At 44.8% G+C, this 124,901-nt stretch overlaps 3 protein-coding genes and 1 pseudogene across 16 annotated transcripts in view; 3 read left to right on the plus strand and 1 right to left on the minus strand.

Annotated features, from left to right (window-relative positions):
- Window positions 1-44,548, plus strand: part of Rbp6 (RNA-binding protein 6) — a 509,349-nt gene extending 464,801 nt beyond the window's left edge. For 2 of the 11 annotated variants that reach the window (XM_077652959.1, XM_077652961.1), the window contains 6 exons: window positions 8,493-8,540; window positions 18,231-18,410; window positions 32,750-32,803; window positions 34,766-34,875; window positions 37,736-37,823; window positions 41,210-44,548. In XM_077652959.1, coding sequence (XP_077509085.1) covers window positions 8,493-8,540; window positions 18,231-18,410; window positions 32,750-32,803; window positions 34,766-34,875; window positions 37,736-37,777 — 434 coding nt within the window. In that variant the 3' untranslated portion in view covers window positions 37,778-37,823; window positions 41,210-44,548. The remainder of the gene's footprint in view (window positions 1-8,492; window positions 8,541-18,230; window positions 18,411-32,749; window positions 32,804-34,765; window positions 34,876-37,735; window positions 37,824-41,209) is intronic. The other 9 variants (XM_077652967.1, XM_077652964.1, XM_077652960.1 and 6 more) reach the window with 5 other exon arrangements.
- Window positions 37,817-43,801, plus strand: LOC144119520 (uncharacterized; annotated as a pseudogene).
- Window positions 44,549-55,991: 11,443 nt separating the features above from the next.
- On the minus strand, window positions 55,992-101,585 carry LIMK1 (LIM domain kinase 1). Of its 2 annotated transcripts, none has more exons than XM_077652971.1 (12): window positions 101,338-101,585; window positions 98,565-98,700; window positions 98,121-98,230; window positions 97,133-97,391; window positions 96,331-96,471; window positions 89,827-89,927; window positions 81,989-82,139; window positions 81,439-81,717; window positions 77,805-77,870; window positions 74,525-74,779; window positions 69,901-70,055; window positions 55,992-61,322 (listed from the first exon to the last, which is right to left on the minus strand). In XM_077652971.1, the coding sequence occupies exons 2-12, from the start codon at window positions 98,646-98,648 to the stop codon at window positions 61,088-61,090; spliced, it is 1,836 nt and encodes a 611-aa protein (XP_077509097.1). In that variant the 5' UTR covers window positions 98,649-98,700; window positions 101,338-101,585; the 3' UTR covers window positions 55,992-61,087. The 2 variants fall into 2 exon arrangements, with proteins under 2 accessions (XP_077509097.1, XP_077509098.1); XM_077652972.1 differs by lacking the exon at window positions 101,338-101,585 and adding an exon at window positions 100,171-100,620.
- An 86-nt stretch (window positions 101,586-101,671) lies between these two features.
- Window positions 101,672-121,308, plus strand: PhKgamma (phosphorylase kinase gamma). Of its 3 annotated transcripts, none has more exons than XM_077652973.1 (15): window positions 101,675-101,811; window positions 102,253-102,375; window positions 102,800-102,972; window positions 105,938-105,992; window positions 107,318-107,383; window positions 109,849-109,921; window positions 110,826-110,916; window positions 111,397-111,487; window positions 111,637-111,666; window positions 114,911-115,034; window positions 115,826-115,906; window positions 116,787-116,816; window positions 117,216-117,260; window positions 117,577-117,693; window positions 119,941-121,308. In XM_077652973.1, the coding sequence occupies exons 2-15, from the start codon at window positions 102,272-102,274 to the stop codon at window positions 120,076-120,078; spliced, it is 1,218 nt and encodes a 405-aa protein (XP_077509099.1). In that variant the 5' UTR covers window positions 101,675-101,811; window positions 102,253-102,271; the 3' UTR covers window positions 120,079-121,308. The 3 variants fall into 3 exon arrangements, with proteins under 3 accessions (XP_077509101.1, XP_077509099.1, XP_077509100.1); XM_077652974.1 differs by having other exon boundaries at window positions 101,679-101,811; window positions 102,257-102,375; XM_077652975.1 differs by lacking the exon at window positions 116,787-116,816 and having other exon boundaries at window positions 101,672-101,811.
- Window positions 121,309-124,901: the final 3,593 nt, after the last annotated feature.

A 124,901-nucleotide genomic window follows, 5' to 3' on the forward strand; every position in this document is an offset into this window, starting at 1 on the left:
ATCTGCAAGAACTTGCACTTTGCAGTTAGCGAAAGAATTAGAATTGATTGTATGCTTATTTGCGCACCATTGCTAGTTCTTGCGGTAATCGTCACTGGTGTGTACCTCTGACTTCGTGTGATAGCTTTCCTTGAAGCCTTAATTGCAAGCTGTCGCCAGCAAACGAAAGCAGCTCGCCGAATTGAACAAAAATTTATGCTTCATGTTTTAAGCTCTTTGGTTACTTATGCCAGTACGTGCTTAGCTATAATTCTTTGAATCTCTCCAAGCTTTCGTCTGCTGGCGCTGGGGGTACGAAAAACATCTTAATTTCAAGCTACTATTTTTTATTTTTTTTTTGTTTCGTAGAACAGAACACAGTAGAGCTAAAGCGCCACCTACAAATCGCAAAACTTGGCCTGAGCAAGAATCCTACATAAAATCCTACCTGTACGAATCGGCCCTGAAAAATTCTTACGCTCTTATTAATTCAACCAATTCTAAATGAATATGCAGAACAAATATCTGCCAAGCTGTTTTTTCCCCTTTGCTAACACTAAAGTGAATTTTATAGCTGCAAAGTGCAAGAAGAAATATTGTGGTTTATTCACACTTTTATTTTTTACTGCGCCTGCCCTTTGTTGTTTTCTTCATTATGTTTTATTTATTTCTTTTTTTTAGTTTTAGGCTCTCTGTCTCGGGTCGGGGCTCCCGGCTTTCTCGGCTCGCTATAGCTGTCACCCCACCGACGCCAGTCCCGCACAGTGTGGCTTGCCTAACCCACTGACCTTTGTGTGCGTGGTTGTAGCGTGTAGGTTGGGACTAAGGTGTCGCCTAGAAGATCCTACCACTTACTCCCCGCACAACCAGAGTCCTTCGGCCACGATGCCGCAGTGCTGATGGTATGAATTTTGCGCTGTCATTGCCGTATACCCATGATTGCGCCTGAGAGCACCACTGGTGACCTCTAGCGACAGAAATAAACTATGGCTTTCTGTGACCGTTTATGGCTCTTTGCCACCTCTTAACGCATCTGCGAATTAGTATTCTTTCTTGTTTCTCCGCTTCTGTCGCCTAGCCTTCTACATGGAATATTTAATTGAGTGGCATGGTTCTCGCCAAAGGACTCTGGTGTGCCATTATCCTTTCTTTCTTGCTGTGTCTAATATTTGTCTTCCCTCTGCCTGTTGTTGCAGCACATGCCACGCTGCACTGCTCTTTTCTCAGTGTTGTTTCGAAGAGCAGGTCACTTATTTTCATTTTTTTTTCTGCCGTAACATACGCGATCTCACTCTCTCTCTGCCTCTGCTAACGTGACTTGCGAGCCTCGACCTGTGACTTCACTCCCTTATTTTTCGTAGTTTTCAGCTCTGTCTGCGTAGTCTTGTTTTGCGGCGACGGTCTTGTAAGCCGTTTGCTTTCTCCAGAGCTCTCCATGTCGCCTGAAAACATCTTCAGTTGTGCTGAGCTTAACTTGCCTCCCTTTTCAAATCTGGCGAAGTAAATTTACTGACTGATAAATGGTATTATAAAGCCATGAAGAAAAGCCAATAAATTTGCTGGGCATAGCATATATGACGAATGTTCAATCCTTATTTCTGTTGAAAGGCAACAGTTGGGTGCAGCCAGTTTTTAGTTGTTTTTGTGTGTTTTCTTTCCATTGCTATAATCAGTAAAAGCAAGGCTGCAAAGTGGATCAGCCCGCATATACTATTCCCATTTTTTCCTCTTTTTTCTTCCTTTTCTTTTACTCCATGCTTGAGTAACTGTCGATTTTGTTCCCTCCCTCGGAACATGGTCTTTTGCTTTATTTCTGCGGCTTTTCTAAAACCATTGCGTTATGCGGCAAAACCCGGTATGTTGGCCTGCAAGCTAAGGCACATAAAAATGTCCCCTTCATGGGAGGTTTTGCTGTTTTGGAAAGTTCGCTGTATCGAGGAGAGCTCTGTAGGACGCTCACGGTGTTACGTAGTGTGTGTGGCGGGTCGTCGGCCCTGTGGCGCACTCTGCGCTGCCATCTGTTTAGTCGGTAGTGAAGGAGGAGCTTTGCAGTCGCATGTGGCTATGAATACGAGGACAATGACTGCAGTAGGTCTGTACGAACTACCAGAGCCGCCTGTCCGCCCCGACGGTGACCCCTCGTTACAGGGTTGTACGGCTCCCGTCGCACACCGAGTAGCGGGTGCCTCGTGCGATGTCTAGGCTCTCTCCTTGTGCTTGCAATTGTGCCTTGTAGTCCTTGTAGCGGTAGACAGTAGAGTCGTAGCCTACACATATTAGGGGGCGGACAGAACCCTGGCAACACAAGTTCTCCTCCTCCAACTGACCGAATGACATGACTGCTCTGGTCTGGTCTTCTTGTGTACTTTGTTTGTTGTCTGTGCCCCACGGTATGTCTGTTTTTATTCTTCTTTTCTTTGTACTAGCACACATGGGCGCCCAATTGTGCGCAATGATGGAACGGCAGTGCATGAGGTGTCGTTGGCGAGTGTCCCAAAGCGTGCTTTAGAATAGTTGCACTGGAGACCTTGCCCATAACGACTGCGCATCAAATTTGTTCTCACGCGCCCCGCTCGTGGTGACATCTCTTAAACTTACCTCTTTTTAACTTACCATGGTGAATTCTGTATCTCTCACGCTGGTGTATGCTGCAAGCCGGTGTTAGCTTGTTACCAGTAGTGCTCCTTAAACCACAAAAAATGAGTCCAGCCGTGTTCAGTGGCCGTGTTCACGTACAGGTGAGGTGCTTTCAAAACTGGCGCTTCTTTTTTGGTGCGCTTTGTTTTATACAGATGTCGCATTAAGTAGTTTAGATATCACACGTTTCCATTTCCAGCTTTCTATGGTTGTGAAGCGAATGCCTTAATTTTATGTCTAGGAATGGCGGTGCAAAAAAAATTTCATACCCAATATACAGTCTAGCCTTAAGCTGCATATTCCCATACATATATAGATAATGGCTACCCGTTCTTGCGATTAAAAAAAATGCAGGTATGGTGAAGAGCAATTTTATTTGACTTGCTGTAATTATTTTTCATAACCCATGCGGCTTAATCGCGGTATTCACAGCAATAACTCAATTACTCCCTGTCTTTTATTCGCCTTACGTGCTACGATTCTCCATTCTGAAATAGCGAAACTCTATACAATGCATGACCAGAAAAGAACGTAAACCAGTGGTTGTATAAAACAAACCAATGAGAGCGTAAGGCTTTTTTTCTTCCGCCGGAATTTCTAGGGGATTCTACAGTGGCTTTGTTAAACACTGTAAAACGTTCTGATTGTGTCTATCGCTTTTCTTAGCAGAAGCATCAAACTGTAGGTGGAATAACTGTGACAAAGGTATGGCTCTTTGATTTGTGATCAACAGTGTTCCAAAATCCTAGTTAGCGTCTTTCAACTGCTATGTTCGTTCGCTCTTTTCTCCTTTCTGGCCTTCTGTTTTTCCGTGTCTGTTCAGTGTTTAGCTTGTTGAAACGCACCTTTCTTGTACGTGTTGTCCCACACTCGAAAGAAATACCAAAATCAGGTGTTCTTTTCAACTTTAACATGCAAAATATCAAGGCACTTGCCACTGCAGCAAGCGCCGGTATTGCTGGCACAATCTTCCCCACGTCCAATTAGGGTTGTTACTTGAAAAAAAAAATATTAATAGTGTGCTACTTGCGTTTCAAAGCGCAACTAAATAGAGGATACTCACTTCATCCTCTGAACCCTCACACTGACACATTTGCGGGGTGCTTGGATGAAACCAAAACAGTATGCGGTTTGATCATTCGTAACCCCTTATGCGTGTTTAACTCTGCTATGCCTAGCTTTGTGGTGATCATGCGTGTTGTGTGTGTACCGCTCTGACTTTCACTCTGTCTTGTTCTCCTGCTTCCCCTGTCTCTTGCCACGGCGTGTGCGTTTGTGAGCTTGCCTTGCTTTGAAAGCTGTTCCTCCGCGCCTTCGTATTTCACATTCTATTCTATTGTGCGAAGCGTTTTTTGTGTATGCCTATCTCAAGACGGCCACTAGAAGTTTTTTTGCGTCCGTAGTGGCTAGACACAAAGGGCCGTCGCCTTTAGGTGGTCAATGGCCCGGGCCGCTTCCACCCTAGTCTGCTGTAGTGACGGTGGAAAGATTCCTCTGTTCTCGTTTTCCACTTTTCATTTGTCTCTCTTTCCTTGTCTGCAGCTTGCACACGACTGTCATGTGTAATGGACGCACTCTTTTATTCGTCTCATTTCTTGCACTGCTTCGTGTACGTCCGGGTCGGATGCAAAAGAAAAAAAGTTGGCCAGATTGCCGACCACGCATCTGCTCTTTACGTAATTGTTAGCTTCGAGAATGAGAGTCGCGAAGGCAGGCAATGCACACACCGGAGGCGAGCTTCCCAGCAGTGACAGCGCGTCTCGTGCGGCCACTAACAATTCGTTCTCGACTCTCTCCGATGGGTTGCACCCAAAAAACCACACGCTTCATTTAAAAGTTTCAACTGTGGTCTCAGTGTTAAAATATTCTTCGTGCTTCTCGCAGCGTACCCTAGTGACGTACGCTCGACATAAGTGACTCAAAGAGTCTTGTGTTGTTCTCACTGCTTAGGGTTGCGTAGTCCTGTATTGTGGAGCATACGTAATGTGGCATTTATAGCCTGAGCGCTGATGCGTCAAGGGGAAATTGAAGCTTTTTTTTTTTTCATCAGTTACTGGAGGGCTGCAGAACACTGCCAATATTTTATTCCATGACTCCTGTACATGCGTATTCTAGACAGCGCTTTTCAGCACAGTGAGTTCTGGAAATAGAAACAAAATCAGCTCTTATGCAACCTGCATTCAAAGCAATGTTTCGTGTAGTTTAAATTATTCGATCGTCATTATTTGTTTTCATATTTAATGCCGATTCTAGCCTGGAAACGTCCTTAAGTGTTTCTTTGTATTCGGTAGTATTATTTAACATATTAGCTGTTGTTTTTTCTCAGTACGGTGTACGCTTGCTTTATTAGGCGAGGAAAAGACAGGATACGTAAAGCTGGTTTTGCAGAATACGACCCCGTGTAGTCGTTAGTACAGGAACGCCGCTGACGCGTTCTTCTTGTTTTCCTTCTTTATCTTTATCGAGTTGTCTAGAGACCCGTAGATCTGTGATTACAGGGTCCGTAGCTGTAGACGAGTTTTCTAGTGGTAGTGTTGTTGACCTATCGTTGTTTTCTGTGTACCTCTGCTTGCTTTAGTGCGGCGTCCTTAGGTGGCGCTGTGCGTAGCGGAAGGGCGCCATCGCATTGGCTAGCTACGATAGTAATGGTGCCCGCGCCCCGTTGCCATGGTAACTGAATCTGCTTGCTCTCGTCTGCTAATCTTGCGTGTTCTTCCCCATTCCTCTTACCTAAAACCACCCTAACCTTCGTTCTTAATCCGCTTAAGCGCCTGTCCCAACTTCTGCGAACTTAAAAAAAAGAGAAAATATATATAAATTGAAAAGAATGTAGAAGTTAATGATTCACCGTGAGTATACTGGCAGTTAACTTCGTCCGACGACATAAACACTTGAAAACAAACAACAATACCCTACACGGCAAGCGTTTTCCATCTCTTACACGTTTTTTTTTTTAATTTATACCATTCCTCTCTTTTCTCCGATTACACAACAATTTTCAGTTGTGCCTCTTTTTTTATTTCTATTTTTGTCCTTGGTGGTGTGCCAGCAATCTACCACTGTTCTTGGTTTTGGCACATTTTCGTGTATATTCTCGTCAGTTTTTATTCCCTCGATTCTGTTTCTCTCTTTTCTCTTGAGATCACCCTTGTGCTTTACTTTGTACCTGACGTTCAGTTTATTGTTTTTATTGGTGCTGCTTTCCTTTTCGCCTTTTCGGTGTTCTCAGACCTTCTTTTTTCTCTTTCTTTCTATCCCCTTTCTAGCTCCTTTATTTCAGTTATTTTTATTTCGTATTAACTTCCCTTTTGAAGGCTTCTTTGTCACCATCCCTGACTGTCTCGTCCTGTCACAAACTCTCAGAGAAAGAACAACCCTGCCTGCCGTGTCCTGGCCGTCTGCACCACTGCTTTTCTTCCCTTTTTGGTTTTCCCTGCTTTGCGCCTTGTATCTTTACGCGTTTTTTTTTCTATTTTACTTCAATCGTACGTGTTTTCATGGCACTTTCTTTTTATCTGCCACGCGTGCCCTGTTCCATCGGAGTCCTCTCTGTTGGAATCAGACCAAGAGGTAAATAAAAAAAAGCACCTCAGCGAGCTCAGGTAGCAGAAATACGGGGAAAACATTCGTTCGCTGTTACCTGAAAAACTACCTTGGAAGACGCCATCCTTACCTGCTTTTTTTTTTTGTCGGTTTTGAATAGAAGGGAAGAAATACGCACGAAAAACGGAAGAAAAACTTGGATTTATCCTTAATTTCTCTTTTATTGTTTTCAGACCTTTATGGCATTTTCCCCAATAAACCTTTATCTGGTCAGGCTTCAGTTTACATGTATTTGTTAAACTGCACGTTCTTTGCTCTTTCCTTATTGGTATGGCATGCTCGGTGCTTGTGTTGCACTGGCTGTCCTCCAAAACTCGTCAGCAGCTCGTTTCATGTTTCCTTTCTTGTTCCTTCTCGCAAACTTTAAACGACATCACTTCTTCATTTTTTCTTTTTATTCTTCTCCTCAGTGTCCTTGTTAGCACCTTGTTCTTTGACACTGCTGTCATGGAGCAACTTCTTCACCCAATTTTCTACCTTTCTCTTCTAGTTTTGTACTAGAAAAGCTTAAGCTCGAAAGTTCGGAATTCTTTTTCATATCTCATTTAATCTTGCTCTCGTTAACTCCGCCATTTCCTCCCTCGATTCGTTTTTTTTTTGCTTTTTACTCCGCAGTTCTCTTTTTAGATCTTGTAGTATTTGATTTCAAGCAATACGAGCCCGCTTGCGACCAACACATGGGTGCGCTTTAAAACCAGGACTTATTCTTCTCTTCTTCCTCACCCGCACTCCAGTAACTGTTCTTTATTTCCCATACGTGGTGAGAGAAAAAATAAATTGGCCAGAGGTCGCCCCCGTTTATCTACTTGTGATCTCGAAGTGTTCAGCTCGCCTGCACCTTTGCTCTTTCCTTATTGAAACGCTTTACGTCGGCTAAGGCTGACGAATTTCTGCTTTCCTTACGTTTTCGCTGTTTTACTTGTTTTTTTCTTCTAAGCTTAGTTTACCGGCATGCACCACTGAGTTGCAATTTTGCCGAAACTTTGCTTTCTTCCCTCGTTCTTCTTTATTTAATTCCACAAGGGGCCAAAAAAGGAGCAAGCACTGTGGTACGCATTACTGATTTTGAGCAGATGAATAGAAATATAACCCAGAAACAGAACTTACACCTGTTCTGCGTCAGCTATGCTAATCTTTCACAATAACATCACTCTCTATGGCAGTGTATCCAATGGGTCAATAGGATAGCCTACGTGTTTCGGCTTGGTGTTTTTCTTTATTTTGTTTTTGCGTGTCCTGTTTTATTTAGAACGTCAGAACTTGTTCTTGACTTTGCGTTAATCACTGTCCAACCGGAAAAGTAATGAAGTGGCGCAAGAACTTTCCAGGACGGAAAAAAATTAACCGTAGGTCAGTGTACCGGATACGACACGACACAGATGCCCATAATTAGCGCTTTTAGTAAGTACACTCATCAGGCGGCCTTCTAACCGCGCACCAGCTAGGTGAAACGGCTGGTGAATTTCTTTTATAACCGCATGGTTATTTTCTCTTTATTCCAAATTTCTGATGTCGAGCGATTAAAATCAGTCTCTTGCCATTTTCGTAAATCTTTCTTTTACGTCCCGCCTGTAACCTTTACTTTATAGCTTCAAGTTCTCCAGTAAGTTCTCCAGTAAGAATAGCTTTTGATTTTCGCTTGATGTTAAAAAAAAAAGCGCTGGAATGAGCAAGCCTGCTCTGCTCTTTGTGAGCGCCAAAAATCTAATGTTTTTGAGCTAAGTGCATTCGAAAAATGTTACAGGTATAAGTGACGTATCGTAAAAATCTTCACTATTCGCTCAAATTGTGAACTAGTCCACCAAGTTTCTAAGGTCGCTTGCCTTGCTTCGATTCAATCTATTTAAAGTTAGTTTAGTTGTTCCGTTTAGAAATAAAAGGCCACTCAATTACTTTTCCGGACGGAAAGTATGAGCGTTTGCTTTCGTCTCTGCCATCACTTTGGCGCATTGAACTTAACGAATCTGGCAGTCCATTTAAAGACACGAGTGGTTTTGTCCCTTTTTTGTTGCAGTAATTGTCTCCGTGCTCTTTTGCGCTTGTTTTGAACTTCTTCTTTATTTTTCTTTCTCTCCTTTTTTTTTTCACTTCAAACTCTTTCGACTAAAATCGAACTCCAACAATTCATTCACACATTATCCTGGCGCAACGACGCTTACAAACAAAACGATGACAACATACGCACTTCCTTTCTCAAACATTTGTGTCCATGACTGGAACACAACACGGCACTCCACTTGAACACCTTCCTGTAAACAAACAAAAACCCCTAGTCATGGTGATGGCAGCAGCAGCATGCCCGGACGCTGGAGAGGACCACAGTGAGTAGCCATTATTATCTTTTTTGTTGTTGCTGTTCTTGTCACTGTTCTTTTGCATTCTTGGCTGCGCTGTCAGCTTTTGGTTCTGGCTGCGGCTTTCGCTTTTTCCGCCCTGCGTCTTCCCGATGCACCCGCCCCATATCTGTCCTTCTCTCGTCTTTATGGCTTCGTTTCAGTATCTCCTTATCCGTTGCAGATATAACTGACACATATACGCAGGCTATTCGGCCAAGAGTTGTATCGGGATCAGAAATACATCATCCTTAGCGTTCGTACTCAGCGCCGACGAATCAAGGCACAAAATTGTCAGCATCTATTTGTTTGTTTGAAATTTCTTGCTTTGCAAAGAGGAAAAATAGATTTGTTAGTTATTGATGGAAACAAAAATATAAGTGATTTAAGCTCTCCGCATGTAATTAGAAGTTGCTGAATGGCATGAAATTCGATTTTTTTTCTTTTACAACTCTGCAGACAAGTTATGAAAGCATTTCGAACTAGTGAGTATAAGATTGTTACGGTGTTTGAAAGGCATAGAACCGGAATCTTAAATTTAATCCTACGTATATTATGGTTTGGTTTGATTTATCGGGGTTTAACGTCACAAAGTGACTCAGGCTAAGAGGGACGCCGTAGTGAAGGGCTCCGGAAATTTCGACCACCTGGAGTTCTTTTACGTGCACTGACATCGCACAGCACACGGGCCTCTAGAATTTCGCCTCCATCGAAATTCGACCGCCGCGTCCGGTACCCCTACGTATATTATAGTAAATATTATAGTTCTTCTTCATACCTCTTGCTGTACACCTACCGATCTTTTTGTGCAGGGTCAATTAATGTGTACTATGCAGTGTAAATTGTAATGTCAAATTTTGCTCTGTGTAGGTGCACAATTTTCTATACGAACACTTTGTGAAACTCGTTACACATGCAACTATTTCTCGTACGGTTTAAACACTTTCGTAGGTTTAGCTAAAAAAATTTCATATCTGCTGTCGTGAAGGAGCTGCACGTTCTAAATTTGAGGATTCCAATTTTTGTTATACTGAAATTTTTAACAGTGAGTTCGTGGAGAAATTTTGAATCCATAAATAAAAATAAGCTTCTGTCAGCCACTAAAGTTATTACAATTAATTTTGTATACAGCTGAGTATATCCATATTTGTTGAGTTGTTATAGTATACTGAAAGCCTGTCTGTGTTCGCTGCATGTTTTACAATAAAAACCAGAACTACTTATGAGCTGACATTTTCTCCTAAATCCTGCCACGCCGTATGTGTAGAGAGCTTCAAACGGCGAGTAATCCGGTTTTTACAGACATATTTTTAGCGCAAAGGACGGGACGAGATACAGACAAGACGAGCACGGGCGCTACTGACAACTGCTTTATTGAAGAAAGATCGAGGCATATAAATACATATCTGGACTGCGCCAGCGCTACCTAACAAGGAACTTGGAATCACAGCAGATGACGCGATAGGAAATTGATCTCAGCATTATACAAAACGACAGACGTGTCACTAACGCAGTTCTGACCCCCTTTCCTGATAAAGAAAGCTTCCAAAGTTTCACGGGCAGTTTTTTGACAACTTCTGCCAAGGATTGAAGCACTCCGGAACCGTGGCTCACACTTGGTACAAGCAATGCAGTGGGCAACTAAATTCGTGCGTTCCTTATTATAGATATCTTTAGCATGCTCCCGGAGCCACGGTTCCGGAGTGCTTCAATCCTTGGCAGAAGTTGTCAAAAAACTGCCCGTGAAACTTTGGAAGCTTTCTTTATCAGGAAAGGGGGTCAGAACTGCGTTAGTGACACGTCTGTCGTTTTGTATAATGCTGAGATCAATTTCCTATCGCGTCATCTGCTGTGATTCCAAGTTCCTTGTTAGGTAGCGCTGGCGCAGTCCAGATATGTATTTATATGCCTCGATCTTTCTTCAATAAAGCAGTTGTCAGTAGCGCCCGTGCTCGTCTTGTCTGTATCTCGTCCCGTCCTTTGCGCTAAAAATATGTCTGTAAAATCCGAACACCAACTAGCCCAACAACTCACCCTGCTGAAGTAATCCGGTGGCGATGCGATACCTACAAGTAGTTCCAACTTGAAGACCAATACTGACGTGGTTAATCATCAACTAATCCTCAGTGAACCCGTTTTTATTAGAGCTGCGCCAAGTGTGGTTCATTCCGAACAGCAACATGCCATTCGTGCACTTCCTTTCGGTGGTCTCCGCGACACGACGCATTTTGTTAAAGCCATAGGTGGAGCTGCTTTTTAGTAAGATTTCTTCTGGTTATTTACATGTCTAAACAAAGGAAATTTGCCTTTGACGTCGACTCTTGAGATAGGAGATACAGAAACGCGGCCTTTAGGTGTCTCTTCCCTTTTGTTCTTGCTTTTGCGCCCTTCTTTTTTTGTGACGCCTTTTCCTCTGTATCTGCGCACCTTGCTATAAATGGCTCCCGATTACACGTCCCTCCGATGCATTTTGGTCAAAAAGAGGTGCGAGAGCCGTAGACATAGTGTCTGGAGCTCTTACGGTTTGTGTCTAAACTGGACAGTTAAGGATTCGCCATGACTCGCGCAGTACTTATTTCATCACTTGTTCGCACGCTTAGTTCCAGGAGCGTAAAGCCGTGGAACCTTTTCCGAGCCTCAGGTTAGGTCCGTCGTGCATCTCTTGAGAATGGCGAAATTAAAAGTTTCAAGTAGCTTAAATAACGTCACGTTCCTTTTTAGAGGAGTAGCCGCCGTGGTGGCTCAGTGGTTATGACGCTCGGCTGCTGTCCCTAAAGACGCGGGTTCGATCCCGGCCGCGGCGGTCGAATTTCGATGGAGGTGAAATGCTGGAGGCCCATGTACTGTGCATTGTTAGTGCACGTTAAAGAACCCCAGGTGGTCGAAATTTTCGGAGCCCTCCACTACGGCGTCTCTCATAGCCTGAGTCGCTTTCGGACGTCAAACCCTCACAAATCACAAAAATTTTTAGAGGAATAACGAACATAACAAGAACTGGGCTGTCGGTTAAATTTCGAATATATGGCATTACATACCCTCATGCACTTATCCCGCGTATTTTTTTTTCCTGAAACAGATGTGACATAGTAGTCCATTAATGCGAAGACGCGACGCTAATGTAGGTGGTGTCTTGTGTGCTTGCATTCAGTGACTGTTGGTTTCAACATCGACAGCTAGATGTATTTCTCGCCTTACATCTGCTTGATGGCACGAGTAAAGTGTCGACGAGCACGTCGTATCAGTTTTATATTGCAGTGAGGACGAAAGAGAGAAAAAAAATGTGCACGCCTTGCACACGGTGTAGGCGTCGTTTCGCAAATGTACTGAGGGAGAACGACCGAGATGGATTTGTGAGAGCAATCTTGTTGGCCCATAGCTCTACTATCGCGCCGGCATTGCGATCTTAATGAAAAGTGCGAACCGCGCCCTGGGAGTGTTCAAACACTACCTGTGCAGGCTACACGCTTATTGTGAACAAGGAAAGCAATGCACCTCGTTTGACTGCAATGGCATACAGCAAACGCGGTTCAGATAATACAGCCGCTCGTTAAGATGCTTATCGCAGGGTTAGAAATCAGCATATCGATATCTGAATGTACTTTTGAACTTAACAAAAAATTGCAACCTAACGGTCTTTTATTTGTCGCACTTGCACGAACAGTGGCCTTGGTTTATGCCGCGCATCGAGCTGGCACTCCCCTACTTTCTCTGCTGGTTCCGATGTTTGCTCGTCCAAACAGTGGGAGCTCGCAGAGAATGTGTTCGATATATTTCTAAACCGAAGACTGGAGGATTTTTGTGGAAAACACTAGGAAAGCTTATGTGCCGCATTTAGTAAGAAAAAGCTTTAACTCGCTTCTCTGCTTGCTTTTTTTTTTTCATCTTACGAGACGGCGCAAGCTGACAGTTTTCGTCGCTTCCTGTTTACTTCACTTACTCCTTTTTCCGCCGTCCTTCCTTTTTTCGTCCCACTTCTCTGCTGTCTTGTAGGGTCCCGCCACGTTCTGCGCTACTTCGATCTTTATTAGCCTTTCTTCGGCTTACCTAGCTGTCTGCGCTCCTCGTCCGGTACATTTCAATAAAGCGTCTCGTTTCCGCCCTCCCTGTTTACCTCCTCTTCGCTGCGCTCGCGTTAGGCCAGTGACAACCAGTATCCGTCGCAACAAAAACTGCGGAGCGACAAATAAAGCACAACGAGAAAGCCGAGGTCGAGAAAGCGACGCTCCGTCCGAGCGACCGCCTTTTATTTTATTCCTTTCTTGCGATTGTCTGCTCCCTCTGGCCCTCGGAAAAGTCCGCGACGTTCCCCCGACTCTCCTTCGTTTCATGTATTTCGCCTTTCTTTCCTCTCTCTTTCTGTTGCTCTTCACGCGTCCCTGAATTTACAGCCCTGTCTGTCTCCGTAGCAGCGTCGCGTTAGTCATGTCGTTCTCTGGAAGCCGGCTGGGACGTCCAGCAGGGCCGTTTAATTGCACCGGCATAAAGCATGTGCAAAGACGCCATTTTTTCCACTCGTGTTCTTCCAGTTTGGGTTTTTCTTTTACCCTTTGTTGAGTGACGCTCCTGTCGTAGTTGGGTACAGCTGCCGTTGGGAGTCGCGGACGGAAAACGGACACCGCGGTCGTCGCAGGAACCGCCCCGGACTGCGTGCACGAGGCTAACCTTCCCTTCTTCGACATGCCAGGCTTGTCACGCGACCCCTTAAACACCCCGTGCGCGTAAAGTGTTTACGGCGCTGCGCGCTGTCGTTCAGGCGTCGCTCCCCGCTTCCGAGGCCTGTTTTATATTTCCTCTTCTCTCTTATAACTGCCTGCTGCCTCACCACCCGCTGTTCTTGTCAGCGCGGCTTTGAAAGCCCGCTTAGCAGTTGCGTGGCGGTTGGATTTGACAACACGGCTTAAGGGCCACTGCGCGCGGTCAGTGTCCACGTCCTGCACACATTTTGGCAGCTGCGTCGAGCACGAAGTCTTCCACGCTTGCGAAAGGCTCCATCCTTCTCTTGCTTGCCTTCTGTTTGCAATAGCAGAAACGCGGTAATTCTTTCCAGCCGTTAATGAGGGGTTAGATTCTTAGTTCTTAGTTTTATGTTAGGATACATTCCTCTTGCGAGGCCTAGTGTTCAAAAGCGAGGTGCTAGGTTGTTTCTTGAGCGAAGACGTTCTTTGAACATGCCGAACAAACTCAGGGTGTCACATGTTCGCATGAGCTTGGCAGGGTTTGCTGCTTCAGGTTGAGTACGCGGGCATACTTTAGTGGACACAAGGGCCTACAGGACCTCTAAAGGTCTCTCACAAAATTTTCCCTTTAAGAAGTTGTATCTGCTAGTGTACTCTGTAGACGCACTTGCGGATACAAGCTTGCTTGCTCTCTTTGAGACGCTTCATATCGCTAGATGACCGCTGATGTGTAGAGCTAGTAGTAGCACGTACGCGGCAATCAGCGAAAAAAGAGAGAGAAAGAGAAATGAATAGTGAAAAACAGTTATAATCCATGCATTTGCTTTTTGTTTATCTCTAGACACCACATAACGGCAGTTACCCTCTGATCGGAACTTATCGAATCTACTGTAGGGAATAGAGGGGGGGAAGAGAAAGCCTCTCGATGCGCAGGCTCCAAACAGGTCAACGGAAGCTGGCAAAGCAGCCTTTTTTCTTAAAACAGTCCGGCTCAGCTTTATATGACGGTTTGTTTCAGTCAACGCGTATATATAAAGCGCTTAGTTAGTGACGACCAGCCTTACGGCACTCCGGATTATGGGATCGATGCCTTTGTAATAAGCTTTCAACGAAGCGCTGTCTTGTCGTGGCCTTGAAACTAAGGCAGTATCGTTCGTTTTCATAATCCAGACTTAGCTCATGTCTTCTATTCGCAGAGTACGGCTGAATCGGCTCTGTCTGACATGCCTGGTTTTACCATCTACCCGCCGCTAGTAAATTGTGACTCATGAGCCTTCCTTGCTTGCAGACTCCGGTTCAGTTAAAATGTCAGCCCCACTCTCCTTCCTGCGTGCATAACACTTTCCGGGTATTTAGTTGATATAAATGCGGCCCTTCTCGTAGCTGTTTCTGGCGTCGGCAGCTTTGTCTCACACCATCTGTTCAGACTTCAGTTTGTAAAAGAACCGTTTCGACATCGCTCTTACATGCGGGCCATCGTGTTCAAGGCGTCTTAGCCGCCGCATTACGGGAGTCTTTCTTCCTATGTAATCAGGTGAACTTTAGAACTCGCAGACGTTCTATTGAACTGTACAGCGTTGTTGAAACACGCAGGCAGTGCATAATGAGTTCTGGAACTGGGACGCCTGAACAAAGTTGTTGAGCGCGCACACCCTGCTTGCTTGCTGCGACCCTCCTTTCCTCCTCCCCCATTTCAAACCCGGCCCCGGCCGCTTTGCTCTGGCCAGTCGCTGGGTTGGCAACCTGTCCGGCGATCACTTCTTTTGTTTCGGTTGTTTCTGCTTTTTGGCTTCGCTGTTTGGTCTCTGCCTGTTTTTGTTTGTTTCTTCGCGTCGATTGCGGGCGCGTGCCAAAGCCGCGGTCGCGAACAAAGTCAAAAGCCAAGCCAGCAGAGCACGGAGGAGCCACCGGCCACGCGCCCTTTGACCCGCTGTCGCCGGCTGCACAAAGGACCGCCGTCGTATTCGCAGTCGAAGCTGTAATTGGCTTAGTTTTAACCATTTGAGTACTATCGCTAATAAAGCGGAACTATGAAAAGCCGCACCCCGTGGACGAGGCCTGCAAACCGCCTAGTTGGCGGCTCGTATAAGGTGCGCACACCGACGACGCGATGCATCCTTTTTTAGAGCCAGGCAATGTTGGGGTCCTTAACTTAACCTAACCGTCAAATTTTGATAAGTAAAGGAACAGATTTCAGGAGGCAGTCCTTCGTGCAGTTTGGTCCGCACACGCACACACCCGCTCGCTCGCGCCGACGAAAGGCATGTCTCGTGAATGTCACGAAGAAAAGCTGGATAACGCATACATGCTACAAGAAGCGGCAGTGCTCAACATATTGATAAAGTAATGAAATATCAAGGTTATCTTTTTCTCTCCTCACTCATAAAAGCATTCCATTAGACACTGAGTGCGTCACGGTTTGGTAAACGTTTTATTCCGTGACCTTTTCAACGAAAAACAACTTCAAGCAACGACAATAAAACAACATCAAATCTTTATTTGTTCTTTCTGTTCCTGTTTACTTTCAGTTTTTGTAGGTAGGTTCTTTGGATAGGCTTCCCATGAGCAACGATTGCATTCGCAATGTTTTCCATACGGCTTAGGGCATAGCACACAAACATTTGGGGTGTTTCCACTCGCCACAACGAAGAAAATTTCTCTTTGCGGTGCACCTACAGCTCTGCTGCCTGGCAACGCGAACAGACGTGGGCACACACTCCCATCAAGGAATTAAGTGCAGACGTCGCAGCTGTTGTGCTTATCAGGCTCTGCCTTGTCTAGCTCGCTTTCCCAAGGCATCGATCCTCACGAAAAAGTTGCTCGTAAAATTTCTCGCTTTCAAGACAAGATTCTAATAAACAGTAAACAGTAGAATTTTGCTCACGCGGCCGTTTCACTTTCTTTTTTTACATATTTTAGTCCTCCCAACCAGTGCTTCCATCTCGGGAACAGACTTAGCAGGATGTAATGTCAAGGGAGCGCGTCCGCTACATGTGGGGCCTCTTGTACGACGGTGGAGCTCAGCGAAGCCACCGTACTCGGCGCTAGGCAGTGAAGCGAAGCTCTAGTAGCACTCGTGACACTTCAAAGCTTTCGAGGTTTGAAGATAAGTGTCCTTCCCGCAGACACTTGTCAGTGCCAGCGTGATGGGCACAGCATTAAGCGTCCGAATCTCTTTTTTTTGTTCTGTTTGTTTCTTCTGCCCGTTGCAACAGCATCTTGCGAGAGGCACACTTCGTGTAATAAAGGCAAATGTCAAAGGTAGGCACTTAGTGTGCCTCCTTGGCATGCACTCAGCTCTTCAGGAAGATCAGTTTGATGTCATCTTGCAACCTAGATAGTACAGAAAATTGAATTTGAATTGAAATGAACAGCTGTGTAATGGGACGGAGCTATGTCGCCCCTAGCATCACGTGAGGAGCGGATATTATCAGCTTGCATCGAAAATAATTTGCGTGTATTAAAATGTCCCAACGCTTTACTCAGCCGCTTCGGGTGCTGGCTATAAGATCGTTCTTTTTTCCTGCTGCTGGCCAACGGTAGGTGTCGTTCTTGTTAGTTCTCGTCAGGTTATAGTAGAAACACCTGGACTGCCTATGTCTCTGTTTTAAGGACTCAGGTTCTACGGTTTTTCTCCTACCGCAAATTTTTGTCTTCAGCGGTGAAGCCTCCCGATTTCGCGTGAGCAATACACACACTAAGCAACACGGGATAACTCGCAGATTAGGCGAATGAATGCCGCTCGGAGCAGAAATACCCTAGGAGCAGGAGGTGCTCCAAAGTCATTGACAGCACGTTTGTTTTCACACTTTTGTTGTGCCCATAGCATTGTGGCAAACGCACTGGCTGTATAATTATTACGGCGTTTTTTCGCAGTTATATTGCATGGCTATACATTGGTCTCTCTTTTCGTTATCTCTTTTTTTCTTTTTTGTTAGCATCTCACACAGGACAATGGTTTGATGGTTCGTTTTGACGAAACAGACCCTGCAGTGACTCACTTACACGTCCATGTTTCAAGAAACAAAGAACAAGTCAGAGCTAGGAACAGCGCTATTTAAACGTAAGCCAGTGTATTCCGTTGGCTCTACCGGTTACGGCTTTCCTTGCGGGCCGATAGTTTTACCTAGGCGTTGTGCATTCTTATGTGTGCCCAGGAGGCCACTAGGTACGTGTGCTGCAAAGATTAGCAAACTAGGATCTTCAAGAAAATGGTTCGGCGCTGACGAGGAGAACAAGAATCAGATGCAAGGTGCAACCAACTGTAGCAAACTTCATCCATCCTTCAGTCCCGCCCAAAAGATCGTCTCTGCGTCTTTGCAGGCCCGGCGAACATCGGCAACTGCGCTAGCCCATGTCGTAGGCGCCCTTCCGCAATCGAACCGCTGCCTGCTTCTCACGTCTCGGCTTGAATCGCTGGGATATGTCCAGACATGAGCGTTAAACTCTCGTCATGAGTGGGGATTTGCAGTGCTCTCATATAGGAAGCGTAGGGAGAAACAGCGGTCAATGAGGACTAAACAGCGGACCAAAAGCCAACGGAATGAGTTGGGAGGAAGAATGGTTACAAAAAACGAATCGTGAACTGGCTCATTAACATCGACGTGATCACAAAAGAAGGAAAATGTTTGGTAGTAATAAGACTCTCTGTGTTCAGTGTCAATAAAACCGTGCTGCGTATTAGGAGCTAGAACTGCCGACAGCTTATTATGGTCGAATTAACGCTGCTATTCGGACATAACAGGCGCTTGTGATGCTAGGTGCGGGTGCGTTTGCCAATCAGAATGGTGGGCAATTCGCGGACACATTAAGGACGTGTAGCTGCTTCTCGTAGCGCTGCGTACCCCAGGGTGTGTCGCACGCGGTGCCATTAATGCGTCGCGAGTGCTGAGCCGAGACGGCCGTCGAGTGGCAGGCGGCGGTTGTTCCCGCAGCCGCGCGCGGTTGGCTCGGGAGGACGTGTCCCTAAATTCTGGCCGCGCGCTCCCTGCTCTCGTGTCAGGCTCGGCCGCGAGCTTCGGGTTATTCGCATTTCCGACCGCCTCCGTCGACCACCAGGTGGCAGCGTTTTACGCGCCCGAGTTCTGCGCTGCCGCGGCGCCTAACCCTAGCCCTCCGTCCTCTGCTGGCTCGGCCGCCGCCCTTCACCAGGACTCGTCGGCGGCCATCCACGAAAACGCAGGTGAGTTGCTGCTGCTGATGCTGCTGCTGGCTAGTCCAGAGTTCTCGCCAGCTGTCTCGTGGCACGGTTACTAAAAGTGGCGCTTAAGGTGCATGATACACGACCGGAAAGCTCCAAATAGACAAGGACGAGAGAAGACCTTAAAATGAGCGCTTTTTGACAGCGCAATAACTTTATTTAGAACATGCACTCTGCCATAAACTCTGCAACAAATAAAGATTATCCGAGGCTAATGTCCCTTTTATAATATTACTGTTACTATGAATCGTAAAGTTCTAAATAGTCGAGGCGACGGTACGGGTAAGCAAGTGACAAGCAGTCCCTATTACTGGACAAGCAAGCAGAGGAAGGCGGTTCAACTCCAGTCTTTGTCGTTGATCTGCCGTTGTGATCGTCAGCTGTTCCGGCCAGCTGGTCCTGATTAAATTCCGCTCCATGTGTGAAATATAAGAGTGAAGCACGACATCCCGTGTTATTCTGGCCATTGCCTAGTTGATAGAGAGAAAGAGGATGATTTTTTATGGAGCGTTTAGCCCCCCAGTCCGGGGCTCTTTCTTCTGCCTAGTTGAGGAGAAGCGCGAACTGCTGAGATCACCGTTATTCCTGTTTCTGTAGCTTAGATAGCGTTGCCATTTTTCGTACCAATCTGCTCTGAGAACTTCCGGCATGACTTTGAAGAATATCTGACCACCAACTAGCGGGCCTTTTTTTTAATTCCGACTATTTCAGTATTCATCGCGAGCTTTTCAACCTGCGTCATTTCGTTCTTTATCGGTGAGTGGTACCAATTTAAATCCTTGATAAAAGCCGCCACACGAAAAGCCAAAAGCCACCAAATTATCTTTGCCGCTGAGAACGCAGTGTAGCAGCTTCGATGTATAGGCGCAAGTCACTTTTATAGCAATACCTTAGCATTATCTCTTCATATCTGGTAGTTCATTATGCATTCTATAACTTTACCGAACAATAAGCGCTCCTCAAATGCGTTTTACAAGCTCCCGTCCACTTAATATTGAAATAGCTTAGAAAAGTAATTTTATTTCCTCAGCACATTTTTCGCAGGTGATATCAGATAAGTTGGCGTTGATTGCAGGACTAGCTCAAGGCGTTCTCTGTTCGCCATAAACTTCAGCGCCAACGCATACACATAAAATAATTAATTGGGCTGTTTTGTCAGGTACGTCTGAATTGCTGCTGCAGATGTTTGCCACCTTGTATAAACCGACAATCAGTGCTGGCAAGCGTTATTAACGCATACAGTGGTATTAAAATTTTGGCCTTAATTATGCACAATCGGACAAAAAGATCTAACTGGGCAGTGTTGCGTTGGTGGTGCGCGATGTAGCGGAAGCGAGGGATGCCGTAACTCATTAATCTCCTCTTATTCTTTCTTTTTTTCTGGAACGGCGGAGGTTATGCAAGCTTTACGGCTTCGATGGCAGTCTTAAAAAGAAGAGCAGTGACACCACGACATGCTCACGTCATACATCACGTGCTAATGCAGGTCGCCAATCATGTGTCCGCACGATGTCGCACCCTCCAGAAGCAAGCATCGTTGGCTAGTGCGCGAGCCAGTCACAGCATAGGGCAGCCGGGCTGCCATCAAAGCGAAGCTGTGATGAACGGATGCCAGATTGTTCTCTCTCTATACGCCGACATTTTTTTTTTTTTTAGAGGATAGGCTTGTACACTTCTGCACGTGACACTACTGCGCGCACCTCTTCGTCTCTTTCCAGTAAGAAATATCCCGGCCTCGGTGTTAGCAAAGGTATTTGCTCGACTCATCCTGTGACTGTTGGAAATGATGCATTCTCAAATTGCTTGGTACTGACATCAGGCCTCAAGTGAACGATACAAAGGCCTTCAATAACGTTAATTCCTCTCCTGTAACTCCCACAAAAATAAAAAGATGGCCAAACGTTGGCTGACTCTCACTCAGAAATTGGCACGAGTGGTTGTATTCAGTACTACCTTATAGTTGCCTGTCTGATGTCAACGATTTGTTTAGATAATATTTCAAGAAACTGATTTTGTATAAAAGCTAGCACTCCCGAGATTGACATAATAGAGGGGGTTCTCCTGTGGTAGCATCTGTGGAAAAAAACAAGCAGAGCATTTACGGTAGCGAAAAGTTCTTGTGTGCATCGTGCCGTTGTTAGCACTTATAAATTAAAGCTCCCGCACTTCATGCGCAAACGAATACTCCGCGAATACTTAACGAATATTTGGCGAAACGCGTAACGCGCAGTAGTGACACGGCCCGGTCGAGCGGCGACACCATGCGATTTTCATTTATACTAGTGGATTACCCGCCGTAACTGTCCCTTAACATATCCGGGAACTGCATCAACGTCACTGAAGTTTAGCTGGCTCGGCGAACGCTCATCTGACGCAACAGAGACGAGCGTGAAGCGCTTCTTTTTCATGTCGCAGCGATCGAATGTGTCGTCTGTAACAAAAGCCCGAATTCGACGCAGTCCGCAAGACAAAAGAAAAGCGCCGTTGCAAAAGCGTCAGCGAGCAGCGCACGAGCGGAGCGCACAAAGGGGACGATAAAAATCAAAACGCACGTTCGTGTTTATACCGGGTGTCGGGGGATAGAGTTGGATAAACTGCGCTGTTGCGGTCCAACATCAGCGACGTGTAAATAACCGCGACACAAGCCTGCGCCAATCCGGCGCGCAGGCCCTCGCTAACGAGCTGCGAGCAGGTGAAAAACGGCCAAACACACAAAAGGAGAGACGCAGCACGGGGGCGAGGGTTTCCAGCGTTCGCGCGAGGTGCTTTGCTCTCGAGCCGTCCGCGCGTTAATGCGAGCGAGCGCGCAGCAGCAGAGCGGGCCGCGTGATGTCTGCATAAATGAAGGCGCGATTTAGAGCAATTTGCGCCCGGCCTACCTTCCTTCTTCCCTCCTCGCCTCTGCCGCGTAGACTCTGCTGAAAGCGTCAGCGCGTAAACCCTACAGCGGCACTGGTGGGGGCTTCGGCTTCATTTCTTGTGCCTTGTTTCATTTTCGCTGTCATTCTGTCGGCCACTCGCGTTAGCCGAGTCTGAACTCTGTGTTTCTCTTAGGCTCCCTTGTTTGTCTTTGCTTCTTCTATTTCTGTATAGCGAGCCTCGTAACCATTCTTTGGAAGTTATGAAGGAGCAGTTCTTTTGCAATGTTTAGGACCGGCGTCTAGCGTTATGCGTTAACATCTCGTTGGAAAATTCAAGGGGGCACTTTGTTGGCCTAAAGTGCGGTGAGGCGAAAGCCTTTAGCGCGCTGCTGCTGCTTGTGTCACTGATGCGTGGGTAAGAGGTTAATTAAGTACACAATTGTTTGTGGATCTTAAATGCTAGAGACACTGCAGTGCATTTAGGAGGCACCCATCTGATTCGACGCTTTTCTGCATACTCTCCAGTGTCGTGGACAAGGAGAACGGCATACATGCTGGCAGGAAGTAGCATAGTCGTTAGCACGCTCGACTGCGGAACGGAAGGATACTGGGTCGAATCCCATCGCGCAGGATTTTTTTTCTTATTGAGTTGAAGAGCGTAACGGACGGACGGTATGACGTCAATTCCGTTGTCGTGACTTCCGGTTGGCGATGTAATGGACAAACAAGACCTCGACCGGGAGTATGAGCCATTAAAGGCTTTCGCCTTAATAGGCGGTTGGCGAGGAGAATCGATGTGCATTAGCCGGCCTAGAATCCCTTTTTTCTTGTCGCACAGACCTAATGAAATAGACTCTGAAGTGAATGGAAAATACTCCTGTCCAAAATTTCTTGTCGGTAAAAAAAAAAAAGAAGCATGGTCACGTTTTTTTATAGACCGTTTGAACCACCAGTCGTGCAACTACCATGTGGCTGCATTATTACCTTGATTGAAAAAAACAAGAACGAAAGATGCGTACCGCACGTGTAAGGGTTCTTACCAGGCCGTTGAGCCTCCTTTGAGGTCTCGGCCGCGAACTGCCGAGCTCCCGGTATCGCACACCACGCGCGGCTGTTCTGACGGCGACGCAGCGGAAATGCGAAATAAGAACGCAACAGCGAATAGGGCGCTTTGCCCGGGGCCAAACGTTTATTGGTTTCTCTCAAAATCGCTGGCTACTTGATCTGCGACCTTGCCGTCTGGCTTGGTCGTGCGGCTGATGGGGCAAGATGGCGACAACAAAGAGGGAAGATGGGAGATATTTACCTTACGTCCTCTCGCTGTCATGGCTCGCTGAAGTCTCCCTCGGCCGCGGCCGGTACCCGCCGATCTCGGCGCACTTGCCCGTTGCAGCGCTTGCTATTATAACGCGCTGGCCAGGACTCCGGCAAGATTTGTCGCGTTTGCGGGTGTCTCGCTGTCAGGAGCCATGATGAGCGGTGAACTCGTCGCATGTGGCGCGGTCTCGGTCTTGCCGTTTGGCTAATGTGAGACGAAGGGCGATGTGCCCGCCTGTTCCCAGCGGGCACGCGCCGATGGTGGATGAACGCCAGCACTTGGCGTGTTGGTACCGTGGTATCTGGCGGAGTTTTCCGGCGTCCACGGTGTTGCGTACGTCGCGCCTGCGGTGGTGTAACGTCCCGTCCGTTCAGCTGATTCCGCTGGTGGAGTGCCTGGGGCAGGGCATTCCCTAGACCCCTGGCCGAGCGCCGTGTCCCACATCAGATCAGGCAGTGAACACTGCGGATCCGCCATGTTCGCAGGGAGCGAGTTGCTCGAGCATGTTGAGAACCACGTTGAGGCGCCAGTTGTGGGGGTTCTTACTAGGCCGTTGAGCCTGCTTTGAGGTCTAGGTCGTGAACTCCGAGCTCCCGGTATTGCACACCACGCGCGGCCGTTCTCACGGCGGCGCAGCGGAAATGCGAAATAAGAACGCAACGCCGAATAGGACGCTTTGCCCGGGGCCAAACGTTTATTGGGCTCTCCCAAAATCGCTGGCTGCTTGATCTGCGACCCTTGCCGTCTGGCTTGGTCGTGCGGCTGACGAGGCAAGATGGCGACAACAAAGAGGAAAGAAGGAAGGTAATTACTTGACGTCCTCTCGCTGTCACGGCTCGCTGAAGTCTCCCTCGGCCACGGCCGGTACCCGCCGCCGATCTCGGTGCACTTGCCCGTTGTCACTTTCGGCCAATCAGCGACCGCTCCGGCGACGCCTGGCGGTGCGCGCTTGCGACCGATTTGAGGAAGGAGGCGGCGCAGCGCTCTCGAGCTTACCTTCTTACTACTAGCCCGTGGGGAAGGAGGAAAGCGTCCACTTTCCTGCGTTTCCACAGCGGGCCTCGCCGGCCAGGGAAGGATACGGCACTCCGAAACTCCCACACTCCTCCTCCCTAAAGGCTGAACGTCCCCTGAGTTCAGCGGACGGTAGACTGCAATTATCTCATCTTTTCCTCTTGTTGTTCGCCGCTTTTAAATCCCCCAGCAGATCGAAGTCCATCGTCATGTCCCCGATCCCGACGCCCTCTGGGGGTGGTGCTCCTGGGGAGGGCGGCGCGGTAGGGTGCTCGTTCCTTGGCCCGGGTTGTGCGACCAGGGCTCGGGGCTCCGGGGCGATCTCCGCTTGAAGCACCCTGGCCGGGAACACAGGGTCCCGGGCCATCCGGGCCCCCGAAAGCTGGTGGCGGGGGCGAGGCGCTTGCGGCCAGCCATCGTGCTGCTCCGCGGTACCGCGGCCTCCGTGCTGCCGCGGTCGCGGCTCGGGTCCTGCGTATCAGCCAAGGTGCCCACGCAGACGTATACGTCGCGCAGTCGCCGAGAGGTCTAATGCTGCACCGAACAGACAAAGAGGTTCTCAGATGGCACCTTCGCTACCGCAGAGCATTTTTTTTTCCAAATTTAGAGCCGGTAGTTTATTGCATGCGCCATTCGGTGGCCAAACGAGTGAAGTAGACCACTTTCCCGAATTTCTAGTAATGCTATAGATCAACAGCGTACGAATTATTCCGCTGCAAAACGCATTTTAAGCCCGCTTATTAATCGACTTAATTTATTTAGCATGAAGAAGCCCGGAGTGCGACTTTCAAGCGTTTCTTGAGCATAGATCATGACTGACCAGCTATTTCGTTCGCTACTCTTATCGGCCTGTCACGCGATGCTCTAGCGTAAAATAAATTTTCGTCAGTATTGTTTTTCTACGCCAATACATGCCATTAAATTCAATCAGGCATGACACCGCGTATAAGAACAGTTAATGAATGTCACGATTGGCGTTATCTGAATGAAATCATAGTGATTATTAAAAAAAAGAAGAGACGGCTTCGGCGGCTACTGCAGTTTGATTGCGGGCACCTACAGTTGGGTCAAAAATGCACGTCAACACTTTTCTTGTTGCTTGTAGCTGCGATTTCTGACGCCTGCCAGTAGCTTAGTCGCAATTTAGTCCTTGTTCACATTCGTTTTTGTTGTTTTGTCTCACTTCTGATGTTCTGCCTGTCTTGACTTTCCAGTCGTCCGACGCTGTTGCTCTCCCTCGGTTTCGGCCGGCGTGCTGACCGCGTGTGAGCTTTCGCCCGCTATCCACTTCACGCACACGCCATTTGGTTAAAGGTTCAACAGGCAGGTTGGTTCGAGACCGTAGTCTAGGACTTGTGCCCCCCTTAGAGAATAGACGCGCAAGTGCGTGTGCCCTAGCTCCTTAGACCTAGCGGCTACCCACTCTCCAAGGAGTAGGCGTGATGGACTGGCTAGCCATAGCGTCCCTGCTCACGCACATACCATGCACTCACCGTAGCCTTTTTGCTGTGGCCGTAGCGAGCAGTGCACCGTTGCTAATTATGACTTGCTGACGTGTAACGCCTACTAAACAGTGATGCTTCGTTTTTGTTGTTGATCCCTTTATTTCCTTGTTATCTTGCCTTCGGATTAATTTCTTAAGAGGGGAAGACTTCCCGTCGTTCCTACGAAGGAAGTAAGGGGTAGCGATGAGGAAGCGCACATGGAGGGGAGATGAAAGATGAGTTACGAGAAAAACAGCGATCAAGAAGAAAAAAGACAATACGTGGCCGAATCGAAATCCATTATGAATTTCACCGAATCTGCGAAGTGTCGTTTAAAAAAAAAACAGCCTAGTAAGAATAGCATGTGCGAACTGCAGCACACAAATCATGTGTGCTCACCGCTAAGGCAGCTTTCTCACATGCAAACTTACAATGCGGCAGAGCCAGCTTCTTAAAACTAAGTGACGGGAGGACACTTAGGTTGCAACTTGCGACAATGTGCTCGCGCTGGTGTTGAAATCGCAAGACATTCACTCGATGGGCAAAGCAATGATCAGCACCCATTCTGCGATAACGGCCGTCCGAGATACGTGATAAACGAGCCTTCATGCGTTCGCAAATGTGCTTTCGGGAAGGCGCGGCGACGCTGACTCGACTTATGTTGGCCTTCGCTATTTCTTAATTCTATGATCAACAATATGACGGCGGCGCGCTCGTGATGTGTTCCCAGTTCTCTGGCAATTTCCTTTTCTCACAAGCCCGATCATTAAGGGATTATCAAATTAAATAATCGCGGGTATCGCAATATATTGTCCCATGACACCCTCCTCTTAACCGCGTCAGTACCACTGACCGTGAAGCCGTGTTTCGAAATGCCTCCTGCTATGTGGTACAGAACCACTATCAATGGTGTTGAACTAGTCGTATTGGCCCACTTTCTGTGTGCGCACAGCAATTTCACTGGCAACGCCTGGGCGAGCATTTTTCTTTTAACAAATTGCAGCGCTCTCGGCCCACGCGTTTTGCAACTGGCGTCAAACGCGGGCGTCGCAACAAAGTCGCTGAAATCCGTTCGCAAAGATTTATGTCCGCTCGCTAAGCTCGCAGCCCCTCTTACGATTATTGGGTTACGCCGATGACACAGTGCCGCGTTCGAGGAAATGAATCGGCGCTCCCTAATTGGCTGAGAGGCAACGCAGTCGCTAAGGAACGATGCTAACGCAGTTACCAGCCTAACAGGCGACAGTGTGGCGGTAGACAGGGCGAGTCTGGACGCTTGGAACGTTACCTAATGTTCTTCTGCCAAATAACGCGGTGTTCATAGCTTACTTTGCAGGGATATACGCAATTAGTGCTTATTGATTTTCCACGGTAACCCCCCCCCCCCTTTCCTTTTAATATCTGCTCTTTTTTATTATTGTGAGAAGACAAGCTTACACAGGTTGGCTGAAGTAAGATAGAAAGCTGGACGAGTCAGTAATTATTCGTGATGTACGAAAACGTAAAACGAGAGGACGAAGAAGGAAGGAAGGTGCATATAGAAGCACTGACTCTATACTGGAATTTTTATTAACAAAAAGAAGATTTATGCAAAAAGGCTACGTGAACCGGTGGACATGCAATCCTCCAAAATGCAGGCAGTTATAACTGCCAAAGAAGGAAGGAAGGAAGGCCTCAGACGTTGCTGGCACATACCCACTACGGGGGAGTGGCCAAGACACAGGCGGTTAATTACTGGATACAGGAAATTTTTGACGGGAAAAGCAGTGGAAATAGTATGTAGTCTGATAGATTGGAAGAGGGAAGGAAAGGGGTCCAGTTAACTTGGAGATCGAAGACGGGACAATTGCTTAATGTGCATAATAGTACACAGTGCCTGTAATGTTGCAATGTCTTACTGACAGAGATCAGGAAAAAGAAATTAGAATGGGAGTCGCTGCGTTTCTTGAAGAAAATTTTGCACAGCAGAGCGCACACTCCTGTCGCTTCGTCCAAGCAAAGAAGCGCCAATGGAAAGAACAACCGCGGAAGACACAGGCAAGCCCAGTTGATGAAATGGAATTTGCAAAAGACGCTTCCTCAAATGAGAAAAGCGGCGGCAGAACAGCAGGAAGTGATCTATTGTCTCAGGTTCGGCACAAAAAGGGCACAGTGGGGAAGCTGCCAGGCCAGATCTGTGAAGGAGTGGCCTTGACACACGCGCCGTACAACTTCAGTTCTTCGTCAGAAGAATTGCAGAGCATATTATGTGCATGAAACGGGCTTGCATGCCGTTTCTGTAAATACCAGGCAGCTTGCCCAGGTGATTAACTGTAGACACCTGTGCGTGAATATTCCTACCTCATGGTTTGGTCGCCTCATCATCATCATCAGCCTGACTACGCCCACTGCTGGGCAAACGCCTCTCCCATGTCTTTCTCCAATTAACCCTGTCCTGTGCCAGCTGCGGCCACCGTATTCCCGCAAACTTCCTAATCTGATCCGCCCACCTAACCTTCTGCCGCCCCCTGCGGCGCTTGCCTTCTCTTTGGAATCCACCACTCCGTTACCCTTAAGGGCCAGCGGTTATCTTGACTTCGCATTACATGCCCTGCCCAAGTCCTTTTCTTCCTCTTTATTTCGACTAGGATATTATTAACCCGCTTCCGTTCTCTTAACGTTACTGTAAACCGAGGGCACACACTGTGTCGCTTCTGGTCTGCGCGTTGAGTTGGAGCGCGGCACCTGAGCACAACACTGCATGCTAAGCGCGGAAGCTGCTTTCGATTGCAGGGAATTCGAGGTCGGCTCCTCTGTGCTTGGAGCTTCTGAGTCGGTGTTCCTGCGGCCAGGCGATGGCACTCATCCGCGGCCTCCGCAATACCACGCAGCATTGTCAGACTAGCCCCGGTGGGAAGAAACATGGTGGCGCCCGTCTCGCGGTGCGGAGAGCAACTCACGCATTTAGCGGAGATATATTCCCTTTGTGACGTACCAGTGCGGGACTGTGTAGAGCATTACGAATTCTCTGCCATAGCTCGCTAACCGCGGTGGACATGAACACCGAGACAAGGCGCGGCGCTGCAACGGCGCTCGGCAAACCAACCAGAATGGCAGGGAAGCGGGCGAGCATGAATTAATTGGCGTACATGGAAATCTTACAACGCCCCAGGAAGTTATTAGAACGCATGTCGTAATGTGCATTGTTTGGAACAAGACGAACGAGACTAAAGGCGAAGGTAGACAGAAAGGAATTCGAACAACAAACGCCTGATGAAATTTAAGCGTTTCTGTTTGTATGAGTTCATCCGGCTGTCTGCACTGCTAATGTTGCTATGGTCTCGCCTCAGCAAGTTAAAAGGGTACTAACGGCCATCACATGAGAGCTAAAAGTTTGTAACATCCTATACTAAAACTTGGTGACTTGTTTGAAAGAAAAAATTGAACAGCACCGTGCACACTGGGTTCGGACGGACACTTCCTATGTTCTAGTACGCCTGCACGCCACACTGCGCCTCATGACCACAGCGTAGCGCTGTTTCTAATGGCATTAATATTCTAATTCGTGAGCTTTCCTGCCGCTGTGTGGCGTTGTCGTTGCTAGCTGCTCTGGCTGCCTTTGGCAGGCAGGCCTCACCCGGGTCGGTCAGTACGCTGCACTGGGCGGCGGCGGCGGACAACGGGCCGTGAAGCCCGGGCCCCGTCCGAGACCGGAAACCGCGCGGCGCCGGCGCGGAGGCTCCGAGAGGAATCCTGTCCGGCACCGGGAATGAGGCGCGAATGGATTCCTCCGACCGCGCTTGCAACGGAAATCCATTTGGGCGCGAAATACGCGCTCGCGCCATCGCGCTTGTGCGCCCGCCGCTTTCCAGGGAAAAAGCACCCCCGGCTACAACACCATCACTGCTGCCGGGAGGAGATGGAGGAAGGTGGAGAGAGCGGGAGGCTGTAGAACCGAGTCCTCATGGACGGGAAGGCACGCTGTTGGAGGTCGGTCGACCGCGTTGCGTAGCAGGGGGCTCGCAAGCAGTGACTGAAAAGCGGGTCTTCTTAATTCTCCTTGCCGAAAGCCGGACTGAATTCCGAGGCTGCTTCTAGCTAAAGGGTCTTGGTAGCAAGTTTAGTAGCTCCGAATAGTAATCGAGTTTTCATGGAGTCACTTTTAAAGTTAGGTGCGTCTCTATACTTAACCACCTCGCATTTTGTCAAATGACTTTGGACATGCTTAACAACATTACTGTAAGTGCGATACACTGCCAATTCTGTTCGTTCTGTTACATCGTTTCCAAACGAAGTGAAAGACTGTATTGCTCCAAAGCACTTGCGCAGGTTAATGCTGGCTAGTGTGAGGTAGTGCGAGCTAGGGGGGGCACACTTTCGTATTCTTTTTCGCAGTAAACGGAGCGGTGTTCCGCGACCATGTTATCAAGTTGTTTATTCGCCTCCGGCGCTACGTGAAACGCGCTCACGTCAAAGACAGAATGCGCGCTTTCGAGTCCCAGAAGCCTCGATGTAGTGACTTTGGTTCACGAAGTTGGGTAATGAACCTTAAGACGTGTTCTCGTAGATCCTTATCTCTACCCGGGCACACATTACATTGTGTTTGTTGGTGGTTGTTGCCTTATTATCTGCTCGAGAAACCAAAGATAAAATTGTAGCAAGTACTAGACAGCTTTGGCATTATTTTTTTTTTCCTTTCAATTCAAAACTCCGTCGGCTCACACATATGTTTGCTTTTGCGCTTTCCGAATCAGTAGAATACGCTGCTTGATCGTGAGCATATCGCATCGAACGTGTATACATCGAGGGTATCGAGTGCTCACGGCCCATTGTCCCCTGCACTTCACAGAAACGTACGGCCGCTCCGTTGGCATAGTTAACACCGTCACTTGCTCCGCCAGAACGCTCGCATGGGGCGTTCGATACCCTAAAAGTGCGTTTGTTTCCAGCACCGGAGCTCCTGCCGATTGGCGAGGCTCCCCAGCTCCGCTGACACGAGGTGGATTTTTCACTGGTTGCCGTAGCTACATTTCCTTTGTCTCCTCTCCCTCGAAAAGCGCACTTCCCCTTTCGCACACACGGGTGCCGCCCACCCTCGTACGTTAACAAAGGCAGAGGTCACTCTCGCTGGAGCCAAAGCAGAGCCAGTGGGCTCTCGCTGGAGCCAGGCGCCCGAGGCATTGATCTTCAGCGTTGGTTCTATTTGGAGTGCCGCTGTACGGATAGCCTATCTCTTTCTCTCTCAGAACCTTGCTCGAATTCTCAGACATCACACCACTCTTACCGGAAGCTCCATAGAGTAAGCTCTTTTTGTGATTGTGTGCGCGCGTTGAATAGCGCAGAGGTCACTGGGTGAGAGAGAGGCTGGGTAATGGGGGTGAAGAGGTTCGAATGAGCTTCGATTTTTTTTTTCATGTACACGCGTTACACGTGTCCGCATAACGCGCTCGGGGGAAAGTCACCGCAGTGATGCGATATTCGCGCATTTAACTTGTGGGGGTTCTTACTAGGTCGTTAAGCCTCCTTTGAGGTCTCGGCCTCGAACTGCCGAGCTCCCGGTATCGCACACCACGCGCGGCTGTTCTCACGGCGACGCAGCGGAAATGCGAAATAAGAACGCAACACCGAATAGGACGGTTTGCCCGGGGCCAAACGTTTAATGGGTTCTCCCAAAATCTCTGGCTGCTGGATGCTAGATCTACGACTCTTGCCGTCTGGCTTGGTCGTACGGCTGACGCGGCAAGATGGCGACAACAAAGAGGGAAGAAAAGAAGTATTTACCTTACGTCATCTCGCTGTCGCGGCTCGTTGAAGTCTCCCTCGGCCACGGCCGGTACCCGCCACCGATCTCGGCGCACTTACCCGTTGTCACTTTCGGCCAATCAGTGACCACTCCGGCGGCGCCTGGTGGTGCGCGCTTGCGACCGATTTGAGGAAGGAGGCGGCGAAGCGCTCTCGAGCTGACTTTCTGGCTACTCGCCCGTGGGGAAGGAAGAAAGCGTCCACTTTCCTGCGTCTCCCCGGCGCGCCTCGCTGGCCAGAGAAGGGTACAGCATTGCGAAATTCCCACAAACTCCGCGTAGACCTTTTGCAGTGAACAAAGTTTATTACTCTGGCGCACTGCCTCTTCTTCTCCCGGAATTCCACAGATAAATTTCGGGTACTTCGATTCCGGTGATTGAAATTCTCGCAAATAAAGCTACACCAAATACATTTAATTATTTTCGCCATAGTTGTAGTTCCGGGATATTCTCGTAATAAAGCTGCATGCTGGCAGGGCGAGACTGCCACGTTAACGTGTGCGTTCGACGGTGCAAAAGAAGAGAGATGTGGAGCCTTGGGCAGCATGAAGTGTAAGACTTGTAAGTAATACAGGGTGTCAAGCGCTGCATAATACAATCTTGAACGTGGCAGTGTGGCGCGGGAAAGCTGAAAAAGCCTCGGCTATGGAAGAGCGTTCTAGGAAACCAGCCTGATGCTGACCCAGAGTACATCCCTCCGCTCCACACATCTGAGGAGCGATGCTGGGGTGGAGCTCGCGTTTGGCAGATGGAAAACTCTGGACATCTTTCTCCCTTGTTTCCTCCTAGCTTCTTGATCTCCAGTTTCGATTCGCGCCAATCCACAACTGTCCTGGCTCGATGAACGCATAAAGCATTAAATGAGTCAAATTTAACAACGGAAGTGAAGTTCTCATTACTCTTGGAAGCCTAATGATTTCGTAGGCAGTGGCGCTGTAAAAATTGTGGAGAAAAGTTCAGAGCCTTTAAGGGTAACTGAGAAACTCGATTCCGAGTACTTCGAATTTCGAGTCTCGAGTTTTCAGCCCTTTCGTTTTTGCTGCTGTGAACCTTCTATTATCTTTTTGTCTTCGTGATGCAATCATATACTTCTAACTTAATTTCCTTCGCATCGCAACGCAAGAAAGCAATTTGTATACCTCATTTTAACTTTTCTGACGTACAAAAAGCACTCATTCATCAGAATTTGAAGACCAGTACTGAGTGTCAACTCTTTATTTCTTTCTTGAGGTTCTGAAACTAGTGAGTGTTTGTCACATAGCGCAGTTTGCCTGTAGTCTGCAGCCTGTTGACGTACTCTTAAATGCTTAAGAAGTTAACAAACGGCACAGGTCCTTGCACGACAAGCACGAGTCTCGGGGAATGTTTTTTTTTCCTCTATTTGCGCAGTTGAGGTCCTCTCGTTACGTAGTTCAAGCAGACGTGCGGTCGCATCGAGTAATCGTCCTCTTGAACAGCCCTTACATTCTTCGTTGAAATCCCGCTGTGCAAAGTATAAAGAACTTCCACGACGCTTGCCTTGAAACGTTAAATACTTTTGGCGTTCTACCTGCAGTGTAAAACTGCCTAACGATTTGCAAACGATCATCCACCTGCAAACGCTACGAACTTGTTATGCATCTTTATTGCATTCTTTATGATCAAATAATTTGGATTACAGTATACTTTAGTGCAGTAGCTCGCGGCGTCATCAGTGACACTTCAAAAAAAATCCGCGACAGTGAGTCCGAGGCTTCTGCTACGCTAGGTGCGACTCTAAATTTAGATTTCGCCGCGTTGGCCACGGGTAGGCGCACCCAACGCGACGCATGTGCCGCGGCGCTTTTTCTCACCCCGCGGTTGTGTTCCTCTGTTGCTGTTTCAGTGGAACTCAACGGACAGCAGACGTCGCCGCCTCTACTAACACAAGCCCTCTCAGGTACCTGGTCCTGTTGCCTCCCATACGCCCGTAACCCTCTACGACGCCCGTAATCCACACTAACACTTGGCTGCGAACAGGGTGCAAGGGAATGAGATGACTGAAAAGAAACTTATAATGTGTTACGAATTTTATTCCCAAGCGGCGAGACTTAGCCCTCTTTTTTTTTTTTCATCTATTTGTGCAGCATTGCGCGCAATCTGCATGCGCCAAGTGTGATTCCGGGTGAAGCTGTAATGATGACCACTGAGAAGGTCTATAATTGTTTATGGAGCTCATCCTTTTTTTTTAAACGATGTTTATTGCCTAATGGCATAAAAGAGTGTGTCATGATGGATGGCGAGGATGCTTAAACAATTGCAAAAAGGTTCGCTGATCTAATGAAGTCAAGCTGTCCGGCCTGTTTAAAACTGACGTGGCATGCATAGGGCGAAAGAAGAAAGGAGTATAGTTCTATTTCCAATTCTGAGCCAAAACGGACATCTGAAATTCTGAGAGTAGAATTATGAGTGGAAATTCCAAGTTCCGCGTTAACGGGCACACAGTTTGCTATCAGAACATTTGCTGGCGTTATTTTTCGTCTACAGTTGCAACTAACTTTGGCGTTCACTGAAACGCCACACCGACGGGCTAGAAGCGTGACGTCATAGGTTGCAGTCACACCAAAAGCTTCAGATTCTCTCCATGGCTGCCTGGACGAGCACAGGCAGAGAGCGAGTAGATTAAATCTTATTCTTAACTAAGCAATCCAGCAGAACCTGAACAATACTGGCCTATCCTTAAACTGAGGTTGCAAATTAGTGCGTCTTACCACGTGTCATGCGACCCAGATGCGTGTTTTTCAAACCAGGTGACCTTGGTTTCGTAATGGACGAGCGCCCGGCTGTCTCTTTCTTTACCTGGTCACTCGTTTTTTACGCTGTTCCTCTCAGTAAGTGTCGCTAGCTAACGAAGAGTATGCTAGCGCACTCTATTCTTGTATGTGACGTTTTTGCCGGGTCGTGGTGAGACGCGCTTCAGCAGCAGACTTATCGTTACGCGCGCTCCTCACAGAGCGATATGTGAAGCCTGTCACACCTGTGATCTTCAGGTATGAGCTTTTCCTGGCAGCAGCAAGTGAAACACAATTGCTGATGTAGGTTGCGCCACCAATTTCGTGGATTAAGTACAAATCCTGCGGCAGAAAAACGCACAAAAGTTTCTTGCGCGCATTAATTTTGGTTCCATTTTTTGTCCTTCATAGGTATGTGTTTGTGAACTTGGACAGAATTAAGGTGGTGGCCGATAATCAAATCCTGCTACCGCACGCAGTGTAAAGAAGGCTATCTAGATCTACTTATTTTCGGTATCTCCCTTAATAAGAAAACAAATATCCAAGCTAGCCTCGTTACGCAAGAATGCGCTTACCGGAACTCATTCATTACAAATCAGTCTTAATCAAAACATATGTTTCAATTCGGCTTACTCTATGTGGCCAACGGAATCAATTTCACGTATCCGGAATTTATTTTCACGTAGAGAAAAAAAAAGGCGCATTCAATCCGCGCTTTCAACTTTCTCGCGTATATATCCATCGCTACACTAAATCTTTTTTTGTGAAGCTCGGCCATATCTAGCTCCTTTTGGTCATTAGCGTGTTTGTTCCCGAACGTGTGCATGGCATGCATCTGAACAAGGGTGTTCAGTTGGCCTAGTCGTCACATTACTGTGATAAACCGGAGCACAAGAACACAGGCAGTGCAGTTGGCAGTCAGCATAGCTACAGCCGAAATCACTTCTTACTCGAGTCACAAACATGGACAGCAACGCCCTGGGAAGAGTTAAAAAAAATAGAACAGCAACAACTGTATTTATTCGACACGCTGCGTTTTTGCATGTGCAATGTATGGTCATAAATCGCATTTAAGAGTGCGTCGTACAGCTTACCGGCGCGTGTGTGTTCCCTTCATCTCTCGTGCACAGCGAACAGCCCGGGCCCCATGGACATGTACAGCTCCAGCCAGGACAGCGTCAGCTACGTGCAGGCCACGTCGCCCCAGCCATCAGGATTTCCTCCGCTCACCGTGAGCATGGTGAGTGCACGCATAGCGGCAAACGGTGCTCAGAGTCAGTTTTGGTGGTAACGCGTTACAAGTAACGGCGTTACCAGTAACGCGTTCTTTTTTTTTCGGTAACTTAGTAACGTACTCGTTACCATCCGGGAACTGTAACGGGTAACGTAGTTGCGTTAACATTTTTCGGTAACGTGAGGTGTTACGTTACTAATTACTGTTTGTTCCAGTTGTCCCCGACTCCGCCCCCTTTTTAGAAAAAAAAAAGCGCAGAGCACCTAAATTGGCGTTGCAAATAAACACAGAAGTGCTCTCGACGACTTCTGTTGCGGCTCGCATGCATGCCAGAAAACACCTGCTCTTGACGACGCACCAAACTAAAAAAAAATACAATAGCCATAAAGCACGAAACACGTGCACGAACACGCACAAAATTTTTCTGATGCGTTACATTGTCTACTTACCTGCTAATATTGTTTATATGTATGTTTTGTATCCGTGTGCTGCTAATATTGTACAATTTTATTCTTTTGGTTATGTAACAAATGTAAATTCATTCTTGCTTGGGCCAAGCAGTGGCCTGCAGTATTCTGAAGTAATAAATAAATAAATACATAAATAAATAAATAAATAATTCACACACTTACCTTCACCTACGTCCCCTTCCCGAACCATTCAAACACACATCTCTCTAAAGAGTGGAAACATGCCGAGCATTTTGGAACATCACATTTTTCAGAATTACTGTAAATTTGCTAAGAGTTCTGCGATCTTTTCTTTGTGAAGTTCGAATTGATGATGAAGTGCCATTTTGTGTTTAATGTCACATTCAGAAAATGACTTCACCATGTGCCACAGAGTTAGAATACATCACATGTAACTCTACAGGTAACTTTAGGCCACAATAACATTGATAAGCTCCTGCACATTTGTGCAAGGTATTCTCGTTAAACCAGGATTTCTGGCAAAATCGTTGTTTGAGCTAGAAGTTTTATGTGAAGTATGAGCTTTATGAAATTGTTATCGTGAGTTTTTAAGGCGATGATGCACTAATTAAAATTTATGGCCATGAAGTAACGGCAAAGTAACGTGCGGTACTTTTTTCGGTAACGATAACGCGTTACTTTTTTTTTGTAGGTAACGTAGGGCGGTAACGCGTTCGTTTTTTCTTAGCGTAACGAGTAACGTATTTAGTTACTTTCGGTAACGCCTACAACACTGCTCAGAGTCGCGAATAGAGGCGGCGAGCGGCGTAGGGATGGGCGCAGCCAGGAGTGTCATTCCTACAAACACAGAGCTCAAGAAAAAGTGCCCGTAGAGTGCCACATGTTCGGAGGGGATGTGTGCCTGCGGTCGCTGCGATCACGTTTTAATGGTTTCTCAGCTGACATGTGGAGCACGAATAAAACGATGTGTTCTACTTTTATTTCCCCTTCATTTTTAAACCTCTCTTCTTCGTCTTCGTATTACTCGAAATTAGAGGCACACAAAACACGCTGTTTCTTCGGCATATTGTCACCTAATATAGCTTAAAGGGATATTGAGGGCAAATTGAACTTGGCTTAAATCGATTGACTACCGCGTTCTAATGACAAGGACATTACTTTCACTAAAAACAGAGCTTTTACAGGCTGGGAAACGTTAAAAAAAATATGTGCAAGTGGTGTCATCCCCGGCTGTTTTCGCAAGCAAACTGCCGAGCATCAACACGTTTTTTTCTCTCTCTCTCTCTGCGTTAGCAGTGTGGCCCTCGCTTCTAAAAAAATCTGTTGTGGGCGTTGTGATCGGAGGGTTGTGTGGGCAGAGGGCAGTGCTAAGGAATGAGGGAGGAAGCTGCGAGAGGAGGCAGAGGCGTGCTGCATTAGCACTTCTACAAGAGGAACTAGCGCTCGTGTCGGAGCCGCCGCCGTCGTAGCGAGCGAAAGAGAGCGAGGGAAAAGGAAAGGAGGGGGTGTGCAGCCGTAGCACTCCTAACGGGAGCGCGACCGAGATGGGACCCAGGTCCTCCGGCTCAGTAGCTGGGCGCTCTCACCACCGAGCCATCGCGGTGGGTTGGCGCAGTTAGAAGGCTGATATTGAATGCGAATTTGAAACAGCGAAAACTAAAATCACAATACTGACGCAGAAATGCCGCAACACGTTGTCTGATCGCCTGATAATTTTTTTCTTGTGGATCCTTGATGCTAGGCAACCCCGCCGTCCGCTTCCAAACTTTGATCACGGAGTGGTGGAGTCGCCTTCGGAGTTGACGCCGCAAGCTTGAATCGAGCGGCGGGAAAGTTTTTATATCAAACTTTCGCGGCAATAAATGTGCCTTTTGCTGCCGGACATTCATAATATAGCCAGAAGGAGCCACAGAACCGATTTTTACAAAGAACAAAATTAGGAAGGAGTGGTCCTGGGTGTCCCTTCAAGTCTAATTTACCAATTCGTCCCTGCCACGTCTCTTGCTACTTCATCAGCTTTCACTTCGCTGGGCATCAGCACCCAGTGCGCGGACGTTGAACTTAACCCCGTCAACCAGATACCGGCACAGCTGTCGTCATCTATTAAGGATTCGCCGCAAATGCGCGCGAGCGACGGTCAAAAAACGCGTTACACAACATAGATGGGTTCTGCATCAACCTGAACACCTTCCACTTTCTCTCTCACCTGCCGTTTGTTAAGTTCCGTAATTTTAACGAAGATTGCAGTTTCAACATACCTGAGCGGTCAGCTTCGTGAGCAGTTTACGCCCTTTGCGTAACAGCAGTGCGCGCTACTGAAGTGAAATTACTTGTATGCCTCGTCGCTAGTTTGTTTCGCAACCATGCGACGCCAACCTCCTGACTGCCTCTTATTGCTTTTACTTTATTTTTTCGCTCCCTTTTTGTCCTCGTAGGGCCCACTGATGGCAGCCGCGTTCACCAACGGCTACCACTGAAAGAACCCTCTGCTCTGCGCGCTCTACTGTTCCTAGGCAATGCATGGTGAGTGTCATACGCGCGCAACTGAAATTACATGCTAACTGCTGAAATTACTCGCTGCTTTTTCCTTTTTTGTCTTTTTTTCCCGCTCGTTTTACCTACTCTTCTGAGAATACATGAACCGTACGCAGCTGCCAAGTATGGTCTATGGCGGTTTAAGGTCCCAAAGCAACTCGGGTTATGAGGGACGCTGCAGTTAAGGGCTCCGGAGATTTCGACCACCTACATCGCACAGTACACGGGCCTCTGCAGTTTCTCCCCATCAAAATTCGACCGGCGTGGCTGGGATCAAACCCGTATCCTTCAGGTCAGCAGCCGAGCGCCATATAGCCACTGAGCCACCGCGGCGGTCCTGCTGTCAAGTATGTCCAAGAAGTTGCACAGGAGCACTCTGCCGTGCTCATATACGCACAGCTGTCTTCTTTCCCTTAAAGGTGCAGCGTAATTTTCACACAGCATTTACAACTTTTTCAGCACTGTCACCTATGACCACTGCACCGCTACGCGGAAGTGCTGGATGCAGGATGCCAGATATCTGTTACTTTGATTCATCAGCCGCACAGGCGCGTCAGAACTTGGCGGCTTTATTTCCGAGATGATTACAAAGGGAGCTGTCACAGTCACAGGCATAGAAGGAGAAAGCAGATGGTACAGTGAAGATCATCTTAACCGTGAACACCAGTGTCTGTGTCTTAGCGGAAAGAATACGCTCGCGTTTTAGCGATAACGATGACAGCCACTGTACATCCTTATTTGCAGCGCTTCCTTCTTAGGTTTTGAAGCTGGAGTGGTTGATTCCCCTCTCTGGACCACATACTGTTTTGCTTTGCTTGTTTTTGCGGCCGCCCATTTTTTTTCTTGTGACCGTCGTCAACGCCACTCAAGGAACCTTGCTTACGGCGAAACAGTGCGGCCAACAGCCATTCAATACAGAGGGGCGCTGTTATTACTTTGTGGACGCGCATATGGTTCTTCGCGTAAGCGGCAGAGTAAGAGGTGAGGAGAGGAAATTTCCTGTGAGCAATCAGACCTTAATTACAAAGAAGGTTTGGACGCGCCTAAGAGGTTGTAAACACAGCGTACTTGTGCCATAAAATATCTTAGGCGGCATGCGCTTTATTACGCTAAGGACTGAATGAGGAATTAGACTCAGAGCACCTCGCACACGGATGTGTCAGAGCTATTATCATAATCATTTGAAAGCAGCAATAGACTTGAGGAGGAGGCTGGGTCGAGCAAGGATTATTCAGTGGGAAAGCCACAATAATAATAATAATAATAATAATAATAATAATAATAATAATAATAATAATAATAATAATAATAATAATAATAATAATAATAATAATAATTGGTTTTTGAGGAAAAGAAATGGCGAAGTATCGTCTCATATATCGTTGGACACCTGAACCGCGCCGTAAGGGAAGGGACAAATGAGGGCGTGAAAGAAGGAAGGGAGAAAGAGGTGTCGTAGTGGAGGGCTCCGGAATAATTTCGACCACCTGGGGATCTTTAACGTGTACTGACATCGCACAGCACACGGGCGCCTTAGCGTTTTGCCTGCATAAAAACGCAGCCGCCGCTGTCGGGTTCGAACCCGGGAACTCCGGATCAGTAGCCGAGCGCCCTAACCACCGAGCCACCGCCGCGGGTGGAAAGCCACAATGGCCCCAATTTATTATTTTGTTTTGGCGGAGAAAGTTACAAGAAATTATTGAGAAAATAGTACCGCCACCTCCCTCCCTCACCACTCCGTCCAAGAGCTGTCCTTCGTAAATCTTCCCCGTTTCGAGAGCGATACAGCGGAAGGCTGCCACGGCAGTTATCTTCGAAAGTAGTGTACGTACATTGAATCTCTTTATGTCAAAAGGCATACTGTCGCAATATACAAATAAAAAGAATTCTAAACTGTTGATGCGTGCGCCAGCTGCATAGCCTGGTGGAACAAGATAAGAAAAACTATTTATGGCTAAGGGGGCGTTTTTCTTTTGCGCCTGTACTGGAGAGCTAGGTCACGTCCAAATTTTCACGTGGTTGTTTCCTTGACGCATAGGAGTATAGCTTCTCCTTATTAAGTGTAGTATTGCAGCAAAGCCAGCTTGTCGTGAAAAAAAGGACGAAGGCTGCATAAATGTCGCATTCAATGCTTGCGACGACCCAATTGATACCGCAGTAACTTTCAAGCTTCAGCACACTGGTGCTCTGGATTTTAGTCAAGCCTATAGCTCACACACTTACCAGTACAGTTTAGTAGTCGACATCGTCTTTGGTTTCCAATGCAGCCTGGCATCGCAGAAAAAAACATTACCTTGTACACGTATAGGATTAACATGGACGGCATGAAATGCGCGGAATGCGCTAATTGTTGAAATTTCTTGTCGGTGAAAAGAGTGCAGAAAATAACTGGACATTAATAACTAGAAAATACCTATGTGGACATGCAGAGGCTTAAGCTGTGCGTGTCCTAGTTTTATTGCTCTGAGCGCGAAAGTGCAGGTTACGATATTGAGAGTAGACATACGTAAGTACACGAAGCAAGACACACCGGGCATATAGTCGCATAAACCGAGAAACGTTGAGCACTGCGCCTGCAGCCGAAGGTGCTAATTTTTACTGGTAAAAGGCAGCTGACAAACTTATGTTTGCGTTGCCAATATTTTGCAATTGATGGCCTCTCGAATCTTATAGCTTTAAAATCGGCCTCCTAGTGTATGTGGAAGCGAGTCAGTCCTTTTTAATTGAAATTCATTTGCTGCGCTTTCAATAGACTAGATCATTGCACCACAGATGCTCTTGAGCACATCGTTCGGTCAAGTTTCCTAGGCTCGGAAAAACAAATCGACAGAAATGTCACACGCTGTCTTAGTCGGGCTGCGTGCTCTCTAGAGTGGGCCACATTGTTCTAGCGTTTATGAAGACAAGCCTCCTTTTATTTATTTTACTTTGTTTTATGTGTGGGAGGGGGTTAAGCATCGAGCATATTTCTAGGACATATAACCATTCGCTGCTGAGCCGTCCGCAACGAGCTTTATTTTTTTCCCTAGAATAGGACTTCGCTATAGTGGGATACAACTTAAAAAAACAGCAGTTGTTAACACTGGGCCACGGTCCGCGGCGTACTGTATTACTCCGCTAGCCAGTCCCAAAAGTGAACGAAATCAGCTTTTTAATATTTGACTTTATTAAACAAGCCAGGTATCAAAATTCTACAGCTTATAACTTTTTTCTCATGGTTAGCTTCTTGTTTAGGTGACAAGAGAAGTTTTAACAACGGCCTACATTTTTGTCGTGGAGGAATTCTGTGCGCCGGTCATGAATGTGGGCGGAGCTTCACTGCAGACTTAAGTTGTATCCGACTATAGCACTTGTGCCTCTCGCTTCTCTCGCAGACGAAGTCGTTGGTCCTAGCCGAGGAACCTTCGAGTGGACTGCAGCCAGAAGAGAGAGGGGGAAAAGAAGAGGCACGACGCTTTCAGCTCTTTGGCTTCCTGTTCCTGTTTGCAAAGCCCGCCATCCCCATCGCCCTCGTTCGCGTGTGCGCGACCCGGAGACGATGATCCGGCTGCCGACATGCACACACCACACCACACGCTTGCACTGTTTCCCCGGCCTCGCACCGGCGGTGGCCACCCTTCGAATGCGCCTGCTGCGACCTCTGCGGAGCCCCTGCTCGATTCGTTCGCTCCTTTCCCGGTGAAGGGAGAGAGAGGGACTCCTTTCGACTGTTGCCAGACTGCTGTTTGTATGACAACGACTTTTTCTCGCTCTCTCTCTCTCGTTCACGCACACGAGCGCATGCTCCTCCTCCGCTGCCCCCTTTTTAAACGGCTGTTTCTCGTTCCGTGTACAGGCCATGACGTGCGTCATCTGTTCTTCTCCGCCAATTCTTGTTTATTCGTCGGAGAAGTATATACGTGCTGTCACGGGTCCTCTCTTTCTTCACACACTGCTAGAGCATTGAGCACTCAAATGGGCTGTTGTTACTAATTAGTTACCTTCATGACAACTCCACAGGACCGCAAAAGCAAATGGCATAGAAGAATTGTTCTTTCTGGTAAACACATTCTCTTTTGCATTTGTAGGATGTATTATTTTGTCGAGAATGTAGTGTGAGATGCATTTTTAAACATGCATTGCAGGAGCAATTTCAGTACGGTTTGTTTCTGCACTTATGTGCTGCTTGCTGTACCTATCTTGTTTTAGAACTCCCTTCGAGTACTTTTGCTCGTTGATCTTACCCAACACTTGACTTCCTGCTGTAACTCCTGTAGCCTACTGTACACAGGCATGAAAATGATTTTTACTAGATTCTCATTGCAACGAAGATCATCGGGAAACAGAGCAATAAGATATTTTTCACAACTCACCATAATTGTTCAGCTGTTTTGAGCTTTACGAGTCACTGAACGCCATGTTTCTTCAGAGTGCAAGAAATAACAAAAAATAAAATGCAAAATATTGGCATGACAAAATTGAATTACTGGAGGGTTGGTAACATTCTGGCAATATAGTAAACAAAAGGGGAAATGCTATTCTTGATAGTGTTGAGCAATCTTGAATAGAGCAGTTCTCATTTGTAACGTCCTGACGGTGATACTGGCTTGTTAAGCCAAAGGGACTAATATCACTACCAACAGTAAACCAGGTAGCCTTTACTTGATGCTACCCGATAGCAGCCCTCATGCAGCCTGTTTGGGTGTTTAATGTTTCACAAGGTCACTATCAATTGGCCTGCAGTTCTCCCTAGTAAAAGGTGCCATCGTAAGCACCTAGCAAGAGGGTGGCAGGCGAACAAGTTATGTTGTGTGTTGGCAATGTTGTTGGCTATCCACGTGTTTCTCTAAATGTGCTCAGCAACTTTGGCTGCGCTACCAGTGATTGATACAGACATGTTCTGTCGCTCTTGATGTGTGTATATCTCTCCCTGCCTGTCCTAACTCACACGTGATCACACCTCACCCATCTCTCTTTCTCTCTCCATCAGTCTCTCTCTTGACACTTCCCCTGGATGTCTTGCCTCCCCGCTGCCCGTTTTTGTCTGCTGCAAAATCGCAATGCGGAGGAGAATGAAAACACAGTGCTGTGCGCTCAGTCTTTTCTGAAAGCCCCATCATGTTCTTGTGTGTGTGTGCGTGAGCATGTGTGTGCATATGTGGCACCATTGTTGCGGGTCTTTAACTGTGATGCTGCGCCAATCCCATGAAAGCGCTGTGCGTCATTGCATTGTTGTTGTTTACATTTTTTTTATATTCTTCTTCAAGTGTGCATGTACATGTGCACTTTTTATTGTGTATAAATGGCATAAAATATTGATTACGTAAGAGGCTAACACTCGGTTTCAGTCTCTTAGAAATGCGCAGGAAATATTAGAAATAAGGCCTGCATGAGCAAGAAATAGGAGATGGAAGTCAAGGCTATTTTGCAGCTAGCCACATCATCTTGTCACTGTCACTAAGCAGTGTGTGCAAGCACACATGCAATGATGCCCATTTCAGTTACTTTTCTTGTGTTACTTTCTTCCCACCGGAGGAAAACAGTGTTTTCTTTTTCCATTTTTGAAGTAGTTGCATGCAAATAATTGGAGAGCTCTACTTTTCTTCCAACACAGGTTCAAACCATCACAGCCCTAAAGCAGGCATTGCAGCTTATTTCACCTCAATAGATGCATGCCCTGTGGAATGCTTAAACATAATTGTTGCCCTTTCAAGTAGCTGCTATAAGAGTGTGTGGCAGTGTCCACATTGATTAAATAATGTGTTTCTTTTTGCTATCATCCCTTTTCACTTTTTACCGTCATCTCACAAATAAGTAAATTCAAACTGAGGCTTGAAAGAAACTTGGCAAGAAGTAATGAGCTATGCTATATTATTTCTGTAGAGGTTTATTCCCTACCACATGATAAAAAGCTGCAACCATGCAGTGTTTATGGTATATACAGCTGGCCATTCTTCTTTAGAGCAGCATGTAATAAGTTTAATTAAGCCAATTTATTGTCGTTACATTTCATTCTTGCACAGGACTTATATTCTTTGTCCTTTGTTCCTCAGTCGGTATCTTCCCTCTTCATAATGCATTATTTTTTTAAGCTGCTCATGGCATCTTCACTGTTGAAGAAAATAATCATAAGCAGACTTGCTTAACTGTGTGTACTCACTACACATGTAGGGCTGCAAAAAAAAAAAATGTGCTTATAGCAGTACTACTTCCTTTAACAGCTCAACTCTGATTGGTGTCTTTATAGAGAAGCATAGTCTTACATGTTTCACAGTAACTATACCATTTTACACGGGTACTTATCATTTGTCACATCTGCTTAAAAGCAGCGCATAACTTTGTTGCTCTCTCTTTCCATGAATTTTTTTACACTTTTGGACAACTTTTTTAGACATTATGAGTTGCACAAATAGCCAGTGTGTATATTTGTTAACTGACCAAGACTGTATACCTGCTTCAAGTCACCGTCTTTTTTAACTTGTGTCTTCCTTTCCCTGTCGCTCCAAGCACACAAGCATACCAAAACCCTTGAAGAAACCTTGACATGCTTGTAGAACCTTGTGCGTATAGCTTGTCACGAGTGATACGAAAGTTGTATTACTGAGAATTTCAAAACACTGCTTCTACCAGCAGCTCGTAAACAATGAAAAAAAAACACAAAACAAAAAAGCAATACAACACAGTTGTCTTTGCATGCTCTTTACTCCATTTCTTATTAAAACTTGACTTCAACATTTTCACAAGAAATCCCTTGTTGATGTTTATGGCTTCACTTCCAACCTCATGTTTTATTTTTCTCCAGTCTATTAATCTTGTGCCACACATGACACCCTTGCACGGGCTTTGGCAAAGATGTTATGATTATGACTCTCCTCCTCTTCATGGCCATTATCTTTTCTTTCAAATATCCTGACTGCATAATGCTTTGGAGACATGATAGCAAAGAACCACCTAATAATAGACGCACCATCCAAATATGCAGTGAGATAAAAAAAATATTACTAAAACATTGCTAGTGTGCATCTCTTATACGAGTTTTCTGCCCCCTCCAACAGTGCTAATCAAAGTATAACAATATATGTAACTTACTGTGACTTCTCTTTACACTGCAATTTTCAAAAGCAGAATTCTTGTATCACGCAGCTATTATCACTTTGTTTCCTCTCCTGAACTGTTTTGCAACCTTCAACCTTTTTCTTTAAGACACATGCATTAGTCAAGCTGTACAGATTGTGTGCTTTCACCTTACTTACTAGTTTCAGTACCATTCTTGTTGCTTGTTATATATCTAAGGTCAAAAATTTTGCCAATTATAGCTGCTGCAAAACATGGCAGGAAAATCTGTGATGTATCATATGATCATCGTTATGTAATTACTTGACAGTTCATTGCCATCAGATGATGGGACATTTTGATTACCTGCCTGGAAAATATCAGTTTGAATAATTATATTCTGAAATCATGCTATTTAATTTCTCCAAAAGCAACTTTTTTTTTTTGCATCCACTGCTGCCTAACACAAGGGACACCACGGTATTAAATTATCAGACGAAAAAGTGGATAAGGCGGTAGCTTGGCAATGAATGGTTGCTATGTATTGCTGTAGCCTTCATAACTTGATTTTTGAGTTGCCCCGACTTTGATTTCAGTTTGTCCGAGGAAGAAGATCACTACAGTGTTTGCTTGCCCTCTGTACTCTAACCTACTCATTTTATTAGCACGTTCCTGAGAGGCATTGTGGTAGGTTTAATCAGAAATTTTTCTCCAAAGCATGTAGAATGCATGACCCATAGGTATCTGCTTAGGCAACCGTGCATTCAAAAGACCAAAGTTGTTTAGTGATCAAAACGATTTACTTTTCTTAATTCTACGCTAGAGCAAGAATTTATTTTTATCAGACTTAAAGCGAATTAAAGAAAAGTTGAAAAATGCTGAACCATAACTAAACTTAAACTTACGCAACTGGAGAGGCTTAGTTATGTGTGTTATGTGCAGGATATTTTAGCAATGGTTGGTTTATGGCTGCCCTATAGCAGGCTACATAGATATATCAGTGGCCTAATGTCAGTTACATACGTCCCCTTCCTTTTCTCACCTCTGCATATGCAACCAGCAAGTTTCCTGAGAAAGTCAGTGGGTTTTGTTATTTCCTTGTGCAACTTGACTAAATGCTTCCTGCAACTCTTGTGCGCAGTAAATATGTATGCTAAGAAAAAATACATGTCTTCCAGTACGTAGAAAAATGTAGTTCTATGACTGAAAGGAAGTAATCAAGTTGGCATCAACTTTGTCAATATGTTTCTATTCATTTTGTATTGTTTTCTTCAAAAAGCAATATCTCACCTCAGGCTTTCGCCACAAGAGAGGGAGAGAGGCAGCTGATAAGCTGAGCCTTATGCTCTAGTCAAGATTGCTCTATAATGGCACTTTATTGAAAAGCTGTCATTTTGTTGTTGGGGTCATGTTAGATAACGTTTCTTTTCTGTCATGCCTTTAAGAGGACAGCATTTAATTCAAGTCATTTTTATATTTGAATATAAGACACTATCTTATGCTTCCACTGATATTTTGTGACACTGTGTAACTATAAAGGGACACTGAGGACAACTGCATCCAATTATTGTTCTCAGTAAAAATTGGTTCTCTGGCTCATAGTGGCTGCGTTAACATTTGTGTGGCAGCAAAAGATGCATTTATCACTGAGAAAATTGTATTAAGAAATCTTGTCATCAGTTGACTGGTTGCCACCGTTCCAAAATGAGTGTCAGTGTAGTGCAGCCTCCGAGATCCATGCCCAAAAATTGGTGTCAGTGCGCGCATTTTACTTTCGAAATGTGCTGGTGGTAGCAACACTTGTATTTCGTTTTATTTTTTATTTTTTCTAGCTTTTTAAAGCTCAGACTTTGGTGAAAGTGATCTCTTTGCAATTAGAATGTGCCACCCTTTTGATTCAGGCCAGCTTCTGTTCCCCCTCAGTGTCCCTTTAAATGTATGCCTCGCATAAGCGTTGCACTATGATCTTCCCGCAAGATTTTCTTATGACCACCTTTTGTTTCACTTTCCTCGAACTGCTTTCACTATTCATTTTCTCTCACGCTTTTATACTCGACGCTAGAACTGCCATTAGTGGTTATGAATTTATAGATCTAGAAGTCTGACTTAGTTGTTATATCTGTAGTATTTACTTTTTTATTTATCCAAACTTGCAAGTTATAGGAATTGCTTTACATTGCAGTAATGAGTAGACCTCTACGCATAAATTACTTGCCGCTTATTCTATTTCAACAACAATTCCTAAATTTCTCTTGTGGATTCATTTTTTTATTTTATTGATGAATGAAATGAAAGACTCAAAACAGTACCGCTTGTGGAAATGTCAGCAGGTATATATATTATTGAACATATGCTTCACGCTTTCTGTCAGCACAAAACAGTGCTATGATGTAAAAAGTGAACTGTCATTGACACTGATATTTCAAGTGTCACCAGACATGGACACAGCATATCTTCATTGTATATCAGGACAAAAAATAAACGTGCAGCAGTTTCTGTTGTTCAAGATAATGCACAATACCATGTTATCACAGGAGCTTAGGAAGCATGTAAAATGAATAGCAGCAGTGGACACATCAAAGCCATTCATTGACATCATTTGCTGGCCTGCGATAGATCAAAAGCTTCATTGCCAGGGTTTTTGGCTGTTTGAAGGAAATGACAGTTGTGATTCAAGATTAGTCCTTTGGAATAGATTGTGGCTTTTTTCAACAACAGCCACCAAGGTTTTCTTGCTGGTGTTATTCCCAAAAACGCTCATCTGGCAGAAAATTCTGCTCTTGTCGCTTAGATCACACCTCATTTTCAATACCAGAATTTTGACTAAAGCAGCTTTTGTTTCCTTCCTTTTCATCCTCCCTGTACACCAATTATAAACAGGATATTGGACGACTTGAGTACAACGTCCACACAAATTTGCAAAGGCAGTAAAACTACACTTTCGAAGTGCTTATAACACTAGCCGGACATGTTTTGCTTGACAAAAAGTGCCCTCGTAGGAAAACTGAGCAGCAAGTTGTGAAAGGCAGTGTGCTTACACATACAAATCTGGGCTCTTGCTTGCTCTGTTGACCTGCAACAAGTTGAAGGCAGAAGAAAGAGCTGCAGGTGTTCCAAGTGACCTCTCTCTTATAAGTATACATGCACTCTATGCAGGCGCCATTAGCTTAGCGATTTCCTTGTATTCTGTCTTTTCCCGACTCTCTTCATTGCATTTGGTGTAGTCTACCGATGGTAATGTAAATATTAGTCGGCATAACATCGCGTTTCCCTCGCTGTACGCATTTTGAGGAGGGATGCGATTAGGAGTCGACTGCAGCAACAGTAACCGCCGATTGCCCCTCCTTCAATCTGCACAGTACTTTCTCCCACACAAAGACATACAAAATAAATAGTGCATCCTAATTGTGCAAATACATTACTCTATTTATTCTTTACTTAAATTAGTCAATTAAGTAGCATTTCATCCTCACACTTGGAATATAGATGCCCCATTTGATCAACAGCTCAGTTATTTTTAATTGTTATTCAGGGTTCATACAATATCCTCAAGCATTCAAAGTTTTGAACGATATCGCACAGTCCAGGTGCGGTAAGGAATAAATAAGAACCGAGAGAGCAAAAAAAGAGCATACATACAACGATATTTTTGTATCACTAACTCCTGGGGCACTTTGTTCGGACGTTGGCACGCAAACCGGAAACCCCCTATTCACCGGTAGTGGACTCTAGCGTCTGGGGAAGACTGCCCCGCACGTAGACCTCAGTTGACAGTTTGTCACCAGAAGACGCGTCTGTAGGAGTTGGAGCTGTGCGTGATGAATTCTGTGCGCTGCGTGTCTCCTTTGGTCTTCCCTATTGAATGCAGCTGGAATGTTGGAAACTGCTCCACAATGAACTGGATTTTTAGAGAAGAGCACTTTGAAGTGTGCAGTTTTTGTGCCTGTCAAGTTCCTCTTGCTTATTCTGTATAAGGTTTCACTCTGTAATTGCATTTGCTGCTCTTTTCTTTCTACTTTGTATTCTCGTTTTCCTTCCTTGCATCAAGCTTTACTTACTCACAGAACAGCGGCTAGCATGCTGCGATGTGGTTTTACACTTCTGACGGTGCACCCTTGACACCCTGTTTTCGGTTATCACAGCCTTCAGAGCATACTTGTAAGCACGTCGGTGCATGAAGCTGTGCATCCTTCACTATCCCCACATCAGAGTAAACAAACAATGCATTATGAATTCTGTCACGTGAATATTCATTCTCTGTGTCGTCTTCTGAGTGGTTTAGTAAATATTTGGAAGTCATGCCACATACACCAAAATTAAAGAAGATAAAGACATCAGAGTTATCACTGCACCTTTGTTTTCTTTGCCGCTTTTAGATGAGAAACATGGAAGTCCAATGTTTCACTAAACTTCAGCTCAGCTCATGTTGGGAGACACAAATCATATGCATCTAAAGAACCTAGCGGGCCTGATCAACATGGCAGAGGCCAAATAATGCTTACTAGGTAAAAGCATCATGACTGGCATATTGATATCATAGGGTGGCCACAGCCTCATTGATAATGTAACAAGTGAGATGAATGTGACTGAATTCAACATATGAGCAATAGTAGTCAAAGCATTTGGTATGGTTTGCTTTCATTTGTATCTTTAAGGAACTGAAGAGTGGCGGCCCCTATGACGGAGCACCAGATATCAATGATTGGGGAAGATATTAGGTCATCTGAAAGCCACAAAAAAGGTCCAAGAGGCATTCATAATATTAAAACGTTGTATGAAACAAAGGCCTGGCAGTCACATAATAGTAGCATCTGTGCATGTAAGGCCTTGTCCTCACACCAAAGCTTACTTAAAAGGCTCTTTAAACCTGCTTCAGAGGACCGAAAATTCTCCACTGTCATGATTATTCACTGCTGACTCTTATGAGCAGAAATTCTTTAGGTTCTTGAATAAAATAAATGAAAACAATCCTATATAAATGGCCAGACTTCCATAATATACATGCCCAATGTGACTACTTTATTCTCATTCGTTACAAAATAAAATGGGCTTAAGTTTGCTGGATGCATTTTGAACCACCTGATAGGCACCTTACTTTATTCAACAGTTCTTTAGGCATTGTAATGCCTTATTTCATAATTTCATCTCGTTTAGCTCATTTATTAATTTCACTGGTTGATCACACTGCTGGCTTGAAAACTTTACAAGGGCAATATGATGCATATATATTTATAGGAGCGCGTCCTTCAAAGAGTAATAACTTTTCCTACTCTACACGAAAGAGAAACGAATAACTCACAAAGCTGCCACAACTTGTTTCTAGATTTAGATTTTTGATCACGCGGGACTTATCTCACCGCCACTGTTTAAATGGAGATTGTGCCGTACACGTGCATAAGCAAGTTAGCAAGTACATTCGATCATTCAGTCATTTGTTTTCACATAGCACATGTAAGAATGTGGCTCTCATGAAAATTCAGTTGGATGCCAATTTTTCAAACGGAGGTTCCTAGGCATCAGAATGGAACCTAAGGCATGTTGCCGGAGCCACCAGTGACTGTTTTTTGAAAACATAGCACAAAAAAAAATAACACAGACAACACAGATATAAACGGACAGGCGCTATAGCGTCTTCTGTGTCCACATCTGTGTCGTCAGTGGCTTTTTTGTGCTATGTTTTCAAAAAACTGTTACCAACTAGCCCAAACCAAGCTACTGTTCCACCAGTGACGCTCTTGGCTAGTTTGGGCTGGTTACTCTCCTAGTGTGTTGTCATTTTCTCCTAAAAAATTGTCACTTTTTGATTCTTACATTAAGATGGCAGGCCTTAAAAAAAAGAAGTTTAAGGCACTCTGACCAGTAGAAATGAGATGTTTATTTAGAATGAAAAAAAAGAACAGCCTAATTATTACCTCCCATAAAAAGAATTGACTGATTTCTATTTCATGTGTCTTTCTCTGGCTTAATTTTCAAGAAGTGCTTGATTGAAGCTGCTATCGCTTTACCGAACAGTGACTATCGAACTGAGCAATACCCGACAGAACAATAAGATGATGACAAAAATAGAAAAAAGTCTGACACACTCTTCTCTATTTATTCACCTGCAAGAACACAATCCGAAAAAAACAATGTTTCAGCATTATAGTGTATGCACATATATTATACATTATATACCAACAAGTAATAATGATGAAAAGAAAGCCTATTTACCAAAGCACATGCATCTTACAAGGAAGTGTATGTGATGTATAGGTCGCCATGTTCTCTTTTGTATAATGACACATTGTTATATGATTTTTACTGTTGTTTCACTACATGGGGAGTCAGCGCTGTTTCTCTATTCGTGCACGATGTCACTGTGCGATTCCTACGTATGTCTAATACATGAGACATGTGCACAACAAGTCGTCTCTTCATGCGACACAACACATTACATGCACACACATGAAAAGAAATAAACTCTCATAAAAATGGTAAAACAAAGAGAAACGAAACATAGAGAAAAATTGCGATATATTTGAGTGATGGCGGCATACAATTCTTTCAACGTATGTCTGTACATAATAATGTGTGTGTATGTAAAACGATCTATGTTTCATGTCTGGAGGAATTCCATAATATCTGCCTTATATTGTGCTATATATTTAAGAGATGAGAAACACATACAGACAAACCCTCGACAAACACATGAAGAAGACACAACAGCAGCAACAAACTTCCACTCCGCCACATGACGCAGAGTGTCTGCACAATGCGGCAAAGCTCTGCGGAGTGGGGCCCCTGAAAGCAATATGATGTTACATTACCGCATGTACATATATTTATATATAATATTATTATTATTACCAACAACTCTATATATATATAAATACATATATTTAGAACCGTGACTGTCATGTGCCATGTGTGTGCGTTTTAATAATAATTATTATTGCGATCATTGTTGTGTGACTCATGTCAGAGGGGAAGTGAGAGCGATAGGCATTTTATTTCTCTCCTATCTTTGCTTTCTTTCTCACCTTTGGGAAAGAAGAGGCAGACAAGACATGCACACCCACGCATGCACACACACATACCCTCACATGCACACAAGACAGTCGTGTACTGCAGAGGCTGCCGCTGCTCTTGGGCTATAACCTTCCCCCTCTCTGTGACAGAATCAAGACTTACACTTCAAGATGTGTCTATTTTGTTTCCTTTGTTTTTCACAGAGCGCAGCTGAAATGGCAGCTTTCAAACTATGGCAATATACATAATATATACATACCTATACATACTATAAATATATATATATACATATATATTAAAGAAACGACATTCATATAGGCCTGCACTTGAATATGCACTGTAATCGTGTAAAAGTCTCTCTCTCTCGCTCTCTATCTCTAGTTGTACTCGCAAGCTCTCTATAGCGTGTGCGACGGAGGAAAAACAACAAACCGGTACTTCCACATTTAATTTCTTTGTTTCCTTACTGCATTCGCCATACACAAATGCATGTGCGACAAAGTGGCGCTACCAATGCACAGGCCGCACCACTGCTGAGTATGAAGTGACCGTAGCTTTTCAATCCTTTCCCAAATCTCCGCTTCTTCCTGCCATTTGACCTTGAGTGCAAAATTATTGTGCCTCTCTCAAACCTTCCCCTCTAACACACGAAATGAACAATTGTTGCTTTGAAGAAAACTGCACAGAAGAGTATAAAGAGACTGACAGTGTCTTTTCCGTGCAGCACTGCTTCCTTTTTCTTGTTTTTAGCAGTACTCTCTCTCAAGGGCTGTTTATTTGTGCAATAGGCTGTTCTCACTGACACATCAGTGAAACGGGGTGTCATTGGTATGCTATAAACGAGCTGAGAAAGGATAACAATGGTTTGTCACTGCAAGATTGGAAACTGTCAGGTGACAGCAGAATGTTTTCTTCCTGTTTTCTTGTCGGTCAGGTGCTTCCATCTTGTGCAATAAGTGATGTTGCATAACGAGAAACTCAGGTACTGTTTTTCTCGCATGTGGCTCGAGTGTATCGCTTTGCAATTGTACACCTTTGCCGGAGAACCGTAGATTTTAGAATTGTACACCAGGGAATGTATACCCTCCTTGCACTGAAGTCAAATTTCCATTGAAATGTTCACATTCAAAAGTTGAAGCATCCAACACTATATTATTTCCTTCTTGACTAGACACTTTCTAGTCCTTCTGAAACTTCTTCCAGCACCTACCTGTCTTTATGTATTAGCTCAAACCTTGCCCTGTTCACAAGGCTCCACAAGCTTAACTGTTACACAAGATTAACAATTATTTTCTATTATCCTACCCAACTCACCCAAAATGCTGGATAATTTGTTTTTATTCCTCAAGAGCTGCGTATGCACGCTTACCTCACATCTGCATTTTTTCGCCACAGTATGTGGCAGTGTTGGCGTAGTTTTCCTGTTGCAAATGTCTCGCCTTCTCGCTTCTCATCCAGTCTCTTCGAAGGAGGTCTTTTGATGACTTTTTTCCTACATGAAACAACGAATTTCATTTTCATATTCTCTCTGAAAAACGAAGTTTTACCACCATGGGTCACTAGTGCTACCACTGGGTTGACAGCCCCTCTCATGCACCTAAGTCTCAAAGCACCACGGCAAGCCTGAAAAGCTGTCTCCTTTACCAGGAAACTGCATCTTGACCCATGATGCCCTATGGACAAACCGTGGACACATTTTCATGTACATATATTCCAGTTTGCAAAGGAACCCCGCTAAGCATCTGCTTCTAGCCAAGCATGAGCGAAGTCAATATGCTGAAAGAAATGTGCTTATTTGGCCCAGTCTTTTCATTTTGGACTTGTCAAAGTTACAGCAGCGACAGGATCCAACAACATGAGCTTCATTGCGGGTTCGAGATAGCCTGCTATGTGTGTGTCAGTGTTAAGCAGTAGCTGCCACATCACACTTATTGATAGCTTCCACTTGTCAAGAGCAACATGTGACAACTGAAACACATCTCACTCCATTCATAAAACTGATAGAAACGCAGGCATCCAACACAGCCTGCTCATAAATCCCAATTATATTCAATATGGAGGCTACTGACATGTCAGTACTTATCTGTGGTAGCAGTGCTATGCTTAAGCTAATTAAATCTCGTTCATTTCATGCTTTTCTTCCACACCTTAAACTTTGCATACTTAAAACATGAGAAAGTATGTTCACTAAAGTTTACATGCGACAAGGGTTTTCCGTTCTGTTTTTATCCATGCATTGCTCTCAACAAGCAACAAGCGACACATTTTGAGATAGGCATGATGCATACCAAAGAAAGCTGGAAATTGTACGATTTTAAACAGCTGTAATTAAAGGGTCACTGATAAAAATTCCATTGAATTACTGTTCTCAGAAAAAAAATGATTCTTTCCCTCTTCCCAGGTATGATGACATTTTTGCGGCAACAAAATACTTATTTACTGCAGGGAAAATTGGATTTAAAAATCTTCCAATCACTTCATTCAAAATTGTTATGTCCTTATTGAAAAGGACGGATTTCTGCTGTCTTGAAGTGAATGGCTGTGTCGCACAGCCTCTGGGATACGCTACCAAAAATCTGTATTGATGCAAGCATTTTACTTGCGAAATCAATTAATGATGGCAACATCTGTATTTCATTCACTGGTCTTTTCTAGCAGATAAAAGCTTTGTTTTTGATGAGAGTGGTCTGATTAGAATGCGGTAATATATCGATGCAGGCCGACTTCCAATTTGTCCCTCAGTGCCCCTTCCGATATATTGATACTAGACACTCTCTATACAACCAACTGCTTCCATGTTAGCTCACAGAATGTATGTCAGAAGAAGAATGCTTAAGATAAAGAATCCTGACATATGAGCTCATGTTCTACATCAGCACATTTATTTTTTCCTGAAAAATAAAAAAAGGAAAGAAAAGTTAAGTTCTCATTGCATTGCTTGATTTGGTAAGAACATTACTCTTCTGTTCGACATACACGTGCTGCCTACCCTATCAACATATATATGTTAATTGTTGTGTATAAAAAATAACGGCAAAAATGTGAAACATAACATCAGCTGTTGCATGGTCTTTTCTTTAGTGTGCATGGTACATCGCACAAGTGAAAAATAAAAGAATTAGAAACTCCAGGGCACCGAGAAAACTGAACCTGGAACTTCTAACTAGACTGCACATGAAGTGAATTCACAAAAGTTGCATTGACTCCAAGTGTCTTTGTACCACAAGTGGTGGACAAAAAACAAAAACCTTATTGTTCTTGCTATTACCCTAGATGTAGTCGTTCTTGGAAATAAAGCAGTGCAAAAAGTAATAACACACAAAAGCAACCAAAGCTGGTGCGGAAGGAGAGAGGGGGGCGAGAGTTTCGAGACTAATAAGATATATAAATATATACATATATTTTACGAAAGTGTGAATGGTCGACACCACGCTTTTTGGAGAGCAAGAGAAAAAAAATCACCAAAAACTTGTTTGTTATACTGCTGATGTTCTTGATGTGCGTGTGTCTCGATGAAAATTGTGCTGTGTGTATGTATGTGTGTGTGCATCTGCGCGACAGGCGAGACATAAAAAAAAAGTCAGCCGCTCTCTATATATGTTATGACAAAAAGTGCAAATGCGCGCCTGTTTCTTTTTTTATCTGATCCCACCCTTGCATTTTCGGGTTTGTCATGCGCTCCTCTTTGCATCAACCTTGATCAAATGAGTTTGCTTTGTCGACAATAAAAACTTATTTCTTGGTTCTGACTACGGCACCCTGTCCTTTATTTGCTGGGAATCTGATCGATGTCCAAAGATATCCACACAATGGCGTCCACATGCCCGTCCAGTGGGTATCCAACAGATTTCAATAGGTTGCTGCACAATATGCATGCTCATTCTACGCATACTGAAAATAATACAACCCTAGGGAGAAATTATCCAAAAAATAATTAAAAAAGAAAGCAAAAGCCATTGCTGCAAGGATTACACGTGAAATTTCGCAACGCAGGCTGTGGTCTCACCACGCTAAAGGTAAGAGAAACAGAAGCAAATGCAGGACAGCTGCCGCTCACATGTTCTTACCCCAGAGGTTCAGAAGGAAGTCTGGGAGTTCCAACAGGAAGACACTGTATTCTCATCAAAACTGCATTTATTCCACATATGTAAAATCAAGATGAACAAAAGTGTGGCGCTTTTCAGCTGGAAATATTGCATTCATGAAACAGTAAGGCTGGGATGGCATAATTTCAGGAAATCGTTATACTATAAACCATCTCTGCTGCACTTACACTTCTGAGGTGAAACCTTAAACTCGTGAGTCACCATGACAGAATATGGCTGGCAGCAAAGTCCTCACCGCCATGACCACAACTGCTTAAAGTTAACAAAGTAGTCTGGGATGAAGTATCAAGTGCTGCATACAATGGGTGAACAGTCCAAAGCGCTTTTGCTTGCCTGCACCAAAGATGGTCACCTTCAAGTATAACTGCAATTTTTAGGAATTTATTTTGCAACTGTTACTTTCAATAAAAACAAAGCATTCCTTTAGACAGAACTTTTAGATGAATGCCTATCTTGATACCATTCTGAATAAGTATGACTACGATATGCCAGCTGCATTTGATACATGCTCAAACGTCACTGTTGATAGTAAACCTTGAACAAAAGGAAAAAATTTACACAAAGCAACAGTCAGCTTCAACATAAACTGTAAGAAAAGAAGTTCCTTCCTTCAAGCTTACAAAAGCCAACAGTTAATGTGGAATTGTTAACATGGCCTGAAATATTACTGGCACATAAAACACACATTTGTCATTCAATGGCCAGAAATACACAGCCAAAAGGCAAAATAAAAACAGAACTACAACCATCCCAAAGAGGTGTAAAAAGAACATTTTCTTGCACGAATAGGCATAAGTACGAAATTAAACAAAAGAACTCTAATGTAAATAAGTTAAAGTTTATATGTATATACATAGAGGCAGAGAGCAAATACAACGTAAAAGGAAGGAAAAGTGCACCGGAATAAATAACCTCTTCTCTACAGGGTGCAATTTTTTGATTGGCTGCATGCACTAAAATCTGCTGGAATGGATTACATAATCTAAAATGGACAAGCCAGAGTTACACCATGAAAGGTCAAACTCCATATGCAACAATCGGAGACTCTTTGGAGATGCTCTGAAACACGCAAAGGTGCAATATTCAGCCCAACCAGAATGCGCCATATTAGGTGCCCAGCTAGCCAGCTCTTTCTCTTGGACAGAGGTATATGCATATAGGCAGCCTGAGTCACTGTTTGGCCTGAGAGTTCAGCTAGTAAATATAATTGAGTAAATGCAAAAAATGTATATGTTCTCTGCACATGTTGATATAAACAGCACTTAACTGCCCCATGGACAATATTTCAAAGTTTAGCACTCCTGGTACAGAGCGAGCAAATTACTTTCAAACTGCTCCCTTACTGCTGAACAAATGCAAGCTACTTGCATGAGGTGGTGCATCCAGCAAACCTATAATAGCGAAGTTCAATTTCAGGCCATAGAAATTACACAGTGGCAGCAGCACTTGGTTAACACAAATTCTGCTTCAATACGCACAGCCTTTCCACAACCAGCAGAACTGCTATGACAAAAGGTGTGTCCAGTCCTTCGAACACGAAGTAATGCATACAGGAAGCCAGCTTAGTACTGAAGCTTGTAGCAATAAAGTGAGCAGGAAAAGAAAGTGTATTAACATTAACAATGATAAGGAGAATACCTAGAGGCAGTTATGATAATGCTACACTGAGAGCAGGTGGCTTAGCAGATGACTTACCATGTTCTGTGGTACAAAAAGGAAATATTCAAGCGAATCCAACCAACTTCGTTTCATGGCCATTTCACTATGCACCACATCCTCTGGCCAAAAGGCTGAGCTTCCAACAATGAACCTTCTAGCAGCTAGCCGAGCACCAAGGCAAGAATTTCGTTCACAATCCACTCACAAGGTACAGCAGTCATGCACACACAGACAGCCTGGAGAAAAGCTCAGCTTAAAAACATTGTATGAGTGCAATGAGTAATATATACATGATACATGATCAGTGGAGAGCCAAAGTTGTGAGGAGAGGAAAACATGGAATGGAGAAAAAGGAATGCACTCGGAAGAACACTGGTCCCAAATAAAATCAAACGAGCCGATTTGCGTGGCACAAATTGTACTGCATGGACTGCTCAACAACTTGTATCCACAGAATTTCCCATATCAAATGTATCAAGATTGAGGTGCTGATGTCGATTACACAAGAGTGTTGTATACCTGTGACTGGACAGACACAACACTGAATATTTTACTCCTCCTAAATGTGAACTTCATCTGAGCAATACCACATACAAAAAATAAGTACACATGCTGGCATAAAATTCACACTAAGAACCCATGGAATGAATATTGCAACTAGCATTGTGAATGTAGTTGCACGTATTTAAATAAAAATGGCCTCAATCTAATCAGCAAAAATTATTAGCCTTAAGTCACTGTCTAATCACAGGCTTTTACAGTGACAAAGCAAAACTAACTTAAAATTCTGGACTTCTGCTGTACATAATGAACATTTGACAAGTGACACAGCTTGCTTTGGTGCAGCTAGGAAGACACGATTAATATCATAAGGCCTTTTCCTATAATAATGGAGTGCAGAGATAGCTAAATTAACTGGGCAAGAAAGAAATGACTTGGGTAGAAAATTTGCTTACACAGGTGTTGCAACTTATTTAATGCAGCCCCTGCAAAGCTTCACTGCATTCACGGAGTGTGCCTTCATTGACATAAGAGCTAACATCACATTCCCATTTATTACACTGAGACAGGAGAGGCTGATGTATTTCGAAAAAAGCAAAAATGCTCATGACACTACTACTAATCAGCAGTTAGTGCATTTAAATGTGTTCTTCTCCAAGGTTATATAACAAGAAAGTGTGCTTTTGGGTGCTGTTTCTCATTCACTGTTTTCCCAGCCTCAGTGCTTCAGCCAAATTAGGGTATACTATAAAAAGAAGCATTCTTAATTCGAACAAGCTCATGAAAGCTTACCAATAATTTTAATGAAAGTTCCTTATGTCATAACAAAGCTGACTCAGACATGTATGAATAAAGCAGCGCATTCAGTCAAATGAAAACTGCTGCAGTTCATGCAAGCACTGAACACTAACCAAACATAGTTCGGATCGATGCTGCTTACGGGTCATTCATAAATTTTAGTTCGGCATTATGGACTGCTAACACAAAGCGATAATTTATAAATATTGCACTTAAAATAGTAAAACATGAAAAAAAAGAAGCCAAAAGACAATTTGTCTAATTTAGCCTAAAAGCTATGCAAAGAAAAAATTTGTAGTGAGCAGTGTATCAGCTCTTGGTCAACACCACATAAGACAATGATATGCATGTCTTCTGTGGTGTACTTGACCCACCCTTATGGTGCTTTTAGTGACATCCATTGGCCTCTATGGTGTTAGCATGCTTGTGTTCCTACGGTGCCTTTAGAGAACTGGGCAAAATCAATACGACAATTCCACAACAAAGTCCTTCTTCCCCCTGTCAGTGATAAAAGCCAGTGTGGTGGCATTTTCTATAAGATCAGCCAGTTGGCACAGCAAGCGAAAAGAATGACCAAGAGTCCAATGATAAAGGGCTATTGCAAAAGCCCTTGATTAGACCACTACTATTGTGTGTTAAAAAAGTTATACAAAATTAGGAAAAGACAGTTCAGCCCGGCTGCAAGGCAATTTATGCACCACACACAAAAAAAAAAAAGACAAAGGAAGCTTTGTTGTTTCAGCAAATACAAAAGAACTGATATCAGTCCTTGCTGCACATGAAGAGGTGCCAGTTACAAAAGAATCAGTCAGCACAGCCAGTCTAAAATTAAGCAGAATTTCAGCACTACAGCCCATTTGTTCCACGGCAATGTCATCATGTCTGGGGCATATAATTGCTTATTACAATAATTAATCAACTAGCAACAGTGAAGGCAATCCTTGCTTTGCTTTGAAGAAATCAGAAACAGCCTGCAAAAACGACAAAAACGAAGACACACACAGACAAATGCAGTGCAGTGCTAGTCTGAATGTCTCGTTTGTGCACTGTTCCGGTTTGTGGAGGCACTGTCACTGAGGACATATCTTAGTATACTATGAATTCATTTTCATTCAGGTTTTTGAGAGCAAACTTATTTTTGCCAATATCATACACTCCAAAAATACCCTAACTCCAAGCACTTTGATCCACTTTATCTCTGCGATCCTATCAACAATTTACATTTTACATTTAGATTTGCACGACTGCACAGTCATATCATGCCACTATAGCCACATCCAGTGCAGCTTTTACATTACTAACACTTGAAGCCTTGATGACCACTTTAACACAAAATAACTTATTATTAGGTTCCTATGTTCTTATTCTTACAATGTCTCGGAGTGGAAACTTTCCTATTACAGCCCATGAACAAAAATTATATTTTTATTCATAAAATTCCAAATAAGGCAGGACAGCAAAAGGTGGTTTAGTGAGGCAGCAATTTATGTGAATTACCTCACGTGAGCTACTAAGTGAGAACAGAAAACACTTGGTTGCAGGAAGAATTTTGCAAAGGAATTTCTTGTAGAGTTGAAACAAGCTATTTTAGCTTCCATAGCTACAAGCTAAAATCCTTCAGCTGTAAGGAAAAAAAATAAACAAAAAGTCTTGCACCTAATAAAGCACAGTGGAAAACAAGGTCCCATGTTGGTTGGCATTTCATACATGCATGGAGAGTGCGCACAGTTGCATCAGTAAGCCAATTACTACAGCATGAACATAACAGACTGCACAAGAATTCTGGGCAAAAGAAAATGAGCTCGGAACAAAATACATCACGTATAATGCAATGGACATTGTACACCTCATGCAAACCTGCAAGAGGCCTGAGGCAACATTGCCTCAAATCTAGAACACCACAACAAGGTTCACAGATAGGCCCATTGTGGTTTTTATGCCATTTCAAAAACTACTGCTCCTATGCTTTACAGGGCTCACAAAAACGTTCATCCATGGTTCAACTGCAAATGTTGCTATTGTAAACCTGCAGGCTGGAAAGAAACATACAAAATGTGTGCATCAAATAAAGTAAGACTTCGTGGACACACAAAGCCAGCACGCGGTGGTAGAACATGGTGAAGTAAGCAAGCATGGTGAATCAGTCCATCAGTCCAGTTCCAGCGATGAGCGTGGAGAATCCAAGGCCTGCTCGCTAATGGTCCTCAGGGGAGAACGTCGGCACTCGGGCGGTGTGAGTGACTCGGGCGTGGAGTCTGTGCTAGCCACCACTGAACCCTGGTAATTAACGATGTCACTCATCAGTTCCTTGGAAACAGGACTGTCCACTATGAGGTGCAGAGAAATCCCTTCCAGCCACTTCTGAAGAAGCTCAAACGGTGGCCTGCGCAGGAGCGGGTGCACGAGAAACAAATAAAAGCACATTAAGCTTTTTCTTTGTTTGGTTTAAAGTGCATATGTGTGCATGCACGCATACAATTATTTTACTTTTTCACAATATGCAATTTTTTCTTAAAAAAAAAACCATGAACGATTCGTCAATGCGATCTGTGCAGGTAGGCTGTATGGCAAGACAGGCATCATGTCCACAACTTAAAAGGGTCCCTGAAAAGGGTGTTTGAGGTTGTCTATAAAATGCTTGAATTATGTAGGCCAACGAGCGTTCATGCCGCGTACGAGACCCCAAAAGCGAGCCAATAATTTACAATACAACCTTTAAAACTCGCTTCCGCGCCTATCAGCAACCTACGGTGCTGGGCTCTCGCTTGAATCCGTGCTCGTTAAGTCACCATCTGCACTCGTTACGTCAGCAGCAGACTGCTAGCATTGGTTCACACGCGTCGGCAGCCGGCGGAGGGGGCGAGTGTGAGGGGCTGGCAGAGGAGCGCCGAAATTTCAGCGTGCAAAAAGTGACATGAGGAGAGGGAAAGGCGCGAAGACACGGAAATTCAAATTGTGACTACAGATGACTCTGCTGCCACAAAACACACAAAAAAAATTCTTGCTGGAGGATATTTGCGAAGCGGCGTCCTTTAGCATCATAGGCACATTGCATCTTTGTTGAGACCACCTTTCACAGCCCCTTTAATACAAATGAAAGATGACCAATTAAAAAAGTTATTAAACTTATTAAACATTTATTCTCTATTTTTAGGGCAAAAGATTACAGCTCAACACCGAACTGCAACGTAAACAAGATGTGGCAGCATTGCTGTCGCCACGTTGGGGGCAGATGCTGCTTTCTGCTTCAAGCTTTAAGGGGAGATGCGGGTCGAAAACGCGGTTTTTTGCGAAAAAATTCGATTTTTTGTTTTCGCGTGTTTTGTCAAGTTTAGTGTCTCTACTATTATGAAAATAAAAATTAAGGCTGAATTAGAACTCTAACTGGGTCAAAATTGCGTTTAAAGAGCACAGGGTGGCTGTTAAAAGTCCGAAAGTGCGCCGTTTTCTAGCGTCTCGTGGCCGACAACTCGCGGCCGATCGCCACTGGCAATCGCATGCGGAGCTCAGCCAAGCCTCCTTCTTCCAATAACCATGGTTGCCCGGGCTGCTAGAGTGCAAGAAATAATAATAAAAGGCATGCGCGTGCCGAGTTTTTCGAGAGCTGTGACTGGTTTTTAAATCACGTGGTGCGGATCGGGGATCGCCATTGGCCGCTGCGCACTTGCGTGTGGCGAAGCCTACTTGCTGGGTCCATTCTCTCTCCGAGCTGCGTAGCCAAACGACGTTCATTTTTCAAATTTATATTCGTTATGGATGAAGGCGGCAGTAGCAGGCGTAGTCACCGGCCAGTGAAGCATGCATCCAAGCATAAATTTAGAGGACGGCGACGAAAATCGACGGTGAAGACTCGCCCAACGGCAAGTGAACCCGCGGCCGCGAGGCCTAGCGACAGCGACGCCGTTTCATCCGGCGAGTTCGACGCGGCGTTGGAGTACGTCAGTGCATCGCAAAAGAAGATTGGACTCTTTGACGACAAAGAAAGAGTGCAAGATGAGGAGTCGTCTGTGCTCACGGACCTGACGGCACTGAGCCTTCTTGCGCGCGGTGCGGTTTGTCCGACGTGCCGACGTTCGGAAATGCGCGTCTGCGAATCGGCCGACAAACGCAAAGGACTTGCGTCGTACCTTGAGCTACGCTGCGAGAACAGTGCGTGCCCCGAAAGTGTTCTCTCGGCGACGTACACATCGCGGCGAGTTTCTTCAGGCGGGAAGGCCAGCTCGAGTGTGGCAGGCAACGGACCGAGGGCAAGCAGAGCCTATGACAGCGGGAGCTCGCGCGATGCCTTCGCTGTCAATGTGAAAACTGTTGTGGCAGCGCGCTCGGTGGGGATGGGCTACGAGCAGTTAGATCGATTTTCTGCAGTTCTTGGCCTGCAAAAGCCAATGCACCACAAATCATTTTCTGCAATCACCCGGAAAGTTCGTGATGCGGCAATGAGTGCCGTGTCCGAAAATCTTGCGCGGTCCAGACAGATCACACACAGTGAAGCAGGCGGCGATGAAATTGCCGTTATGTATGATGGCACATGGCACAAACGAGGCCATAAAAGCCACAATGGAATTGGAACTGTTGTGTCCCTTGACACTGGACTTTGTTTGGACTTTGAAGTCCTGTCCAACTTCTGCCTAGCGTGCAGCAGACACAAGGCCCTGCCAAATGAAGACATTTGGCAAGCTTTTCATGGCCCTGTATGCGAACGAAATGTTGATTGTTCATCCCATGCGATGGAAGCTGAAGCTGCAGTGCGGATATGGCGAAGGAGCCAATCCTACGACACACCATTGCAGTTTAAAAAATTCCTGAGTGATGGTGACTCGAAAGCCTACGCTGCTGTTGTCGAAGCAAATGTTTATGGTGGTGCCATTGAGAAAGAGGACTGCACCAATCATGTGGCGAAGCGCCTTGGGACTGCTCTTCACAAGCTGAAAGAGCCACTCCCAAGAGGGGAGAAGCTGAAGGAACCTGCCATTCAGAGGTTGACTACTTATTATCAGGTGGCTATCACAAGCAACAGGGGCAGTGTGAAAGGAATGCACCAGGCGATTTGGGCTTCCTACTTTCATTCTTGCTCATCAGATGGTGCGAGCAGCCATAAATATTGCCCAGATGGACCAGCATCCTGGTGCAAGCATAGGCGTGCCGAAGCCTTAGGTGAAGCTGCACCAGCCCACACACCCCTGCTCACAAAAGCCCAGGGGAAAGCTATACTTCCCATATATAAGAGGCTTACCGATGAGAAGCTGCTGGCCCGCTGTGTTCAGGGCAAAACTCAGAATGAAGCGGAGTCACTAAATAGCAAAATATGGCTTCTCTGTCCTAAAACACGGTTTGCTTCGAGGTTTGTGGTGGAGATGGCCACTGCTTTGGCAGTTCTCTGGTTCAACAGAGGGCATTCTAGTTTTGAGCGTGTACTAGAAGAGCTGGGCGTGCTTCCACCTCAAGATTTAGTTGGACTAGGCTCATCAAGAGACAGCATGCGCCAGAAAAAGATGTCTGCCAAACAGACAGCAGAGTCGAGAGCGCGTCGGTGCATGCTGAGAAATAAGTCTCGTGCCGACGACTCTGCGTGCAAGCGCCGTGAGGGAGAAACCTATGGTGCTGGCTCATTTTAGTGGCAGTGGCTGCTGAAGGAACAGTTTGACTCTTTTCTTGTGCAATTTTAATCACATTTCAGGCCTTCTTTTGTAAATAAACTCTAATTCTAACCTTCAAATTCGTTTTTCTCAAAATGCAATTTCTGGCACGTTTTTGACTTTGCCCACCTTGATTTTGGTACTTCTAGTGCTCGGATCTGGATGAAATTTTACCCACATTTTCTCTAAGGTGTGAGGAATACCATTATCTTATTTAAATGTCAATATTATTTATATATATGTCACATATTTCAAGTAAAAAGTATAGGGGTTGGGGTTATTGGAGACTTCCCAAGTACAAATTTTTCATGTGGATATGATATATTATGTGCTCTTCTTACTTAGTTTTTGGCATTCTATAGTGCATGTGGAAGAATATGAACCATGGTTGGTTCATAATTATGAAAGTTTAATGATGGAAAGAGGGGGGGCAAAAAGGCGTATATTTTGCACTTTGTCATAGCACAGAACAAAAACTATGAAACTTGCAATAAAACTAAATATATATTTGAAACCAGCATAAAAAACTCTATAAGGAGCCAGAGTTTCATTGCTCTAGCTTATGTATTTTAAAAAAAGTGTCTTCGGGTAGCATCTCCCCTTAAATGCATCTCCCTGGAACGAGTCAGCATGACCTCAGGTGCAGGTAGTACATTCAGTTTCTGTTGGCTAATTTCGTGCATGCACCGACACTCCAATGCTGAGCCATTTTCAAATACTGTATTTACTCGCATAATGAACCCACTTTTTTTTCTAGAAATGCTGACAGACATCAATTTCGTCGCAGGGTTCATTACACAAGGAAAAAATAAATATGATGGCCTAGCTCTGTTAGGCCAGGATATACGTAGCGAAAGCGCGATCACAGTGGGAGTGCGAGCACGGCGAAACAGTGAGTTCGTGGCCAATGTAGCTTTCGCTACAAAACAATTTTGACAGATTTTTTTGCAAGAGTGGAAATTTCATATCATACAACCACCTACCCTCGCGCCAGACTGCCCATCTGTGTCTTTCTGTCTGTCCATCCACCATCAACAAAAGCACGCGGTCAGTTGCGTTCGAGTTGTCAGTGTTTAGCATTGCTTGCTTTGAAAGGTGTCTGCTGTATCAAGGTGCGAGTAGACGATTTTGTAATAGTCGACGTGGTGCCAGCCAAACAGGTCGAAATAAAGCGAACAAGCTGAACACCGGCCTTGAAGGTCAGGTGCGCGTTTTTTATAAGGGGTTAATAACCCTGGACAGTTTCAGGTGTGTAATGCCAATGTTTAAGGGGGGAAGCTGGTCTTTAAAATTTTTTTTAATATCATAGTGAAGTTAAAATTTTCAGGAAACATGTGGTTTTGAGTGCTGATTTAAAATACGCCTTTTAATTTGATGCAAATTAAGTGCGTGTGTGTGCACTTATCAAATATGTAATGTAAATTTTTTGCCGAAAGCTTTGAAGAAATTTTACTGCCGGCAACTTTTTGAAATGCTGGTTTAGGTTTGGTTTATGGGGGTTTAACGTCCCAAAGCAACTCAGACTATGAGAGACGCCATAGTGAAAGCCTCCGGAAATTTCGACCACCTGGGGTTCTTTAACGTGCACTGACATCGCACAGTACACGGGCCTCTGGAATTTCGCCTCCATCGAAATTCGACCGCCGCGGCTGGGATCGAACCCGCGTCTTTTGGGCCAGCAGCTGAGCGCCGTAACCACTTTGCCACCGCGGCGGCCCATTTTCTGAAATGCACGCCATAGGTTGTCTTGACATGAAGGAATGCAAAAAGAGTAAAATTATCATCCTGCATGTCATAGAACAGGAGTTATAGGGTTCTGTAGTCGCCACTCCATAAAGAGGAATATACTAACTTTTCTTCCCATTTCTAAAGTGACAACTTCAAAAACCCCATAACTAAACTTTATGATAGGCAGGAGGATGACTTTATGCTTATTGCATTCCTTGATGTCAAGACAAACCAATGGCATGCATTTCAGGAAGTTCCCGGCAGCAAACCTTCTACAAAACTCTCGGCAAAAACTTTCGTATGTTGCACAAGTGCACAAGGACTTGTTTTACATGAAATTGAATGATATACTTAGAACCAGCACACTAAAATATATATTACAGTGTTATAGTCATGCATATCAGGCGTCTAGTATAGCTTCTTTCTCGACAAATACTTTTAAAGCGAAAGCTTTACTACGCCAGCCAGCGAGCCATTTCGGCTCGTCGCGCACTTCAGCCTTATGCCATATGCCTGTGGCCGACGAACGACCTTGAGCCGCTGTTGTAGAGGGAGAGGAGGTGTTGCCTCACGGTGTGTGTGTGTGTGTGTGTGTGTGTGTGTGTGTGTGTGTGTGTGCGCGCGTGCGTGCGTGCGTGTGTGTGTGTGTGTGTGCGTGCGCGCGCGTGTGCGTGTGCGTGTGTGTGTGTGTGTGTGTGTGTGTGTGTGTGTGTGTGTGTCCGCATTCCACGAGGCCATTGGCTTTTGCCGCCGCTCTTCCAAGCTGGCCTCCCGAATGTGAGCTGGACAGCGCCGCCTCCCAGTCCCCAGTTGTTGGGTTATTGATTCTTGGTATAGCTCGGTTTTCCTGACATATGCCAATACCAAGTCAGCCACTTCACCGCAGAAGGCGCAATGCGGATCGTAAAAATTTACAAATTATCGTAGATGGCTGAATGAATCTGATTCTTATGATCAAGAACGCCGACAGGGCGCGTTTGGCGAAGGATAGAGGGAGGAAACTTGCTAGGATTGAAGCTAAAACCGAAGAAGGACGAGGGTCTCGTCTGTAGAAGCAGCAACAGCAGCGCGTGAACGACGACATCGCCTCCGCTTAGACTTCGAACGCAAGACGGACTCGCCGATGTTTAGTAAAGAGCCAAGCCGGCGCCTTACCGATCATACGATCCGCCCGGCCCAGTGTGTGACCGTGACTAACCGATTTCAGAGACTACGGACAATCCATTTAGACACGTTTTTGCAGGGTGTGATCAAGCTTTCGCTCTCTAAACCTATAGTTCAGCCGGGTTGATCCCCAGCCCATTTGTTCGGCCTATATTGTTTGTGTAGTAGGAAAGCTATTAGTAACGGGCGCTATCGAGAGAAAGCAAGATTTCCAACGACAGGTAACAGTTCGGCAGCCGTTGATGTCACTGTAAATCACTGTACCAGGTGCGCGATGAAGTGCAGCGTCGATTAGCCTGGAATTTCCAGTTAGGAAGAGACAACGCGTTCAAGAGACGCTAGAAGAACGTGTTGCACGACTCGAAAAGCGTCGCAACGAAGATGCAGCTAGAAGAAGTCGTGCCACGTCCCGGAGTGACTCTTCAACTGCGGAAGAGACCGGTTTTGAGTTCTCGAGAGCGTCGGAATGAGAAGCTGCGTAGACGACGTGCCGAGGAAACGAAGCTTTCGCAATTCAACTAGGGTTAACCAGAGCTAAACCACAGCCAATTTTTTGTTCAAGAAATTACCATTCTGCTATTTAGTATTGCAATTCTTGGTTCAGTTATGGCTGTTTAAACGCAGCGTTATATTTTCAAAAAAAGTACTCCTAACAGCATGGTGTAATAAATACCATACTTACTCGCGTAATTTGTGGACCCCTAATTTATTACCCAGATTTATAAAAAAACTTACTCGCACATTTTATGCTCCCTGCTGCACCAGACCACCAGCATGCATGCAGGAGCGTGCAAGACCGGCTTAGTAACATTGGCACACCCACGGTGACGTGGGAGGCTGCGAAAGATGTGAGTAGCAAAAGGACGCAGCCACACCGGCCACACTACTCTGAAGATGTCAATGCCAAGGACAAGCCAAAGCGAAGTCATACCTAATTCTTGCAGGGAGCAAGCACGAGTGGCTTTTTTTGGGGGGGGGAAAGAGTGCAACCTATATCCGGGGCATACCTCTGCAAAATCCCGAGCACTCACTCAGGCTCACAAAGTTTGGTCACGCTATGGGCTCACTCATACTCAGACTCACAAAGGCCCAGGCTCGCTCGCACTCATGAACTGAAACTCGCTTAGGTTTACAACTCATTTAGACTCATGGCTTATTCTGTGTCACCCTTGCATTCAGACTCACAACTCACTTCGACTCACGACCCATGACCAAGGCCACATTGAAAGGCTCTGAGTGCGAAAGCACTTCATGAAGTGCTCATCGAATTTGTGTGAAGATTGACCTTGGAGCTGACCGTGGAGAAGCCTAGCACAGCAAAAGCCTGTGCAAAAATAAAATAATGACTGCTACTGAGTAGCGAACCCACAGCACAAACAGATAAGCTTCACTGGCCACTGCACGAGGGCACTATGCTAGTGCCGCAGCCAATCACGCCTCATGTTAAAATGCAACACTCTCGGGCTGCACATTGCACATCATCATATTCATCAACTACCATTTGCGGTGCAAACAGATCAGATCAGCTTAACCTTGATCAGAGCTTAACCTGAGTCTAACATTGTTGGTAGACATGTGCACGACCCTGTAAAGCAAAACCATGAGCCAATCAGGCTAAACATTCTTCGCTTTCGTACATCTACTCAGTTTAACTACGTTAAAACCCTACCATTTTTTTTAGGCCAGCGAAGGTCGATGCATAGGAGGCAATACAAGGTATATATTGCATGTTATGGCCTTAAAAGAGGCAGAAATTACGTGAGTACATATGGTATGATATGTGAAAATATTTTGCTAAAATGCAGGATCCAGACAGCTTTTCTGAAAACTAAGTTTGGTTTGGGTTCTTTCGTTCCAAATGGAGCTTGCTGTAAATTACTAAAGAAAAGGAGGTGAAATGTTAAAAAAAAAGTCTCAACAAAAAAAGCAGGGGCTGGGTTCATTATGCGAGTTAATACGGAATCTGGTATTCACACATTTTCCACAAGACAACCATGAAGGAACAATGTCCATGAAGGAACAAACACAAGCTGTGCGCAAATGCATTGGAAAACATGGTCGCCCCACAGCCCAACACGACACCTCACATGCCATGGTTCAAGCATCTATGACGTAAGCCTTTACAGCTGACAATGCACCAACGCAGGTATGCATTATATCCAGCCAGAAAACATGAAATACTCCACAGCCCTTTTAGTGAGCTGTAGACGTTACAAACTTCATGATAAATTTTATTTATAATGGCACGATGACCAAAGAACCTCAAATACTTAAAATCATTTCATAAATGAAACGAAATGCAAATACTTAAAAGCTTGCAATTACAAAAACGAATGCCTTCACTCATGTCCAAGTAGCTTAAAACACAAATACTTAATTAACCTTAGTTCCACTGCAGAGTAGACAGCTAGTGCAGCAGCAAGCAGAACACACCTCTTTTCTGGATCGACGTCACAGCACAGGAAGGCAATGCGGTAGAAAGGCTCAGGACAGCTGGCACAAAACTTTTCCTTGAATACAACGGTGTTGAGACCAAAGTCATTGCTTCGTGGCAAGTAGTCAGGGTCTGCTTGCACCCTGCCTATGATCTGAAAGTGAAACAGGTTGTAGTTCTGGTTACCAATTCAGTTTCTTCAAGCACAAGATCATGGGACACACAAAAATGGCACATTTCATGCTTAGCTAACTTCGGTACACATTTCAGCCTCAAAACATATTGCGCAGCTAACATATCACAAATTATGTACAATAAAATCCTATTCGAAACACTCAGCTTGGAGAAGGTGGGCCGACACCATATATTCTTCACATGAATAAAAAAGAAACAAGAAGAACCGAGTAGCCTCCGATCTCCAAAAAAATGGGTACCCCAGTTCATTCATCCGACGCGTCACCTTAAACAGAAAAGAGAAAACAAAAACAGCTCTATTCCTTCCCCAAGCACACGCCAGAAGCGGAAACGCATTTGCATTGCATACGTGAAAGGCGTGAGCGAGACGCTGGCTCGCATTCTCAGTAGAGAAGGGGTACTAACAACACGCAAACCGACTACCACCATTGGACGCCTTCTCCCCCACCAGAAAGACCGTCACCCAAAAGGGAGGGAACAAAGCATTGTATTCAAAATCCCCTGCTCGGTCTGCCCGGCCTCGTACGTAGGGGAAACAAAGAACTTCGCCGAAAGAATAAGGCAAATGAACCGTCAGCGCAGCGCTGTGGCCGAACACTGCTAGGCATATGACTACCGAATTGACTTTGACGGCACTATTGTACTGGAAACTGAACCTAACCCGCGCAGGAGGCTTCTACTCGAGCCGTGGCACATCCAACAGACACAGAAGAATGTTATCGCTCCCTGGGGACACTTCTCTCTTCTTACATCCATGGTTTGCGGCCACTGACACGGAAGTCTTAAACATGTCTATTAAATAGCGTGCGCTAACAGGACGAACACAGGAAACTTGGAGACAGAGGAAAGATGCGGTTCTTTCCTCTGTCTCCAAGTTTCTTGTGTTCGTCCTGTTAGCACACGCTATTTAATAGAAATGTATCAACTAGCCCGCCAGAAAGTTCTTAAACATGAGGGCTTAAAAAGCCAAGCTGTGCCTTGCCCGTAGTCACACCATGAAGAAGGAACCGAGCCGGTCCCGAAACATCGTGTTTTTCAAAAATTAACCTAGTTGGCGTCAGTCATCTTTCTATTAAATTAAATTTCCCAACCAGGCAGACTTCCGCCAAATGTTTTCTTTTGAATGGCAAAGATCATTTAAATGCTTCACACAGCTGTTGTATTTCGAATCAATCATGCTTCTTCACAGCAAAATGCAGTATGCTGAAGCACAAGTATACCATTATGAGCTGAATACTACAGCCAAGATCATTATTATGGCTCCTAGTTTTTCGCACAATTGCGTGTTAATGTAATATTCTCTTTTTTATTTTAATGTTGTTATAAACATCAGTAGGAATGACAGAAAAATAACAACATGATTAATTCAATTACCTAAATACCACTGCAAACCAGAATGTAAAGCTGGAATGTGAAAATGAAATGAGACTTCTCACAACTTGCTTTTCTCTCATAGCATAGACTGCTAGCTTGTGGCAAAAGTCTGCATGCGGTAATGCTAGGCCTTGCATAAAATCAATGCACTGACAGCCATCAAGAGTTGCCACTGCCGTGCACTCACGGGCTGGAAGACAAGGTCCAGCCACACGCGGCAAGGTAGTGCACCTAGCCACGGTGCAGTGAACGGCTGGCTGCGAACTTTACAGGCAGCGATCCTCTCGGTTTATATCTCTAAAATAAGACATATGCACACATGGAAGTGGTCCGGCTTGTAGAAGATAGCTGAAGGAAAGAAGGGAAGAAGTTGTAGCCTGCATGCGCTGCCGTGATTGTTTCAGCTAAACAAATTATGCTGATGATGAGTGAAAACAAAATTTGTTTGCAATATCACTTTCTTTTCATTTTCGTAGCTTGTTCTGTAGAAAAGGCTGTTCTCAACTACCTGTACTGATCGAAATTAACCAGTTTGATCCACGACCAATTTTTATTATTAGTATTTGCTTTGCACCCAATAATTTGACAATCACAAACCTAAAATAGATTTGTTTCTTTCTGACCATGTTTCACAGAACATTTCATCTGTAATTTAACTTGACCATATCTGAAAAATATTCTGTTTGATTCGCACCCAAAATTTTGCTATTTACACAGCTCTCGCTCTGAATTTCGATAATGCTCAGCAACCATTCTAGGGGCTCCCTCTTGCGCTACCAGGCTGTCTAGGAATGAAAGTGAGCGGCAAGCGGGTGCCATCCTTTTGCAGGGCTGCCTCCCGCTTACAGACACAACAACAAACAACAGGTGCTGGGCTGTGCACCGAGAGCATCGTATGAGAGATCGCTCAGTCGCTGGGAGCCTGGCATCAAATAAGTGCCGATCTTCAAGTTAAAAGAAGTAGCAGTAGTAGGAAACGCCAAGCATACTTGATGCAGAATTGCAATCGTCAAATTAAATATTAACAAACGTACATTTGGAGAATGTGAGGCATTCTTCAAAAATAGTCATATACAGTAAAACCTCGTTGATACGTTTTTTTTTAATTGCGGGAAAAAACGTATTTACCGGGAAAACGTATGATCCAAACCGCGTGGTTTTGAGAAATGGAGCTGTTGAATGAGGCAAAAAAGAAAAATTTATTGACAATTTCACTTTATAAAAACGCGATTGGCATTCCTTGGCACAAGAGCTGAACAGATCCTATTCCAGTGCTCGCTGAATTCAGTCCGCGTTCGCGCTTTCTTTACCGCGGAAGAAAATTCGTACCGCATCCGGTCCGTCGACGGTAGTGACGATAGTAACTAAAATCTCTTCCTTGTCATTTTTGGATGCTTCGCCCCCTTTGCTCTCAAGTACTGTGAGAAAGCCACCGCGGCGGCTGATTGTCGCGGCGTTTCTGCTCTTTAAGTTGCGTTTCTCACACCCGGCCCTTTGGTATATAAGCGCATCGCTGTAGTTCATAAAAGCTTCGCCTTCTTTCCCTTATGCACCGCATAGAAACCTCAGCGTTTTTCCTCTTCATATCGCGTCCCCGCATAAACGGCTTTCGTGAATTCTAGCGCGCAGTTTTTAATTTTTTTGTTCCTAGACATGGTTGTTGTGCTTCGCCTCCTTGCATTAAGGCACTGCAGAGAAGCCATCACGGTGGGCTAGTGCCGCAAAAAACACGTTGCGTGCCCTCACGTTCGGCCCACTTGTATGTTTGCACATGTGCGGTTGGTCAATAAACGTATTATACGACCACAATTTGTCAAAATTTTAAACGTATTTACTGGGAAATCGTGTGATCTGGGAACGTATAAACCGGGAAACAAATACACGTAACTCTATGGGGCATTTTTTCTTGCCCTCGATTTTGATCGTATGAACCGGGAAATCGTACGAACCGGGAACGTATCAACGAGGTTCTACTGTATTTATTTTACAAGTGTCAAGATTCCATGAAATATTGCAAAATTTTCTTTATGAATTTATGGAACTTATTTGCCCCACTTAGTGAAGCCCTGTCTCTTTTACTCTCTCTGTCCATCTGTCTCTCTCTGTGTGCATGCATGCATGTGTGTGTGATAACACTCGATGGTACCCATAAAAGATGGCGTCCTCACGCAACCTGGCAGGTGGAGGTTAAATTAATGATTGGCCTTGTGAGGTTGCTCAGGCAAAGCAACCTGGATCGCACAAACCCCACTAGTGGCAGCAACTGCCATCGCAGAGTGCAGCAGTGACCCAGGAGTGGTGTGAGGACTCCCAGGGATCTATGAATGTAAAGTTCAGAATAACCTCATACAGATGGTCACCGCATCTGAACGCACCTGATGAAGCAGTTGATGGGAAAGGGGCCAAGGTAGGGCAGCAACTGCCTTCATGATGTTAGCGCGATGGCAACTACGTAGAGCCACGTAGAGGTAGAATTGCCAGCTGCGTGGCATTGGGTGACATCACGCCGCTGTGCACAGCGACTGTGTTCACAGTGAGCGGGCGGGCTTGTACCATCGCACACGCTAGCAGCCTTAAGTGTCTCTGCCATCTTTTCTTTTTTCAAATCTCCACCACAGAAAATTAGAGGCCTAAATTATTTATGATGATGAATCTATAATACAGACCTGTACAACTGAAGTAAAATGCTTAGTTGTGCAGCATTATAATCATCTAATCTAGAGTGAGGCCCAACTACTCCCATGCAGTACAGTTAGGTATGATGACCACCAAATAAGGTTGACTGGCAGCCAGGCATGACTCTTCCACACAAAAAGCTGCTACCAGCGCAAAGAGCACCATGAACACTGATGGAAGCATGCAGTAGAAAGGCTCAAGAAAATTAGCACAAACTCCTCCTTGAACACAACATTGTTCAATCTATCAGCCTGTTGACTGCCTACACCAGTAAGAAGAGGCCAACTTCAACCTAAACCTATGTGTTCCTACGATGGCTCAGGAAAAAATGTGCATAGTTAACAAAAGCCCACAGGAGCTACACAGAATCCAGCTCACCTCGCATAGAACAATGCCGAAAGAGAAGAGGTCCACCTTCTCATCGTAAAGCTTGCCCGTCATCATTTCTGGTGCCATCCAGTAGGGGTTGCCTACTACTGTGTAGCGCTTCTTGCGCTCAGGCCGCTTCCCAGGGCCAACACCGCCGCCTGGGCCTCGCTTCGCCCCCCCGCTGCTGCGGCGGCCAACCCCTGCCACGCTGGGGTCACTCATGATGCGTGCGAGCCCAAAGTCAGCCACCACCACTGTCCGGTCCTGCAGCCACAGTGATGAAGATCACATTTGATTGTATGCTGCTGGCATTTGCACAAGCAAAAGGTATGTTTGGTGTCACCGCAAGTGACTGACGTGCAGGTAATGAAACACGTTTATACCGTATTTACTCGAATGTAACGTGACCGCGAATGTAACACGGGGGGGGGTGACTTTACATGCTGCCCAGCGGGAAAAAATAAAACCACGAATGTAACGCGAGGCTTAGGGACACAAAACAAAAGTACCTTTCGTAGACATCTTTGAAAACTTTCGAAAGCGCTGCGACAGGGGACACAAAGAGAAAGGCACGAAGGACAAGCGCTTCGTGTCCTTCGTGTCTTTCTCTTTGTGTCCCCTGTCCCAGCGCTTTCGAATGTTTTCAAAGATGTACCTACTAGCTCAATTGTCCGTGTTACTAGACATCACGGCCAAAATGTTTACTCATCTTCCTCGCTTTCGGAGGCCGAGTTCTCAGAAATGGAGTCCTCCTTTTCGCTATCAAAGTCTCCCGGTAACTTCTGCCGTATTGATGTTGTTCGCCGTACAGAGAATTCATTCCTCTCCATCAACGTTTGGGCCCACCCATGAGATGCTCTGAACTTCCTATCTCCCGAGCAACGTCTCTAACTTTCCCACGGATCACCTCGACACTAACCCCCATGAGACGGTTGCACTGCTTGATAACGAAGTTCGCCACTTTTTTCTCCAGCTAGACGTGATGGCCATGGCGAGGTTCACGAAATCCTTTGCAGTCGGGCTCACATTTAAAAAGCCCCTGCTGCTGCAGCTGCCATCCGCCGATGGTTGACTCATTGAGGTCATCTTCCAGCTGCCTCAAAAACCTCGACCTCTTCATCTAACAGGATCGCTTTTCTCTTAAAACGAGCGTTGCACTGAACACGACACGCTGTCATCGTGTGCACTGAATCAATGCAACGCGAGCGACGCCACAAGAACACGACGCAACGATGCGTTGAGCCCGAGATCACAACGAACACAAAACAATGACAGAAAAAACGCTTTGACTTTGGATGGATGAGGATTTGGCTTCCGTGGTACCCAAGTTGCCAGCATAAGATCGCAAAACTGCGGAAACCGAAACCAAGCTGATTGCTTTAAAATGGCTGCATCGCGGCACTGCTTTAGGCCAATCAAAGTGCGGCATTCGATTATAACGCGAGAGTATAGACTTCAAAGGAAAAAATCCGGGAAAAAACTCGCGTTACATTCGAGTAAATATGGTATGTGGTGAGAAATAACAACTGCCCTTGTACACAAAACTATAAAAGCAGGCTTATGTGTCCTGAGGACAAAAATTCAGAATGAAAATTGTCGGAACGAGGATTCTGGCACAGGTTTTTAGACAAACCCTTTTGGGCAAGTGTATCCAAAGGTACCAACTAATCTTGCACCCAACTTGTGGCCTTCGTGCATTAATCACATCCACGTGTGACCACAAATTGACATACTATTATGGTCAAAAGTTCCCAGTAAACTAGGTTTGCTGTTCTACCAGGAAGTGGAGCTTTTTCAGCACCTGTGGCACTTCAAAGCTCTGAAGGAGCGGTATCTATGTATTGTTTATTTATGATTAATATTGACACAATAGCATTAAGGCTCCCGTTCTGCAGAAAATCCAGTGTCGGAATTGTGAGCAAAAGATCCTCTTGGGCAAGGTGGCAACCCTATTTACCAGGAATGGCCACCCTATGGCCAGCCTGAAGCACAAGATTCTGCTTGGCCTCACGCAACACACCATGGTCGAAAAATGGGCCAGTCACATGACCTTGTCACATCAGCCTAGGTCATGTGACCTTGTGGTGTCATCACAATATACCTCCACATTCTGAGCAAACTTCCCATTGTGGTACGTGGCAGTTAAATTAATGATTGGTCGCGAGAGGTTGTTTGGCAAAAGCAACCTGGGTCTCACAAGCTGCACCGATGGCAGCACCTGCCATCACCGCTGTAGCACTGCGCCAGCAGTGGTGAAGACTCCCAGGGATCTATGAATATGAAGCAGAGAATGGCCAATTGCGCACATATGGGCATTAACACATTAACACTATCGTGTCATACCATTAACTTAGAGCTTAAGGGTCTCGTCGAATTTTTTTCAATGTGTGACTGTACCCCTCCCACTCCCCCATGTAAAACCCCCTCTGTGACGGCCTTTAGGGCCAATATATATATAAATAGATAAACAAGCATGCCATCCCTCGGAGAACTACATAATGTAGGACGGGCAGGAGGGGATATGCATCCATTATTTGGAGTAAACATTTTTTTGAACAGCGAGGGGTGCAAGCAGCTGGGTGGTCGACATGTAGGCAGCAATATACGGTATATATTCACGCTATGACCTTTCTAGAGTGTTTTAGGACGTGCTTGTAATATTTTCGAAATTAGCGCACCCCCCTTTTTTTTGAAGCCTTAATTTAAAGAAAAAAGTGCGCGAATTACATGAGTAAATACAGTAGTCAAGGCATAGCCACAGATTTTTTCCTACAAGGCACCTCAATACAACCAACTTCTACTAAATTATTTCACTTTGTCAAAGCACACTTGTGAGTAGTGTGTGAGGAGCTCAAATGAAAAAAAAAAAACAGCAAGAATTTGGAGAGAATGAAACCCTTATTTTAGCAGAAATACAATATGCTGGTACCTGTGCTTGAGCTCTGAAGCGGTCAGTGAAAGAAAACCAACTTCCTTGTTACTAGTGCCATTAGGCTCATGTCTGCTGAGCAAAATGCTTAGAGCCACAATAAATATAAATGTCCGCTGCCTCTCAAGTCATCATTAGCAAATACTACTGAAACATCAGAGGGTACACAACCAGTTGGAGCTGTCATGGCACACAATGCAATTCCTCTTACAGGCAGGCCTTTCAGAAAAAATGTGCCAATGCATAGGCAAGGCACTGAACATGGTGCGCAAGCCCCCAAATGCAAATTCTTCAAGTTGCGTTGGTTATTTACATATCCTTTAAAGCTTCTTTTAAAACAGGAGCCTAAAATGAACTTACCTCTTTAACAAGGCAGTTATGGGAGTTCAAGTCTCTGTGAATGATGTTCATGGAGTGAAGGTAACACTGAAAGCAAAAAGTGAGAGAAGTGGATGTAAAGCAATTTCAGACTCAATTTCTAGATGCTGAAAATGCTACTAGCTCACTCCTGGTGAAATGCCTAGAAAATCTTTAGTTGCGGCTGTTGAACGAAGTGAAAGGAGTGCGGTAGTGTCTACCGGCAACTGCTCAAGCTGAGGGAACTGTCACTTTCCAAGTAGCGGCTACAATGTGGAAGCCATGCCCATCGTACACAAGGTGTGGGTAAGGCATGACAAGTCACTGGCTCGGAGCACAGCAAGTGAGTGACGTATAACATGCGGGAGTTATAATCAACGAATTAGTGCACAACAGCACAATACAGCTTCAAGTTCAATGCACAGCATGCCAAGGTCAGTTCATTCCTTTTTTTTTTCATCAACTATTCAGTGTAGACCATTTCTCTGTTAACAACGATTAAGCGAATATCTTAATGCAGCAAAGTACCCTAGGCCTCCAGTTCGCATACTGAAGAGTGTCTCTGGATATTGTGTTTGCCTAATGGCTCATAGCCGCATGGATCCTATGCCAACTATAATGCGGTGCCAAAATTTGTTGGTTCAGCATATGGCATATGCTCAACAGGTGGCAGCACTGTGGTCACTTACACAGTCAACTGAATGTCTACTGGCAAATTACCCGCCAAGGCAACTTAGTAGCTATGCTGTTCAGCTGCCAAGCCCAAGGACACAGGATTGAATCCCAGCCACAGCGGCCACATTCCAATAGAGGCCAAATACATGACGCCTGTTTGCTGTCTAATGTCCGTGCATGCTAAAGAGCCCCAGGTGGTCAAAATTAATTCAGTGCCCTTTACTACAGCATTTCTCAGATACCATGTGCAGCTTTGGGATGTTAAATCCTACACACCGTTTTTGCAATCTACGACACAGTTCTGATCACATAGGACAAAAGTGAGCTTGATGAAGACGTTTTGTAAGCCGCTAAACCTGAAAGTGGAATGAATCTATTCGAAAATGACTAGCTCAGACAGCCACATTAAGAGTTGTTTTGGAGCAGCAGAAAAACATTAGAACAGAGGCGAGAAATGAAAAAGAGCGCCAACGTACAGCCAGGAACAGACAGAGGCAGTAAAACTTCGCTGATATTTTTTTTATTGTAGGAAAAAAAAATGATGAAGTATGACCCAAATCGTCTAATTTTTTTTAAAGTGTAACTGTTGAATGGGGTACACTTTTGAACTGACATTTATACTCCATAAAAATGTCAATTAGCATTCATTGGTGCCAGGTCTGAGCAGCTTCTTTTCTATTACTCGCACACAACAGACCACATTAACATTGTCTTTAGTGCGGGAGAGACTTCGCAACACATCCAACCACCAATGGCGATACAGTCAAACCCGATTATATCGAATTCAGATTGAATTATCCTTTATATCAAGAAATTTCTGAGCACTGTAAAGCTGCAGTGACAATGTATATGAAAATGTACGGCTATATCGTACAAAAATTAGCTGTCAAATCAGACAGATTGAACTTCAGGTGACACTGGGCAACTCAAGTAGCTGGTTTTCTCTCGACATCTCCACGGGTTAGCTTCCCCATAGGTCCGATACAACTTCTGACAACTCCGCTACCACTTCTCTCTCTCTCTCTCTGACCACTCCGGTCGACTCATATGTTGTTAAATTTGCTGCTACTTTTCTATCGAATTGCACGTTATATCGAACTCAATAGGCCTTTTTGCGAGAGTTCGATATATGCAGGTTCGACAGTAGTGAAAATAGCCAGCAGCAAGAATCTCTTCCATGCCATTTCTTGATGCTTCTCCTCCTGGCACTAATGCATTGCGGAGAAGCCATTGCGGCAGTTGACAGTAGGAACAGTTTTGCTGTTGAGTTCGTAGTATGCGCATGTGGTCTCTCTTGTTGGTGTCCTTGTTTGCGCCGCCTTTCATTTCATCATGCACCAACTCGCCCCTCAGGCCGTTATTGCTGTTCATGCTGCATTCCCCAGACCCAGCTCACTCGTATGTCAGTGCACCATGGTGGTTCTCAGGTGCTGCGCTTCCTAGCCCTTGGGCACCGCAAAGCAGCAGCTCCTTTTTTTCCTTCATGTCTCCACGCTGGAACAGCCTGCACACGCTACTAAAGTTTTTTAGTCCACTAGCACAAGATGCCTTGCTAGCAAAGAAGCCATCCGTCAGTGTCTGCGGATAAGCCTTTACGTGCCACCTACCACAGTTAGCAGGTGGAGTGCGCTAGCACTAGGTGGGTCCCTAGAGAAAAGGCTGTTATGTGTCCTAGTGAAGCCTGGTGGTGCCCCCCGAAGGAGGAAAACCAGTTTCGCGACATATGCAACCATTTGGAAAGGACGAAACACGTGCATGCCAGCTGCAGCCACGTGGAAAGGCAGAAACTGTGTCACGCCAGCTGCCACTTACATTGTATGTAAAACTGTCATAAGTAACCTATGCGAAGGTTCCGTACATGTGCTAAAGCACCTATGCTAGATTTAGTTCAACGATGTGAATCGGGAGTTTTTTTTTTTTAACACAACAGTGTTATGGGCCCCATTCAGCAGAAAAGCCGTAGACAGTGGCGTGAGCAAGAAAACCCCAGAGAAGCAACTTAGGTGTGCCACCCAGGCCATGTGACCTTTTGACGTCGTCACAACTTGCCCACCGGATTGTGAGAAAACTGCTCACCACAGCAGGTGGCACTGTCATGCCAGCTACCTTCCCCTTCCCTTATCACGCTGTTTGTGCCCCAGGCCATGCCTCACTCCCTGGAAATGAGCACACACACCCACTCGCGCAAGATCTAGCCACTTCCGCTGCCGGGCACCAGCGGAGGAAGAGGCTAGAACACGAGGCCTAGCCCGGACTGCAGACAACGAAAACGATGAGGAGGCACAAGACTCCACTGAAGGCCTCCAAGCTCAGAACCGCTCAGTTAGACGAAGATAACAGGGTACTAAAAAACAGAAAAATAACACTTCCATAACCCCACAAAACCCTTAAAAGGGCAGACGCTATCACCTGGTGCCAGCTCCAAACTCTCACATACTCTAAAATTTTTCACATGCACCTTTTCTTCTCCACATGCAATACCCCGAATGCTGTACGCAGTGCAACAATCCAAACACTATCACTCAGTCTGGGAGTGCCCAAACCCATCAGGAAACCATCCTGGGAGGCTGCCTTCTCCGGCTCGGACCTGAGCGACCAGCAATTGCTGAACGAGCAGGCACACGGGATAGTCAGCAATCGAGGTCATGGACTGAGGATTGCCCACCTGGGTGGCTATACTAAGGCTAAATATATTTTTTTACCTTCTAACTTTTTACCTAAGACCAGCAGCTCAAATACGATTGCATGATTGAAATCTACAAAGAAAAACACATTTGTGTGCAAAGTTTCATCAGATTCTAGCCATAAATAAAAGTTAGTTTTAAGACCTTCGTCCCCCCTTTAACGTCATGCATTCATGTGTGTCACACTGCCTTTATGCATTAGTAGGCTTCACAGGAGTTGAGAACCGCTGCACTTTTTTTGTACGCAAGCTCTCACTGTCAAGTATTTTACCACTCACCATGCCGGCGGCAATGTCTCTGGCCAAACGCAACCTCTGCAGCCAAGGTAGAGGCTCGCTTGAGTCATGGAGGAGGCTGCGTAAGGAGCCCCCACTGACGTATTCAGTGACCAGGTGCAGCCGCTTGTCCCGATACAGCACGCCGATAAAGCGCAGGACATTCTCATGATGCAGTGACCGTAGCACAGCCACCTCCTTGAGAAAGTTTCGCTGGGCTTCATCGTCCAGCCGATGCAGCTCTTTCACTACCATTACCTCTTCTGTCTCCCGGTGGGTAACCTGGCACGAAACGAAATATGAGTGCAGAGCTCAGAAGGAGAACAAATGTGAGGCCTACCACATGCGCCAAGGCGAGAACTCGCAACAACTGAAGAAAAGTGCTTAAGGACAGGGAAGAACAAGCACGACAAACTGAGTGGTAAAATTAAAATGACCTTTATATTGGTTCTCACACCAGACTATCACAAGGCCATCTACGTAACTACCATGATGCTATCTGTTCTGAGCAGCCACCCAACGGGTAACTGCAGTGATTTTCTGCTCAGCTTACCAGATAGACTTGTCCAAAAAAGCCCTTTCCCAGGAGCTTTCCCTGGACCAGGTCGGATGCTCGAAAAATCCTCTGGTTCTTTGGCTCAATGCGAAATGACTTGGTCCTGCTGAGGTCATATGATGGCTGGCTGCCACATGCAGCTGAATCACTGAAAAAGATCGGCACAAGGGCATTCACATTGCAGTTCAAAGAACCTGAGGCCGCAGCTTGACTATGCTTTCGCCCAAATAACTGTGCTTAGTCTAGCATACATGAACAGACTACAGCTAGATGACATTTATTACATGCGTTAGAGAGTGTTTTACACTTGTGGTTTGTGTAAGCTATGAGCTAATTAATGTCAGAAATGCTAAAAGCGCCAAGGGATGGGAAACAGCCATGCCCTTGGAGTCATCAAATTTCTTAGTGTCATGAACACTCCTGAGCCAACACTTCATGCCAAACTGTCCCATGGACTCGGCACACGCAGAGATGAGTACACTACTATTCGCCTAAAGCAAGACGCTGTACCGTTCTCACTCAGTGCTCCTTGATCGATTCCTACCACGCTGTGTGAAGTCATTCGGCAAGAAATTGAGAAACTCAAAAGCAACGATGTCATTCATCGTATTGACAAACTACCGTGTATACACGATTGTAAGTCGACCAATTTTTCAAAATATGAAAATCCGAAGCGGGGGAGTTGACTTAAAATCGAAACCAAAGCACAGCACCATAAATAAAGGCGAGACAAACGAGATATCGGGCGTGCTACAGCGTGGTTGCATTTTTGTTGCGCGGCTCCGTCGCATCGCTCTTGGTGCTTGCCTTGAGCAGCTGCTATGTCAACGTGCAGAACTGGCATCCTCACTCTGCGTGAGGTGCCGATGGTGGCTGTCAATAAGCAGCAAACCGGAACCAGCCCACTTCCCACATGTGGCCGCAGACTGCGTCTGCTGATAAGCGGCGGCGGCCCGATAGCGCACTCGCGTTCTACTCTATATAGGCGTCGTCCAAGTTTTTTTGTTTTTTTCCTGTACTTTCAACCCCACACTCGGCGCTCAAGAGAGTGTCGATAGTTGATGGAAGGGCCAATCGCGGCGGCACCCCCACTCAGAACCACAGCGGCGCCGGGGAGTGTTGGTAGCCGACAGAAGAGGCGACGCCGCTCACGCGCAGTTTCTCTTTGGCTCTGACATTCGGCTACTGCCGGCCGCGTTTCACAAGTTTTTAATGTAACGCTTCATCATTCGCGCTCCGGGTCCGCTAAGTGACTGGCGCTCGTTCACGGCTGCGTTCCAAGATGGCTGTCATTCTTTGTGCCGAAGAAACGAAGTGCGCGCCGAGCCGCAAGTTCGATGTTCGCAACGGGTGATACAAGTGTGGCAGCTGCAGCGAGGCAAAATTTTCAGCTGTTCCATGCGATGTTGTGATGTGGCTGTTAGCGAAGTGCGGGATTTCGCTGCATGACAATGTTAGAACCACAAGCTGTGGGACCGCAGCAGCGATCACGACAGCAGCGCTAGTGAGGACGATGGCGCAAGCGTAGACAAGTAGCCTCGTGACTAATACATTTTCGTTTTGGAATGTGCTTACGGGCGCTCCTGCGCGCGGCTGGCAATAAGTGGAGGCCCCAGGATAGTGCTATCGAGTTTTATTATTAAAGGCCAAGTGTAAACGACTTCGCAAGTTTTTTTTTTTTTTTTCACGATTTACATTCAAGTTGACTTAAAATCGTGTAAATACGGCAACCCCGTGGTGTGATGTACTTGTGGTAGCGCCTAAGAAGAATGGGAAGTATCGTCTATGTGTTACCTGACCCAGCAGAATCATGTGGTTCCCAGGGAACACCACATCCTGCCTACCGTTGCACAAGTTCTTCGTCTCCTCGGCAATGCGACTGTTTTTTCAAAGATGGATGTGACTGCAAGCTGTCTGTGTCAAGCTGTCGGCGGACTCGCAGGAACTGACAACTTTCATCCCCCTTTCAGTCGCTATAGTTTTTGCCGACTTCCCTTCAGCATCACCTCCGCCCCAGAGTATTTTCAAAAACACATGGTCCGGATTCTTGAGGTCACGATAGTGCTATAAATATGATTGATGATATTGTTGTCTTTTGATGTGCCAGCAGGAACATGGTGCATGACTCAAACAAGTGTTGACTAATCTTGCAACTGCAGGCATCACCTTAGAAGTGTTACTTTGGGGTCTCCAACGTCCAATTTTCAGGCATCACTGCCTCAGCACAAGGCATCAAACTAGATCAAGGCAAGATTGAAGCAGTCCATAGCAGGGCATGTCCCACAGATATTGCAGGCAGCAGATGTCTACTTGGAATGATAAATCATCTTCCAAGGTTCATACCACCTGTCTCGGAAACCACTGTACCAATATGCAGCCTTCTTAACAAGAAGACTAGTTGTACTTGGCAGCATGAGCAGGAAGCAGAATTCACAAAAATCAAGGAAGACTGCTAAGGACGGCATCAGGCCAGAGATTTGCCGTCACTCCAAGCAGGCAGACAGGTCTGGATTCAGCCAGATCATGTGCGTGCTACAGTTTTGAGCCAGGTTCAGCGTCCAAGGTCCCTTGTAGTCTAAACGGAGCACGTAACAGTTCAGCAGCGAAATCGCAGACACCTACCGTATTCACTCGAATGTAACGCAAGTTTTTTTACTGAAAGTAGAAAGGAAATGTCACCCCCTGCGTTACAATCGAATACTAGGTTTAAAAACACTATGAAGAGCACCAAACACACGCTATTAAAATCATTTCATGTGTCAAACGTGTGCGTTGATCGTACTGGTCATTCGAAATCACGCACTCCAACTCGCCGGTCAACCAGTACGCGAACCACAGGTCACAACTACTAGGACAAAGCGGCAACCTAATTGCAAACGCAAAAAAAAAAAAACGACGGCAGTGAGAACAAGCCAACAAGACTCGACGCCAGCTAGAGTCCCTGGCGCGATGAGAGGGCGCCAGCTCTTGGCGAATGCTCGCAACCTGTAGCGAGGTTGTGTGGCCTCCATGACCGCAAAATGAAACAGCCATCTCGGAGGCACCGAGTGCTCGCAATCGTCGCCAAGACGCCAGTAAAGGAGCGAGCGATCCCACCGCCATCTGTCTGTTAATCCTTGCAACTGATGCAAAAACGTGGCCACGTGACTAACAGGCAGCAGGGCATGGAGCAGCGCGCTTTGTTCGCTCGTTCTCATGTTTAGTGCCAGTGCGTGTAGTTGTGCGTTCCGTGCTTAGAGTCTTAGGTCTATCCTCATCAAACGGTTGAGTTGTCTTCAAGCGGAATGGCGTGCTCACGCGCTCAGTATACAGCTGGTTTCAAGCGAAACGCTATTCTGCTTGCTGAGAAAGGAGAAATTCAGCGGCTGCAAGATGTCTGGACGTCAACGAATCAATGATAAGGAGATGGAGAAAACATCGCGAGGAATTGTTTACCTGCAACAACCTGCGAAAAGGCTTTCGGGGGCCCAAGAAAGGCCGCTTCCCTGAGTTGGAGCGTCGCCTTGCAGAGTTCATTAGCGAGCAAAGTTCCCGACTACTTGGAGTAAGCATTGAAATGCTTCAGTGCAAAGCACAGGAGCTTGCGCGGGACACGGGTTTGACCCAAAACCAGTTTAGGCATCACGAGGCTGGGTGCAAAGTTTATGCGAAGGGCCGGGTTCTCCCTTCGACGCACGACTTCTATTTGCCAGAAGCTGCCCGGGAACTTCGAATCAAAACTTCCGAGAGTTCCAGCGCTACGTCATCGATCTTCGTCGCTCTACCAACATGCCACTTGGACATATCGGCAATGCCGACCAGACCCCCGTGTATCTGGACAGGCCTATGACCAGAACAGTGCACAAGTCTGGTGAGCATGAAGTTCGCCTTAGAAGCACAGGCAACGAAAAAAATCGGATTACCGTAATGCTGGCATGTTTGGCTGACGGCCGCAAGCTCCCTCCATTCATAATTTTTCGCCGGAAGACGATCCCGAAGGAAACTTTCCCAAAAGACGTTATCGTGCGCTGTCACGAAAAAGGTTGGATGGACTCTAATCTTGTCATAGATTGGATTCAAAGTGTGTGGAACCGAAGGCCAGGCGCATTGCTGCATCCGGAAGCAATATTGGTTCTGGACTCTTTCCGAGGTCACCCGACACCCGGTGTCAAACAAAAGCTACAGCGTGACCGAACGCATCTCGTTGTTATACCGGGTGGCATGACCTTCATTCTCCAGCCTCTGGACGTTTGCATGAACAAGCCCTTCAAGGATCGCTTGCGACAATTATACTGGGAGTGGATTGAAAGCAGATCAACAACAACACCTGCAGGTAGGCAGAAATTCCCAAGCGCGTCTACCGTTGCCCACTGGGTTTCAGCAGCTGCGCATTTAAGAAATACTCAATTTCAAATGCTCTAGACGGAAGCGAGGACGGCCTGCTGTGGGAGGAAGCTAGTGACAAAGAAGAGTCAAGCTGCGATGATGACAGTGACGGCGACAACTGCCGTGAGGATGAGGGTGTATAGGAATGCCTGTTTGGCTTGTATTTCAATAAAGTTGTCTTTTACCCTCACAACTGTGCGACATCGGTTCCTCGCATCACATTCGGGTTCTTTCGGTTTTTCTGTCGCACGCCCGAAGTCTACCCTCGAGTTACAATCGTAGTTTTTTTTTCTCCCCTTTTCACACCCGAAAAGTCGACCCTCGCGTTACAATCGTGGTCGCATTACATTCGAGTAAATACGGTAGTTCCCTTCTTGCTAAATCAGCCGGTCTCCCACTTCTTTAACCTCAGCACCAAACACAAGTGGCAGCAGCACCTGAGCCACTACCCGAGACAGCAGCACCTACTCCTTCACGTGATCATGATGATAATGTTGTGCACACTCGTAGCAGCCGTCATGTGATTCCGCTGGACTGCTAGAACTTGTGATGTAACTAAAGGGAAGAGGTGTAGTGGTCGCCACCTATTAGCAGACTTATTATGCTCTCTGGGCTGAATCCTAAAGGGAGAATGTGGTGGTCGATAAAGGGACGAAGTCTGTTCCTGAGCAGGTGTGGTCGCTCTCTTGCTCTCGGTGGCATGACCACTTAAGAATGCCCACGCGACCACAGGTTACAGCTTATTTTCTTTTTCTTTTGGCTTTTTGCTTTTGTGCTATGCTGCCAAACTGTTGAGAACAAGGATTTCAAGGCCAATGCTTGTAGGCTCCTTTAACGTGCAAGACGGGCCTGAAAGCTCACAAAACACTATACTACAGTAAAACCTCGTTAATTCGAACTCGAGGGGGACCGGAAAATTGTTCGAATTAAGCGGAGTTTGAATTAACGAGCGGGCGCTAAAAAAAGCGGCCATCACGCCCAGCAGCACGGGCCGAAGCTAAAACAGGCATATCTGAGATCGTTATCTCTTACTACGTGCTACTACACATTTGCGGCGGGCGATTGCGCGAATTAAAATCATAGAGCCCGAATGTCGAAGGAAATAAAGTTAATTTGTTTATGCGGTTGGAGCTAACATCAAAATGCATTCGCGTAAGCAGCAAGCTTAATGATTAAATATGACACTATGCTTCAAAAACATGTTTATTAACAGCAGATTGGCAAAGCATATCAAAGAGAAAAATAATCGGTGATGCGCATTTGTTTTCGTTTTCTTTGCCGTGACTCAACAAGCATCGTCTGCAACTTGCCCAACAGCTCCAACGCAGCGTCTGAATTATCATCGGCGGAGAAGTAGCGCGCAGCCAGATCGAGTGCTGACGCTGTTTCACATGCACTCGGGGGTGGCAATGGATCGTCGCCTCCGTCGGACTCGTCATCGCTGTCAGCTGTGCTCGCCGCGCCGGAGTTGTGCGGCATCTGGTCCCCGCAGGCCGCTTCAATAATCTCGGCATCGCTTAACGGCCCCGATGTCTCCACGCCGCTGTCAACGTCTACGAAGCTCTGGAAGTCAACACCCTCCGATAAAGCAGCGTAGGCAGGGTGCAGCGCGACGGAGTCATCACACTGAGCATCCAGCTCTGCCGTGCTGCAGGCTTCTGAGCCTTCAATGAAGCCGCACTTTCGATAACAGTTCACGACTGTGTCCGCCTTGACAGCATTCCACGATGTTGCCAGCATGTGGCAGGCTCCGAGGAGATTGACGTCGTACGATTTGCCGCTGTCCATACACACAAGAATCCACTCTAGGAGGTGGCGCCTGTACAGTGTTTTGAGGTTTTTAATAACCCCAAGGTCCATAGGCTGCAGCACAGCCGTAGTGTTTTTCGGCAGAAATGCCAGACGGATCGCCTTCAGTCCGCTGATGTCGCAATGGGCTGAACAGTTGTCGACGAACAACAGAACATTCCTGTTCTGTGCCGTGAACTTCCTGACGAGTGTGCGCAGCCAATCCGTGAAAATTGCTCGCGTCATCCACGACTTTCTGTTGAAATTATAATCAACAGGGAGAGTTTTTAGCCCTTTAAAGCAGCGAGGCTTCGCTGCTTTGCCTATAACTAGCAAGCGGCACCGTTCCGTGCGAGTCAGTCGCGTTTGCGCACACCAACACCGTCACTCTTTCCTTGCTTCTCTTCCCGCCTGAACACGTGTCGCCTTTGTAACTGACAGTCTTGTTCGGCAGCAACTTAAAATAAAGCGCGGTTTCATCTGCATTGAACACATCGCTGAGCGAGTAATCGGCAAGGTAGTCCTTTAGTTGACCTGCTGCAACGGCTTGCGCCGGAGCCACTGTGGCCGGAGCATAGGCGGCGCCCGCGGTAGGGTGGCTACCCGCGTGACCGCGCGTCAGCCAAAAATAGACAAGCCAATGCTTCGACGCTCCGGCAGCGAAAACCTGCTACAGCATGCACCGGAGGGTTGGTTCGGGCAACGAAATTCACGTCTCACCTCATGCGTGCTGGCTTATTTTTTTCTCATCATTCTGCATTTTTTAAAATTTTCAGCGCATTGTATTTGCTACGAAGTGACTTCTATATGCGAGGAGCAATGCCAGCCATCGGCGCCTAGTTCGAATTAACCGACGTGGATACCGGCATATTCGAATTATCGGGAGTTTTTACCCATTGAAATACACAGGGCTTTGCCGGGACCCGGCCGTCAGTTCGAATTAACCGGAAGTTCGAATTAAGCGATTTCGAATTAACGAGGTTTTACTGTATACAGCAGAGGTGGATTTATGGGCCACCTCTGAAGAACCAGTCCCACTTGAACTACGTATTTCTTTGACACCTTTATCAAAAAAAAAAAAAAAAAAAACTGGATTCATCATTTTGTCAGCACTTCAGAGCATACAGAGCACTCACTTGAACTGTTCTCCTTTATTTACGCATTTATGCACATTTACCTTACTCATGTTTCGTTTACAGTTGCACCTTATTGCACTTTTGCATGTTTCACTAATTATTTTTTGTAATCTGATTCAATTTTATCTGCTGTTGTTTGTACATATTGATTTTTTGTAAGTTTGTAACAGGAGGTCCCCTGTGCAGCCATTGGCTATGGGGCCTCCTCCTGTATTTAAGAAATATGTGTATGTACTGTTTGATCGTTTATTTAAACTGATTCTGATGTCCCACGAATGCTTTTTTCGGCATGACAGAAGAGCCATTAAAATGCTTCTTAAGTTCGTACAAGAAAACCCTATGCCTCGGAGAGCTGGATAATAATTCTCAACAATAACTCCACTAGAAAAGGTTCAGCAATGTCAGCAATGCCATAATAGAAGAGCCATTAGCGACTCATTAATTCAAAGCCCCAGACTAGCAGCCCAGACTCAGAGTATGCACCACTGAAACCAGCTGGCTCTATATAGTGCTTCTAACACACAAAAGAACTGTTCCCCAACTCACCTGACTAGCAGACGAGGAAGGGATGAGGAGCGCTCCCTGCCACCACTCGACCTTTTAAGTTGGCGTGACCTTAAGCCGCTTGTGCCAACACTCCCTTCATCCTGCAAGGTTTCCAACAATGATTAATTTTCTGTGGTTCACCCAAGATTTGTTCTTAGAGTTGTCTGTGACATCAAATACTTCACCGCATGCAAATGTTTGAACTCGGGTAAATGGGGATAACATTTTACAAACATTATTCCACAAGAAAACGTATTCAAATCATTTTGCAAGGAGATAGCAGGGAACTGAAAGGTACTTCTGTTATTTATCACTGAGAACCGAAAATTCTCACCCCTGGTTTTTGGACACGTTTGATTACTCGGTCTCTTTAACGGTACAACGAATAAGAACACTTCAAATTTTGGACACATCACAAAGAGACTGCTAGACTTTACAGAAACAGCTGTTAGGCACCAGTCGCTGCTTTTCTCGTAAACGGTGGGTGCTGGCGCACCCACTGGTTGCACCAGTCAACCTGGGTCGCATAACACTACGGGTGGCTCTGTTTGGAACAGCCACCTGCCAGTTCAGGGGTGCATCACGTGGCCACTACACCAGTGGTCACGTAACTAAACGCCTAAACAGCTATCACTGAATCTCACGTTACACAGTCGTAACCGTCCTGTGAGCTTTTTTTTTTTCGGACTTCATTCATACTTGCCATGCATTGTCGCTAGTGGAATCTCACTAATTCAGACCTCAAGAGGTAACAAAAGCTTAATTGCATAAAGCGAAATTCAAGCTAAAATGGAGCCTCTTACAATGGTGGGACTGATATTCTCCATGAGATCGCATATCATGCATGCGTGGATGTGAGCTGTAGCAAACTCTGGTGTCATGCATTGCTAAAACTCAAACGGTAATCAATGTTTGCAGAACTCATTTGTGTCGAGTTCTTTCATCCCTAATAAGCAAAGATGCAGCAGTTAAACGTACGACTTCGTGGAGATGGCAAGTGGAAGAAAATGACGGTGATTTCTAAAGCAAGGAGCTCGTCCCCGTGACAATACGCATCACAGCCTCAACTCTTCCATCGCAACACTGTTAAAACTTACATTTTGACGACAGGCAAAACGCCCTTCATGATACACAAGCCAGAGCAGACTGCATACAAAAACGTATACCCTGCTGGTTTCAAGACTGGCTGTCGGCTTAGTTGCGAGGCCTGATTACAAAGGCCAATGCCAATGGAGCATTTGTTTCAGCCATTTTTCGGTTCTTTCTTATCTCTATTGCCCCCATCGCCTTTTCATTTAACATCCTCTGTACGGTGGGCATAGCGCAGTACCCACAGAGGCGAGTTCGCTTTCATGTTTGGATTTCATCCCAGCCCGCGCATTCATCCGTGACGTGCCCGTACAGCCATCAAACTCCAAGCTCACGAAAGCGGGTGCTGCCCGTCATCTGTGCACACAACATGTAACGAGATTTAGTGATGCGAGTCATCTGAATATGCGCAAACTGCTGATGTCTTCCTTCCTCCACTGTACTGAAAATTAGAAATTGATGTAAAATGATTTTTAACATGAAAGAATTTTTTATAATGCTCGATTTTTCAAGTGTTTTCGTGGGCCATAAACAGTCCAAAAAATCTGTTGTCGACTGTGTATGTAAGGGCTGGACTTTACAGCTTTTAATGTTTGAGAATTTGGCTGATTTCTTCATTTGTTTATTTCAAAACACACTTTATTATATTATATTATTTTCAGAAGACGAATTAGCAGTCACTTTTTTTTTTCGTTTAAATGGTGTGGTATTACTGTTACCAGTCAATTTACAAGTATTTAACACCCACAAAGAAATACAATCACCTTTTAAAACAGGAACTGGAGTTAAATTATGGAACCATCAGACAAAACTCAAGAGGAAGTTGACTGCCAATGGGTGAGTTGTCATGTTATCATTGAGTTGCTGCATTGGGTTGAGCAACAGAACAGGGCATGACGTGATTTGTGTTGTGTGGCAGTGACAGAACTGCCAATTAGCTGTCGCTGTAGCCAGAACATACAACTTTTCGTGGCACTTAAGCATGGTTTTGCGCCAGTGTACTTGTATGTGGTAGAGGAACCAACTTAACGAAGAAACTGCCTCAACCGTGTGATGACAAAGAACAGCGCTATGCTAGCAAAAGACATATGGCAATGTTGACCCTCCCCATCTACAAAGGCGCTACTTAAAGGGACACTGAGGAGAAATTGAAGTTGGCTTGTATCGATAGAATACCAACTCCTGATCACAAAAACGCCACTCTTACTGAAAACAAAGCTCTTGTAAGGTAGAAAAAAGCAAGAATCAAAAGACAGGTATCGCCGCCACAGGCCAATCTCGCAAGTACAAGCGTGGTGACACCGTAGGACAAGAGACGCCATTTTGGAGGAATTTTCCTTCCTACATGGGGCGCGAATCACTGAGGCTGATAAAGATAGGTTGCGCGGTTCAATATTGAAGTAAGTTTTGTTTTAAAACCAATAGTGGACTTTTATCACACAAGGAAGGCAGACAAAAGACAACCTGAATGTTGGAAGCAAAGAAAACCGATGCTTGGCGGCGCCACAGGCGGCCAGGAGAGTTTCGATTTGTTATGGCGCTTCGCGTCTATGAGCTTTGCGTGCCCCATGGTTTTGTTTTTGACGCGCTTCGATTTACAAGCGCCGAACAGCAGAGGAACTCGAAGCGCCGCTTCAAGTGCTAGTTAACCTTTGAAGGAGCCTGTTAAGGCTTGTCAGGTGATCACCATGGTCGATGAATAACTATGATGGCACGATGGTCGGTGATCGTACAAGGCAGCACTTGTGTATTCGCACGCTCGCCCAGCGAAACATTCCCGGCTGTGCCAGTCAACTTCAAACTACGTAACGGAAATCATTCATTAGGGACGGGGGACAAGGTACAAGGCAGTTCAGAAAAATTGCTGATGGCCTAGCTCTGTTAGGCCAGGATATACCTAACAAATGCACGGAGATTTCTGCATCAGAAGAGTGCATTCACTAGATGCGCCTTTATTGATGGTTGTAACCTGAGCTGTCGTGGCGGAGTGGTAGAGTCTCCGCCAAACAAACGCCAAAGGCCCTGGTTCGCTTCCGAACCTCGCCTCAGGATTTCTTTTTTTTTTATTCAGTGAGTGGGCGCGGAGTTTCAGTGGCTCCCATAGATGCCGCCACCGAATACGTTTGTTAGCGGTTAAGCACAGGCTCTGTTAAGGCGCGTTTATGCTCCGGCGTAACGACCCGCCGGCGCCTAACCTAACCGTGCTCCCTCAAAAGCATCGCACGCTTTGTGGGGCGGAGGTCGCTGAAATGCAGGCCGGAGTTTTTGCGAGAACTACATTGTCGGGTTCGGAAACGGGATCCATCGTAACGCTGGCAAGACGCCTGTGCAAACGTAAACGAAGCGACGGTAGCGACCCCCGATAGATGCCTTCAACGTGCGGTGGCGGTAGCTTTCATTTCGCCAGCTGCTAGACCGGACCGCTAGCTGCCAGAAATCACGGAGTCTCCATTTACGTCACGTTTCACATCACTCCGTCCTGTGACGTCATAAGAGTTCGTGACGTTATAAGAGTTCTCGAGTTTGAACTGGAGCGGCGGAAAAAACGTTTTCAACTTCGAATTCAAATTTCTTTGAAATAAATGCATCTTTCGTTCCCGGACAAGCGGCAACAAAGCCATGAAATGCCGAACTATCAGACTTTGCTAACAAAAAAATATTTTATAGGGTTCTCCTCAGTGTCCCTTTAATCCATCAGTACCTCAGTCCTATCATGTTCCTGTCTTGCATACTTTAATTTTCTCTAACTTAATAGCTAGCTAGCTAGCTAGCTATGCGTGCATGTCATGGATACTGACCGTCGGTTAAAACCGAATTTAGAAAATTTAATGCAGCATACTTTTATCGGTCTTTTTCAGTTCAAAATAAAAAGTCCGACTCTTCTTTATATGCTACTTCTGTTACAACTGAAACTGCAAAAGAAAAACATGCACCGTGACACAAAGAGCTGACAAGTACTAAAAAATGCTGGTATATGATAAAGTCAACCTCAGATATATCGAACTCGAAAGAGATCACGAAATAGTCTGATATACTGATAATTTAACACAAAAAATCACAACAGGTAAGCTATCTGAAACCTATACTTCGTTTCATACATAGCAGGCAACGTTGTGGAGGGCATGGATGTAGTGCATCTGCAAAACCATATTACTCCGCCAGGTATCATTCATTCTCCTCGAAACTCTGGTGAGTGTTTGGATGAAAACAAAGTGTGGTATAAAAGGATGTGCTAGCATTGCAAATCGCGGTTAACGCTGTGAGGTGCTCAGTGTTCGGGCCCTGTGGCTATAATTTTCACTGAGTGTGAACTACTTTCTGGGCGCGGAATGAGTACGAGCATTTTGCTCTGCCAAGCAAGTATCATACTGCTCGAAGCCTCAATGAGTTGCAGGACCAAAATCTGGCAAGATGTAAAATGAAGTCCAGGAGGCGCCAGTCATGGCACTTAAGGTTTATCACAACGAAATATGCTTGCATTTGCTTTGGCTCTATGGCGAACTACTTTCTGGGCATGGAGTTAGTCTGTACGAACCAGCATGCTGGCTTGGCAGCGTTGCCTGCTATGTATGAAACAGTGTATAGAAGCAAAACTACACTGCAGTTGCACTAGTGACTCGCTTCTTGCCGAGATCAGCTACCCACTGGTGTATGCAGGCAGCGCACCACTCGCAAGGCAAAGTTATGCCTGACCTGCTTTGCATAGAAGCTGCAGCAGATGGTGTTTTGGAACTAGCCACTGCCTATCGTAAGAGGTCATATCCTGTTACCGATACACGATATACAGAATAATTTCACATTAAAATTAAGGTACAGTTGGTTTCCACAATGTCTCTGGCAACAAAACACGCTGAAGCGAGGGCCGTTGCTAGGCTATGGTCAGTTAGGTTGGCCCCACCACACAACAGCAGTGTCGCGTGGAAAATGAGTACAAGAGACCAAATGCTACCTTCAACCGTACCCCACATTAACCTCATCATATGATTTGGCAGTGCTAGCGCTGCCAGCAGATGCCCAAGGTCGCGCAGTTGTGAGAAGCATCCTTTGCAGGGGTGAGGAGTGCTGTTCGGTATATCAAATGCTCTTTGAATGGTACTTCGATAATTGCGAACAGAAGGACTATACTTTTGGATGAGATATTCAACTGCATGATCTGACTGTTCAATATACACAATAATTCATTACATCCAAGATCAATTGTATTTCAGAAAAACTTAGTTTTTCGCAGCACCAGAGCAAGTGCCAGAATAGGCATTCTTGTTCTCCATGCTTAATGAGTACTCAGCACAATTATGACTGTATGCTTCCCTTTCTATGCATATGAGTTGGGACCAAACATTTATTTTACTCATTATGTTAGTTTACATCATGCTCATTGTAATAAAATTATGCCAGTCCAGTAGGCTGCACCATTCCATTACATAAAGTGACTTAACGGCTTTCATGGAGCACTCTTTAAACTATAGACTTATATCTTCTCCTTTCAAACTTAGTGAACGTGGACAAAAATATTTTACCGCGTTCACTAAAGCAAATATTCATGCAGACTGCCTACCACTGCACTGCTTACTTACAAACATCACCTTGCACTGTCGGGGCTAAAATGGAAAATTCAAGAAGTTTGACTTCTCACTCTCTCCCTCATCATCTCCTTTGCACATATTTCCGAACCCACCTGGTCCACATTAGCCACAGAGAGCACAATTTTGAGAAAGCCCACCTGTACTGCACTAATAACTCATCTGCATGTCACAACAATGCTGCTGTTGGTACAAGGTTTTCAAATACAAGCCAAATGATGTAATTCCTTCTGCAGTTCCTTCTGCAATGATTCTCATCATAGTTAAGTTGCAATCAGACAGCAGGATTCATGCCATGATTGTTTACAGGTCCCCACACAGCCCCACATTCCATTCAAAGTGTACTCACTGCACTGTTCTTAGAAAACATAGCGCAAAAAGGACACGGACGACACAGAAGTGGACAGGACAGGTGCTAACTTGCAACTTTATATTTCGGAAAGCCACCACGTCTAATTTATAGGAGCCGATCCTTTTTGCGCTATGTTTTCTAAGAACTGTTACCAACTAGCCCAAACCAAGCTACTGTTACTTCACTGCACTGAATTCATATTCGTGTATTTGCATTTCTGTATTTACACAACTTGTTGAATGAAATGCTAACTAGTGTCAGTCTGAGACTGTTCGTACACTGGGACACGACCAGCTCTCGTTAATTCAAACCCACTTAATTTGAACAGCTGGTCTGCCCAAACTGACGCCGTGGCGCCGTCAACATCAACTCTGCATATTTCAAACAAATTCTCAGTCCCCTCCAAGTTCAAATTACTGAGAGTCAAGTGAACTTTGGTGGGATGCCATCACGCATTTGAGGCATCCTGTGCTGTGTACACACCTTTTTTTTGTATCGCCTCTCCTTGTCGCTCAAGGCTTTTCTCCTTGGGGGACACAACAGTGCACACCTGGAGACACTGCTGGGGTCGTGCTCAATAGTTAGCTGCAACACTTTGTTCGTTGACTTGATGAGCTCCTCAACCTGAAAATGAAAAGTTGCCTTGTGATAACAAAAGTGCATCACCAGGATGGCTGAAACATTTAGCAGCAATATTCATGTGCTTCACTTTTCATTTATTTTTATTAAAAGCAGTAGTGTAGAAAGACTCAGATAAAATGGTTTTTAACATTCAAGAACTGGTTTAAGAAGCAGACTGCACCATGCAGAACAAGAACGAATTGATGAGAACAAATGCGAAGAGCCAACAGCACAGCACGATGATACCTGAGGCAACCTCAAAATCATGCAAGTGACATCCCAAGTAGGCTACGGCTAACAGCCAAGGTCACATTAATGACTGAAGAGGCCAAAGCAATGCAAGTACAAGAGGCATCAGAACCGAGCTGAACATGGCTCTGATGTAATGTGCACTAATGTGCAACCGTAAGGAACTCTGGAGGCATACCATGCTTCATGTATGAGTGTTAAGTTTGGATTTTGTTTTATGGTTTTTAATGGCCCACAGTGACTCAAGCTGCCTTCTCATATGCATGTCAAGTGTGCATGTCGGCACAGCAAAGTCAGTAACATGCAGATTCTCCGCACAAAGCCATGTGCTTCGATTTCTTCCCGTCTTGTGATTTAAGCACACCCATCCACAGTGGCAACATGCTGCAATGAACAGCAGCTTGTCCCTGCTCACCTCTTCAAGTGACTGGCTCCCGAGGGGTGTGCCATTGACTTCGAGGATCTTGTCACCAATGTGCAACGCCATAAGGTCTGGGCTGACATCGAGGTCGGCAATGTGGACGCCGTGGCGGCCAAGGCATGGCGAGCCCAGCTTGATGCTTCGTGCCCCTCCACTTGCAGGGATCTCGAGCAGCTGAATGCTGTGTGGCTGCTGGCCACCCAGGACGTTGCGCTGGCTCAGTGGCTGCATGTGGTGCCTGTAGCAGGGCCCGCTGCAGTAGCACCGATATGCACAAATCATTTACATCCAAAAAAGGAGCAGTCAGCATGGTCGCTGTTTGTACCAAAACCACCCAAGGAACTTCACTCGGCCCTGCAATATATTAGCTCGTGCAGCCACTGTACTGAATCAAGGAACTGATCCTGATTCTAATTCGTATTGAATCTGAGAGTATAAAGGAAGAAATGGAAGAAAACTTTCTAAAACGTGTTCTGGTGTCACGTTTCATTGCTTTTTTTCGATTAATTACAAATTTCCTCCTACATGGGAAAACGCCATGGCTCACAATACTTACAAATAAAAACAATATACATACTGAAAAGGCTATTCAATAGCTCTACTGCTGCACCCAGCTAGAATAGCTGGACAGTACCTTGAACAATTCTATGAGTATCACTTTATAAGCTATGCCTCATCATTTCAATCTTTTTGCGTAGACATGGTACAGGGTGATCCACTCTTAGGGTGAACACACGAGTGTGTGGCCTCGCACTTCGGAGCGTCAATGCGTCTGTTTCAGCCATGCATTGCAGCAAAATGGCAGACAGCACGAAGCACCACCTCCGGTCCTTCTGTGCCTGCGCCACTTTGCTATGATGCATGGTTAAAACAGATGCACTGGCGCTCCGAAATGCGAGGCCACACACTCGCTTGCTCTCCTTAAGAGTGGATCACCCTGTACATGAAAAGAACGCATAGTAAACGTGCAGGAATCACTTACCAATAAAGTTTAGAGCGTTCCACTAGAGCATATGCATCTCCATCGCCAATAAATGCATTACAGCTGGCACAGCAGAAGCACTCGGGATGAAATTTGTGGTCTCCCGCAACCTAGAAGATGCGAGTATAAAAAATTCGTGTACCAAAAATTCAGTTGCACATGCTTTGAAAATTTATTTTGACCACTAGTAAACGAATGCGACAATCTGGGTCAATTTCTTAGTAAATAATAATGAAGTGGACCTTTCTGCCCTCATCGCTCGGCACTGATTGCAGGCAGCAGTAAAAGGGTTTCGATATTGTAACCTCACCTTTTGCTAGTTTTAAATCACGACTACCTAAAACTGACCACAGAAACTGTGTGCAACAACACTGCAGACAAATAATATGCACAAATAATATGCACACCTGCATTTTGGATTTCTTTAAAATTCTTGAAGCTTACCATGACAGGACCTGTAATAATTTCAGAGCAATTCTGGCAGGCCTCGCCGTAGTTGGACAGGTAGTCACTCTTGCAGAACAGCATCCCATCTTTCTCAAAGTACCAGCTGTTCAAGGAAGCATCACACACGGAGCACCTGCAATTGCAAGCAGCAAAGACATCATGACAAGTTTCGCACAAATCTGCAATTAGAGCACTGAAGTTGGCTCAAGTTTTCACCAGGCAGATTGTACAAGCGATAAGAACAGACAACTACACAATGAGTCACCTAACAGACCACATAAAAGCCAACAACAAGTTGGTAGGCACCTGAGAAGCAGTTTCAACAAAAATTTCTACTGTTGATTTCTTTTCCGAGCACAAATATGTGAAGCAAATAAGAACTGGCCAAAAGCTTCCACTCAGCTAGGGAGCAAATAGCTAAGAACATTGACACATGAACAGAGAAGCAACAAAGTGTAAAGGGGAAGTTCATGACACACGTAACATCTGCATGACTCATCTGCAGCTGCCAACCTCTACTGCAGCTTTTTATGCTTTGTTGCGTTTAGAATATAAATGACAGAACTTTTGCTCTATCGGATGTTTTATAGGCGGAAGTTATCGTACAGTTCAGGACAAGAAAATAAGCTTGACATTCATTTTACAAAAAAGAACTTCCGCTTTGCACCAACCAAGTACAAGTACCAACAAGTATGTTACTTTTCCACAAAAGACCTTGCTTGAGTTTTGATATGTACCCCAGTATACGTTTATTCATTCACTCACAAAAAAAAATGTTTAGAAAATATAAATCTGAATTGCATTCAAAACTTATTCACGAAAGACAACATTTATCTCAAAGGGGATCAATGTTATGCACCCATCTAGTGCATTCTTCGTTCGGGACGAATACATGCATCAGTAAAGGCCGCAGTCACTGCCAATCACTGCCTTGGATTTACTAACGAACACTCTTTCGGTCAGCTTGGCTTCCTAACAGATTACAAAGGTAGACTCCATACTACTATTTTGATGCTAAATGCAATGATTGGCTTTTAGATGTCTTTAGTGTCATTGATCTATCAAAAGCAGAAAATGTGCTCTAAATGCTTCTTTTGTATGTGCTAAGAACAAAACATCTATATTTATTAATATGTACTCAGGAATCTGTTAAAAGCGATACCAACAGTATGCTTAGATGACTATAATAAGAAAGATAAGGCAATAAACACTTCCTCCTGTGTGAATAGCAGATGCCCACTAACACACTTTCACTTTGTAGAATAAATAAAAGAAAAAGTACTTTGCAGCACAATGATGTCTGCAATACAATTCCCCTTCGCAGCAGAAACTTTAAAAGGCCCAGAAGAGCTCTGAATCTGACATGCACTTAAGAAAAAAGATGCAGCCCCTTAATGTATTTGGGTAAACACGAAACAAGAAGTAACACTTAGAATTATATTTTTAAGCTTATGCAAAAGAGAAAAAGGCAAATCTTGCAAATTTCTTGAGCAACCTAGACATGACCTTTGCACATGGAAACAAGGCACTTGCAGATCGAACCATGCAATGTGCCTCTTCAGCAGTTATCTGCGTTTGTGCAAGCAACTTTCCGTCCACATACCACAATACTGCAGAGCCAAGCGCTAGGTGCCGAGTGCCCAGAGCGTCCCAGAGGCCTGACTACTTGTCACAGTACAAGCTGAGACAAGACGGTAAAAAGTCGCGCAAGAAAAACAAGAAGCGAAACTAAAAGACTCGACAGTGTTGGAGCATGACTCACGACGAAAAACTAGCGCTCAAGCTGCACATTCTACTCAAAGTCTGCTACTGACAAGCAATCTGACATCACGGTGAGCTTCGTACCGCTGCATTGCACGCGAGGAAGAAAAAAGCGCGCAACGCCGTAGAAGAAACGGAACAGAGTGCTGAGCAACGCAGCAACGAAGAACGGGATATCCCATTCAAAGCCCCAGAGGCATGCGTACTACGCAAGGAATTCAGCGAACGACGTGGATAGCACCGGGGCAAACAGATAAGAGGAGTGGCGCACCGCGCGCGCATTCGCGTACGCAGATATCTGCAAACGCCCGATGAGAGCACACTTCCGAATCGATACAGATCCGATGACTCAGAGAAAACCACTGCGTCTTGGGCAGCAGCGCGTGCACACAACGACACAAACAAAAGCTACCCGGTTACGCTCGTACGAGTGCCGCACAGGCTGAAAAGACTTCGCTTCCGAACTATGCATTTGGGCCACCGCGGGAGGATATGCAGGTCGGCGGGACTTATGCGCTAGGTCGCGGATCCGAGCACATGCGACACCCGGAGGTAACAGGCTTGCCCTTCTGCCGCAATGCAAATAGGGGAGGGTCCAACAAACCTTCAAAACACGGAGGCAGCCTTGTGCACAATGACAGAAAGACATCGATTAAGGTTACGACTCGGAAGCTTCCTGGAGTGTAGAACTTCAAGATGGTAGAGATTACGGACCGAAATTCCGCAACTGCGCTCAAATGCTCAATACAATTCATCAATTACCGTCAAATTAAATTCTGAGCTTAATACGGTGAGCAAGAATTAAAGCGGATTTGATATATTCCTCCTGTTGACACGAAGGAGCGTGCTCGCAGTTTCAAAACTAAAACAAAAAGAAAAGATGCCGTCTGAAACTTCCCTCGTGTCCGGTATGCTAAACGGCCACATTAATGGAACACAACGAAAACAATAGTGTACTTTCCACGGCTAATAAGGGCACAACAAGGTAAGCAACAAACAGGTATCTCACCTGAAACAATCAGTATGCCACACCGTGTGGAGCGCCTGCAGATACTCGTCGTCCTCAATCACATTTAGACAGCTTGCACAAGTCAACGGCAGCTCTTCTGTCAAGTTGAAATTCCATCGTTATCGAGTGTTAGTGAAGCGGGTTAGCCGTTGTTAGTTAGGCACTACCGGTTATTTCAGAAGCAAATTTAGATATTAACCTGACGCCTCCTCCATGTCAGACACCAGACACATTTTCTATCACTCTGCGCATGCGCGACGCGCGATGCGCGGAAGTGAGCGAGCGCTAGCGAGCGTCCGCCCGCTGCGCCATCTGTTATGCCCTCACGCGAGAGGAGGTTTGTTTTATTTTTCATCGTGCTTTCAGATTTGCCGTAGTGCTCGGCGTGGCAGGGCAACTGATGTTCGCCCCCTGCATTTCGTAGGATGAAGCCTCGAAAATAGCATGATTGGGATTTAACTGCAATCGTTTGAGGTGAGCGATCGACCCCAACTTTAAGATGCGCTAGCGACTGGCCAAAACGTCGTGGAAAACGACCTATTGTTCCCTGGCACTGTGGAGTTTCGTGCCGAACTCGGTTGTGCGACTAATTTCTACTCAATTATACCGCTCGGCGCAGTTCCCTTTCGCGGTCATGGTTTAAGGTCGGTCTTCATGAGCTAGAGCTGCCCGAGAGAGTGCACTGTGTATCAACTCGTTAGATAATTTTTGTTGTTTAGGCTGAGATTGAGAAGGCTGAGAACTTTAGCAATGCAATAGCCAGCTCGGCCATATCCCATCTGATGCTATATAAAGCTTCTTTCTGATGTGGCGCAAAATAAAGCTTTGTGGTGTGCAGCCGTGGTGCGCTTGGCAGCGCAAAAAACGCGCTGCCTTTTGAATGTCATTTCTAACGTTGCCGCACGTTGATTCCAGGTAGGTTAAAGCTAATGTGATGGTTGCCCCGAAGTTACATGAGCGTCAAGAGGATGATCTTCCTGACAAGGATGTTGCCAAAGAATTCTACGCGAAGTACGAGCCAAAAGAGATATTGGGAAGGTAACACCTTACCTTGTTCACGTCATGGTTTCTTTGTTTCGTGGTACCACCCTTTCTTGAATCCAGCATATTGGACGTGAAGGCTGTTGGATGGAAGTGAACTAAGTAGGGTGGCTTGTACCAGAAGCAAATGAGCACTTGTTTTCTTCCTAAGAGATTGAGAGGAGATCTCCTTTGCCAACGAAATTTAATTATTGTACTACATTGCCTGTCGTGACCTGAACAGATTGCAGCGTACAGCACGAACCGTTATTTGCCAAGAGTTTGAGTGCTCTACCATTGTCAGCTTTTTGTAATCTTTGAGAGCATGTTGTTACAGCCAGCTAAAATTGCGCCCTTACTTGTCAGTAATGGTGGTGACATTCATGTCGCCATCAAAACTTCACTTTACGTCATGGTGCCAAAACCTGATATCTTGTTATAGAGGAATCAGTAGCACGGTGAGACGGTGCATCAACAAGGAGACGGGGGAAGAGTTTGCTGCAAAGATCATCGATATCAGCTCAGACACTGATGGGTCGGGGCCAACAAGTCTCTACCAAGCGACGAAAAGGGAAATCGAAGTGCTGAAGAGAGTCGCTGGCCACCCCTACATTAGTAAGCATTGTTACTATAATTGTTTATGTAGCATGTTGTACTGCAGCAAAAATGAAACACTCTGGAGATGAAAATTGAGCACTGTTCTGCAACTTATAGCTCTACAACTACGTACTGGGCACTATAGGTCCAACAGCTTGCTATTTGTAGTTTGGTATGTGGCATTTGACATCCTGAAGTTGCACGTGAGCTTTGAAGGGATGCTGTGGCGAGGACTCCAGATTAATTGTGGCATGTTTGTCTGGGCAACAAGGGTAATGCTTGAAATTATTAGTGACCTGTTACGTCCACAGAAACTAGTAATCCGTGTTATTGGTAATGTCCCTTGTTGTTCACACACAGGCGAATTGTTTAGAAAATTTAACATTGTACCTGTACAGTGATTATACGCCTATGTAAACTAGCCGGCTTACGACAAACCATATTGTGTATTGTACACGCAATCTAGAAAAACGGAAAGTTGATTTATGCCACACAAATTATGGAAAACAAATGCTGAAATTTTGTTTGCCATTTATCCTAAACTAAATGCCTAGAGAAGATAACACAAATCTTACCAATTGATCATTCAAGGATTTACGCAGTATGTTTCTGTAACCTAAACGTAAATACACATGTCAATATAGTTGGCTCTCTGTCTGCTCCGTGTAATGTGTACATTTCAGAGTGTTTTCTTTTTTTCTTGTATCCTGTTCTTTTCTAATGTCAAACACTTATTGTACACCACATCTTCCTTGTTCCCCAAGCTGAAATTATTTGTCTTTGTTATATGTGTTATGGTTTTGTCCTCTATGCCTTTTTGTTAGTGAGCAGCTATGTTGTGCAAATTTGTGCCCTGTTTTGTACCATCCCACATTTTCCACTGTATGCCTTTTTGGGGGCACTGACCTTGTCAAGCTTTTTTAAGCCTTTTTGTTCGCACCCCTGAGCATCTGAGGATCTTTGCATAAACTGATTTGATTTGAATTATATGGGGTTGACATGTACAAACATAACGGAGCACGTGGGCATTTTTGCATTTTGCCTTGTGGCTGTCATGGCCAGGATTCGTTTCTTTGACCTTGTACTTAGCAGCCAAATACTAAAGCTGCCATGGCAGCTAGTTTGCTGTTTTGTGTGAGAAGGAAGCTCACTGGATAACCATTAGGTATTGTTAGCTCTCTTCTTTTGTCTCTCCCAAAAACTGTGCTGGCCTCAAAATCAGTGTCATGGTAAACTAGAACTGATGAAAATTGTATCTTAAATCCCATTCATTGCTAGGTTTGCCAAATTTGTTATTACTAATTCAAATTGAAATAAAAGATAATGTAATTAACAACTTACTCCTCTTTCTGGCCAAACAGTGTAAGGCTGTCTTGAGTTACAGAGCGAAACAGAATAATCAGTGTGATCATTTTACCGAAATTGGACAGGTAAAATTTTAATAAAATAAATGGATAATAAAGGAAGTTCATTGCTCTTTTCATTGATCAAAATTGCATTGAGGCCCCATTACTTCAGCAAATACTGAACTGAGAATTATTTCTTTAGCAGTTCATGCACACAATGAGAAGGAACTACTGTACCAGGTTAGTGAAGACTTAACTGAAGTCTTGTCTTGTTTTACAAGCTGTTTGCAGTAAAACAGCTACAGATGGTTGCCCTAAGAAAATAATAATAAAGAGGGAACAAATTACAAAATATTAATCCTGGCAAACTAAAAGACTGAATAAAATGATACCTCTGTCATTGCACTATCTCCAGCAGTTCTTGAGGTGACTGGGCATGTAGATAGCCCAACATGCATAGAAGGTGAAGGGCCTACTCTGCCAGCTAAAAACAAGACATGCTTGCTCATACAAGTAGTTGCAATGCTGCACCACTATTGCACATATGCAAAGTCTTGAGGAACTGGCAAAAAAATATCTAAATTTATAGTGGATGTTTCAAAATGCAAGTGGTAAATACTATGTGGTGGTGCGCACATTTGCAAAGGAATGATATTTATCTGAAAATTTAAGGAAGCACAATTCCCAAAAATTTTGTGGAGGAAACGTATGGTGCTTAACGCACAGCATATACTGGCACAGCTCTCTGGTGGGCATAGAAGTAGATGGTTATAAGCCTCTGGCTGCTGGAAATGTTCAGGAAATGGCAGGGGACCAGACATGTACAGTTGTGTACAGTATGACCTGCAACATGCCGCTGTCAACTGTAGTGCTATTTTCATTTCATAGTGATTAACAAAGTTGCAGTACCTGCTACAGAAATGTCTACACTTTCGATTGGGAGCAAAATGCATAGTCTAGTCACTGCTATGCTTTCATTAGTTCGTAAAGGAAGCTCCAACTATGTTTTGCATGTCATAACTAATACTGAGTGCATCTGTACCTGGACATTGAGCCATGAAGGAAAAGAGGCACGCCAAACCGGACCTCTTTGTCTCTTCTGAGGTGGGGCTTACCATACTTCAAGCTCCTGTATATTAACCATGCCAAACAGTGGTGTACCTCTTTTGAGCGCTATGTAAATAACTGGTCCCTGGAAGATTTTAGTAACCTTGGTAAGGAAGTGTCTTCTATGTTTTGAATTTTATTCCTTTGTTTCAGTCTTTGTGGCCATAGCCATTTTGTGATGAAAGGCAGAGGACTGGTGTGCAGCCTTGATGTCAGCAAAATCTTGGCCAAATTTCAGCCTAAAGTACTCCATGTTAAGAAGGCCTGTTTAAAACCAGTTTTTTACTTCATCCTAAGCAGTTTATTTTTTATTCATGGTCACAAGAAAGGATGGTTGCATCTTGTCACAAGAGTTGCAGCTTTGTTTTAGAGGTCCATTACCTGCTAGCGCTTGAGAATCAGTTGCGTACTCCCTAATATTGTATGTAAAGGCGTCTGTTTACTGCTCTTTGATGTCAGTGCACTGAGAGAACATGGTGACGCGCTGACATGATTGCCTGCCTAAACTGGCATGTTTGTTCTGCTTACAGTTGAGCTGCATGACGTATTTGAGTCAACTACTTTTATCTTTTTGGTGCTGGAACTGTGAGTATAGCTTTTCTCATTGTGAAAGTGCATTACTGTCGGCAGCATTGCACTGCACACAAATGCTTCATTTTGTTTTTTGCACAGTTTTCATATTTGACGAGCACATAACATGTATTCGTGCATGTACAAGTGCTAAATGAGCCTTTGAAGGCAGTCTTCATTGAAAAAATCCAGAAGGTTGCCAATTCATGGTTGTGGTGATTGTGGCTTCAACTGCTATTTCTTTTGTGTTGGAAAATTGGCCAAACTTTCATGCTGCTCAGCCTGTGTTTTCACCATTGCAGCTAACATGCCAGTGTGTTAATGTGTATTGCTAAGTACTGTAGTATTGCATTTAAGAAACGTGATCATATTATCACATTATTATGTTGCCAGTGAAGCTACACTGAAGCCTTTGATTATCTTGGTTCACCAGAAGGTAGAGTCAGCAAAATGAAGTATGGAGTGGTGCAACTATATTTATACTCAAAAACTGGAGTTCAACAACCACTGGTTGTGTGCTGGTAGAGCAGTTTATTTTTTGTTCCAGAAATACACTCAGACACTAGGGTACACATCTACCATTAAGAGCTGACTATGAAAGTCGTCAAGGCTAACTCAGAGCTGACTCAGTCACTTGGGTTTTGTTTTGTTCCACCTTTCAAGAAAGCAGCTTGAGGAAATGGTTTCCTAATATCGCTGAAATGCATGCCATAGCAGCGCTACTTTTTTGGGCAAGGACCTATGAGGTATCTGACTTAAGTGGGTTGCATGCCACACAGTGGCGCCAGAGTATTGCATGTATTAGCTATACTTGCCTTTTTTTTTTTTGCCTGCTCTTTCACGAATGTTCATATGCAATGAATGTAAATAAATCAGTTCAATTAGTTGCCAGGGTCTCATTCTTGCGATATACACATAATCAAGAAGCATCAGTACTCAGTTTATTATTCATCAAACCAGCTGATAACAGTGACAGAATCACATCAGCTGATAGGAGCATTGTGGTATGAAATTTCGCTTATAGTGTGCTATCTCTATTTGTGCACAGCGGAAAGCAAATTTTATCTAAATGAGCATTGTACATTTGTGGAGTTGGCTGTTTCTGTTACGATTGTTTTGTGGCTTTTAGAGTGAAATGGTGACCGATAGCAACAAGGGTTGGTGCACTCGTTCCTCGCATTAATAAGGTTGCTTTCAAACCTTGTGCATGTGGGCATACCACAAATCGGCTGTGTTCAGGTGGCAGTCATGTGCTCATTATCAAGCATTATATGGCCATCGCAAATATAATTGCGTACAGGCCATGGTACTCATACCACTGACCTTATTGGTTTTTCTAGGTGCCGACATGGGGAGCTCTTTGACTACCTCACCAGTGTTGTTGCCCTTTCGGAGAAAAAGACAAAGTAAATATACACTTCTGTTCCTCTTATTATAGTGCTGTATAGCAGTTGAATACTTGTGGTCACTAGAGGTGCAGAATGAGCAATTCCAGCACTCTTTCTTCTATTTCTTATTAAGAGAAAACTAACAAGCGCAGAATTATGGGTATTTCAGTGATATATTTGTGCATCTAATGGCAGCAATAGCAGTTATAGTTTTTGATAAATTGAAGCCCTGAGTTCATTTCTGTTACTTTAACACAGCTTGCCCCTACACAGGCAGTATTCTTGCTTATTACTAAAACAGTCAACTTGCCATGGCCACTTGATTCTGCTGGCAGAACTGATTGAGTGAAGTGTAAAATTCGGTCAATTGGTCTCAGCCATTTGACATTGCTCAGTGAATGTGGCTTCTACTAATTGGTAAGTGCACTGATTAATCTTCATGAAATAAAGTAATTAATATTGTCATGTGGGACATGGTCCACAGACATTTTTCTTGTTTATTTCTGCCCTGACACGGTTGCCGCTGAAGCACGGTGCAGCCCACAGTATCTCCTGCCATGGGCTCTGCAGCAGAACAAGTGCCAGAATGTTCATTTGCCATATCAGGGTTGAACTTGGCTGTTCATTGCATTTCGCCTTTACTGCTCGAAATCTGTAGCTGTAAATACTCGTGTCTGTGCATACACATAGTGCCTCACAGCTGTGATAAATTCCCACTCTCCAGTCACAAAGCTCAGTTTAAAACTAGGCCACTTTAAAAACAATTCAGCCTTTATTTTACTGCATACCATGCACACAATGAAAAAGTGGAACACAGAACTCGCAAGCGTAGAGTGCGTAGATAGCTTTAATTATGGCTCTAGGTCGCTCCTCCGACTTGACAGTTGACCCGGCAGAAGTAGCAAAAGCTGCTGTTTTGGGCTGCTTATGCACGCAAAGAAATGATTTTTGGAAAGATGATTTCTGCAGATAACGCGGTACTTATAACACGAGGGTGTTAGTTCCCCCATGTCAGAAAAAATGGTTCGGCGTTAGCGTCAGCATTGGCGTTGCATTGGTGACCATTTGAAGCCTCGCAGCCGGAGAAGCTGGCTGCTTCATCAATCTTGCTGTGCCACATAGGTCACGTGATCTTGTGGCATCATCATAACCTGCCTACCGGACTGTGAGCAAACTGACCACCATAGCAGGTGGCAGTTAAATCAATGATTGCTTGAGAAGAGCAGCCTGGGTCGCACAAGCCGTACCAGTGGCAGAATATACCATCACAGGGTAGTGGCGCATCGCTTAACCACTGCGCCAGGAGTGGGAAAGTGTGGGAAAGCCCACTTGTGGAATTTCGCATGAAATAGCCTAGCAGCGCCCGCATGTGATCGGTTTACACGACATACCATGGATAAGGAAAGGAAGCCAAGAGGACCTTTGTATTGTTTTCTTGTCACTTTAAACTAGATAGTTGGATAACTTGCCCAGATGTTGTGGTTTCGCCAGAGTCGAATTGATGAAAGTCAGCATGATATACAATCACTGGAAAATATTCTGGATTTTTCAAATACAGTCAATCCCGGATACATCAGACCCCAATATATTTAATTATTGCTTATTTCAAACTTTCAGAATATCCCCTTGAAAAACCATGTGAAGCTATAGCAGTGTTTTTCGCGTTTATCAAACTCCCGTTCAGCGGGGCATTCAATACATCGAACTGCGTGCCACGCCTGTGCTAGTGGCACTTCTCCTAATGGCGCTGCCCTGGTCACTTTTCGCGCATGAAGCTGGGTTGGTCGGCTGTGCAGCCTTGGGCATCTGCTGGCAGCGCAAGTGCTGTAAAATCGCGAGACAAGGTGAACATGGGGTGTGCTTGAGTGTGGCCTTCAGTCTGGCGTGCTTATTTTCAACAACACAGTGCTCTCATTCAAGGAAGCCGGTGTTCAGTGCGCCGGTTTTCATGCAGTGAAGCCGGCCTAGCTGACTGAAACCTTGCGGAGGCTATCTCATAGTCTGCTTCGCTGCAGAAGGCAACGCAAAAATCAACTGTAGCCTAATTTTAATTAAGATGCTATTGCGTTTACAGTGTGCTGGTGACAGCATTAGACTTCTTATGATCGACAGTAGGTTCGTCCAAAGCACCGTCTGCTGCGGCTTCGATGCAAAGTGAGCTAGGCCTAGAGCCACTCAGTTAGCGGTGTGCTGCCAGTATGTTAGCAAGCAGCACGTCAATGCAGGAAGCATGCCGCTAATGTGGGTGCACTGTACATATTCACGCTTCTGGCTTACAGATAAGGTCATCAGTTACCACGTTTCATATATCAAACTATTTTGCGATCCCCTTCGAGTTCAGTGTATGAGGGACTGACTGTGCTCGGAAATTCTCGATTACGAATATGAACCGAATATCGAATTATTCGATCCTACAATGTCTTGCATCATTATGCTCACAGCTGTTTTCTTTGTTCTCTCTTCCTCGTTCTCTCTATTTGCAGGAGTATCATGAAGCAACTATTTGAAGCAGTTGAGTTCATACATTCAAAAGGCATTGTCCATCGAGACCTTAAAGTGAGTGTTGGTTGCAATGAATTACTAGAAACTTCATTAGTCCATTTGTCAAACTGAAAGCAAAGCTGGTTGCAACCCATCTTACAATAACTATTGCAATATTCTTGTAAGATACAGTGTGCTTGCAGGTGTTTGTGTGGAAGCCATTTCATTTCAGCCTTATTTCTGCGCCTTGAGTGGCACCATATCAAGCAGTGATGCTCATGAAGGGTAGCACGCTTGTTTCATTGCAGGTGTAAAATTATACTTAGTACAATCGTCGTATTTCTGAGTTTTTATTTGTACAACTTCACCATGTTTCTTATTTTCATTTTAATCTTGCTTCTGTTTTCTTATTCTTTTTTCCCCACAACTTTGTTGGCCATTTGTGGTGGTACAAGTGTACTGCTGCTAAAACACTTGAAGTAACTTGTACCTATGAAAGTATGCTTTGCAGATTACCCAACCAATTTTTGTCACTCTTTATTTCATCTTGATCTACTTTGTGAGTGGACCAGACAATGGTCTATGCACCCATCATTTTGTTGGAACATGTTCTTGTGCCTGACCTGGTCTCCCATTCCTTCTGTAATTCCTCACATAGCTGTAAATACTGCATGAATCAGTGAGTGAACTAGTGAATCCATTAAGCGATCCATCCATACATGATGAATCCAAACACGATGTCGTAATATCAGCCACAGCAAAGAATGTTTACTTTTAGGTGACTTTTTTTAGAGTATTCAGTAAAATGGAACATTCTTCTGCCGAGGAACTCTTTCTTGTAATGATATTGCTACCTCTGTAGTCCATCAGATCGGAAACAGAAGAGGAGTGCACAGGCTTTTTGGAGAGGAGGGGGTGGTGAGGTTGGATGCAACATGCATGGTTTTGTTCTCATGCTTGGACCTTTTCTCTTCTTTAGCCAGAAAACATACTCCTGGATGACGAGTTGAATGTCAAGGTCACTGACTTCGGTTTTGCCACCCAGTTAGCCGAAGGTGAAACTTTATCAGGTATGCACCTTATATTATTCAAGTGAATGGCCACATTTTCAAGTGCTTTTCTTTTGAAAAAATTTTAGTTACTAGAAGCTCTTTGCCGGGTGCTTTTGCAATAGAGGAGTAGAAGGAAACAATGCACGATAAGCTTTCTGTTAAATTTTATAATGTACTCAAGCATCTGTCGAATATTCCTGTTATTTTCATTTATTATATATTTGCCTTCTGGAGTTCCTGTTTGTCATATATGTTGAGCATTATGTACTGCAATCCACATTTTTGTTCATGTTGCATTACTCAGTGAAACTTTGATATATTGTATTATCAGTGCTATGTTTAAATTTTATTTGTAGATGCCTCTGTTGTCAAGGCTTGGATAGCCTGATCGGGCAGGAAGCTGCCTTTTTATTAACCTTGTTACCCATGACATATATTGTAATTTATTTCAAAATAAAGATTACCTAAAATTTGAAATATGTGTTTCTGATAACACAGAGCTCTGCGGTACACCTGGCTACTTGGCACCTGAGCTGTTGAAGGCATCAATGTATGAATGTTCCGAGGGCTATAACAAGCAAGTTGATATGTAAGTGTCAGAATATGTGTTGAATTCTTATCTTCATTGCTGCATGACCTACAAATGTTTTCATTTGATTAAAGGTTAATATTCTAGTTTTTCCCTGTGGAAGGCCCTTTTGTTTCATATGAAAATCTTTTTTGCTTTTTTTTTTTCAGCTGGGCTTGCGGAGTCATCATGTATACGCTGTAAGTACTGCAGGCCTGCTAATGGTGACATTTGCAATTCATTTCTGCCGCAATATTGTAGCTGCAACAGCCTTGACATTCATGGAGGTTTTCACAGACAAAGTGATTCATAGCTAGTTAAAATGCTAGCACATACAGTTCTTGCTTTTTGGGCATTAGTGGATAACGAATGGGCTGTTTCATAAGATAAGTTCTTGGAAAAAATTTTCATGGAAGCTTTAGCACCATTAGAATGTAGTAAATGTTACAAATTTTCTTCATTCTCTATACTTTAACATACTCATCTTGTGCGTCGGGCTACCCATGCGAAGAATATGCACAGGAAGTGTTTTGCCAGTTTCAATTTTATCACTTATTGCTGCCATGCAAATTGCAAGCAGAGTTATCGGTAGTTGAAATATTCAGCACTGGAAGGCAGTTGTTGCTGAAGGTTCTCTTTTTTTTCTTTTTTTTTAAGCAATGTTTATTGCAATGATGGATGACGAGGATGCTTCTCTTCCTCTCTGTCACACCATAAATAAAGTGCAAATACAAATACAGTGCAGTTCAAATTCATTGGAGCAGTCAAAAAGTGCATCACCCATATTAGTTGAAATAGTATATTGACAGATTACAGGATGTCTCCTGAAAAACATTCTTTAGGGGAAGTTATGTGAGCAATAAACATTGCTTATCATTCAGTACAGTGAGTCTTCTACAAAAGTTCTGCATGCTCATGTCTTCACCATATGGGGCCATCCGTAAATAGTACCTGCAGTTAAAAGGGTTCGAGACTACTGCTGCCACTTTGTGCTGATCTTTCCAGCTAGTATTGTATTTACTCGAATGTAATGCAGATTTTGTTTTTTTGAAAATAGAAGTTACAGGTCGCACCTTGCGTTATAATGGAATATTTGCGTTAAAATCGAATATTACACGGTGACAAAACCACAGTATAGCATATTTACTCGCATATTGGTTGATGCGTCGTGCAGGTTGGCCCCCTACTTAGGGAAACGGAAAAAAAAAAAAAGAAAGAAGCTCTGAGCCACAAATATCGATCAGCACATGTCGGAGCAGCGGTCAAGCAGTCAAACTTCGCCAGAGACTGAGTGAGACGGTGCACTTGCATATTGATCGTGGATTCGACGCGTCGTCCCGAAGAAACGCGATAAAATATGCACGACTTGAAGGCATTGTAAAGATCTTCGTTTCGTTCTGTGAAAGTGAGGCAGACTCCCTCAACGTTCACAATGCCGCACACTAATGGCAGTAATCCGCTTCGAGTGCACGGAAAAGGCCCTCTCACTGACGTATCTGACTCACTTTTTGGCAACATAGAACTCGTGCAATTTTTCGACGTTTGTGCGCAAGCCAACGACTCATTTAAATGTTGCTGGTAATGGCCACTGATGTTCTGGAGGCATGACTCACCGCTCGGTTGAGCGACTAGGAGAAGTTTTGTTTTTACAATGAGGCATCTAAGACGCACAGTCGGACGCGGTGACAGCAAGTAGGACTCTGCACTCATCTTCATGTTGGTCTTACTGGTAATTTTTTATGCGGCTCTCTATAATAGAAAGGGTGCGTGAAAGTCATTTGCTACGGTGATTTTGTTCCTAAACTTCTACTCGTCTTTCCTTATATTGCGACATTGTTACTCACGTTGCATTCTTGTTCCTTTGTTCAAGGCTTTCGTTTCAAGGCTATCAGCCTTGAGCTCCCTTCATGCGTAGTGCAGTAATCAGTCTACTTGCAATTATTTACTCTGATGAAAGACTATTTTATTCATTGTTTTCATGCAACATATATATGGACACACCTAGCATGCTCGCATCTTTTTTGGGGCACTTCTGTTAAGATCAACTAAGACAAACAAATTTGCTGGTCCCTTCAAGTTTTTCATATGCCCCTGTCACACTAGCAAATTTAATGCAGTTCGAATCGAATCGAATGGCATTTACACCTAATGTCCTTATTCGGCTGCTACTCGGGAACATTTAATCTCATTAGGTTCAAATAATATTTGCCATTGAATGATTTTGGGGAACTCATTCACATTTGATCTTGAACTGAACGCACACTCTAGGAACCAGATGCGCAGCAGTCACTGAAACCAAGAAAAACATAGGGGAATGTTTGTTTATTTTATAAATTTGCTTTGCTGATCAATGGGAAATTAGTAGTGTGATCATTTTTTACGTGAAAAAGAATTTATCGAAAGTAGAAGACAAAAATTCACAGCATATCGGTATGATTCATGCAACAGAGTATGTGTGAGCATGTGGCATGTCATAGCAGAAACTTGGTATTTCGCAACTCTGCGCTTCGCTTCGCCACGGAAAGCGGTGGTGATTGATTACGCGAGGCGGCGCCTCTATCGAGAGGTGCCAGTTGGGCGCTCAACAACTGGAGAGGAAAAAAGGAGGAGGGAGAGAGCAGTCTGCCACCGCTGCTGCTGCTGTCAGTGGCAGAGGCGCACGTTGTGTTCATATTTTCTCTATGCGCCGCGCTTCTTTCGTGGGTCCTAAGCACGTGGCAGGCCTTGCGTTGGGAACCCCTGCCTCACTGTCATCCTCTCCACTCTTCTGTTTGCCACCTATCACCCACCTCTTCCTCCACCACTGCACTCAGATTGCACTTCCCTTCTCTTGGCGAAGCTGCGAAAGTCGCTGCGGACGGTCAGTGTTTTTAGCCAAAATAGCACTTCTAATGGGAACGCATTGAACCAACTACATGCCACTGGCGGGATCCGAACCCACCACCTCCGCGTAGTGCGTGCTGCGCTAGGGGATTAACTGCGGCCTCCTTTGAGGGGTGTTTGCCGCCTCTGGTGAGGCCGTACCCATTGATAACTTGGAGCAAAAACGATGTTAGTCCAAACTGTTGTAGCACCTCCATGGCTTTGGCTGACAATTCAAGGCCACATGTTCGATCCCATCCGCAGCAAGCTATTTCGATGGAGGTGAAATACAAAAGCGCCTGTGTGCTGTGCAGTATTATTGCACATTAAAAGAACCCCAGGTGGTCCAAATTAATCCGGAGCCTTCCAATAACCCATGTGTTGCTTTGGTACATTAAACCCCACGATTTACAAAATGGTGGTAGTCCAGTATGTTGAAAAATGGTTTAAAAGGAATTTTAGCACTAGGCCGCTTCCTTTTTTTTCTCAGTTGTAAAATTATAACACAATAATAAGCATGATAGCCGTCATTGTTGAGTTACATTGTAAAATGTTATCGTTTGCATTTTATTTTGCATGTAGGCTGGTGGGATTCCCACCATTCTGGCACCGAAAGCAGATGGTGATGCTGCGAAACATCATGGAAGGCAAATACGAGTTCTGTAGCCCAGAGTGGGATGACATCACAGAAGCTCCCAAGGACTTGGTGAGGGCATTAATCTTTGTACCTATGCTGATACCATATTTCAGCAGTGTTTGCTTGGGGGCTAGTTTGTTCATGTTTTCAAGGCGGAATTCTTTTTAGCGCAACATGTAAAGGGGACAAGACAGGCGCTGTGTGTTGTGCTAAAAATAATTCCTCCTTGAAAACATGATACCATATTGCTCAGCTTTATGATTGAGTGGCGTGTTTGCACAAAACATCTAAAATTTCAATAATTCTAATTAGACATCAAAAGTACATGTTCAGAAGGAAAATGCCCGCACTTGTTGATGTGCAAAGTTTTAGGGGAAAAAAATGAAACAATAAAAAACTTGACCGAATAATTGGTAAGGTTATTAAGGCGTTTGACTGCAGATTTCTGAGCTTGTTACTTTTAGACAACTTTGTCCAGCTTATTTTTTATGCAAGGTTGATATATATATATATATATATATATAAGCAAGGCATCTTTGCTGTCTTTACAGAGTTACTACAGTGTTAACTATTCCTGCGGAACACCAAAAATTGCTGTGCCAGTGTTTTATTCTTCCACTTCTGCTGAGTAACTTGCATGTCTTTGGTGCACGTTAGCACATTGCAGTCAGTATTGACAATATCACTGTGGCCATCTCATAAGTTATTCCTTGTTGCTAAGAGCTATTTTAAGAAATTATTAGAGTAGGGTAAATTGGAGGTGAAATGCAAAGCTGCAATTCTGAGCATGCCGTGGCCTTGTCCCATGCCACATTGTTCCTTTTATTTGGACTGGTAATAATGTTTGTCTTTTTTACTAGATAAGCAAGCTACTCGTTGTTGACCCAAGGCAGCGGCTGGATGCTTCTCAAGCTTTGGATCATAGCTTCTTCAAGGCAGTTGTAAGTCGCTAAATTGTTGTCTTTTATCGTTTTCATTTTTTTGTCCTCTCCCTTTGTGCACATCACTGAGACTGTAATGAAATTTAAGGATGTTTCAGTGATCCATCTCCTGAAAAATGTGCTTTTCTTTTTTTCTCACTGCTGCTAGTGCTTTTGCTAATCATTGTGCCAAATGCACAATGGCTTCTTGACTAAAATGTGTTGCATGCACTCCCAGTAAGGTCCCTGAATCCAACTAGCTGACGGTACGGAGATGGTTGAACTCCAGTTCTGCTTCTTTCCATGATGTTGGCAACCGTAGTTGCATTGAGATGTGCAGGCAAGCCTGCTTGTGCAACTGCGTGCGAGGCCTGTCTCTTAAATAGCCCTAGGTGGCCTCCTTCCTGTCACAATATTATCTGTAGTGCATTCTTATGCTCCCAAACCTGAATCTCTATCTTGTTTGCTTGCTGTTGTCAGCCGCATGTAACATGCCTTAGTAGTGATTCGGCTGCACTGTCAAAGGTCTGTGTTGTGTAGGCTTGTCCTGCATATCTGACTGCATGTTTATTGAAGTACTAGGGAGCAAGGAAAAATTGCACAGCATTTATAAAGCACTCATCTTTTGGTGCATTTTTGTGAGGAATTGCTGACTTAGTTTGTGTGCAGTAGCCACAGATAGTAGTGACCACTCCTTAAATAGCCACTTTAATACAGTGCTAAAGCTGGCAAACGCTAAAGCATGCTTATAGCGCAATTTCTTGTCCTATGCTATGTGTACCACGCTTGCTGCATACAAAGCCATGCCATGTTTGCATGCTCTGATTGGTGTTGCTCTGAATCCTCATGTTTTACGCATATCCGTTCTGCTTGTTTCTCTCTTGTCTTGTGACTCGTGTAGAAGCGTGCGTCCGTTTTCGTCGCCGAAGAAGTGAGTACTGCTAGTGATGCTGTTTGGTTGACTTTGCATCTCAAATCTATAGCAATTAGTGCATGTTGTTGTTGGTAGTACCCAGAGTACATTGCTTGCACTAGTGACATACATAGGTTGTAGCATTCATCTGTTGGTACATGAAGCATCAATAGAGTAAAATGAAAAATCTGTAGTGCAGCGTCTTACATTCATACTAGGTCATTGTACTAAATTTTGTACTTCAGCATGTTCTTTTTGATGTTAACAAGAAGTGATATTTTTTAGTGCAACTATTATGTTACCCCCTCCCTCAAGCTTGTGTCAGTGTTGTTCTGGTGCCTTGAATGTAGAGTTGTAGATAATGGTCATGTGTGCCTTGCTTGACTGCGATGTTTTTGTTTTTTAATTCACTTTTAGGTGGGAGTGCAAAAGCGTATCTTCAATGCAAAGAAAACTTTTCAGGTAAATGAGCTCTTTCGTACAGCCTGTTAATATTAACGAAAGGGTATTCCGTGTTTTGGTGCAACATATTTCTGTGGGTGACACTACTTGAACCATGAAAGCCCTTTTCTGAGGGGGAGAAAAAGCTAGTTGCAACATACATGACATTAGTAAGTATGGCAATGTTGAATTATCAAGGGAACAAAATTAAGTGATTCATATCCTGTATACTTACTGTTGGTTGTGTCATGCTTGTGTAATGTAAAAAAAAAAGATCATTTCTTGTTGTTGCTTTCAGCGATTGTCACTGTGAATTCTTTTACTTCTCTCACTGCAGTTTGGCATCCTCTGTGTCAGAGCACTGGTGCGAATTCGTCGGCTGCGATACACACCTGAGCCACTGTCCCTGAATATTGCACGTACCAACCCATACCGTATCAAGACCTTGCGCAAGGTATTGTCGCTGATCTCAGTGTATTCTTAAATCTGCATTGCCTGAGTGGCTAAGGGTTTTTGTAAACAAGCATCCAACTAGCATGGATATCCTGACCTGTGAATCAACAGTGCAGACAAGATTAAGCAATAAGGACAACTGCTCACTCTCTTTCTTGCCTATGTCTTATGACGTGCACTGCCCCTCTCAAGCAGTTCTCTGACCTCTTATTTTGAGACGGGGCCATTCCTCAGTAACCAGCCGCCACTTCCTCTCTCAGGGCAGGAAGAGAGCACTGTCCAGTCATAAAGCCGTCCTGAAAGTGCCTGGGGTTTACCAGCAATTTCTGTTGCATTTGAAGAGCATTGTGCACCTGGACTGTCTAGCGTGCACCTCTTGGGATGTAGGCATGTGTTGTGCCTGTCATATATGTATACTTCAAGTGCCTTAGTGAGATAGTTATGGCACCTTTCCTTTTCCTCCTCATCCACCTCCTTTTGTATTATGATGTAGCTTCTCAGTGAAAACAAACTTCCTCTCATAGTGTGCACTTATGGAGTCGCATTCTTTGTCTTCAGCCTTAGTGGTGTGTCTTCAAACAGTGTAAGTGTAATGACTAGCCCAAGTCAGCACACTGTTCAAGGCTTCAGCCAGTATCATAGGTGGGAGTTGTGAAGGGTCTTAGCACAGAAATACGTAGATGATAGCACACAAGTTGCAAAATTTCAGCTCAAATCGAATTTATCAAATAGCAAGTTCGACATTCAAATAGTGAAAACTGCAAATATGGTGCTCAGGAAGGGAATTAATTGCGGGACCATTTCATTTTTAGTAGAATACATGCAACTGGAGTGCTATTCAAGGTGGGTAGGTCAGTATACTGCATCATTGTGGCGAGTGCTCAATATGGTGCATTGAGTACAAGCCTTTTGTAATGTCACATGGTTATCCTTGGTTGGGCTATACTTCTTAGGCTTGCCCATGATACAAGTTCCTTGTGACCAGTTTTAAGTGCAATGCTAATTAATGGTGGCTAGTCACAATATTTTTGCACTCAAAATGAACCGTTGCGAGGCTTACGGCATTCCTAGTAAAGGCGCACTCCCACTTACCGCATCCAGTGATCGGAGAGAACTGTTGGGCATGCGTTGGGTCCACCAACACAACACAGAGCTGTTGCGTGCACAAAATAGGCCACTCAGGTAGATTGGGCAGACCGCGTTCATTCAGAAAACATACTGCCGATAATTGCGTGAGGCAGTCTTTTGCAGGGAATGGAAAAGAGAGAAGCCACACACTATGCGGGCACACATTGCAATGGTGGCATTGCCTCTAAGGTTTCCAATTTGCAAAGGTGAACTGTGGGGGCCTTACTGCCATGATTAACTGTCCGGAGGTGTAATTATTCAGCGATTCAAATATTTGCCTTTCAGAAATCTAAATTTATCTGATATACATTCAAAACATGCTTATTTGCACACCCCTTGTATGAAACAAACCATCAGTGAATGTGTATTTTTAGCCTTTTTTTTTTTTTGCGAAGCCTTGCTCTTTCAGGAAGCTCAGCTTTCCTGTAGTATTCTTATCTTAACCCCTTAAGGGTTCATGACGACCTCAGCTCATCATGAACGATTTCCACTTTTCTTACTTGTGTTTCACTGCTTTAAAAATGGCTTTCGACGGGGAGTACCAGTTAGGCGATGTTTTTACATTTAGAATATAGATGATAGCACCGTTCTTTCATTAGCGCTTTTATTGAATTGTATGGCAGAAGGACTTCCTTTTGTGCCGAGGCTCACCCTGTTAGCATGAGATTTTCCTGCGCTTTCAAACAAACATGGCATCATCCGTGCAGAGTTATAGTGCAGAAGAGTGTTATATTCTTCAAGTGAAGGAAATAGTGAAACGACTTCGAGCCCTAAGATGAAGAAAGCCTAGTGTAGGTGGTGCGAGAAGGCCCTGCACGGAGTGCTGTGTTCTGAGTGCTGTCTCCAGTAATTTGAAGGGAATCGATGAATGAACAGTGCATTTTGTGTATTGCTGTTCAAAACCAACCCTTTTATGAAGCTCCAAGTGTGAAAAATGTATGGCTAATAAAACATTATTCTCTGCTTTAAAACTTTTTCAGATATTTTTGTGTTATTGAAGAATTTCATTTCATTGAAAAATGAACCATTTTGGTATCTTTCTTTTTTTAATGAACCCTTAAGGGGTTAAGAATTGTGGTGCTCGCATCAAGAGGAGTACTGTTTTGTACATTCCCTGCAGGTAATCGACGGCTGTGCCTTCAGAGTTTACTGCCACTGGGTCAAGAAAGGGGAGATGCAGAATCGAGCCGCTCTTTTCGAGAATCACCCCAAGATAGAGCTGCGGCAGATGTATGAAGAAACTCAAGTAGCTGCCTAAGCAAAACTACGTTTTCTGCCCAAGGCCATCACCCCGAGCGCTTGCATCAAGACACTACAAGCACCTTGTTCCTCGTACAGTTGTGCCCTGGCACCAAGCAAGCTTGTGACAATATGCATGCATCAGTTATGCCTGTATCACCCCCTCCTCAACATGTGTTGGGTTACTGTACATAGTCCAATGCCCCTGAAAATGGAGATTTGGACAATGCCTGGAAGATATTGCAACTTTTGTTGCTTATTCTTTTAATGGGTGACTATTTTTGAAAGGCATTGATGGGATTGTTTACAAGGACATGAGGCATAAAAAGTTATGCAGGCTTGTTTTGCACACTTCCTTTCCTAGTCAAATGAAGCAGGTAATTGCAAAAGATCTTTCTTTAGCTTCAGATGGTGTCTTAGATTTCATCTGTCTGAGGAACAAGAGCTGTATGAAAGAGTGCAATTGGCAGGTCATATTTTACTGAGAGCAGCCTGATTTTCTTGTGCAAGGTTGTATACAGGCTACCGTCCCATACTAAGTTTCCAGCAGGCCCGTGACTTTTGAGATTGTCTGAGGATGTGGTTAGTGGGAGATGTAGCTTGCTGACTAAGATGAAACTATTGGCTTTTTATCTCACTGTTAGAAGACACAGGCTGTTGGTAGCATTTGACTTTGGACAAAGAAATGCAGGTGGAAAGGGATCAGCGGCATAATTCTGTGAATCTCAAGATTCTTTGTTCAGTAGCTGAGGTTGCTGTAGTGGCTTGTCACTAGTGTAGCTAGGTACCATGTACCCTTCACATAAAAGTAGTATGAGCTATGAAAATTGGAATGTGCATTTTTGAGAGTCACTGTACATTGCTGGGGGCATTTGTGCTGTACATTGGCACCTTGTTCCTTTTTCACCAAACTCTTTGTTCCCACACAAGCTCAAACCTGAATAAGTGCAGCAGATTCAGGCATGCCAGTCTTTTGCAGGTACATGTCTGTTCTGGGTTGTAAGTTACGGTTTTTTGATGAGCAAAAGGTGATGTATGCTTGGAAGGCATTTTGCAAGGACTGGTTTTTATTGCGCAAGTAGTGCATATTTGTCTCTCCTTTAATATAAGTCAAACCTCACAAGCGAAGGCTTTATTGTATAGATGATGACTATGCTCTCGTATGTTCGCAAGAGGTTTGCATCAGATAGCAACTTATTCAATGTGTGCTTTCGAAGCACAGACAAAATAAATATACGTATGCAATGCATTTTGTGTCTTCAATGACCGCAAGAAATAGGCAGCGGGTTTGTGCACGCCACAAGCATTTATGAGAGCACACCACACCTAGGCATACCACATTGGGCTTTTGAGAATCCTCTTGCCTAGTCTTATTTTTTGCTTGTTTGCGTGTGCCCGAGACAGTTCTGTAGTGTTTCCGCACCAGCCACATACTCATTGCAGTGAGCAACAAACTTTTCACAAGGCTATGTTCTTTGCTAACTGTACTGTATGCATGCTGTCTGATGTAGGCTTCCATCAGTCTTCTCTCATCCTGGTACTAGAATAGTAATTAAGTAGCCCTTTCCCAGAGCCTAATGTACCAGAACAGATTCTCTATGTCACTTCGTACCAGGCGGGGGGTAGGTGGGATCACTGCACCATGTTTGGCATACCGATGTGAATCTGCCGAGCAGCCTTTTCCTACACGAGATTTAGCAGCCTTTCCAGGAGGCTTCACGGTCGTAAGCCATACCTAACACACAGAACCTGTATATTTTATAAATAGTTTGGAAAATAAACTTCTGTTGTTGACTCAATGCCTGCAGCGCCTTGTCGGTAAGCCAACAGATTGTCTGCGGTGTCCTTTGCACTTGTGAAACAGCGGCAGTCTAAATGTTTTGATCTTTGTGCGATAGCATAGAAGCCCGTTTGCTGTGAAAACCCGGCTACCGCCGTCGGGCTTCACAATGGCGACCTGCCAATGCAGAAAAATGCCTCAAGCTGGATTCATATCCATGGTAGTGTGAAGATTGGCTTTGCCTGCCACTGCTCTAGACCACTTGGCCATCGGCGCAGCCATTTGCCCTGCGTGTTAAACAGCAAGCTTCCCGTGCTATGCTTCATATATCGTCAGAAAACTGAACATTTCAGTAGAATTTCCTGTACGGTTGGGGTTTAATAACTTGCAGTAAACTGCGAGACATCACCAACCAAGACTTTAATTAAAAATCCTGAAGTTTCGGAGACGACTTAGCTCCTCCTTAAGGGTGACTTGAGGCAGTATCTTGTGTCTTTTAAGTGGTTGGAACGAAAAAAGGAGTGCGAGAGGGGTGAGGAGGGAAGGGTGTTGACTTAGGGACTGCAGTTGCGAGTCACGGCACTGGGGTGTGAGGGGGATGGTGCTGGTGTCTTCTTTTTTCTTTTGTAACCTGCAAAGTGAAGACACTTCCCTGCGCATACACGGGGTGGGGTGCCTTGCCACGTGTGTGGCTGGCATTTTTTGGAGTGATGAAGTTCTGGTTGGAGATGTCTTGTAATGTACTCTTTGTATAGTGTCATCTTCATCAACTCCATCCGTGCCTCTTACAGTGCACTTGAGATATTGTTGTCATCAACTTCCCTCCATTTCTAAACGCAGTGTGCACAAAAGGCTCAATGAAGCGCAATCTGATGTGCATGGAGCAGAAATGAATTGTGAGAGATTTGAACCACCGCAGCAGGGTTGCAACTAATAAGGAACGCTCAAGCCACAAAGTGCACGCTATTGCATTCTGTCGCATCACTTACATTGATAGTCTCCCTAATTTTTTTGGCCCTTGCACACAGTTGAAACCCTCTCAAGTTGAACTGGTTTGTGTCACATAATACTTGGATAAGTGAACAGAGTGGGAGGGTGTTGACTTTTAATGAATCCACATTTAAAAATTTACTATTGTGATTTTCGCTAATGTGAATGGACAACGCAGCTGAGTGGGGAAAGTACTCAACAGGTGCAGTATGTTGCCTTTGATCACCAATCTCAAGTACACAGCTGGAACCAGGCGGAACTGGCTCAAGTCTGCACCCACAAGCATTACTTGCAGGGTGCCATTTGTCCATTCAGAGCCGCTTCCTTAAATTTTATTGTTTTCCTCCTCATCCTCTTTGAGGCTTCAGCGATGATAACCACACAACCCATAGAACAGCTGCGCTGAAAACCAGCAGCGGCTAAGAAATCCAAACGTTCTATGTCATGCAGTTCATGTCGTTGAGCCTCTTCATATCTGTGTCAACGCACTTTAGAACAGAATAGAACTGGCAGAGCTATCAAAGCTAATCAATAAGCACAAGGTTACCGACGTACGGAAGTATAATATAGAGAAAATCGAGCATGCTCTAAACAACAGAGGTAGCCTAAAATTGATCAAGAGGAGACTAGGCATAGGCAAAAATCGGATGTATGCACTACAAGGTAAGGAAGCAATGTCATTAGCAGTATGGATAAGATAGTTAAAGTAGCTGAAAAGTTCTTCACAAATTAATGCAGTAGCCAATGCAATTGGGATATCGATGAGAGAGGCAGTAGTGCACAGCAATTGGACATCCCACCAGTAATGAAACAGGAAGTAAAGAAATGGGGGGGGGGGGGGGGGTATGTTAAGGAGGAAAGCAGCTGGTGAGAATTGGGTAACAGAAAATCTTTTGAAGGACGGTGGAGAGATTATGCTAGAAAAACTACCAACCTGTATATGCAATCCTTATGATTTCAACTGATGAGAATCTTGGAAGAATGCTAACATCAATCCATAAGAAAGGGGACGGCAAAGACGAAAAATCACAGACCGATCAGCTTACCCATAAGATATTTACTACGGTAATCACTAATAGAATCACAACAACCTTAGATTTCAATCAACCAAATGACCAGGCAGGCTTTCGTAAACGCTACTTGGCAATAGACCATATTCAAACTATCAATAAGGTCATGGAGAATTGCGCAGAATATAACCAACCCCTATATATATGGCCTTCACAGTTATGAGAAAGCATTTGACTCTGTAAAAACTCAGCAATCATTACGGAATCTTGGTGTAGAAGAGCCTTATGTAAAAATACTAGAAGATATAATGGATGCACAGCCACCATAGTCCTCCATAAAGACTACAATAAAATTCTAATAAGGAAGGATGCTGGGCAGGGAGACACTATCTCTCCAATGCTATTCACTGCTTCTTTACGGGAGGTATTCAGAGATGTGAAGTAAAAATAGGGAATAAGCGCTTATTGAGAATACCGTAATACTTTGAGGCTAGCCTGGCAGTGCTGTTCGAGGAAATGGTGGTTATTAAATGGGATGTTATAGGGCTTAGTAAGGTTAGGAGGACAGTTGAGGCGTATACAATTAAGGTGCAGGCACGTACTGTGCTATCGTGGATTAGCGGACAGACAAGAACTAGGTGTGGGACTCATCAATCGCGATATAGCCGGCAACATAGAGGAGTTCTATAGTATTAACGAGAGGGTGGCAGCTCTCGTAATTAGGCTTAATAAGAGGTATAAGCTGAAGGTATTGCAGGCCTACGTGCCTACACCCAGCCATGGTGACCATATTATTGAAAGCGTCTATGAAACTGTGGAACCGGCAATGACCAAAGTAAAATCGCAGTACACTGTACTGATGGGCGACTTCAATGCGAAGGTAGGCAAGAAGCAGGCCGGAGACCACGCGGTAATCGACTATGGCATGGGCTCTAGGAATAGCAGGGGGGAGTTATTAGTAGAGTTCGCAGAGATAAATAATTTATGGATCATGAACACCTTCTTCCACAAATGAGAGAACAGGAATTGGACATGGAAGAGCCCCAATGGTGAGACTAAAAA

The sequence above is a fragment of the Amblyomma americanum genome, chromosome 2, assembly GCF_052857255.1.
Source record: "Amblyomma americanum isolate KBUSLIRL-KWMA chromosome 2, ASM5285725v1, whole genome shotgun sequence".
NCBI lineage: Eukaryota > Metazoa > Arthropoda > Arachnida > Ixodida > Ixodidae > Amblyomma > Amblyomma americanum.

Coding starts and splice junctions, on each gene's coding strand:
- PhKgamma (XM_077652973.1), top strand. CDS start 102,272: ATGGTTGCCCCGAAGTTACATGAGCGTCAAGAGGATGATCTTCCTGAC. Junction 105,993..107,317: donor ATCTTTTTGGTGCTGGAACT/GTGAGTATAGCT, acceptor TGGTTTTTCTAG/GTGCCGACATGGGGAGCTCT. Junction 110,917..111,396: donor CGAAGGTGAAACTTTATCAG/GTATGCACCTTA, acceptor CTGATAACACAG/AGCTCTGCGGTACACCTGGC.
- LIMK1 (XM_077652971.1), bottom strand. CDS start 98,648: ATGCTGTTCTGCAAGAGTGACTACCTGTCCAACTACGGCGAGGCCTGC. Junction 89,928..96,330: donor AGAGGCGATACAAAAAAAAG/GTGTGTACACAG, acceptor GAAACCTTGCAG/GATGAAGGGAGTGTTGGCAC. Junction 74,780..77,804: donor ATAACTGCCTTGTTAAAGAG/GTAAGTTCATTT, acceptor CTGTGGCTGCAG/GACCGGACAGTGGTGGTGGC.